The 144,179-nt window shown below is 42.2% G+C and overlaps 3 protein-coding genes across 4 annotated transcripts in view; 2 read left to right on the top strand and 1 right to left on the bottom strand.

The window, feature by feature from the left end:
• macf1b (microtubule actin crosslinking factor 1b) overlaps nt 1-1,322 on the top strand; it is a 9,697-nt gene extending 8,375 nt beyond the window's left edge. The window contains exons 22-24 of the mRNA XM_053433224.1: nt 142-259; nt 838-983; nt 1,284-1,322. Of these exons, the coding sequence (XP_053289199.1) occupies nt 142-259; nt 838-983; nt 1,284-1,322 (303 nt within the window). The remainder of the gene's footprint in view (nt 1-141; nt 260-837; nt 984-1,283) is intronic.
• A 5,383-nt stretch (nt 1,323-6,705) lies between these two features.
• LOC128449827 (riboflavin transporter 2) lies at nt 6,706-15,534 on the top strand. Of its 2 annotated transcripts, none has more exons than XM_053433146.1 (4): nt 6,706-6,866; nt 12,203-13,267; nt 13,414-13,537; nt 14,073-15,534. In XM_053433146.1, exons 2-4 carry the CDS (start codon nt 12,249-12,251, stop codon nt 14,283-14,285), a joined length of 1,356 nt encoding a protein of 451 aa, XP_053289121.1. In that variant the 5' UTR covers nt 6,706-6,866; nt 12,203-12,248; the 3' UTR covers nt 14,286-15,534. The 2 variants fall into 2 exon arrangements, with proteins under 2 accessions (XP_053289121.1, XP_053289120.1); XM_053433145.1 differs by lacking the exon at nt 6,706-6,866 and adding an exon at nt 9,117-9,324.
• A 64,355-nt stretch (nt 15,535-79,889) lies between these two features.
• Nucleotides 79,890-138,523, bottom strand: LOC128449474 (nuclear factor of activated T-cells, cytoplasmic 1). The gene is made up of 10 exons (XM_053432671.1): nt 138,041-138,523; nt 133,949-135,053; nt 132,027-132,186; nt 123,636-123,838; nt 119,904-120,076; nt 118,616-118,756; nt 109,737-109,792; nt 107,715-107,847; nt 99,839-100,504; nt 79,890-81,702 (listed from the first exon to the last, which is right to left on the bottom strand). The coding sequence occupies exons 1-10, from the start codon at nt 138,162-138,164 to the stop codon at nt 81,647-81,649; spliced, it is 2,817 nt and encodes a 938-aa protein (XP_053288646.1). The 5' UTR covers nt 138,165-138,523; the 3' UTR covers nt 79,890-81,646.
• Nucleotides 138,524-144,179: the final 5,656 nt, after the last annotated feature.

Below are 144,179 nucleotides of genomic sequence, written 5' to 3'. Positions count from 1 at the left end.
ATCATCACCCTGAAATTGCAGTTTGAAAATGCCACAGCAACTTTAAAAATATGGAAAAAAACGTTCCTCTATCTATTACTTAGGTACCTGTGACCCCAAAACAATAAACAACACAATACATGTTTTGTGTGTTTGCTGCAGTTTGGAGATTCCCAGCAGCTGCGGATGGTTCGAATCCTGCGCAGCACGTTGATGGTGAGAGTGGGAGGAGGCTGGACCGCTTTAGATGAGTTCCTGGTGAAGAACGACCCCTGCAGAGGTCAGTGCACTATTTCCAATTACTGCAAACTGTGTTTGAACATATTAACATAACAAGGCATACATGCCTGTCAAAGACAAACTACAGCTGTAATACCAGAGGCCGTCGAACATGACTCAAAGGCTTTACACATAATTTGTGTGCAAGTCAATTAGTACATCATGCAATTGAAACGATTGATTTAGGTAAAAAGTAGGACGTGGATCTTTTTCTGATGCCAGATAAACATCTATTTATACAGAATACATCCATCTTGTTGCAAAGCTGCAAACAGGCTATTATTTCAGCTCATGAAAAATGACACTGTGGAGATTGATAGTTTTCACAGGACAATATTCAAAGCTACATGAATATATAAATATAAATTATATAACACATATATATATATATATATATAAAGATATTGTGGTGAAGTTGTAACATTCTAAAAAAAATTCAGATCTGTATTTTCCAATTTCAAATACCAACAGTTTTTCTAAGCTTTAACACACACTTGCCTGCTAGTTGGTATTTCATGTGTGTCAATAACAAAATGTGTGACAGTGTCCAGTGAAACTCTGCTGCTCTGTCACCAACAGTGAAAGGTCGGACTAACATGAAGATCAAGGAGAAGTACTTGTCTCCTGCAGGAAGCAGAGCCAAGGGTTTGACTGTCAGCAGGTCCAACTCCAGCCTCAGCCTCTACAGCAGTGCCTCTGCCCCCACCAGCCCCATGACACGCAAGGCAAGACCTCCACTCTGTTTTATTAGAAATGGCTGCAGCAACATCTTGTTTTTTTTATCTTGGACATCAACTTATCCTTTATTTGATATTGAAATATCACCCCAAAGTGATAGAGGTCTGCATAACATGCATTGGCCTGGCTTTTAACTAGAACTAAGATATATGATTATACCACATCTGTTTATCAATAATACATTCGTTTCTTGATTGTTTTAGGATCTATTGGTTGTTACTTTTTAAGGCTCATCTTGACACCAGGCTATATCTTTAATCTTTTAATTCCCATTAACTTTTGTGCAGCTTGTAATCTTTGGGCAAGGGGCTACTGTTACTTTCTGAATCAAGTCTGGGACAGAGGGACTCTGGGACTTTATTAAATCATGCGGCCTTACAGTGTTACACATATATACCTTTTTTTCAATAAGTTCATTCAGTTCCACTCTTCTAAGTGCAAAGTTTGAACTTCACATTAATGTACCTTCCTGAATGGTATAGGAATATTGGATTATACAAGGACTGTCGGAAGGTCCTTTAAACTGAGTTTTCTTTCAATGTGATTTGAGAAACCATATGTTACTTATTGAACTTAGTCAAACTTTTCTTTCTTTAGGCATTACTCCGCAGGAGTTTCTCAGGTGACCGCTGCATCCGTCCCAGGAGCTCCATAGCTGCTTTGGGCTCTGATCTACAGTTTGTCTCAACAGGGGAGGACAACCCGTCCTCACCATCAGGTCAGCCAGTCACCTCAGTAGAAAAATACTTTTCAGAGGACACACACACACACACACACACACACACAAAATATTTAATGGCAAATTAATCACCTCCTGTGTGTTTACTCTGTTTTGTGCCCTCCAGAGGAAGCTGAGAGGTTACCCACATGATCACCCCTGAGCACCACGTGTATGCTGCAGCGCTGAAGCCAAACACAGCCTGAGGCAGAGGGTCAGATGTATCAGGTCACATCTGAGGAGCAGCCACTGACAGAACGGTTTAAAGGTCACCAGAGGTTATGCTGAAGCGTCTTTAGATGTGATGAGTCTCTTTGAAGATGATGTGCGGATGTTGCATTTCATACACCAGTCTCTGATTGCAAAGAGAGTAGAGATTAAGAAGCTCTGCATGGCTGCTTATTGCATGATGGCCAGAGCCTTGCTAAAGTTAGATTTTGTTTTTCTTTTCAGCTCGTTATTCTTTTGTGGTTGTAAAGTTAAAGTCAAACAGTACCAGAAGTTGAGGGTAATGCTCAGCAGAGGGCGTTAATTTGCTGTCACTGATTTGACAGTGACATACAGCGAGAACACTTTAATATGAGGTATGTGAGGGTGCTGTACTGTTTGACTGCCCGCATCCAAAAATCACAGATACCAAAACCATGAAAGGGCATAGTACGCTGTCCTTCCTTCCTTCATGTTATTTTTTTCATTTCGTGAAGATGGCATTGATTGCAGGGCCAAACTGTATCAGTTTTTTCAATTTTTTGACACCATATTTCAAATAATTATGTATTTTTTAATTGTTCTATATTGTAAGGATGTTAGAAACATTGGAGATTGTGTAATGAACAATGCAGTGAAGTGCATCAGGTCATCGTTGATTTGTAGAGATCATTTTCTCAGGATTGGTTTTACCTTTCGCTGTATGTATTTCCTCTGGAACGTTACTGTGAAAACTTAGACGTGTTGTTTTCTTTATGACACAAATTCCTAGGAAAGTTTTATTTTCAGCACATTATTTCCATTAAAATGCACTTTTCTGTGTCCGACTACTGATAAGGTTGTTTTGCTTAGTGAGAAATTTGGCAGTTGTCATGAGTAAGAGAATTAATATTGAAATACAAACTGCTATTTCACTTTGTGTTTCAAATAAATGTATGATTTTTACCAATGTGTGTGAGCAGAATGCACTGGAGGTGATGCTGTATGATTAAGCAGAGAATTTTTTTATGAAATCTGCCTTTAAGTTGAAATATCTTTCCTTTCAAACATCTTTTACCAAAAGCAGTATATATATCAACTATTTTTTTTTTTTTTTTGCCTTCTGTATTTTATTTTTCAGTTCTCCTGTCCAGTCAGAAATTCTGAATGTACAAAAATGTTTGGGACTTCTCATTTGTTTCCTCCAATGTTCACTCATGATCCTGAAGATACAAATATGCATTGTTTGAGCAAAAACTATTGAAACACAGTCGTCCTGCAAAGTCGTCCTGCTCCTGCTCTGTGTTGCACTGTGCCTGGAGCAGTACTTTACATATTTTATCTCCTGTGTAAAGCTGTTTTCTATGTAAGTGTCACTTTGTACTAGATCTTCTTAAGGCTGAAGACAGTAGCTTATATACATTTGGTCTATGCAGTTATGAAAAGGATTTTTTAAGGTCACATTTTTTTTTACATGATAACGTACTTTTTCCTCTTAGCCGCAGTGTTGATGTCTGGAGGAGGTCGATAGTTTACTGTACTGTAAAAACACAATAGCCAGATATCCCTTCTATTGCTATGCATCCTAATCTTTCTGTACTATAAATGTTTCTATACCCAGCACTCTTTCCAATGTCTAATTTAGGGAACCTGTAGAAGAATGTCACTGATAAACTGAAGTCCACTTGTAAAAAAAAAAATCTTTTTTGTAATAAAATTTAAAAAAAAAATTGCCATTTTCATATATATATTATACAGTTCTGCATTAATGTGATATTACCCCAGAAGTCAAACAAAGACACACATTAAAACCTTAACCTAATATGCTGGTTTAGCTAAACGTCTGTGTATTTTTTTCTGTTCTTTTTTCTATGTTTTATCATGGACTGCCCTTCCTTCCTTTGTGTGTGTTTGTTTATGAATGAATGACTAAATTAATGAATGAAGGAATGAACACTGATTACTTGCGTGTGTGAATGCGTGTGATTGGTTTCCTTGCACACTCGCAGTTGGATTCCACTAATCACCTGTTATAGAATAAGAGCCTTGGTCTACCGTCCACTCATAACCAGATTATATGGTTTGGTCTGAGCTGTAATAAGGTCTCAGTATTGGCTCTAGTTCAAGCTCGTTGTCTCAGTGGGACAGCGAGGTCCTGTCGGCTGACGCTCACTGTTTTCGCCTAGTCCACGGAAGTACCCACCTGCCAGCTCGTTGGCCTGCCTGCCCGACCGACCTGAATCCTGTCTGCCTGATCATCTTTTACCCTGCCGGTTTGTTCATTGGCGTATCTGCCCCGCCAGAAGACTCCCTTTACGTGCTCTGCCAATCACCTGCTGACAGCATGCCACCTCGCTCAGCGTTCTACGCCAACACTGCGACCACGCCAGAAACTTCCTGAATCAACACTATTCCCCGCAACCAAGTCTGAAAGCCTATCATTAAAGCTTTTAGTATGTCCTACTGGACTGTCATATTCTGTCATTCATTGTTTGTCTGAATCTTGCTATTAGGTCCAGTTCCTGCTTTGATCATTACAGGTTTTTGGCCACTTGCGTGTAGTGAAAAAATAACTAGATAACTACACAACTTGAGCCCTGATATCTAATTACTTATATTTTTTTCAGATAGACCACCTCATTACTGTCAAGAAGGACTGAATTTAGCTAATGATACCATAATGACAATAAAAAAATATATTGACTTAGTATAACATGAGATAAGTTGAAGCTTTTAGAATGGCTAAATGGGGCAAAAACCAAGCAATCTGTTTAAAGAAGCTATAAAATTATCTGTATTTGTTGCAGTTATTATAAATATATTGATCAAGCCACCTTGAACTGCTATGTAATGAAACAAAATATAATACTTTCAAATTCATACATTGCACTTTGCTCTACACAAGTGCACTACATTAGGTTTTGAAGAAACACTTGCTATTGCTAAACTACTGCTGTTTAATGCACAAACCTCTTTGTTGTAGTATAAATTTGAATCTAGGTTACACTTTGATCCAAATATAAAGGTACTTCACCACTCACCATAACCATAGAATGAGGTCAAATGTCATGTGCACATTGTCTTGGTGTCTCATTTAATGATGAATTCTCTAAAGAAGATATTTGATCTGCGACTCCCCGGCTCAGGCTGCCCTCCTGTTGACGTCTAACAAGTGAATCTTTCACACCCACCAGCACTGTACATGCATTACCAATAACACAGACATGTTTGTTTAAACACAGAGCCCCAGAAGTTTTGAGAAAGAAAGCAGAGTATTGTACTACAATAACAGCAATCAGGTCAAAGTAGTGCCCCATAAGGTTCTGATGTTTTTTCAAAACAACGTCCTGTGACTGGACCTCAGCGCGTGTTTCTCTCCAGTTTATCAGAGCAGTGAGGTCACACAGTCAGCAGATGTCATTAGAGGTGGACAGATTTGGATATGCTCACCCTGGAACATTTAGAATTTTGTCCTTGATTTTCTTACTAGAGTAATGCATCTCACAACCACACAAAACACACACACTGTCTACCAAATGTTAGGAACATGGGAGCATTGGCTTAACATATAAATACAAAATAAGCATTATTTCGAAAGAAATATACTGTAACAATAAAGAGCTTGTCTTTCACACAGCCTGGTAAACTGTCATTTCAGAGTTCTAATGTGGCTACACTATAAAGTCTGTTTGTACATGACAAAGCAGATTGTATTTCAAATTCATGTAGTAGAGGGTGAAACTGGTTCAGGAAACTGGTGCTTGATTTATTAGTCATACAGATTTCCGATGAAATTCTACTGAAGTGAGCAGGAGATTGAGCAACCATATGTCAGACAGAGGTGAATGTTGTTGTTTCTCCACTCATGCATTCAGGTTTTTCTTTTAGTTTGCCCATCGGTTTAATTTGATCAGATTGTATCATGGAACATACAATATCAAAGCCTGTCGACTGACAATGAATTGGCAAATGGAAAAACAAATACTTAAATAATAGGAACAACTATTATGTCAATGAATAAACACTCTGAACCTGCTATATAATGAATCTAAGGAGTTGTGTTACAAAATTGTGCCATATTATCCACTTAACAAAGAGTATGTTGCATTTCTCAAAAAATAAACCTGGTTGTGTGTATTGAGTGACTTTGCTAAACTTGATCCATCATGTCAAACGCCACAAACTCTAATTAACAACACAACAGAATGTTTCTGCGACAGGAAAAAGCAAAGATTTAATTAATATTTGGCAGAAGTAAAAATTCCCCTTAATCCCTTGTCCTGGAAGGAACAAATTAGAATTATTTACTGTATCAAGAGTAATTTGCTTCAACACATGCCTCAAAGGAACCTTGTTGTTATGTCTGAAGGAGGGAACAAGTAGTACCAGTCAGTGCAGAGGTGGGTACAAGGGCATTCAAATGAAATACCATCCAGTGCAGTTACTGCCCAACAGGGGTCATTCATTTGAGCTGGAATTCATGGTGAACAAAAGCCAGGCCGACCCCAACCAAACACCCACTCACAGAATCACAGACAGCTGTCCAGAGTCGTCTTCTGCTTGGATACTCTGGGGTGGGGTTGTGGGTACCAACATCATGTAATAGTCTTTTTCAGCTGAATCTTCATTTACCACTTCAGTTTTCTAAGCTCCCCTTCTTCCATCCGTCCCTCCTCTCTCCTCTCTTCCTTCCTTATGCCCTTGTTCCCTTCCTCCACCCACCCCCACTGCTGAGAACTTTGGCTCCTGCACTGGATCCCAGGCTCAGCCCTCAACAGTCACATGACAGAAATCCAGAGATGTGGACTGGTTAAGTACAAAGCATAGTATGCGTTTATACTTCACAGACAGGAACATCAGAAGGCCGCAGTGATTTTACACATCTGAAAGGAGAAACTTTTGACACTGGTTTCCAGTGCACTTGACCCATTGTTCACCAGAACTGACTCTGCACTCCCACAAGCAGGTAGGTGGAATCTTGTGTAAAATGGGATGATGAATAGTTGTAAAGATATCCCTCAATACAGTTTTTTCTGAATTAAGCTTGACTGCACCTAATGCAGCTTATGCAACTGTGCAAAAAACTTGTTTTTGTTGCTATTGTTCTTCAATCATATCTACTATATGATACATAGAAGTATAATTTGACATTTGTTTGCCGTTTTAAAACACAAATTTTACTACAATAATTGACTTAGATGTTTTAGATTTGTGTAACCGCAAAATGTTTTGAATTCACAAAAAACACAATTTGTCAACTGTGCACAGCAGATGAAAAGAATGATCTTTGAGTAATGCTCTAAATAATCATTTTTATTTGTGAAGCACTGTAGCAGTCTGGCATACAGCCAATGATCATATATGTTGCTGGCAGCCTAGAAAAAGTACTTCAAATTGTTTCAACCTACCTCTAGTGGGCGCTAGAGGAAAACTCAGGGGATAACCAAAGTCATGAGGGTTCATCTTCTGGGGACCATGGATGTTTGTTGTCAATCAATGTTTCAGAGATTTTCAGTCTCAAATGTTCAGACTATAGATCATCATCACCATCCCTTCAGCTGCACTGCTAAAACACACTTTATTATTTACACAAAAAAATCATTTTTTTTTAAACTTCACTCTGCATCAGAGTTTTTGCCCTAATATTTGTTATGTTCAGAATAGTTATAACAACAAAACAACTAAATGTTGTGACTGTGCAAATTAACTGATTTATATGTCATATCTGCACTGGTAAAGTCGACAAACTGGTCTTTACAGGTGAGGACATGATCATACCAGGTGATCATACCATAAGGGATAGGCATGAGAAAAGCTGACTCATGCTAAAGACCTGTTTTTACAGTTAAAATTCCATGAAAGACTTTTCCCGCCATGCAGAAGCAGAGAAAGAGTCAGTGTGATATTTCTAACTAGGGGTGCAACGATTAATCAACGTAGTCGCCAAAAATCGATGAAAAAAATTGTCGCCGACGAATTTACTCGGCGGTAATTCGTTGATTACGTCCTAGCGCCTGTTTTTCGTGCCGTGCAGCTGAACTTAACGTTGTTTTACCGGAGGTGCTGATGGAAGTAGCTGAGGAGTGAGCCATCTTGCTTCCTTCCTATCTCTGAAAGTCGCGCATATTCAAAAGCGACAAAACATGGACCGATGGCGAGGTCCGCTGCAACAGCATCGTGTACCAGGAAGTCAATAGTTCTGGAGAATTTCACCCTTAACATAGCCTGGAAAAAAAACTATGTGCAATATCTGTAGGGCGGACCTGCTCTCCATGGAAGCAGTACACGCGCATTTGAGGAGGAGGCACGTTTAACATCGTAACGTACGCGATGCGGATTCGCCTCGGTCAGATAGCCTGTTCGCTAACTTGCCCTTGTAAACGTATATACCTGTGCGCAGGATTCTATAATCCATTACAAAAATATCGTTTAAACTTTTTCTTAACGAGTATAAAAGCGTAAAGTTATCCTATTGCCTGACAAACATCTTTTTTAATTACCATTTTGCAGTCCGAAGAAGACTGTAGTTTCGTCTGTTGATGTTTTTATTGCTGAAACTTTCCCTGTCCTTTTTGTTAACAGGAAAAATGGATACTTGATTTTTAATTTTTTGTTAGTATCAGCACTTGGCCTGGTCTTGGTTCACAGCAAAAAGGGAAACTTGAATAAACATTTTTTTTTTTATTAGCACTTTGCCTGTCCTATGTTTTTAAAGGACAAAAAATTGATTTTTCTTTTCTTTTGCAAGTATCGAGTATCGATCTTTATTGTCTTTATTTTCAGTCATCACATGCCTCGAACAACCTCAAGCCAAATTTAAAAGCTGTTGGCTAAATAAGACCAATTGAGAATTTGTGTCATATATAATCCGATTAGTTGATTAATCGTTTCAATAATCGATGACTATCAGAATAGTCGTTAGTTGCAGCCCTATTTCTAACTATATATCACATATTATAACTCTCATGGTGAAGCTACTGTGGCTTTAAATGACGGCAGAACACAAGGTCGCATGCTGGTTGGGCGAGGGAAGAAAAGGAGGAGCTATTCTCACTGAGACCATCCTCTTAGTTCACTTCCCTCCTATTGGTGAGCCCTACGACACACACACACACACACACACCCACACAGACCATGTGGCTGGATACAGTTGGGTTTTGAAACCGCCCTCCAATTGTATCATGGAGGTTGAGGACATGTGCGCATGAGCAGTCCCTCCCACCCCTGTCAAGTGCAACAGAGACACGGAAGCAGAGTGTAAACCGGTCGCTCTCTGTGTGTGTGTGTAAAGAAAGGGGGGAGGTAAAGCACACACACTCCACACTTGCGGCTGATATAACAGAGAAAACTGTGACCACGATGCAGTGAGAGGCTTTTGAATGGAGAGAGGAGTCTAGTCACCTCCTGGCTGTGTACTGAACGAGGTAAGATGATACGGAACCTTGTGACAGCACCGAACTCATGCGTCAGGGGAGGTCAGGGTTATTGGACTGCTGGGTTATCCTTGAACCACAAGGCCTGTTTTTGTCTGTCTGCTCACATAGTGTGTAACAAGAAGTCATTGTAAAGTCTTACATTTGAGATTCAGAAGTTTCTTGTTTTGAATGTGACTGATATGTTCCATATAAAAATGTTCATACATATTGTATTTTTAATGATCTGGTTGCTGTACAAGTTCCTGCCCTCTCCCAAGAGGCAGTCCTTTAGATGTTGAAATAATATAAAAATCATAACAGTGGATATGTAGTTTTATGTGGCACCTTCACCGTCATTTCCCTTTAATGTATTTGTTTATGTCCTGACCACATGGTGCTGTATGTGAGCAGCACTGTGGCAGTGTGTTAAAGGTCAGGCAGCCTTCTCTAACCAGTGAGCACAAGAAAAAAGATTGGAATTAGAAGCAGAGAACAGGGCGAGACTGGGAAAGTCAATGTTTTATATTGAATATTAAATGATGTATGTTTATTTTTTACTTTACTGAAACTGTTTATGTTGATATGTAGTTACCAAACTTCAACATCTTGGTCTTTGTTAGAAGCTTATGGCTTAATGAGTGGCAATTACGCAATCTGAATTTAAATGCAGCCTCTGAAGGATGGGGTCCCTGAATTGAGACAGCTTTTGTGATAATGGCGAATTAGCAAATGTTACTATGCTAACATTTCATATTTTTTGAACATCATTCAGCATTGCTGATATTGGCTTTAAGCTAAAAGCATCACCGTTTTTTTTGCCAGAGCCCTTAAAACAAATTCCCTTTTCTTCAACGTGAGCTGTGAAATGATTAAAATTTTTAATCAAATTAATCACAGGTTTCTATGGATTAATCATGATTAATCACATTACCGATTTTCTCGGAATATTTTTGTGAAAACAAGATTTAAGACATTTAACTTTTCTTTTGTGCTGCAACTCAACAGTTCTTCAGCAGTTATCATTGCTTTTCCATATGGAACATTAATATAATTTTCATCCTAAACAATATTCGGGCTCCTTAGCCATTGTGTGGTTGAATAAAACTTTTTTTTTAAAAATCAAACAGAAATTATTTGAGCTTCTTAGCCATAGGATGGTTGACATTTTTTATATTTTTTGTCACACAACCATTAACCACACCATGATACAATCTAATGCCTCTAAAGGCCCTCTTAGCTACTCGGTCTTTAGCCAGTTGGTGAGGCAAACTAACTTGTTCAAATTCTCTGACAGTAAAGCTGACCGCTTCTTTTGCACAATGTGTCCGGCGGGGGTGAGTCTGGTTTGGCGCATTCCACTTGAACGCCCCTCGCCAACCAACACATGCTTCGCGTTGCGGTGGTTAGGCGGGTATTGCTACGTCGAAACGATAACTTCTCGCAGAGTGTGCATATCACCTTGGTTTTACTGAATGTTCGATCTTTGTTTTTTTGGAACACGATCTTCCCGTCCAGAAGGTCCTCAGGTTCATCAGAATTATCCATGTTGTTTGTTTGTTTGAATGGCAGCTGCCGTCTGACTGCATTACGCCGGGTTCACACCGGACGCGGAAGCGACGCCGAAGCGAGGCGTAAGCGCAGCGCCAATCCTCTGGCTCCCATCCACTCCCATGTTAAACCGCAGCGCTGAACACACCGGAGGCTGAAGCGTAGCGTTGTGCCGCGGCTGCCTAGCGCCGTGAAGCGATCGTTTCGGCGTCGAGTCTATTTTTTCCGCTTGACGCGAGCGTATCGCGACAGGAAACACACTGAAAAATGATTTTAAACGATATAGATGACATATTTTATATGATATAAATGATCAAATATGCATCCCATACTTTGTATTCACGTTCTGTTGTCTTGGAGTTTTAATTTTACCACTTTTACCAACCACATTATTTAATGTCCCCCTCTGCCCATCCACTACAGCCACACAAGCAGTCATAAAGATAAAAAGAGAGCACGTCAGAGAAGTATAAACCAAAAACGAGTCCGTCGATGCAGCTGCGTTGCCTTCCGCGGTTGCAGTCGCGGGACTATTCTGCCTTTACGCCTCGCTTCGGCGTCGCTTCCGCGTCCGGTGTGAACCCGGCGTTAGAGCGGCAACTAGTGCAGAGGTGGCGGAATTGGATGGTCCTTCTGCGCATGCGTTAAATGCGTTAAAAAAAACAAACGAATTAATCCTGTAATTTAATCATAACGCGTTAACGCGTTATTTTTCACAGCTCTAATCAAAAGTTATCACACTATTAGGGAACATTATTCAACCTTTTCTGGTTAAATAATAAATAGTTGAAAAAACTGTTCCATTTAAGGGATAGTTCAGAGAAAAAAAATGTATTCACTCATTATCTACTCACCAACATGCCAAAGGAGGGGTGGGTGAAGTGTTTGAGTCCACAAAACCCTTTAGGAGTCTCAGGGGTAAACAGCGTTGCAGCCAAATCCAATACAATAGAAGTAACTCGTGATTCATTTTCAAACGTCACACAACAGAAAAAAAACCCACACAATAAAAAAACACAACATAAACAACATCTCCATAGTGCTCCTGTGGTGTCATCCAAGTGTCTGGAAGGCCCGACATTCAAATTCCACTTGAAATTTACACCAAGTTCTGAGCCTAAATGTCCTCTGTGATCCGTCTCCGAGACACGTTCACACAAACACATAATGCACACAAGCCCTCAACCAAGTACAGGTGTGGGGTACACGTTAGAAATTAGAAAACTAACCCTAAACCAAACTGTGCTTAATAAAAAACAGTGATTTTTTCATATTGTAAGGATCCCTCAAGTTATACATTCTACTAATCAAACTGGCTCATATTATGTCTGTATTTCAGAGAGTGGACGTTGACTTTTCCTGATCTTCCTCAACCTGCCTCCATCATGTCACTGCTCACCCACGTGCTGGCATGTCTGTTTGGTATGGGCTCCTGGGTGGCCATCAATGGGATGTGGGTGGAGCTACCCCTCATCGTACCAGGGATCCCAGAGGGGTGGTACTTGCCATCGTACCTAACAGTCCTAATCCAGATGGCCAACATCGGTCCTCTCTTCATCACCCTGATGCACCGCTTCCGTCCAGGGGTTCTAGATGAGCGACCGGTCATCTATTGCATTGTGGGATTGGGGATCATTGCTACATTCCTGCTGGCTTTCTTTTGGAGGCACGCAGTGACAATAGGGGGCTCTCTGCACAGTGTTCCCCTGCTAGTGCTAAGCTTCCTGCTCTCTGTAGTTGACTGCACCTCCTCTGTTACTTTTCTGCCTTTTATGATGCGGCTGCATCCACAGTACCTCACCACTTACTTTGCAGGTGAAGGCCTCAGTGGTCTGGTGCCTGCACTGGTTGCTCTGATTCAAGGCGTGGGTGTGGTCCAATGTGAGAATGCCTCTTTGGCTGTTGGGGCCAACCAAACAGCTGATAATTCAGAGCTACAAGCCATTTACCTGCCGGCTAGGTTTTCTGCCCAAATATTTTTCATCTTCCTCAGTGTTATGATGGCCGTGTCCCTGGCAGCCTTCATCTTACTCAATCATCACCCAGCTGTGGCTCGGGAGAGAATGAATGACCTCTACTTCAGTGGGGATCTGGGTGTGGGGAAGAGAGAACAAGGCCTGTCTCTGCATGCTCAAACACCAGAGCAGAAGCCCATGATCAATCCCGTGGAGGCGGTCGGATGGGTACCCAGGAGCGCGTTTGGGAGGGGGACGTACAGCAACCTCGAGTTGGTGTTCATCTTTGTGGTGTTGGCCTGGGTCAATGCTCTAACCAATGCAGTGCTGCCCTCAGTGCAGTCCTACTCATGTCTGCCTTACGGGAACAAGGCCTATCACCTAGCTGCCACCATGGCAGCTGTAGCTAACCCAGTGGCCTGCTTCATTGCCATGTTTATGCCAATTAGGTAAGAATGATTAGTGCAACTACTTCTTTACACAAAGGCTCCTTTAATTGTTCAATCTCCTCAAAAAAACCTAATTTCAAAATTTATAAAAATAAGATGTAATTTCCAAGTAGTGCAGTGTAACATACAGTTTGAATTGCTTCCAGGTCTCTTATCTTCATGGGGTTCTTGACCATGTTTGGGACTGGATTTGGAGCCTACATCATGGCCATGGCTGCTCTTAGTCCCTGCCCCCTCCTGGTCCACAGTGCTTCTGGAACTTTCATCATAGTAAGAATTTTACTCTAATGAATTCAGGCTGTTCTTTCTTGTACATGAGATTGCTTTGGATTTGGGAGGTTTTCACGATCGGCAGGTCGAACGATTGATACTCTTCAACTAAAACCTGTCCGACTGTTACTTTTGGAATGATAATTTTATTGCAAAAAACATAGCAAGAAGGCAGGGTTGCAATTAGCATGTCTCAAACTCTGAAATATTCTTTATCTGCGAGGATGGAGAGTCCATTTCTCTTCAGTTAGGCTTCTGACCTAAGAAATCTGAATTAAAAAACATCTTTAAACTGAGTTACAATGTGCTTAAGAGTAATACAGAGTACACAGATATAAGTACTACCCAATGTTTAAAAACTGTTAAATCAAACAAGGTAGTAAACGCCTCCTGTTTATGATGCAAGGCACTGACAGTTTTTGAGCAAGCTAATATGTTGTCATCAATCCAGGACATGTTACAACCTTAATGCTGTCTCTGTAACAGGGACCGGACGTTGTTCAGATAACTGATATTCATCTTTTTTGTGCAACAGGTGCTGACATGGATCCTGTTCGTCCTGTCCTTGTCCTACGTGAAGGTCATCATTGGGGTGATTCTGCGGGATGAAGGCCACAGTGCCCTAGTGTGGTGTGGAGCAGTAGTGCAATTGGGCTCCATGGTTGGGGCAGTATCCATGTTCCCATTGGTCAGCATCTATGGACTTTTCAAGTCAGGTGATCCCTGCAACACCAAATGTCCACTATAGACTATAGATATGTTTATGAAAAACACTGCTGTACAAAACTTTAATCCAAAATGCACTCTGGTAGCGCTGAACTCATTGTAAGAGCTTAACATGTTCCCAACTTGTTTCATCAGAACTGTGGTGTTACAGGAAATTATCTGCATGTACAACTATGATGTGTTTTATCGCTCTTGTGATAAATTCATATTTTTATATATTATAGATGTCTGTATTTATTGACTGATGAACTGTACATATGGATGAAATGACATCTAGGAGCATTTTTACACCTGATAGTTCGGACCATGGTTAGAATAAAGCCTTAAAACGTTGTTACATTGTTTACATTTGATCCGCTTAGTTTTGATTTCACATTGAAATTTAGGAAGCAGACTAAATACTGTATGATAAACATTGTACTGTTGTCATTACCACTGTAGGCCGTGTCTATCCATACTTGACTTGGATCAATTTGTAGACGAGCATGTTTCTGATGTTGCTGTAATGTCCATTAGGCTAATTGTTTCTACTAACGTCTTTTTTAATTAAAATGTATAGAAAAAAGTAGCCTTTCCATTTGAATGGAGACAAATTTGTTTCAGTACATTAATCTGGTTGCCTCTGTAATATAATATGTGGTATTACTACTGGATAAATGTTGTAGTTGAAACGTTTTACATTGCCAGAGGCAAAGACTACAAGAAATCATGTAAGTCGCTTCTGCTTCTTATTCTCCTCCTATTCTTTATAGCTGTCTCAACTTCTTACAACAGGTCAAAAGTATGAACTATCCCAAATAATGTTTTTACACTGCAAACACTCTGAACCATGGCTCGTTTGATCTGGACTGAGACCACCTCTTTTAGTCCGACTCAATTTTGGTCTGTTGATTCGGACCGTGGTCTGAGTCATTTTTACCGTCTGCTATTATGGTCCAGACTAAACTGAAAACTCTAAAGGTCCAGACATAACGAGGTAGGTGTGAAGGTGCCCTGAATTGTCATTGTTTTGGACTACACAAGTATACACACTGAATATTATTGTGCTGTTGAGAATATAATTCCTTGTCAATTGAGAGGTCAAAGCCATCTACTTGATTTGTTTTGAAATGTGGAAGTATAAACGATTGATGTTGCTTTTTTAAGAACCTTACTCTTAAAAATGTGCCAACATTTGATACTGACAGATGTGAGTTTTTTTGTTTGTTTAACATTAGTACTTTAGTGTGGAGAAACTGTTCAACAATACCAAATAAAGCCTTTTATTTCGGCCTTAATAAGTTATTTATAGTGCAATCGATCTTAGGGGACATATTATGAAAATGCCACTTTTGTAGTGCTTCTACACGTTAATTTGGGTATCTGGCATGTCTACCGTCCAAAAACTCTGGCAAAAAACCACTCCCGCAATTTGTTGTGGTTCCTCTATGTCAGAAACGACAAGCTAGATTAAGATGCATTTATTTGTCCCAAACACATGCACAGGCACACTCATGCAGGTAAGGAAATTTAACCTCTGCTTTTAACCCATCTGGTGCAGGACACACAGAGCAGTGAGCGACCATGTACGGCGCCCGGGGAGCCGATGTTGGGGGAGTAAGGTGCCTTGCTCAGGGGCACTAGACAGGGTAGGGAGTATCCTCTTGGATTTTTGGACAGATCAATCTAGGTTCGTCTTTTTTTTGTTTCTCCTTGGAGTCGAACCAGAGACCTTTTCTGCCCATAGTCCAAGTTTCTGCCACTAGTCCACCGCCTCTCTCTAGCTGAGTCGAATGGGATTACGACCTAATAATACATCATAGTATCGCTACATGGCCTTGGACCACCCCCCACCATCATCTCACCGGCTCCGGGGAGAGACGACCCGGCTCCCCGGCTAGCGTTAGCTCGCGGTGGAGCCCGGGCTGACACTGCCGACAGCCCGACACTGTGCATTAGGGTGAAGCTCGGATCCTGCAGAAAGCGCTTAGTGTCCCGTGGGTCTCCGCCTTGACGATCGGCATGTTTATGCCACTTAGAAGTGTGACGGGTAGCAGCAGTGAGCTAACGCTAGCTTGCAGCAACGTAGATCGAAATGCCCTCGCGACTTCCCTGCGGTGTAGCCGGCTCAAGGTAAGCAGCGAGTTAACACGCAGCAAAAGCGACGGGGGGAGCGGTGGTGACACGGTGCGATCCGGGCTGTCTGAGGCGGCGACGTTAGCTGCTCCCAGCCGCTATGTCATTGCATCAGCAGATCCGCCGCTGCCTCGGACGTCCCTGCATCGCACCCTACACCGCAGGGAAGTCTCCAATGCTCCCAGTGAGCTGCCCTCGCGTAGATCTTGATCTAAGTTGCTGCAAGCTAGCGTTAGCTCACTGCTGCTACCCGTCACACTTCTAAGTGGCCGCATAAAAATGCCGATCGTCGAGGCGGAGACCCCGTGACACCTCTAAACGTTGACTCAACAGTGTTAGAGGATGCTTGCTGCTACGCCAGCTCCAGCTCCCACTGCTCCCACTGAGGGGCTGCGGCTGTTGCAGGCATGCTCTGGCCCACCTGACTCTGGTTCAAAACGATATGGTTGCAAGATTGTATCTTCGTCTCAAGTAGCCATATTTCTACAGAGGTAATGGATAGCTTAAAATCTGGGTGCTTGTATCTCGTGAAGGAGGGAGGAGGGGAGGGGGGGATGAGAGGGGGCGGGCACTCAAAACAGGTCATCTGAGGAGGGCTGTTTTAGACAGGGTAAAAAGGTACTGTTTTAAATGATCCTTGTGGTATTTTGACAAAATAATGTTACAGACATTTCATTAAGACCCCATGGAACCATATCAACTTGTCGTATGGGCATACGATGAGTCCTTTAAACCATAACCTTATATGACAGAGGAGAAAAAAGAGAAAGAGATTTGGAGAATAGAAACTTCTAATATAACAAAAATGAAATCTTGATGCTACCAGAAGTTATAATTTTAGGCTATGTTTAATTTATGAGGGGTAACATCAAAAGATCAGCCTGTCACCTCCATTGAAATGTGGAATAAAGAGCATATAGTTAAGTACATAAATATAGGTTTCACAAATAACAGATTATGATCTCATTCTCGGAATATACTTTTTTTTTCGTGATAGATTTTTTCCTCATAATGTTACCAGTTTATTTTCTACCTCTAAATATTATGACCTTACAAATCTCTGCATTTTTGCCTGTTCCCTTTTTTTCCCTATCCTTCTTCTCAGCTCAGCCTGTCACCTGCATTAAAATGAGAAATGTGGAGCATGTTACCTCTACCAAGGAGGATATGTTTTCACTGGCATTTGTTTGTTTATCAGCAGGATTACGCAAAAACTACCAGACTGATCAATGATATTTTGTAGAAGGATGCAGTATGTGCCAGGGAAGAGCCCATTGAATTTTAGTGCGGATCAAGATCAGGGGTAGATCCAACATTGTGTTTGATTTCTCAGATAATAATAAATTATATTTTTAAAAGGCATGTTAAAAGGAAATATAAAGGAGTGTGTGCATTTTGGTATAGTTCCAAATCAAAATCAGGATCTAGCAAATTAAAATGTTGATTTATAAGGGGACTGTTGGGTCTTTAGCAGAGGTATGGACACTGTAGTTAAGTTATAACTTACTATATGTTTTACAAATAATGGAATTTAAAAAAAAATCATCACCACATTATCCTAAGCATTTGGAATTGAAAAGATTGTGATAAAACTGTTTCTCTTCCGACTTAAAGGGGATTTGAGAACATATTTTTTTCTTTACACTCATAATATTACATATTTTTAACTCATTTTTATAACTATTAAGGCTCATATTATATATTTTTCTCCTGAAATCATTATGTTAATCATAATATGATCATGTTCTCGTATAATGATCACCTTATTCTGGAATTTTTTTTTATTTCTATTAGCTTTGACTCATTTTCTGCCACTTCCTGTTTTATTTTGTTACTTACTCCTTTTTCAGATGACGTTTTTCCTTTTACTTCCGGCTCTCTCGCTCCGCTGATAAAAGCCCTGCCCTTATTGGTTTCACCTGTCTGTTACTTTCTGTATTTAAACCATGTGTTTTCACCTCTTCAGTTTCCTTGCAGTGTCCTAGTTTGATCTCAGTGTGTCTATGATTGAGCTTTGTTTTTTGACCCTTGTCTAGTCTCTGATGCCTCCTGTGATGGAATGAATGACTTATTACTCAACTCAAAGACTTTTTATTTAACTTGTACGAGTTTTTGTCAAGTCTTGCTCTTTACAGCTCCACCTTCCCTCAGCTGGTTTCCAATGCAAAACAAGTATCCACTAGTGATGGCGAGATGAAGCTTCATGAAGCTTTGAAGCTTTACATCCAATTGGTTCGCTCATGGGCCGAGGCTTCATGGTGCTTCATTTGCTCTACTGCGCTATCAAGTGGACATTAAATGTAAACGTCTATGTAATTATAATGACACCATGGCTCTGGTGTCTGAAGCTTTGAATTGTATAAATGACTGAATGATGTTTGTGATGCCAAAAAATACATTATGAACTTATGAATATGATGTCTGTCTTTATGAAACAATGGCGGGGTCAAAAGGGAAATAGGAAAGAAATTGGTGAGAGGGTTGTGATGTGAATGTGCTTGTGTTACTTTTGTGTGTGGGGACAAAATGTAACACGTACAATAGGGATAACAGTTTATTCATTTTTGAATCTGGGGTACAAAGAAAAGAAACGGCTAGTTTGTACAAGTTAGGAAATACACATTTTTTTCTCCACTACTCTAGGGGATTCTCCATTCTTCCTATATTTGGTTAAGCCAGGTACTGCTGGATCGTGACATTTTGTGTCCTCGTCTGCAGGACTTTGGTGTCTAAACGCTGCCACAGTTTGCTACCTAAGACAGAGAAACCGGGTGTAAGTGACTAAATACAATAATACACTTAGAATGTATCCAGTATCCATTACCTTGAGTCACAGGCTGAGAAGCTTCTGATGTGTGCGGTTGTGATGAGGAGGAGGAGGAAGACGCGCTGTTTTCAATAACACCAACACATTCACTAGTGAGCCTTGTCACGGCATTTGCTGCTTTGTTAGGACTAAAGAAGCCAATCTTTTTAAATCTAGGATCGAGCAGGGTTGCCAGTGACATTATGCTCATTGATTGTAGAGTGTACAGCTTCTCCTTTAACTGTTTCCTCAGACTCTCAGCCATTTCTGTGCTCTCTGGAGTCTGGACAATTCCCATTTCCTCCTCGTCCAGTGAGTGGTGTAGCATGGATAAAAGTGGAATGACCTTTGATCCAGAAACTCTCTTCTCCTCTGACAGCTCAACTGTGGTAGCATGAAATGGGGCCAGCACTTTCAGACATGCTTCAATAATGGCATAGTGTTCTGATGACAGTGGGGCAACATCAGTGCGTAGGCCGGCCAAAGCTGCTCCTACAGTTTCCCTGAGGTCATAAACACGCTGGAGCATATGATATGTGCTGTTCCAGCGTGTATCCACATCTTGAATGAGCTTCAGTACCGGCCGGCCCATTTGTTCCTGCACCTGTGTCAGCTTCTCCTATAAAATTTGCCAACAAACAGTGAGTCATTCAAGTGTCACTGAAGCAGCAACTTACACAAAACAGTGTCATTAAGAAAATTGCAATTATATGAAGGAATTCAGCTTTGCTGTGGTGCTGCTCTTGAAATAGCCCACTATCCGTCTATAGTTGGCACGGATGTCAGACAACACAGTTTTGCTGAAGAGCCTTTTTAATTAGTAAATTTAATGTATGTACACAAATTGTGACGCAAATGAAGCTCTCTGGCGCAAGCACCCATATTTGCTGCGCCATCAGTCACAAGACAAGTCATTTTGTTTGTTAGACCCCACTGTGTTATCAGTGCTGATTTGACTGTGGCCAAATTTGCAGCAGTATGCGTCTCAGGGAAATGCAGCACCCCTTAAACAACACAATGCAATGAGGTGGTTTCATCTATGAAATGGCATGTCACAGCTAAGTAGGCATCTGTGTTGATTGAGGTCCACATGTCTGAAGTCAATGCAACTGCAGAAGCCTTCAACACAATGGCTTTGGCTTCCTCCATTGACTCCTTGTATCTCTCTTCAACCATGGCTTTCAAAGCCTAACAAAAAGAAGAGAAGACTGTAGGAATGGCAAATATGAGGAAAGGGTAGGGTTGAAAGCTTGAACAAGCTTTCTGAACCCTTTGTCCTCCACAATAGTGAAGGGCTGGGAATCCTCAATGACCATATTGACCAAGGCCTCATCCACATCATTCTTCAGACCTGGTGACAAAAAAAATGCTATATACATTTACTCATTCATTAATCACATGTCGAATATTTATTAATGTTGTGCAATACAAACGTACCATGCAATTTTATGTTTGAACGCTGTCTTATATCATTGAATCCTGAAATGGCTTACCTGAGCTTGTTCCACCTCGGTTGGTCTCCATGTGCTCATGCAGGGCACTATAATGCCTCGGCATAGATGAGGTGTTATTGTTGTATCCAAGTTCTTTTGAATGTATATAATATAAGTAACACTGTTCAAATCAATTCAAAGATTATATCCTTAGATTATTTGATCCTTTGAAACCGTCATGTCGCATAGATAATTGGATCCTTTGACTTAAATAAAAAGGAGCAACACGTCCCATGAGTCGTGTCTCTCCATTAGTAGACGTCTGCTGCACGAGAACCTTCTCTCTGACAACGTCCTTAAACCACGACAGACGACCGTTAGTATACCAGCGCTTCACAGCTAAACTACTTTACAAGTACTTTTCTTGCATTGGATCAACTGCGTTCATCAAACATGGAGACGATCAACTTCTCAGGAGACACAGTCAGTTTTGTTCTAAGCAGGAGAGACTTCAAAACACGACTGTCTTTTCTTACTTTACTGTAGTTTTACAGACTTTAAAAGCAGACGTGTGTAAATGACTAAAGTCCATTTAGCTCTGTCAGTTTGAATATATCTCAAGTTAGGATGGGACTGTGTATTTAGCTGTTATATGTATATTTGTGTCTTTCAGTCTCTTGGACAAATGCAGTCGGATGAAAAAGCTCAGGCCCTCCTGGCTGCTGAGAACGCTTCTCGCCCTTAACTGGTTTAAATCGTACTTTTCTGATCGCTCCCAATTCGTGCAAATTAATGATGAGTCATCTGTGCGCACCAATGTAAACCATGGTGTTCCCCAGGGCTCTGTGCTCGGCCCAATTTTATTCTCATTATATATGCTTCCACTAGGAAACATTATCAGGACACACTCTGTAAATTTCCACTGCTATGCGGATGACACCCAGTTATACTTATCAATAAAACCTGAACAAAGTAATCAATTAACTAAACTTTGAGCATGTCTCAAGGACATAAAAACCTGGATGACCCGCAATTTTCTCTTATTAAGCTCAGACAAAACAGAGGTTATAATACTTGGCCCCAAACACCTTAGAGATGCATTATCTAATGATATAGCGGCGCTAGACGACATTGCCCTTGCTTCCAATGAAACAGTCAGGAACTTGGGAGTGATCTTCGATCCTGATTTATTCTTTAATAGTCACTTAAATCAAATTTCTAGAACCGCCTTTTTCCACTTGCGTAATATCTCAAAAATCAGACATGTCCTTTCGCAAAAAGATGCAGAAAAACTAGTCCACGCCTTTGTTACATCGAGACTGGACTATTGTAATTCATTATTATCTGGCTCCAGCAGTAAGTCGTTAAAGACTCTACAGCTTGTCCAAAATGCCGCAGCACGTGTCCTGACGAGAACAAAGAAAAGAGAGCACATTTCTCCAATATTAGCATCGCTACACTGGCTTCCAGTTAAATCTAGAATATAATTTAAAATTCTCCTCCTCACCTTCAAGGCCCTTAATAATATAGCGCCTTTTTACCTTAAAGAGCTGTTAGTACCTTATAAACCCACTAAAGCACTCCGCTCCCAGAATTTAGGCCTACTTGTCGTCCCTAAAGTCTCTAAAAGTAGAGTAGGAGCCTGAGCTTTTAGCCATCAAGCCCCTCGGCTGTGGAATAAACTACCACTTTCAGTTCGGGAGGCAGACACCATCTGTTCGTTTAAGAGTAGGCTCAAAACCTTCCTTTTTGATAAAGCTTATAGTTAGAGCTAATTAGTGCGGCAGAACGTTACTTGTTCTATTTTATGACACATGTCACACGGAGCTTCTTTTTCCAGCTTCTCCTTCCTCTTCTCCATCCCTATCCCCCTTCCCCGGAATCCCTTTGCTCTATCACCCGCAGATCCAGGGCCTCTGTGGCCGCACCATGGATTGCGGTTTGTTGATCGCGCACCGAGGGTCGTGGTGGTGGACCCAGTGTGGTGGATTCCGAGTCGTGTGGGCTGATCGTGGTGGTGGTGGCGGACCCTGTGTCGTGTTGGCATCGGGTACGGGCATTGGATCAGGACCGCGGCGGCGGCTCGTGGTGGGTGGCGGTGGACGGTGACTGAGGACTGGAGTGGCGTTCTGGTCTGGATGGTGGATCGTGGTCCTGCTTGTTGCTGACCATGGACTGTGATTGCAGCGGAACTGCTTGGCATGTCATGTTGGGGTTGTCCTTCGGGATGTTTACCCTCATCAAATGCTGCTAGAGACTTTAATCTTTAATCTTGAAAACTTTAATCTTGATGTTTTCCTGCACGTGGCATCTATTGCACTTCTGTCCGTCCTGGGAGAAGGATCCCTCAGATGTGGCTCTCTCTGAGGTTTCTACGTATTTTTACCCTGTTAAAAGGGTTTTTAGTAGTTTTTCCTTACTCTTGCTGAGGGTTAAGGACAGAGGATGTCACACCCTGTTAAAGCCCTGTGAGACGAATTGTAATTTGTGAATATGGGCTATACAAATAAAATTTGTTTGATTGATTGATTGATTAAAGCAGCAGGTGGAAGAGCAGGCTGCAAGAAACGATGATTTAACGAGAATAAATAGTGACCAGAATAAGCAGGTGGATGCTTTGATTTAACATCTGGATGAAGAAAATGCTGCTCAGAAGGAGCTGAAGTACATCAAGGACTATATTGCCTCAATTCTGTATGAGTTCACAGACAACGGGGTCGACATGGAGACGTCTGTGGACACAGGAAGAGCCAATGAGGCAGAGATTGAGAAGGAGCGTGACGATCTGAGGACGAGAATGAAAGGCTGGAGGAAGAAAACTTCAGGCTGCGTTGATCTTCAATTGAAGCAAGTGGAGCAACAGAAATCGGGAAAAAAACCACTGGGAGTTGAAGTATCAAGCTCTGCTGGACATCGAGGAGAAGCTGAGGAGCAGAATCCTGGAGCAGGAGGCCAACTTCCAGCAGGTAGAGGATCAGCTAAACCAGATGACGGAGACGAAGGAGGAGATTTCTGCTGAGCTGGAGGCAATACAAGTATTTTAATGTTGTTTCATGTTCAGACTTTGAAGAAGAAAATGTGGATACTTATGTTGTGTCTCTGTCTTTTCAGGAACTCGCCTTGAAGACCAATGACTCCAAGGAGGTCAAAAAAGAGAGGAAGGAGAAGAAGAAGCTGGAAAGGAAAGAGCAACTGGAGAGAGAGAAGAAGGAGACAGTCCTGTCTCCACCACTGGTATATATATATATATATATATATATATATAATATAAGTAACACTGTTCAAATCAATTCAAAGATTATATCCTTAGATTATTTGATCCTTTGATACCGTCATGTCACATAGATAATTGGATCCTTTGACTTACATAAAAAGGAGCAACATGTCCCATGAGTCGTGTCTCACTTTTGGTAGACGTCTGCTGCACGAGAACCTTCTCTCTGACAACGTCCTTAAACCGCGACAGACGACCGTTAGTATACCAGCACTTCACAGCTAAACTACTTTACAAGTACTTTTCTTGCATTGGATCAACTGCGTTCATCAAACATGGAGACGATCAACTTCTCAGGAGACACAGTCAGTTTTGTTCTAAGCAGGAGAGACTTCAAAACACGACTGTCTTTGCTTATTTTACTGTAGTTTTACAGACTTTAAAAGCAGACGTGTGTAAATGACTAAAGTCCATTTAGCTCTGTCTGTTTGAATATATCTCAACTTAGGATGGGACTGTGTATTTAGCTATTATATGTATATTTGTGTCTTTCAGTCTCTTGGACAAATACAGTCGGATGAAAAAACTCAGGCCCTCCTGGCTGCTGAGAACGCTTCTCTAAAGCAGCAGGTGGAAGAGCAGTAGAAACGATGATTTAACGAGAATAAATAGTGACCAGAATAAGCAGGTGGATGCTTTGATTTAACATCTGGATGAAGAAAATGCTGCTCAGAAGGAGCTGAAGTACATCAAGGACTATATTGCCTCAATTCTGTATGAGTTCACAGACAACGGGGTCGACATGGAGAAATCTGTGGACACAGGAAGAGCCAATGAGGCAGAGATTGAGAAGGAGCGTGACGATCTGAGGTCAAGAATGAAATGATTGGAGGAAGAAAACTTCAGGCTGCGTTGATCTTCAATTGAAGCAAGTGGAGAAACAGAAATCGGAAAACCACTGGGAGGTGAAGTATCAAGCTCTGCTAGACATCGAGGAGAAGCTGAGGAGCAGAATCCTGGAGCAGGGGGTCAACTTCCAGCAGGTAGTGTATCAGCTAAACCAGATGACGGAGACGAAGGAGGAGATGTCTGCTGAGTTGGAGGCAATAAAAGTGTTTTAATGTTGTTTCATGTTCAGACTTTGAAGAAGAAAATGTGGATATTTATGTTGTGTCTCTGTCTTTTCAGGAACTCGCCTTGAAGACCAATGACTCCAAGGAGGTCAAAAGGAGGATGAGGAGAATAAAGCACTTAAGAAGAGAGAGAAGGAGGAGAATAAAGCACTGAAGAAGAGATAGGAGGGACACAGTGGAGGAAGATGATCCCCAGTTTTCTCTTTAAATGACAGAGCTCCTCCTAATCACCTCAGCAGCCTAAAGGTCACAGGTTTGCCTCGGGTTCATCAAAGATCGTTACGCATCACCCAAGTGTGTCATCTTACAAAGGGAAGTGACATGAATCCATCACCTCAACAAAACGTCTGGATTATAAAAAACACTGTATCCAAATAAAGCTGTGTGTGCCACAAGTTTTACTTTCACTAGTGTCCACTAGTGAGTTTTACTTTCACTAATGTCCACCACTGGTTTTTATTTTTAGTCCTGTCTTCACCACTGGTTTTACTTTCTGTCCTGTCTCCACCACTGGTTTTACTTTCATTATAAATTGTATTTGTGACTTTATTAGTTATTTTTATTTATAGTAATTCCTTTATTAACGTTTCCTGCGGATATGACCTTGCTGTGCATCACATATTGTCGTCCTCCATATTTCATACTTCCGGTCTACCCCTTCCCTCTCAGTGTTGCATATGGTTGAGTGCCATTTTGTTTAGTTGCGTCGCAGGGATTTCGGCAGCCCCTTTGAGATCAAATTATTTTATTTTGTATGTTTAAGAACGGAAGTGCAGCAAGAGGAGACATTAACCACAGCAATACAATGTATGTGTTTTTCCTTTTTGTAACTTAATTTTCGATGTAGCTGTTTAATAATCCAACCCAAGGCACATCTTTTATATCACCCAATATTGTGTCATAGTTGTTCTGCTGTATATAATTATTTTGTAGTTTTGAGGATATATGTTGTAATTTAGGATAAATGTTTTTGGACAATTGTAATTGCTCCATGTAAAAGTCTGTGTGGTAGACACTACTGTGTCTAATTCATACTGTGTTGAAAAGAAAAGTATGAAGCTGAGTGTTGCTTTGTATTGCTGAGGAATGGAGGTGCAGCAAGAAGAGAAATTAATAAAAGCAAAACAATGTGTATTGTTTTCTACAGGAGCAAATAAAAAGCTGGAAATCAACCCCCTGTCGCCGGGTTCACACCGGACGCTGAAGCGTCGCTGAGGGGCCGTGCCGTGGAAACCCCTAGCGCGCATGCGCTTGGCTGTTCACACCGGACGCTGAAGCGACCGACAGTGCTAATAATATCACATACTTTTGCTGTTATTAGCCTAAAGTAAAAACGGCATTTAATAATTTTTTCCAAGCATATCGTCCCAACATTTGTCTTTTTTGGTGTTGTCTCAGTACAACATGTGCTGAGGATCATACAACTCACTGCACTTCTCCACTTCAATTATTAATTTAATGTCATACATGTTGAAGAACTTCTTCGATGTTTGCTCCGTTAAATGTCGGTGTCGAGGGTAAATTACGTATTCTCCAGTTAAGCCTATGTGGAGAATACGTAGCCCCCCCCTCTTTTTATTTCTATATGACTGCTTGTGTGGCTGTAGTGGATGGGCAGAGGGGGACATATAATAATGCGATTGGTGAAATTAAAACTCCAGGACAACAGAAGGTTGTCCTGTACAAAGTATGGGATTCATATTTGATTGTTTATACCTAAACAGACTGTCTATGATGTATTATCAAGTAACACGAGTAAAGCCGTCTTGTCTGCTTTTCTTCTACAATATTCCACACTAACAACATTGCTAGCTTGTTAACGTAAGCGCCTAATAGCATTAGCTTAATGTAAAACAAAGGTTATGATCGCTTAAATCAGTGTCATACGTAGTGATATAGCCTCCAAATGTGTAGTTCAGGTTTAAGGGAAGCATTACCTTGAGAAATTTTGCTGGCATTAAACGGTTGAATTAGCTCAGGTACATTACCCACTGGCCTTAGTGGCCTAATGTTAATCCTGCTAGCTAACGTTAGCAAATTGTTGATGTCGCTAGCCTGCTTATTAACGAGTCTACTAATGTTAGCTTCCAAACTGAGACTGCGACTGATGGGCCATTGGAAACTGATAGCTTCTCCTCCGAGTAAAACAGAGTTGGCATCTGCACTCTCTCTCTCCTCCTGATTGTCTCGAATGCATATGCCATCGGGTTATATATCTCTTCCAAATCCCTTTCGGTCTCATCTCATGCCCTATTTTTTACTAGCCGTAACACGCTATTGTTTCTGTTGTTGCTGTGCTGCTGTTACCGGTGCTAGACCTAGGGGAAATCTGGGCCAGCAGCAAGGGTTACACAGGCTAAGGAGCGCTGCGTAACAGGTAGATAAACTGTACATACAGTATCTGTGAATTGAAGAAGGGAGGAGACCAAAGTCTAGCGTCTTGCTTAGGCTGAGCTCATTTTATTATATTGTACAAGTTATGGATCATCACACATCAGCCAACTCAATTCTCCATTAGTTCTCTCTCTCTTGTTGAAGTGTTTTCTTTTAAAATTATACCCCAAATAACACAAAAAATGAAATGACAAATACATAAATACTAATTAACAAGATCAGAGCACACATTCAGTTAACATAAATTATCTACACTAACTCATACACACACACTACTCTGATTACACACATAAACACACCGAATCTCTCACACTACCACAAGACATAAACCAATTCCCTTTTTTATCACTCTAATTGCAAATATGTATATATCACCATGTTACACTTGGGCGCATGAACAGTAATTCAACGAAATAGTGTGACTAGGCTTTGACCGGGAAAGTAACGCTAATTTGAATATAACGTCTCATGAACATACACAGAGAGCTGGCTAACTAATAGTTTTAAAAGCTTTAACATTACGTTGTACATTACCTGTGGATTGAAGAAGGGAGGAGACCAGAGTTTAGCGTCTTGCTCAGGCTGAGCTAATTTTAATATTGGCTGAGTTTGTGATTATGGTCTCCCTTGCGGATCCACAGCAGTACAATAGCACCATCTAATGTGGCGTATAATCCTCATGTCAAAACTGCTAAAATAGCCCAGTTATTTTTTTGAAATAGGTGTCTGTTAAAATGAAAACTAATTGCATAGCATTTCCAACCCATTGGACTGACTCTCCAACCAACCAACCGTATTACGTAGCCAGTGATGTAATATCAATATGGCGGCAGGCCATTAGCAAAAGAAAAAGTAGCAACAATAAATCTATTATAATTTAACGTGTAATCATTTTATGTCTTTACTTATTAAAAAAAACTAGATTGTTTTACGTCCACTTTTTACGTAGTTTTTTTTTTACGAAATATGACGTCTTCATTTTTATTCATACTTAATTTATTGGTGAAAATGTAATAGAATCATCTGTAATAGTTTACAGGTTATGAGATAATCCATCCATCTTTTTTTATTTTCATTGTTTTACAGGTGGGGGTCTGTGGCACATGCTGGTATTAATGGGAACTCAAGACAAATAACTTACATCACTTCAGCACAGATAACTGCTTTAACCAGCTTCGACAGTGTTAAGATCCCGGTGATTTAAGACATTTTCCCTTGTGCCTCCTGCTTGTGTTTTGTTATGCCATGTGTTTCCCCCTGTTTATTTATGTTGTCATGTGGTTGTTGTGTTTATGTTGTCAGGCCATGTGTGTTCTTTTATTTTCCGGAGACTCCCCCTTTGCTGCTTCCCACTGTTTTTCTCCCTCACCTGGTCCCTATCATCACCCTGATTGTTTGCCTGATTTTTTCACCTGTGTCTTGTCTTTGTTCCCCCTTCTATATAAGCCCAGTCTTTCTGTTGTCCCCTGTCGGATTGTATCGTTTTTGATCCTCTTTGTTTTTCCTTTTTTTGGAACTCTGTTTTGCCAATTATTGAATTGGATTTTCTGTTTTTTTTTTGCTATTTGTCATTTTTGCCTTTTGGATCCTTGGTTTTCCTATTTTTGAAATGTATAAGTATTTTTTGCATCTTGGACTGCGATTGGGTCCTCCTTACTCTGAGAAAGCTTAACATCCAGCCATCGCAGGGGAAGGGGAAAACACTCTGGTCACTCTTTTAATGAACCTACTGCAGGGACAAGGACATGCAAGGCACATTACATGCCGGTCTGTGCACAACCAACGTATTGACAACATTTTAAGACATGTTTTCCTGAAGGTTGTGCACTACTCCTTTATGCCTTTCTATTCGTTTGAAAATTAACAAATATTGAACCCTAAAGATAACATTGAAAATGGCATTAATAGAATAAGCCAGAAATTCCAAAACGACTAGATTTATTCAGACGTGCTTGGAACAAACATAGAATCAGATCGGCTAGGAACTATGGAAGGCCAAACGGTTGAAAAACACGTGAATTAGTCGCGTGCAAACTACATGTAGAGAACAAGTTAACAACGCGTTAACAACTGGTTGTCAGTTTGCTATGTCTGAACCAATGAAACATTGTTTTAGATATATTTTTTACCCCATGGTAATGTCTTCTGTGTGTTTGTTTATACTTGGAAAACACTGTAGTGCTGCCTGCAATGCAGTGGTTTTGAATCTCTTTAGCAGATACTTGTCCTTTAAATCTGTTGCTCCATCCATTGCATTCGGAAGATCCTGCTGTTATTCAGAGCTTTATTGAATGGTGGTAAAACAACAATAATCAATCTATACCTGATTATTTCTCACACACTGTAACTGTGTTATTACTCTCTTTCACCTGATGTTATCCAGAGGTCCTCCTCTTTCAGCTATAATGCCTGATTGTGACAGTTTTCTTTCAATAAACTGTTATTCACCTTAGAAGCAGAGATGAGCAGAAATACAATCAAAAATCTTGCTTGACATTGCAAATATTTGTACATCCAGTTTTTACAATAAAATATGTAATACTGGTATGACAAATGTATTCAATGTAAATACAAGTTGGTATTTTTAGTATGAAAAACATATATTCTATACAAAACTATATTACCACATTTTCGTAGACTAGTGGGTTTGTTGTGGGAAGTGAGTCTCCTGGTGTGTGAGAGAAGTACTTGCACCTTGCCAAAGTCAAGTTGCAGCACTACAGTCATTGAAAGGCTGTGTGTTGTATTCACTGCCACTGAAGGGACATATAAAATCCCTGTTCATGCTATGCTACTATGGTGTCTTCCTGCATACTTCATAGCAGGGTTGGTGTGGAAAAGCTAGTTAGTATAGATAATTCTGGACCCTGGGCACAAGCTATTTGCCCTGATGACTTTTAAAAATGACCACAATAAAACTCCTAACTGCAGCTATGCTCCAAATTACTTTTTGTTCTGACTTAACAATTATTCTATCCAATGAGGCTTCCTTTGATGACTAACCACAATATGCCACTGTTCCAGGCTGACTGAGCATGCCTCTGACTTTAGCTGGTATGCAAAAAAAATGTTTTTTTACCAGCTCTAGAGCAGGTTTGCTAATCTTGTATTTTAGATTCGATTACAGACTTTTTCATAGTGGAAAATCAAACCAAGGCAGTTTCTTACCTTAAGCTAGTGGTCAGAAGGAACACATGAACTGCCATTCACTTGTTCTGTTATTGTTGAGATATCTATGTTTCTCTGTATCTTGTGATTATATTTTACCTATATCCTGTGAACAAATATCCATATAATCATAATGCTACAACTGTTTCTTATATTTGGAATGATGTATATCTTTTTGACTCAGACGCAGGGTCAGGCCAGGAGCACGACCACAGAAAGAGCAGGTGTCAATCTGACCCAAAATACAATTCGGAGAAAAGTGTGTGATGGAAATTCATTGTATCAGCCAGAACTAATACAATGAGGTGCTTCATGAAACATGGTGAGAAAAAGATATGAAATCCTCCTGAAATGTTTAATCTGCTGGGTCTCTCCACTGTAGCAAGCTCACTGTTTGCCAAGGCCACAGTAGTGGGACACCTGGTCAGTTGAAAGTGATGTGCTTGCAAAAAACTGCACTTTGAGGAAACAGTGTACATCTGGCCAATGGCTGAATTCCCTCAGGGAAAAAGAACCGCCTCTGTGCCCACCCTGTGTCTGATTTATATAAACTGTGGACTTAGGATGAGTGTGCGTGTCTTCTCGACATGATCCAGTGAACCTGGTGACGTGTCCGACAGAACCCCAGAGACTCTCTGTAAGTATTTCATTGAATACAATAAATGTTCAATTTCCAGAACTTCATGTATAAGTGTCTAATTATTCCTTCTCAAATCCTGGATCAACAAACACGCTTGTCCAATCGCCAGGAGGCGAGGTCATGTTTAGTGCCTGGCGACGACAACCTCCCGCCATCTCGCGGGATGTTTTCACTTGCTTTTGTGACAGCTCACTAGCCTGGCAGATCTTGACTACTGCCTCCAGTGTCAAGTTTCCCGGAGTAGCCTTTCTCTGAATTTTTGTCTTCCACGCCAAAAACAATCTGGTCCCTGATCATGCAGTCTGTCAATGTTTTAAAGTTGCACGACTGCGTTTTTAGACGCAAGTCTGTGCAAAGCTAGGGTTCATCGTCATTCCTTCTCGTCCGCTTTTGAGAGCAGGGGGCGTCAAATTCACCAAGCACGTCATCCAACTTATCACAATCTTCTTGGCTGTCAAACAGGACCATGTTATAAACGTCTATGGCCTGTGGCCCTGCTATTGTTGGCAGCATTGCTACTTTCCTAGCATCCGGCGTAGTCTCCAGTCCCAAGACTGTGACGTACATGTGTAATTGCTGTTATGTTCCCCTGTCCCAGTGTAACTTTATTACACAATGCCTTTGACAACACACATGTGTATCCTAGTGTCTTCTTACTCTAATCTTTTGTGCTTCTTTAATTACCCCTATTTAACAACTGTTGCCACCTAGTGGATAAAACATGCAAAAGCATCTGATCACAACAATAACCTGATAAGAAATGGTCGCAGGACATCAATTGCTGCATCATCTGTGAGGAAATAAGATTCTAGCACTTTCAGTGTATGAGGCTTTACAATGTTCCAAAAAAGTAGCAGTTTTGACTTCAGTTTTGTATTGGCCAGCTCATTTCTCCTGAAGTGTTCCCCTAAGCTTCTTGCAGCACCAACAGCTCTGCTGATGCTGGACTCTTTGAGGGCACTATTAACTATGAGTTGAAGCGTGTGCCCAGTGCAGCGCACAGAGGCCCAACTGTGTTTCTCTTGTAGCATTCGCATTGCTGCTACCATAATGGACCCCTTGTCATGAACTACTGCTTTCATTTTGGGAGGCAAGGATCAAATTTTCCTATAACTTCCTCCATCCATGTCATGACGTTTGCAGCAGTATGCCTCTCCTCCAGAGGCATGGTGGCAAGGTTAAAAGTCTTAATTTGCCAATCTTCAGTGATGAAAGGCCGGAATCGTTGGCACAGCTGGTCCACACTTCAGCTGTCAGTGTGAGGGAGATGTTAACCTCTTTTATGCTCTCCTTTACCCATAAATATGTCAGGTGATTTGTGTTAACATTTTGAAATGCAAAGACCCACTCAGTGTATAGAGTAAACAAACAACATACCAGTTTTAGATTTAGATGTTTTTTTACATTATTGTGGCCATTTTAGGATTAGGTGCTTCCTCTTCAAATGTCCGTGCATAACGGACATGCTCTCATGGAAAACTAGCTCCGCCTTACAAATATCGCAGGTCTTTTTTTATACTGTCTATGTTAAGGGTGAAATTCTCCCACACTTTGGACTTTCGTAAGCGATGTTGTTGCAACAGACACCGCCATTATGCTATGTTTCGCTATGTCGTAACCAACGAATCCTCAAGGAGTCAATTTCATCTGCACAATTTGTCACCGCTCCTGACTGTAATCACATGACATTTAATAGCATAGTTAAAAAAAAAATGTTTAGTTCTCATCATTGAGGTTGATGTTTACTAACCAGTTTATGGAATAAAAGAGCAAACTGAGATTATTTTTTATTTTCCAAGAAATATATACATATATGAAACAGGTCTGGGGGGGTCAGGAAAAGGGGATTGTTGAGAGAAAGGGGGGGGAGGGTCAGGATGAAGGGAGGGTGGGGAGGATTCCAGTTGGTCTTCCATCTCCTTTTCCTCCTTTTTATCATTCTCCTTGTACGAACCGGTCTCCAAGGCAAGTTCCTGAAAAGACAGACAACTTAAGTGTCAGCATTTTTCTTCTTTTAAAGTCTAAATATGAAACAGACCTAAACTTGTCCACTGTGTCTACAATCTGGTTTATCACATTCTGTCACTGCTGGAAGACAGCCTCCTGTTCCAGGACGCTGCACCTGTGCTTCTTCTGTCTCTCCATGAGCTTCACATTTCACCTTCCAGTAGTTTTCGACTTTCTGGTTCTCCAGGTATTCGAGCTGAAGATCAGTGCTCAGGAAAAAGTTTTCTTCCTACTCCCCTTTAATTGTCGTCTTCAGATCTTCAAGAACCTTCTCAAACTCTTCCTCTCTGGTTCTTGCTTTCTCCAGAGACTTCTCCATGTTGACCAAGTTGAATGTGGTCGACTCTGGACGCGTGTCGGGCCCTTCTCGCCCCCTGGGGGAACCCTCTGTTAGCGTCAAAGTGAATAAATTCAATGAAGCGGGAGTAACTATTCACTCCAAAGAGGTCAATCTGAGGAGGGCTGTTTTAGACAGGGTAAAAAGGTGCTGTTTTAAATTAACCTTGTGGTATTTTGACCAATATATGTTAGACATTTCATTAAGGAACCATATCAACTTTAATGGAGTTAATTTTTAAGGAGCATGGGTGGACCCGACCCGCTGTGTACGGCGTGCGCCGCCTGACCAAATTATAATACACGAATGATCACTGGTTGGACTGATAACTCTGTCATCGGTCTCACCACACATGAAATAAATATATATATATACAAACAAAATACACAAACAGGTTGCGTACAATAATCTGTATTACATCAAACACCATCAACCCCACATATCATCTCGACTCGTCCTGCAAACAAAGGCGGACATGTGAACATAAACACTCTATTTGCACAAATTCCAAACATCAATATTTCCCCACCCCAGGTTCATAACATAATCCCCAAGCAACGTCCCAAACAAAAAGACTGCAGGTGTGGCGTGGAGAGTTGTCGCAAACAATCCAAACAAAGTCCACGCTGTCCTCACAACCTTCCAAGTGCACAGAAAATGTTCAGTACTTGCGGTAATCCATTAAAAGACTTCCAGGCAATAATCCCGTTTCAGCGAGAAAATCCCATGTAGGTCTTAAGTGATCTCCGTTCCCTTGAACCTCTAGTAGCACCGCCGGCCTGTACAACCAAAAAACAACCCGCAGCGGGACGCCACTTCCCCCATATTTATCATATTTGGCGTTAAAGAACACCATATATACATCATAACCCATATAATAAACAAATAGATATAAAGATCCCTTCCCTCATCCTTATCATTTTAAGGCGTCTGACAATGCACTTAGGTGACCTTTATAGATTTATCCAGAATCCCAAGAGATGATAAAACTAGTTCCTGTAAATCTAATCGACTGAAGGTGGCTTATAATTCTGTAAGGATTTTTGCCATTTTAACTGAGATTTCTAAACTAACCCTTTTAACAAGGGCTCCTCCAATTGCAGGTTGACATGGAGTTTGGAATCGACTGGACTGGACCATGTGGTCACCGTCAACCTGGTGTTGTGATCCCTGAAGATCAGCTGCAGCGCTCACTGACTGAGCAGGAAGCTGAAAGTCAACCAGACCCCAGTGGCCCTCTGTCTGATGTTTTTGATGTCTATGTCCAAATTGTGAGCTTATCAGAAATGCTCCAGTAAATTCCTCCCTCACAAGCTCCATGATGCAGAATGTGTGAGTTACATAAAGACACCGTGCTTTTGCTTTAGCGCAGTTCTAATTCCATTGCTGAATCGCAATGTTTTGATACATATTACATTTGTTTCATATGGATGAGGTAATTTGAACATAAGTAGAAATAAGGAGCGGTTAAATTTTTTTTCAGAATATATTAAATTGAACAACAGCAACAACTGGCTTTTAAACAGTTTCGCTTAGTGAACAGTGTGATTAACTGACTGAGGCATAATGAACTAAATCACATATGCTGTACTATATCACAAACATGCCGGCTTTATTGCACCAGTGTTATACAGTGGCGAAACTATACTGTCTCATTAGACCATTCCAAACCCAGTGTCAGTGCTACAAATAGCAACAAGAATGTCTCTTTCAAAGTTACCATACTCTTTGTAATGTCCTGGAATTTTAAGCAGGTGGAAGCAGGTGGAAGACTTAGGGAAGTTGCTCTCCACCACTTCAACATCCAAGTGTCTGGGAAGCACACTCCATCCAACCCAGAACTGCAGGAGTTTCCCAAGGAAGTTAGGAGATGATACCAAAAACCGAACATTTCATTAAGACTAAGGCTTTTGGACAGGTTTTGTTATACTTTCTACAGATAGTTACCTCATGCAGAACAGCACAAATGAGACAAATTTGAAACTCAATGATCATTGATCCAAAGTGTATTTAGCATTTGAACGTATTCCCAGTAACATCTTCAGAGTGCACTGTTGCTATCAGCAAATAATTTGACAAATTTTTTTTTTTTTTAAAGTAATGTAATTTACCGTTCTCAAGAAATGTGCGAAGAAATCCTGTGATCCTACAGGCCTCCTCCAAAGGGACATCACTGTCCTCATCCTCTGTTGGCCACTTTATGTTGTCCAAGACCGTCTGACGGATACAGTATTTTTCAATCAGTTAACATTTGTTTTTTCAAGAAGGCCAGAGTGTAGTCTTTTTGACAGAAAGACATTGTACGATTAGTAGCAGCCTGAGTTCACTTACCCGTGGTGTGTACTCTGAATCTGACGCTCTTGGAAAGAGAAGAGGAATTGTGTCTTTACTCTGTCAGTAAAGGCCACACCAGTGTCTCTTTTAAACCCTTTCCTAACTGTTTGACATGTTTCAAAGTTCTTCGTAGGACCTGCAAAACATTTGTATCACACCAGAAAAGTCATGAAGCCTCACTAATCTTCAACCGATTGCCATATAAGTTATCATTAATCTCTCATCAACAAACATCTGTAGTCACTCTCTAAAAGGATAAGGGAAGTGGAGTGTAGCAGATGATCATTTTCACCCTCAAAAAGCAGAGTTCCTCCTGGCACTTAAATTACAATAGAAAAGTCATCACAGATTTTCAACTGTCCAACAGCAATAGTAAAGGGATTGTCAATCAGCCACTGGATAACGTGGTTGTCTTTATCCTGCAGAAACTTACAGGTTAAAATAAGCTACATTCACATTCTTGCGGTGATCTGGTTTCAGCCTGGAACCAGTACAACCCAAACAGAACCTTACTGACATACACTCTAATGGTACCTTAACAAAGCAACAAAAGCAGAAGCTGCTGCTAACACATCTACAGTGGTCGAGTCTGGAGTGTCATAAAACACAAGTGAAATATATGAGATAGTGAAAATTATAATTTGTACTTACCGAAATGAATCTCAAAACCATGCTGAAGTTTATACATGATGGTTGCAAAGAAATGCCGAGTAACACCATCCCCAATTGCTGGATCTCCTTAAAAAGCAAAACACAGCACAGATTTCAGTTAACAGAAAATAGGATTTGGCCATTTGTTAGTAAGTTGTGTTTAGTGTAAAGTGTTTGACCAATACCCTTAAGGGTGCATGTCAAGGGGGAGGCCCACTCAACATTAGCAATCTTATAAAAAGAAAGGATTGCCCTTTCCCTGTCCTCTGCAATGTCTCCAAGATCCATAGTGAGACTCAGTGCTTTCCTGGTTGCATGCTGGCTCAAAATGTCTTCTTTAAATGTCCTTGCTGCCCCTTTGGAATTGGTGGCAATTTTCCAATCTAAAAATAGATTTACACCTTTTCTGATTAATATTGGATCAATTGATATGAGTGCAACTATTCATTTATGTAATGTAAAAAAAATATGTAACCAACAGGCAGGCACATCTCCCTGAGGTGGCATTTGAGGTTGGTTGCGCTGCTGGCCCTCGCCTGTCGTCTCAACGTGCGCACAAATACATCTTCACTTCGGGAGGAGCTGGCCCTTTCTGTGCCTACCTCAGTCTCTCCCTAACCACTGCTCTGTGGTGGTCTTGAGTAAAAATTGGTAATTTTTGCTTTTAGGGTTAGTATGTTTTATATTGTGTAACATGATTACAAAAACACTGCAAACTAGTGAAAAATATTAAAATCAAACTTTTCCTTATGATCAGTTTATACCACATTTGTCTTATTGAAGACAGTATACTATGGATAGACACAAACAGGATGGTTGGTATAGAAAGAGCTCCTCTATTGTGTTCTTATACATTTATAGCATAATTGTTTATCCTACATACACACACAACAGTCAGGATGCTTTACACTTGCTAGACGACTCAACAAGTGTCAAATATATAACTCCACATGCAATGTGCTTGACAAATGGTATGTTTTAGTTCTGTAGGGCAGTACCTCATGCATTCATCACTATGATCTTTGATTTGTGAAAAAGGAAACTCCTCTCCACAAGTGATGCATTTCTCAGGTGGTCCAACCATACCATTGCTGTATTCTGGTTGACATGCCTGTAAAAAACAGATAATTTTAAGACTCAATACAATAAATATTTTACAGTCTGCATTTTAGGGAAGAACAGCAGTATAAAAGGGAGGAACTTACAGGCTCGAGATCCATGTTCCTTTGGAGTGGTCAAATGAAAATAATAGCGTGACCAATCTGGTTTTGTGGATCTTTCAAATGTCTAACATGGTAGCCCACACCAAGGGTTCGCCGCCTTGTCGAGCTTCTCTCTCCATGTGTGTATGGAGCAAACAGTCTTGACACCTCGGCTAGGATCAAGAGAAGTGACAAGTCTAACGCCGGGTTCACACCGGACGCGGAAGCAACGCCGAAGCGTGGCGTAAGCGCTAATCCCTGGCGCGCCGGCGCTTGGCTGGTCACACCGGACGCGGTAGCGACGCCGAAGCGCCGCGCATTACTAATAATATCACATACTTCTGCTGTTATCAGCCTGCAGTAAAAACGGCATTTAATCATTTTTTTCAAGCATATACTTACTTGTTGCTCCAACATTAAGCAACAGCATCCCAACATGTGTCTTTATTGGTGTTGTCTTTATACAACATATGCTGAGAATCAACAACTCAAGTTACTTCTCCACTTCAATGATTAATTTAATGTCATCCATGTTGAAGAACTTCTCCGCTGTTAGCTCCGGTAAATGTCGGTGTCGAGGGTAAATTACGTATTCTCCACTCAAGCCTATGTGGAGAATACGTAGCCCCCCCCCCCCCCCCTCTCTCTTTATGACTGCTTGTGTGGCTGTAGTGGATGGGCAGAGGGGGACATTAAATAATGTGTTTGGTAAAAGTGGTAAAATTAAAACTCCAAGACAACAGAAGGTGAATACAAAGTATGGGATGCATATTTGATCATTTATATCATATAAAATATGTCATCTATATCGTTTAAAATAATTTTTCAGTGTGTTTCCTGTCGCGATACGCTTGACTCCGCTTGACGCGAGTCAAGCGGAAAAAATAGACTCGACGCCGAAACCATCGCTTCACGGCGCTAGGCAGCCGCGGCACAACGCTACGCTTCAGCCTCCGGTGTGTTCAGCGCTGCGGTTTAACATGGGAGTGGATGGGAGCCAGAGGATTGGCGCTGCGCTTACGCCTCGCTTCGGCGTCGCTTCCGTGTCCGGTGTGAACCCGGCGTTACAAATGAAAGCTAACTAACAGTGTGGGATGGATTTAGCTCACAGTGTGTTCACTCCAGAAATTTACCGTCCACTTGGTGTCTTGGTGTCACATTACGGGACGGCTTGGATGCATTTGGTACGCTACCGGTACCCGGCAATGCACAAAAAAATACCAAAGCCACGATCATCACATGGGTGGCTAATTCAGTGTCATACAATACATCGTTAGTTAAACTGTTTACAGAAATAAACAAAAATAACTCACAGTTCTCAAGCTGGTTAGCCACATCCCGCAGCAGGTCTGCCGGTGGTCTCTCGGTTGAAGTCCTTATATAAGGGGTAATAAACAAAAATTTAACGAGGTCCAGTTTGAGAAAATTTCTTGAAGCAATGGTCCGGAAAATCATAATTTCTAACCAGTTAGTGTGATATATATATATTTAAGTAGCCTAGCAGTTGTATCAGAAACTGCATGTACTCAATACCTGACTGTCAAATTAAAATGAATTCAGTACGATTCAAAAACTTTTGGACAATATTTATTGTCACATAACATATATGTATGATTGCAGACATGTATAATGTTCTCTCATTAACTAAATAAAAGTAGGACCGCATTTCAAAATAAGACAAAATAATATATATAATATGCATTCTTTGACAACCCCTCCATTAGTAAATGGCTTTTTGTGTCGACCCAAAATCCAAGCAACTCTCAGGGAACACTCATGAGCACATTGTTGGGCAGTGAATGAGTGGCTCAGGATCCTGGTGGACTGGTCATATTGGGCTCTAAGACCACTTATTTCCTGTGATCTCACTTCAGATTTAAGTGGGTATGTTTGTTCAAAACCTTTAGGCAAAGTAGCGTTTTACGGCCGACTATTTGTAAAATATTTTTTTTCAGCATAGATCATTTCTATGAGGTGTCCAGAAAAACATACTAAAAGTCCTAAGAAATCCTAGTTGAGGAAATATGTTTAATTCTCATCAATGTGTGCCAATAAGGCCAGGCAACAATACACCCCAACGGTTATATTTTTTCCTTTATCCCTATCAAAATTTACACAAAACGAACGAACACTTTTACATGAAAGTACCCATGAAAAGTAACATTTTGTTTTGTTACAAGTTTCTTCGAAAATAAAACATCATTCATATCTATGACAAACACATCATCCTACTGCCAATGGGTGATGGCAAAGCTGCTTTTAGACTGGCGTTAACCTGATAACCCCTGCCCGCCTATATAGTCTTCAGGGTCACAGAGGCAGTCTTTTAGGTCCATACATTCACTTCCCCCTATCCACTCCATATTTGGTAAAAGACCTGAAGACTATGGTGTTAGGGTTTAGTGGAGGAGATGGACCCAGGATGCAGAGGTTACAAACAAAAAGGTATTTAATATAATAAAAGGCTTTAAACAAGACAAAAACAGGTACGTACTGGCGACAAGGCGCACAGAGAACAAGGAAGCAGGAGAAGCTGGTCGAGGTAGCAGAGACAAACAAACCATTTCTATCACGTGTGGAGTACGAACCGACAGGGGACAAAGGGAAACAGAGGCTTAAATACAGAGGAAAGGAAGGGGCAATTACGCACAGGTGAAACACATGAGGACTGGGAAGACAATCACCGAAAGGAAGTGACACACCCTGGAAGCTGGAAACACACAAGGAAGAAGAGACTACAAAATAAAACAGGAAACAGAACACACAAGGAGAAACAGAGTGCACACATGAAAACAGAGATCTAACAGTTAACAGAAAACACTACATATGGAACTTTGCAGCTGTTGACGTTGGAGGGAGAGTTTGAGGTTCCACTGGAGATGAGTTCTGAGGTACTTTATCACAGAATCGCCTGTATCTCAGCATATCCAGTGATTCATATTTTCACCCCCATACAGTGATACTAGAGCTTTTTCACATGCTGCAATGATGATGCCTTTTCCCACATTTTCCTGTGACTAGCTGGACACCTTAGCTTGTTCGAGAAAGCTAGTGTCATTCTTTATTCTATCGTGGTGGGGAGGCTTGTGTGCCTCCGTGACCCTGAAGACTATACCGGATGTGACGGGGCAGGTCTTGTGGAAGAACCCCAGTGCAGAGGCAGAACAGAGAGCACAAATGGTGGTGCATTCAAGGGTGTTTATTAAGCATGAGACAAGGCAAAATGACGGTGTGCTGATTACTCCGGGAGGTCATCGGCAGGGGGGAAAGCAAGATGGCAGGGAGGATAAGCAGGAGGGTTCACCGAAGGAATACTGAAGAACAGAGGGAAAGAACACGGGGGTTACGGGACCAATAGTACAAGGGGGAACAGACAGAGGGGCTGAGAACGAGTAGCTACCACGGTAGTGACACGGACGAACTGGCGATGGCTCGACGCACAGCCAGGGTAGATGTTGCTGGTGGGTAATGAGCGATGGTGCGCTCCCGGGTGAGCCTCTGCCGAGTCATCTAGTGGAATGAACTGCACCTGTGGAGGAAGAGGAGAGGGGGAGGGGCACTGGAGGCACAGAGTAACTGTGACACCGGCGGGGGTTATACCCACCAAGCCAGGCAGTTTTCAGGTTCAAGGCCAGTCTAAAAGCAGCATTGGCATCACCCATTGGCAGTAGGATGATTGGATGAAGATTGGGCCGATGTATTTGTCATACATATGAATGGTGTTTCTGCCTATGCAAATTATGACATTCAATAAGTGTGGAGCTCATGCGCAATTCAGTCCTTCCCCCAAAGTATTCAGCGGCCCAGCTTAATGGCACTCACTCTCGAGCAGCCGTAAAGTGAAGGAGGGGAGTTGTGTGTATGGTGACCGGCGCTGAAAAAAACAGCGCGAGTAGAAAGCAGGGAGCCCCCTCCCCCTCTGAGTCTGATCGACAAAAAGGGTAAAGTTTGAGCAGCAGTGATTCACTTTATTGCGCAAGCTCCAGTCATTTAAAGAATAAAGCATAGACTTCAGAATAAGGGCACATATTAATAATCGTTTGAATAATTGTGATTTCGATATTATCCAAAATAATCGTGATTATGATTTGTCATTAATCGAGCAGCCCTACCTGAAATGTTCCAACAGATTTTTCATCTGCAGCTCATGTCTTTCCCTCTCAGGGCTCCAGTGATCTCTCTGGGTCTTCCGTGCGTGCTGGCGTTCCTGTACCTGGCTCAAAACCTGTTAACAAAACCCTTAAATGCGAATATCAAAAGGTATTTATCATCTAACCAAACTTATCTTTTGTTTTTTTTTCATATTCATAGAGAATGTAAGTGGATCATAATGTGTATTCTGTCTGCAGATGAAGGACATGGTGACAGTGCTGGGCCAGCCGCAGGACCACCTGCTCCGTGCTGGCAGGTACAGCGAGCAGTTCTTCATCGAAAAGGAGGTTTAGGACAGTCCATCATGGAGACTGATGGTAGAGTAAACATGTTCTATGTTTGAGAATTCTATTGGAGCATTTTTAAATCATACTGCCCTGTTCTCATCTGTAGTACTTTTTGTTCCTTCAGACTGCAGAAGAATTCACTGCTGTTAATAACGTGGAAACAGAGGAAGAGGAGAGTTTCATCGAGCAGCCGAACTCCCTCAACGGCCTGATTCATGTGAGTACTCTCTCATGTGTTGAACAAGTAAAGACTGGATTTGTACCAGTTAGTTATCTGTCAATCGGGAGCTGGATCATGTGACCTGAAACCTGTTTTTAAATCCAGATCCATCCAAAGTTGGGGGCGGCTGAGATGGAAGACCGCATGGCCTTTGTGTCTCTGTTGGAAGGGCTGCTGCATCTCTACGGGGATGAGAGGGTTCTCTCCTCGTCAAGCTCTGGAGCTGCCCTTCATCTCTATGAGCCACCCGAGGTAGGACGTCCAAAGCAAAGACTAGTAAGTATCCACATGTCCTTTCACACTGGAACTTAACACATCAGGTTGGATGGACCAATGGTTTTAATTAATTGACAGTGACTGATTTACTAATTGATTGTCTTCCCTCATCCAGACTGACCACCTCCGAAGAAGCAATGAGGTTCTGCCCCACTGAGGACAGCGTCCACTGTGGACGCTGTCCAGCGGCTCCTCTGGCTCCATGGACCAAGACTCCTCAGATTCTGTTGAGGCTCTAGACTCCACAAGTGCCACCAGTGAACTGTCCTGGTGGTCTGACGTGATAACACTGTCCAAAGACACCACCCACTCGCCAAATTTCAATGCCTCCAGTGAGGTGCTCTCCAAAGGGTCTGACCGAGTGTTTGTAATTAACACATTTCATAATTTGTTTTAGTACTGAACTGTTAACTTTTGTAGATTAAATTACTTAAATATCAATCATTCATTTTGTGTAATAGTCTTCCTCAGTCTGAGTCACTGGAGGTTATGTCACTAAGTAATGCAGATGGTTATGTTATTAGAATATTCTACGTATACAGTAAAAGATTTGTGGAGGGGAGATGCCACAATGTCCAAAAATGTATCCCCACCCTTTCCCTCTAATCCATCCCCACATCCCTTAGGTGAGATTGCTGTGTGTGCAGGTTAACATCTGCAAACTCAATCATAGGATCAAAGGTTTAATTTAAAACTTTTAAACCATATGGCTTCCAAAAGAGCAGGATAGCACCCTCTCTCACAAACACACTGACCATGAATTCATTAATTAATAAAATTAATTGGTTATTAGGGAATACGTTAATGAATTAGTTAAGTATGGGTCTTGTCATCTGATTCAATGTTGACCTGTGTTATGTCGCCTTCGCTGCGGAACCATTAAATTTGTCTCCTTTTTTTCAACTTTCAGTTAGATATTAATTCGAACCAATGAATAATATGTTGAAGTGAGAAAATGGTTGATAAGTATAATGTAAATAGTTATGGTACTAATGTGATTATTTGTCCATCTTTAGGGCCCGAGCACTGACAGTGGGAGGCCCTATTGAAATTGTAAGGATTATTATTATTATTCAGGCAAATGAATTGGCTTTTTGAGGGCTTTAACATGCTCAAATTCTTACCAAAATTTGCAGAAAGTTAGAAAGTGGTGAACATTTACGTATTCTGGAGGAATTTTCAATGGGCGTCACAAAATGGCTCAATGGTCCCCCGAGACCCCCAGTATGTGTTCACATTGACCGATCTTCGCAAAAATCGATACACAGGTGTATCATGACCAGACAAACAAAAAAGTCTAGGTGCAATTTAAAAAACGCAAAAGGAATCCTGCTATTTTGCATTTAGTGGCCATTTCCGATTAAAAACATTCCACATTTTTTACTTCAGTTTGTATTCTACTTGTCTTGTTGTTTTTGTTTTTTAACCAAAACTTCCTTATTTGATGTCTTTTGGTTTCTTTTGTTATTACAGCACATTTGTGCTCCTCATGAAGTTAGTGAGGAATTATTTTAATACAGAATCAGTGAGCATCAATTCATTTGGTGCATTTACCAGAGTTTAAATTTCAGGCTTTCAGTTAAAAAAACAAGTTTAGCACCTTTGCCAAGCATATGTTTGAATTGCATATTGTTCATCTAGACACCATTATTTTTCATAGAAGATTAAAAATTAAACCTTGTAGATGACATAACCCTCTAAATGAGATGTGCTGAAGAGCAGTAGTATTACAAATTGCTCTCATTACATAATCTCAGTATCCTTCATGCTTCTATGTGTGTAAAAATAGAAACTGCATCAGTTAATCGGAGTCAGTACCATTCACTGAAACTATGCAGCTGATTATTTGCTCATCAGGCCAAGTTACTCCAATGTCCACAGAGTTGGAGCGGCACATCCGAGATACTTCAGTCCAAGTTAAAATGCTTCCAGACCTGGTAAATTTTCATTTTCAGCAGGATGTTGAGGTTTCTCTGCTGTGTTACAACTGGAATTATAGACGAAAGGCTCCTTTAATGCAGCTAGGAACAAAAAAGGTTTTGTTTTGCGGCTGTTAGCAGTCTGAGGTGAACTCACTGAAAACATAAAACATGGTTTTCGTTGGCTGCTCCCCGTCTCATTTTTAAATGTTTCAGACAATGGGGCAGCGTCAGCACATCCTAAGCTTTGTAGTCCTCCTTCATTTAAAATAATAAAAACCTGAGGAGTGAATCTTACGCAGGGAATAACTCCATTGTCCAGGCTGCCGTCACGTTTTGTATGGTTTATTTTGACATTTTCCCAAACAAACGGAAAGCAATGGCGTCTGCGGTCTCTCTTGCCCTTGTAAAAAAACATGAACCCATGAATGTCAGAGGCCACCAGCCGATGTAAGGGACATAACCTCAGTTGTGTACTTAGCATCATAAGGTGCCAAAGTTGAGAGTACACTGAGGCTTAAAGTAAATCTGACTGGCTGCTGGCTTTAATGGTAGTACTATGGAAGCCATGTGGTCCACTCAGTAGTGGCGCTCAAGTAAAGGAAAAGGGGAAGGTAAAGGAACCCTATGATCTAAATCTTAACTATACCTTGCACCTTGCAGGAAAAGCTATATCAAACGTCTACAACAATCCACTCGCTCTTACAGACCCAGAGCATGTAAGAATAATATATTAATTTCTTTATCTTATATGTAGCCCATCCATAAATCCTGTTGATTACAGCCTAGTTTCCAAATATTACTTAAACACGAAAATAATAGACATAATAAATAGAAATGAAAATCAGTGACAATACTATAGTATTGCCTTTAATCACCGTACTGTCTATCCAGTACTGTCGTGCAATTAACTCTGATGGCCTAAATTGTGATTTTGTTAAAGGTTCAGTGTTTTATTAGGGCCGAGCACTGACAGTGGGAGGCTCTATTGATATTGTAATGATTATTATTATTATTATTATTCAGGCAAATGAATTGGCTTTTTGAGGGCTTTAACGTGCTCAAATTCTTACCAAAATTGGCAGAAAGTGGTGAAAATGTAAGTATTCTGGAGGAATTTTCAATGGGTGTCGCAAAATGGTGACCGGAACGTGTTCACATTGACCGATCTACACAAAAATCGATACACAGGTGTATCATGACTTGACAAACAAAGGCTTAACTGTGTACATTGATAGTGGTGTGTTTATGTGCAGACATGGAACATTAGCACATGCAATAAAAGTTGAATTCAAATATTAAAGCTCAGTCTTTTTTTTCTTGTCAGAACTTTTCTCCTCCTTGTGGAAAACTTTCCCATCAGCCTGTTCTTTCCACTTCAAGGTGACACCACTCAGTCCGTTCTCCTTCAATCTGTCCTGGAGCTGAAAAACAGAGATGGAGGCTATTTGAAATACTTTTAACAGACTCCTTTGCTCTCTAAGACAAAGAGTTATATGCTTTTAGTCAATACAATTATATTTATATTGCTTATATATCACAATACACATCAACGCAAGGAACTTTACATAGAAAGTCAAGACGTTAAAATGTACAGAGAAACCCAACAGTTCCCACATTGAGCAGCACTTTGGAGACTGTTGAGAGAAAAACTCCCACATTAACTGGAAGAAACCTCTAGAACCAGACTCAATGTGGGCAAGAAGGAGAGGGGGGTTTAAAAGAGGGAAGAGAAGAGAGAGAGAGATTGAAGGAGAGGGGGATCTTTCGGGGCAGGAGCTGTAACTCAGGGGTGTCCAAACTTTTTATCCCGAGGGCCATATATAGAAAAAAATACGAAGGTCTGGGCCACTCACGCCGCCATGCCCCCCTGCCCTGGAGCGGACTGTTGACAGTGGGGGGGGGGGCGTTCTGAGGGACAGCTGCAATACAGTGGGCCATAGTCCATCACATTACATTTCATTTAGCTGACGCTTTTATCCAATAAGTGCATTCAAGGGTTTTTTTTTTTTAGGCGGGCCAATTTAAAATTGATGGCGGGCCGCAGATGGCCCGCGGGCCGTAGTTTGGACACCCCGGCTGTAACTGCTCAGCTACCAAGATATTTGTCTGCTGGAATGTTTGTATTTTGTGATCGTCACATAGCATTCATGCCAATATCAGGATTTATGTTTCCTGGTCTCCAATAGAAAACTGCAGATCTACATTAAAAATACCTGGAAGAATAATCTGTCAGAAATAATCATAGGAGTCATTATATGATTATAACTCTTCTTTCCATTGCTGTGGCTGCTTTGCATTGTAGAACATCTGTGTCTGGAGCTTTTTTTTACATTCACTCGTCTCCTTCATGGTTATTTGATGATGTCAATCTCTGTAATACATCTGTCCAGGCTCCATGAATGAGTTAATGTTTCAGGGTGGATTTTGGTGACTTGCCTGTTTCAGGATCTGTTCTTTCACACCAGGGTCATTCAGGTCCAAAGAGGAGTCCTCTAGCTTGACACTCATCTTCACCAACGTCTTCACTGCTGCTTAGACAAACAAAGAGGAGAGAAACAAAACACATGCTTAATGTGGTTTATAGTTTGGTGAAACCTACAGTTATTCCTGTGGAGATAGAACTACTCAGATCTTTGATTTAAAACACAGAGTGAGGAAACTCTGGTCTCTGGGCTGCATGTTGCCCACAAGACAGTTTGATCAGGCCTGTCAGAAAACTCACAAATACAAAAAAGATTCTCACTTGGGACGCTATAGCAGACAAATGGTTTTCTTCCATCACAGGACAATAACCTCCAGTTTCCTCCCTTCTCCAAATCTGCAACACCACATACGACTTTCATCGAGCCAAGTGGGTTGTCACCCTGAAACCAGGAGCTGAATGAGTAGTTACTCCTGTCAGACCAGTAAATCTGAGGATCTCTGTACAAACCAATCGATGCCCATGGGATAGGTATTATCATGCTATGTATCTTGCTGAAGTCATCATGGTTCGTCACAGTGGCCAGATCTGTGAAGTGTTCTCTGCAGTGCCTCTGAGCCTCAGTCCAATTCTTTGCTGTATTCACCAGCACAAAGTCAGAATCCTCTAATGTTTCTGCAGTTAAGTTTGAGAATGAAAGAGGGATTGTTGATATCACACAAACGTTTTCAAAATCATATCTTGTATATTATGTTGTATCCTAAAGATTAAAATAAAGCACATCATTACCATTGTAGCAGACAAATGGACTCTTTTCATGGCATTCAATATCATACCATGTTGCATAACTTGTCTGGACCACACAGAGCTGATTGGCTTTATTATTGTTTGGATCACTCCAATGCCACTTCCTATATTCAGCTCCACTCTGGTTGAACCCATCTGACCACTTCCAATCAATATGACTGTACAGGCCAATCCAAACCTCAGAGCTGTTACCAGCGGCAGAAACTGTGTCTTTAAGCTTCTTCATTTCTTCAGTGTTTTCAATAGTGGCCAGGTCTGTGTACTTCTCTCTGCAGTAGCTCTGAGCTTCAGTCCAAGTCTTTGCATCAGACACAAAGTGGTACTGATGGAGGAGGCATGTGGAGAAGGTGAAGCACCCTGAGGATGAAACCAGTTATTTTTGTTATGTATGAGGACTCAAATTAATCAGATTTCATGTTAGACATCATACAAACAGTTGAATTCACTGACCTGAGAGACACAAGACAGAAATGAAGATCCCTTCCATCCTGATGCTGCTCTGTGGACTGTCTGTGCCAGTGTTCACCACTAACACCTAACTTAACCAGTTCTAATGCAGCTTTAGGGAAATGTAACAGCAGCTCCTCCTCTTCTACTGACAATGCTCAGTGTTCTGTTGAATTCTATATGCAAAAAGGAAAAGATGCAAACATCTAAATCCATCCAATATGTAGATCATATGAAAAGAGAACAATGAATGATGAGTATTAATAAAAAAAGTATTATTATTATTATTATTATACCGCTATTATCTATGAATCAGTTTCATTATAACAACCATTCTGACAATGTTACCCCACTGGATATTGAAGCCTGCCTTCAGGTATCCAGTGTTCATCTTTACAACATGGATGTGTTCATGGAGACACAATTTGCACCACATGTCTCAGATCCAGTCCTTCTAGGCCCGAGCACCAACTTATCCCAGCATGTTTTGTGTTTCCTTATCTCAACCAAAAACAGCAGCTCTACAGCAGCAATGCCCGGAAGAATTGTTAAAATAATTCAAAGGAGTCAACATCTTCTTTCCAGTGTTCTGGCTGCTTTGCATTGCAAATCCTCTCTGGCAGGAGTTCTTTGTATTCACTCATCTCCCTCAGGATTATTTGATGTCATCAAACTCTGTATTATATAACTCCTGGGTCTATGAATGTGTTTCAGGGTGGATTTTGGAAACTTGCTGATTTCAGAATGTCTGCTTTCACAGCAGGATCATTCAGGTTCAGAGGAGTCCTGCAGCTTCACTTCAAGAACGAGGAGAGAAAGAAAACACAAGTTTACAGTGGTACTAGCTTTGTGAAGAAGTACTTGGATCTTTTATTCACAACACAGAGAGGAACCTCGTGTCTCCAGGCTGCAAGTTACGTCCATGTTGTGCCATTTCCTTTTTAATGGTGACCTTCACTTCCTGTGCCCCCCATGTGTCATTGTTGGTCACTTCAATCTTGTGATTGTGTGCACCTGACCTCATGTGTTTCACCTGGGTTCATTTATTCTGTCTGTGTCAGGTCGTCTCTTCACTTTGGTAAGTCGCTTTGGATAAAAGCGTCAGCTAAATGAAATGTAATGTAATGTTCAGTCCAGCTCCCGTGTCTTTGTTTTGAGTTTCAGCTCCTGGATCACCTGAGATCTCTTACAAGCCTTCTGAGTGTAAGCAATTTAATTTGAAATGGATCTTTAAGCAGGAATTCAATATAAAATAACCTTTGTGATATTTTCACTATTTGATAATTATCTAAATTGTATTATTAATATAAAAAAATGTCCCCCTAGAATGGGCCCTTTAAATACTTTATATTTACATTTAGAGCGGGTCTTCTCTACGGAAGTCACCATGTTTTTTACAGCAGCCCAAACTGCACAATCTAAACAACTTTTTAGTTTTAATGACAACGGTAGGCTACCACGGCTTGTCTTTCATGTTTGGAGGGGCGGGTCAGAGGCCACCATCAAATGTTAGGGACATAAACTCAGTTGTGAGTCTTAGCATCATAGGTTTCCAAAGTTGAGAGTACACTGAGGCTTAAAGGAAATCTGAATGGCTGCTTGCTAGTATGGTACTACTATGAAAGCCATGTGGTCCACTCAGTAGTGGCTCTCAAGTAAAGGAAAAGGGGAAGGTAAAGGAACCCCTATGATCTAAATCTTAACTACACCTTGCACCTTTCCACTCCTATGAAGCAGAACAAGACTTGACTGAACAGGAGCTGCATTCACCTGACGTCAAGAGGCAATCTTGGCAGAACTTCTGCTGAACTTAATGACATCTGTTTCAAATGCCATTGTAAAGCGACGTCCCCATGCACCCGTGTCTGAGGATAAAGTTCTGTCCATTCTGGGCGACACTCTCAACAACAGTCTTTCACAAGGCAGCACAACAACGTCTGAGAGTATGGATAAGCTCACAGACTTGGTTGTAGAGGAGGTGACGGAGACTGTCAACTCCACCTTGTCTGCAAGCTCCATCTGTGTGAGCTCTGAGAAGCCTATACCAACCCGCCTCATTAACCCCACTAAAGTCCAGAAGATGATCTGTTATGCCTGCGAGTCGTTAAAGACATGCACGAATCAAACAATTGGTCAAGTTTAAATCGCACAAGCAAAGTCGGGCCATCTCCTCAGAGGAACAGGACCCTTCAGATGATCCCATTCTGTTGTGTAGGACTTCTTCAAGCTCCTATTTTCACGAGTAAGCTCCAAGTCAGGTAGATCCTCAGAGGGAGGTTCAACAGCAAGCAGTATGGACAGTGTGAAGAGGCTTGTCCAGGAAACAATCAACGATAGTTTGACTGACATCACAGACTTCTTTAATGATTTCAATGACATCCTCTCTCTCAATTCATCGTTTTCTCCAGAGATTGATATGGCTTTAGATGAAAAAATTGAGTCAATCAGTGAGGAAAGCACAAATGGAAAGGAATCTCCAGAGCCAAACTTCTCAAACGGTAAAGGAATGAGAAAGATCAATAGGCTTTTCATAAAGACTTTTGCCGCAGCAGGGACGCTCCAAATACTGTCACAGGTCGCGAAAAAATTCAATGAGAATCCCAAAGTCACTAGCAGGAAGGCGATACAGTCATTGATTGCTAGTATTGACGCTGTGCTTCTGGAGGAGAAGCCAGGAGGTGGAAATGAAAGTTCTGCATTCCAAACACTGGAAAAGCCTCCATCTGAAAAGGTTATTGTATTCACAAAACAGCTTTCAGATCTGATCTATTCGCACATCGCACCTTGCAAGAATTCAGACATGGGTTCGGGTCTAGTGAAAAAGGTTTGTGTTCCTACTTCACACAGGGGCATATATGCAGACATTCAGACCAGGGTGTTTTGTTTTCTGTTCTTGATAAGCTGGTGGCTGAACAACCAAGTTAACCGCCACACAGACAGAGTGTCAGTCGCTTTAATGACCATCGACTCATCGCAGTCATCATCATTAGAGGTCAACAGCCTTGAGGAGAAAAGATCAGAGCAGTCGTCACCATCATCAGAGTTCACCAGCAGTGGGACTGAAAGACTGAAGCAGTCAACACCAGCAGTGGTCAGCAGCCGTGTGAATAAAAGATCGAAGCAGTCTTCATCAACAGAAGTCAGCAGCGGAGGGAAGGAAAGACTGAAGCAGTCCACACCAGCAGTGGTCAGCAGCTGCGGGAATAAAAGATCTAAGCAGTCTTCATCATCAGAAGTCAGCAAAGAACGTGAGAATTCAGCATCATCAGACAGGAGTCTGATGTCAGAGTCAGATATAAAATGTATGTCAGTGTTCTCTCGGACAAGCTTGTCACACAAATCTATAGAAAGAAAAAAAGAAAAATCTGCGTAGATACTTAGCCTTCAAAATGGCACTCTCCAGGTATGCCAAAAGGTGGACATTGCTCCCATGATGTGGAAAAACCAAACAGAAGATTTCGTAGTGGGATTAGCATGGACATTAGCGATGGCAGTAGCAGCTCTTATAGGTGTACTAATAGCAGTACAAATTATAATCTGAATGCTGCCTAAGGTACTGAAGTGGGCATTTGCGGCCAGCAATAAGAAAAAGGCTATGAAAAATAAAACTTCTGAAAACAAAAAGTAAACTAACATCTAATACGCTTTTCGTATCTTACAAAACTTAGAGAACTCACAATCAGAACCTCACAACTGACTTAATTGTTTAACTACAATAAGGACTGAAGCGATATAACTAGATTTAAGAGTTTGTTAGCACAGGAAAATCTGTATAATAAATACAATCTTATCCTGCTATTACTACATCCAACTGTTCATCCTTCTCAAATTCGTAAAACTGTGTAAACCAACAATGTTTTATTCCCATACCTCACGGACACAGGACAAGTGGTCCTGAGGAGGGCTAAAAAACAAATAACCGCTCACTTCTCTTCCAGGAGGATACTGGGAATAAAAATCTGCCAAATTTTGAGTAAACGATACAGAGCCTTCAAAATGGCAATGTCCAGGTATGCCATGACCAGGGCCGGGTCTAGGCAGGGGCAAGAGGGGGCCTGGCCCCCTCAAATAAATGTTGTGCCCCCTCCAACTAAATCCCCCAAAATATATTAAATTTCATATATTTTTTATTATCTCATGCTTCTCTCCTCCGCTCCACTTCTTAATGTCTTAATGTCTTGCTTGCCCCCTCAAATATAAAATATATCAAGTTGTTTCTCATGTCATGTTTCTGTTGTGCAATAGTAGGGGGACTCGACGTTGGCTAATTATCAATAATCATGGAATATGATTATTGAAACAATAAAGATTATTTATTAAACTAAATAATTAGATTATTAATTGAAGATGATCAGTAATCAAATAACAATAAAACCATTAGTGAGTAAATAAGGAAGTTCAACAAGTAAGAATTATTAAATCACTATTTGAGAATGATAAAGTTTATTGATTAAGAATAATTAAATAATTAATGTAAACTTTAAGAATAATCAATCAATGAATAACAACTACTAATGACAAACAAGTAATTATCAATCTAGAAAGTACAAGCTATCAATTAATAATGATAAGGTTATCAACCAAGAATAATGAAATAATTAGTCACAACAATAAAATCGTCAATTTAAGAATGCTACTATCTATATTAATACTCGAAAAGGGGCACCACCCTGGTTACAGGGACCAACGAGTCAGTCTATAAGTATCAGTCTCATTTGATAAAGTTAAATTAATAATCTCAATAGTTAATATTAGGGATTATATAATAAACAATGAAGGGTTTGAGTTCAAGCACTGGCTATCGTTATCCAACTGTGTTCACATAAACATGTACCAATAATCACAAGATTCAAATACTTTAAGTATAAAAGGGGTTTATTAAAAAGATATAAAAGTCAAAGTTGTTCCAAATGATTCTTCATTTAACACAATCCGCTATATCCAATACAGTCGCAGCACATTTAGCACAATTGATCACACTGCAATCCTTCTGATAGGGCTGTGTGTGTGTTCGTGTGTGTGTGTGTGTGTGTGTGAGTGGGGGGAAAAGGGGGGTCGATGACTCACGAAGTTTAAGAGGGCCGGCTTAACCCTGGGGGTTTAACTACAAAATTGGTGATGTAATATACACCAGGACTACAACTCAAAATGGCGGAGTCGCCTAAGGAATTTAGAGTCCGAATGGAGGGTGGGCCTCGATGTGTATTGCAATCAATGGTCGAAGGACCACGTAACTTAGAGTCAAGATGGTCAAAGATGGCCGACTTAAACACACGTGGGACAAAGGTCGAGGGAGGACAAAGGGATTCTTTGTCTTAGCTTAGCTTAGCTTTAGCGCCGAATGGCGTCGAGGTGCGTTCAGGCCCTCCTTGATATCAGAATGACTATATGTAATGCGACTATGTGTGTGTGCGTGGGCGAGGATGTGTATGTCGGCGGATGTGAGAGAATACAATAGAGAGAAAGAGAGAAACATATAGTAACACAGATCGGAGATGATCTTAAAACGCCGTCAGAGGCGATCACACAGTGAGGCCGGCAATCCAGCTACGTAAGAGGTGTCTTTTAACAGAGGCACGTCTTCTGTGAGATCGGCCTGACGGAAACACGAATCAAACAGGAAGCGCCGGATCGTCACCGCGCGCTTTTCACAATAAGATCGACACGGCGGTCTTTCTATAAAAGTACAATCATATAAAAACACGCTAAGTATTAAACTAGACTCTGCCCAGACATATGTCTCTTACTTCGTGTTGCTTCGCGGAGTTTCGTGCATGACCGGAGTAGCGCGAATCCCGGAAGGAGGAAGTGGATGATGTCCTGGCCTCGGGCCGCTGATCGCGGAGCCGCTGGGGGTGACGGCGAGATTGCGCTGGGCCGAATCGGAGAGAATTCTTCTCGTTCTCCTTGGCAAGGTCTTTGCCCGTCTCGGAGAGAATGCTTCTCGTTCTCCTTGGCAAGGTCTTTGCCCGTCTCGGAGAGAATGCTTCTCGTTCTCCTTGGCAAGGTCTTTGCCCGTCTGCAGGAAGGAACAACCGTCGCCGGATTGTCCGTGGATGGCGGGGAAAGTGTCTCTGTTCTCGGCCAGCGAGTGAGGGGGAGCTTCTGCCGCGCGCTATTCAGATTAAAAGCTTTAAGTAAAAATAGGAAAGAATAAGCTTACGATGTACTAAAAAAGGATAAGTTAAGCTTAAACTGGATTAGAAAAAGTAGCTTTAAACTAAAAGTGAAACTACGAAAAGATAAGTTTAAAATAAACTTATGAAAAATCAAACAGCTGTTAAGTTTGTTTCCTTTGTGTCCTGTGGATCACTGAGAACTAAACTGGAGATGCTAGCTCTAATGTGAGTGGAACTGGAAAGAAATATTTTCGGTGTCTTTGCCCTTAAATAGCACCTTAGAGGTGACTCCCGCCTTCTAGCAGGACTAAGGGTCTTAGGCCAATAGGAAGGTCAGAGTTCAAAATCTGAGGCGCGGCTAGAGACACAGCAGGGGTCATTGACAGTTTCAACTGTAGCCTGCTCCCCCCCATACTTTAGGCTGGAGTGGAATATTCCACCAGTCCTCATTTTATGGTTCTCTGTGGCTGTAGGTCCCAACATTTCTCACCTCCGCTCCATCTCCCCTTTTCGCTCTGCTCAGTGTATCGGCCTGCTGCCGGTTCACTGTGAGGGATAGCTGTCTGCCCAACTTCCAATCACCCTTTAGTATGCAAATGAGCTAGTGTCAGGTTTCTAATAGCAGCTTGCAGCAGTAAACTGCGAAGCAAAGGAGCTCTGTTAAATTCGGTCATAGTGTTTTGTGTAGTGACATACTTAATTGCTAATAACATAATAAAAACAAGAGTTAATATTTTTCTTGAAAATCTTTATTTGCTCAGTCAACAACAACAACCAAAATCACATAAGCAAATTCTTGTAGTAGCTAAGCTGTAGCCTATTCTCCTAGATCAGGGTGTGTGGGCCCACAGTCCCTGTCATGTGTCACAGCACGGGGAGAGAGCACTGTCCGCTCCCTGCCACAGACTGAGCACAAATGATCTGTGCGTGCAGACCCCTAAAGAAAGCCCCGCCACCACCCAACTTCTGCAATCTGGCTGCTATTTTAAAATCCCATCTTCACTTTTCCACTCCTGTAAAACTTTCAGCAGACTTGTCCCAACCTTGTGTATCTCATTCTCCTCAGGGACTCAGCCTTGTAAACAAGTGACATACAACACCAGTGTAGAGATTGCTTGCATTCCATTCTGCTGATCATTCTGAGGTTACATATACAATGCATCAGTTTTTCAAAGCTTTTAAAAAACATACTCCTCCTGCCCCTACCAATGGAGATCATGGTGGCAATGCTCTAGCTAGCACCTCAGCAGCTACCCCTACCAGTGTTGTAGCTAGCAGCGCATCAGCTAACGTTAGTAGTGGTTCTGCTGCCTGCATCACTCCAGCAGTAGCTAGCATAACACCATTAAGCACTACTTCTACTCTACCTCCTCCTTTCCCAGCTGTTCTTACAGTTAACCCCAAACTTCCCATTTTACCCAGTGACTTAACCACCATTGCACCATCTCAGCTATTATTAAGTAGCTACCCAAAACGTGCATTTAGCAAAAAACTGAGGTCGTTCAATCCTGCGTGGTACCACACACGACCATGGCTTGAATACTCTGCTGAACGGGATGCATGTTTCTGCTTTCCCTGTCGCAAATACAGTACTGTGAATGAGAGGGATGTTGTGTTCACTCTGACTGGTTTCAACAACTGGAAAGTTGCACTGGAAAGTGACAAAGGGCTGCAGAGGCATGTGTCCTCCCACAACCATGTGCATGCTTCTACTCTCTGGGTTGAGCACCAGAAGAGAGAGTTGGCAAGACACAGGTAGAGAAAAACCGGTACTATGTTAAGAGTGTGGGCAACGCTGTGAAGTTCCTCTGTGTCAATGAGTTGAGTCTACGTGGAACAACGGAACACAGGCGTGATGCTGCTGGTCATGATGATGATGATATTGCTTCTGGGCTTTTTCTTAAGTTAATGGAATATACCCTTGAGAAAGATGAAAAACTAGCCAGCATCGCCAAGGGTATCCCAAGGAATGCATCATATACATCAAATCACATACAAAATGAAATTATTGACACACTGGCAAACATGGTGCTCGGAGAGATAAAAAAAAAAATGAAAATGCTGATGCTGTGGGTTTTTGCCTCAAGAGTGATGGGAGCAGGGACAGGTGTAATGTCGAAAACCTGTCAGTTATGATTAGGTTTGTCAGTGCTTCCCTACCCGAGGAGCATCTCATTGGGTTGCTTGACCTCGACCAACTAGATGCACAGTACATAACCTCTGAGATCCTGAAGTGCCTCTCTGATGCTGGTTACAGTGCTGACAACATTCTGAGCCAGTGTTATGATGGAGCTTCAGTGATGAGTGGGGTGAGAGGAGGTGTTCAAGCTCTGCTCCAACAGAAGCTGGGAAAGTATATACCCTACATTCACTGCTACAACCACCAACTGCACCTGGTAGTTGTGCATGCCATGCAGAGCGAACAATGTACTAAAAGATTTTTTGATCTGTCTTCTTCCTTGTACAACTTTTTTCAGCACCACTACATCACTAGAAAATATGATGCTCCTAATCTTAGGAGGCTAATTCAAATCCGATGGACTAGCCACTATGAGGTGACACGTTGCATTACTGAGAATGAAGATCAAATAATCACTGTTCTGTCTGAGGTGGCAACGGATGATGATGCTGCAGTGGATCTGTGCACTGAAGCATCAGGCCTGCTCTGCCAGATTAAGAGGCAGCACTTCTTTAAAATTGGCAAATTTCTGGTGCAAGTGCTTGGTCTACTGAAACCAGCAAATGCCATACTACAGTCTCAGTCTGTGGATATGTGCAGAGCCTCAAACGAGGTTGGTACAGCACTGGATTCTTTGAGGGCCATGAGGGATCACAGCGATGAGTGGGGAGAGGGAGATCACACAGCAGCTGGGGATGACATTCCAGCAAAGAGAAGGAGAACAATGAATAGGCACCTCAGTGACAGTGTTGTAATTACAACAGTGGGCCACACAGACACAGATGACAGTGTTCCCCCCCATAAGACACTTAAAAGACCTCTACTAAACATTCTGGACCGGGCAATTACCGAGTTGGAGACAAGATTCTGCCAGAAGAATTTGGAGCTGATGAAGGCCACGTCCAGCCTTGTGCCTACATCTGGCACATTCCTCCATGGAGCTCTGTTGCATCCTTTGGTTGAGCTGGCTGGCACTGATGCAGGATGTCTGAATAATGAAATCCTGGTGGCAAAGCCCATGTTGCTTAAGGAATGCCCCAATGAACCAGATCTGTCTACAGTGTGCAAAACCCTACAGCACTACAAGGCAGCATTTCCCTTGTTGTACAAGTTATACATTACAGCACTGGTCATTGGGGTTTCTTCAGCTGCATGTGAGAGCTCTTTCTCCACACTGTCCCGTGTCTTAACCCCCTTTCGCAGAACTATGCTGCATCACAGAAAGAGGAACCTGGTTATCTTGGCCCATGAAAAGTCAATTACATACAAGCTGGACATGGACGAATTTGTGAGGGAGTTTGCCAAGGGAAACAGGAGGCTGACGTTGACCTAGAGACCTAGGAGAACTTAACTAAAATTAGTGGCCAGCAAAAATGCTGTAGTTAGCCAACGTTGTTTGTTTTTTCTAGGCTAATAGCCTTTGTTTTATTTCTTTAATTTTTATTTAAAAAACTAAACAAAAACATCCTCCTAAGGGTGTTATAAAAATAAAAAAAATACAAAAACATCCTCCTGAGGGTATTATAAAAATAAAAAAATACAAAAAAATACAAAAAAAATACAAAAACATCCTCCTGAGGGATTGCCACCTTATCGTGGTCAGGAGGTTTGAGTGCCTCAGTGACCCTAAGAGCTATACCAACAGAAGCTAGTCTTCATAGGGACACCCAAGTTGGGCAGGTCTTAGGGTAGAGGCCTGACAAAGTGCAGTCAGTTTAGGTTGAGGGTAGGACATACAACTAACAACCCAAGTTCATATATGGTTAGTCTAACAACAATAACTACAATGAAATAAGTGTGCCAAGCATTTGAGACCACAGTACTTTACAAGGCACTTGTTCAGTGTACCCGCATCCTAGTGAGTGAATTTGTCAATTAGACATGGTAAAAGGTGCTGGAGCACAATGCCCCCTCAAGATTTGTGGCTGCCCCCTCATACATGCCTGTCTAGACCCGGCCCTGGCCATGACAGGGAAGTTGTCCCTACAATTTCCTAAACGTAATGTTCACCAGCTTACAGGGAAATAAACTCACAATAAACTGAAAGGAGGAACTGTTGCGGCCTCAGGAGAAGTATTAGTATATAAGGTAGGAATAAACTCTCAAGACAAGCTCCCTTACGAACTGTACAGTACTCCAAATAAAATAAAAGAATTGCAATATGGATAATATGAGACAGCAAGGTCCCATTACAACCCGGGCGATTGGTAGCATATGTACAACTATGCAGCGGATCTACAGAAACAAAGTAGACAGCTGAAGTATTTAAAGAATCAGTTTTAGTTGTTAGAAGGCTGTTTTGGAGAAACACTGGAAACGGTACAGGTTATCTTATACAAAATAAAGATGTATTTGGAAAGGTGGACATTGCTCCCATGATGTGGAAAAACCAAACAGAGGATTTCGTAGTGGGATTAGCATGGACATTAGCGATGGCAGTAGCAGCTCTTATAGGTGTACCAATAGCAGTGCAAATTATAATCTGGATGCTGCCTAAGGTACTGAAGTGGGCATTTATGGCCATCAAAAAGAAAAAGGCTATGAAAAATAAAACTTCTGAAAACAACAAGTAAACTAACATCTAATACGCTTTTCGTATTTTACGAAACTTAGAGAACTCACAATCAGAACTGACTTAATTTTTTTAATCCAATAAGGTCTGAAGCGATGGAACTTGAGTTTGTTAGCACAGGAAAATCTGTTTTATTGCTTTTCTAAATACATTTCCTGTTACCCATTGTGTAACAGTCACAAAACTGTACACTTCAGCTTTATTAGATCAAATAAGCATGAATTGTCATGTGCCTATATGGGAAACTGAATTTCCTGCCCTAGTTATGTATTTCTCTGCCTGGCAAATAGATTTAAGTATTCATAAGTGTAAACTTGAAAAGATTTTAGTAACATTCTTATATATGTTGACTCAAACATTTACTTCATCCCCCCCAACTACCTAGGTGGCAGCAAAAGAGGCACAAAAGTCAAGCAGCAGATCAATTTAATCACTATTCCATTTAGTATTTTCCAGATTTTCAGCAAATACCATATCAAGTAAAATTTAGAAATGACATTTGGACTTGTGGCTAAATACTTCACTTCATACACTTGGCAGTAGATCTGGAAAGTGTCATTATATTTCTAACGACTTCAAGGTTCCAAAAGAGTTTTGTCTCTTTTCTTAACTAAAATGATTTCAATTTTACGTGAGCAAGGTTGCCCTTTGCATTTTGACAATTGGGGGAAAAAACTAAAAGTTGTGGGTGCAAGACTGTGGACATAATGAAGTCATTAGTACAATAAGTACAATTTTAAAACAATTTAACAGTTACATATTTAATTTCCCTTTCTTATCTAAAGATTCTTTACTATTACTTCCTGCCCAAGTGCATCCACTGGCTTTGAGAAGATACAGTACAGCAATGTGTATATAATAGTGCTGTTAATCGATTAAAAAAATTAATCAAGTTAATCACGTCAATAGGCTGTGATTAATCATGATTAATCACACACTTAAATATTATTTAATACTATTTTCAAGTACGGTGTTTAAATAAAGAAATGCATAACAAACTGGTTAGGGCTTTTCTAAACTTTATTTTACATCTCAGGCAATTACAATATCTTTATTCACTGAGCAACAACCTATGAAATGCAAATTTATTAGGCAGACAACCACATCAAGTACAAGAATAACTGCTTACCTGTAAATAATTTGTAAAATGACATATTACCCTCATGACTTTAACATAGGCTTAACGTTTAAAAAGAAAATGAATGCCATGGTGTCTTTGAAGAGACAAAATAAACAGTCCCTTTTCAAACTCTACAATGAATAACATTATTTGATACTTGTGAACTTTATTAGATGAGCTGTTATGCCGAGGTAGTTATGGGTGCTTACTGATGTCCAGTGGTCTCCTGTCAGTGCAATAAATAAAGCTCGTGCCAGCTGCTCCACTTTCGTTTCCTTTTCAGTTCCATTGAGTTCATGGATTCTTGTGACAATAATTCCCCTCGAAGGCGTTTTGTAGGATGAGTCCCCTGAGGCGATCTGGATAATGTCTCGAAGCCCCTTGTCTTCAACGATGTTCATGGGTCTGCAGTCTATTGCGACCCATTTAGTGATAGCATTAGTTAGCTTATTTGTTATCGTCTTTTTGACAGAGCACCGGCTCTGCTGCACGCGGAGTAGTGTAGCTTGACGAGCACGGCTTGAACTCGTCTCGGTGTTAGCGTCTGTGTTAGCAAAGTTGTGCTTTGCACTACGACGTTACTTCAGACTCGTACTACGGTGGAAAGACAGTTCATCACTGCAGTATGTACACACAACTCTGGTTTTATCTAAACTCCCATTCAGAAGCTTTTTTAATCTAAATTTGTCGTTAAGCACACCGGGGTCCGTCTCCTCACTCATCACTTCGCTACTTCTTCACCCACAGGCAGGTAAACATCCGCGCTGGAGGACTACGGCAGGAAATTGTGGTCAAACTTGGTGATGTGATTAATTTGCGCTAAAAAATTTTTTACGCGTTAAGATTTCCGGATTAATCGCAAGCGTTAACGCGTTAACGTTGACAGCCTTAGTATATAACGATGCACACATACAGGATGGCAAGTACACATATTCATACTATGTAAATTATATCAAACAAACAAAGACCCATTCTACATTCATGTAAAACCATGCTGCGTTATGTTTTATATGTTATTGTTAATAATTATATTTCTTTGTATCTATGTTACTACTTTGTTTTTCTGTGTGACTATTAGAGATGAGCCGGATACTCGGCTGAAACGAGTATCCGGTACGGATAAAGCACTTTTGCCGAGCACGAGTATTACACGAGTAATACTAGTCAATATCTGTGCTCGGACTGAATGAAAATCCTCACAGAGCGTCACAGCGCTCCTCCCCTTCACACACCGCTCTGCTCACTCACTCACAGAACAGCTCTCTGTCTCTCAGTCACTCAGGTTCGCGGGTCTTTTCCGTTAACGTTTAGGGTTTCTTCAGCTTGAAGTTTGTTTTTATTTCAGTTTGTACTTACTTATTAACCAGTAGAGTTCTGTTAAACGTGGGTTCGTTCAGACGTGGTGCTGGTAGAAAGCGACTCGCGTTGCGTATATGCCTGTCGGAGTTTTTTTTTTTTTTTTTTTTGAACAGTTTTTTTTTTTAACTTCACGGATTGAGTGTCTGACTACTCTCTAGCGTCTGGCTACTCTCTCTCTCTCTCTCTCTCTCTCTCTCTCCCTCTCTCTGCCGGTCGTTGGAGTTTTTTTTTTTTTTTTAAACCGTCAGTTGGCTCTAACCAGTTTTATTTTACTTCACGCACTGAGTGTCTGACACTTTCTCGGTAGTAGTGGTATAAAAAATATTACAAATTAAGCTACACACACACATTATATATTATATATATTATATTATATTATATTACATTTCACTTCATAATTGCAACAGCATGTGTTGTATTCATTGTTGCAAAACTTTTTCTGTAAATAGTTTGTTTGCTATTGTGATCAAAATCATTGATCTGAAGCTCAATGCTGATGCTGTCCTGTAATAGTTTTCTAATCAGCAATAAATATAACAATTTCTGATCAACCCCTATCAATTGCATGCTTTCAAGACAACCCGGCCTACTTCCGGGTTAAATCACACCCACGTCCGGGTTAGGCCCCGCCCACTCCGAGTACGGATACGGATACAGATAATTCATATGGTTAACAGTAGAGATGAGCCGGATACTCGGCTGAAACGAGTATCCGGTACGGATAAAGCACTTTTGCCGAGCACGAGTATTATACGAGTAATACGAGTCAATATCTGTGCTCGGACTGAATGAAAATCCTCACACAGCGTCACAGCGCTCCTCCCCTTCACACACCGCTCTGCTCACTCACTCAAAGAACAGCTCTCTGTCTCTCAGTCACTCAGGTTCGCGGGTCTTTTCCGTTAACGTTTAGGGTTTCTTCAGCTTGAAGTTTGTTTTTTATTTCAGTTTGTACTTACTTATTAACCAGTAGAGTTCTGTTAAACGTGGGTTCGTTCAGACGTGGTGCTGGTAGAAAGCGACTCGCGTTGCGTCTCTGCCTGTCGGAGATTTTTTTTTTTTTTTTTACTTCACGCATTGAGTGTCGGACTACTCTCCAGCGTCTGGCTACTCTCTCTCCCTCTCTCTGCCGGTCGTTGGAGTTTTTTTTTTTTTTTTAAACCGTCAGTTGGCTCTAACCAGTTTTATTTTACTTCACGCACTGAGTGTCTGACACTTTCTAGGTAGTAGTGGTATAAAAAATATTACAAATTAAGCTACACACACACACACACACACACACACCTCGTGTGGAAATAAATGTAAATAAAATTAAAATAAAAAAATCATAAAAAAATTTCAAAGTTAAAAAATAAAGTTATGTTGAGTATGAAAACACTTGTTATTACATTTCACTTCATAATTGCAACAGCATGTGTTGTATTCATTGTTGCAAAACTTGTTCTGTAAATAGTTCGTTTGCTATTGTGATCAAAATCATTGATCTGAAGCTCAATGCTGATACTGTCCTGTAATAGTTTTCTAATCAGCAATAAATATAACAATTTCTGATCAACCCATATCAATTGCATGCTTAAAATAACATACTGGTTAAAGCCCCGCCCGTATCAAGACAACCCGGCCTACTTCCGGGTTAAATCCAGCCCACGTCCGGGTTAAATCACACCCACTTCCGGGTTAGGCCCCGCCCACTCCGAGTACGGATACGGATACAGATAATTCATATGGTTAACAGATACAGATACAGATACAGATAATGCTGTACTCGCTCATCCCTAGTTAACAGATACAGATACAGATACAGATAATGCTGTACTCGCTCATCCCTAGTGACTATAATAAATGTACTCTTTTTCAGACTGCGATTATCGCAACTCAATGGTAGGGTACCCATACTCTAAAATCAACTCTCAAATTATTTGAAATGTAGGTTGTTTTTGCGGCTGTTTATGTTAAGCACTGATTTAAAAAAACTTTTACGGTTACACTATTCTGTATATCTTACAATTAATGTGGGAAAACAGCAATTTTAGAATGGTGGCTCTTATTTTCTTCTGGTGATTTATTATATTTTTAAAGTGACCATTAAATGAGAACTGAATAGATGGTGTATTTAAAGTGTGCATTGGAATGAACAGGAAATTCAGCGATGCTTCTGCCTTCCAGCCTCAAGTCTTGACTGTGGGCTTATGAATAGCAGCGTTTCCATTGGAAGAAGTCAATGAATAGAGAGTATACAATAAAGGGCACAGTTGAGCTTTTTTGTAGTAATTCACCAAAACTCAAACTACTAAATAGAGCTGAACACTACGCACACTGCAGCATGTGCATGTCCCCAGTAGAAATTAGTGTTCATCTGTACTCGGACCAGGGCGACGTGTTGACATATGTTAAAGTGTGTTTTCTCTGTGGTCTCAGTAATTTACTGAATCAGTGAATTTTTCACCCAGTTCATTCTAAGAAATACGTTTTCGAAACGTCTCGTTTCGTACTTCCTCCCCCGTATGAGTCATACAGGATCGCACTCAAATCCTACTGAGGGTGCTCAGGCAGTGGAAGTAGGCGTTGATTCGAGCTTGCGTTTTCTCTTTCTCCCTCTGTATGAGTTTGTCCTTCTGTTGGACCTCATCTTCAGACTTGGCTTTTCACTGGTCAGCCCGTTCCACATCTCCTTCAAGACAGCATTTCCCTCCTGAAGAATCTCCACCTTCTTTTTGCAGATATTCATCTCCTTCTTCGTCTCTGTAAGGGCCCTCAGGCAGTCGAGGTAGGCGTTGGTTCGAGCTTGGCTTTTCTCTCTCCCTTTGTATGAGCCATTCCTTTTTCCTGAGCTCTTCTATAAGAGTCTTGATCTCTTCTTCAGCGCTCAGGAGTTCGTTCTTGAGGCTTTTGACAATATCCTTGTTCTTCATTTCCGTTTTATGGAAGTTGTCGTTGCGTTGAAATTGTTTCTCAGATTGTCATCAGATAATAAATAGAGATTGATGATCCTGTAAGCAACTGAAGAATCTCCTGCAGATTGTTACAATTAACTAGAACAAAGGTAGCCTGGATGCCAGACGAACTTAGCCCCGCCCACAACATTTGAGGTCAGGAAGTTCGGTCTGGCATTGCTCCGTTTGGGAGAAACTAAGCCCGAACAGAAGTTTTAAGATCTGATATATTAAATTCTGTTTCCAACCGATCTCGGGTCTCTAGCACCTCATTGTCTGAGACATCAGGTTTAAGGTCCCATGATTTAGAGTCATCATCCCACGATTCAGTGCTCTCTGGTCCTTTATCTCATGATTTGAGACTTTTGGCTTATGGTCCGAGAATTTGAATTCATGGTCTTTGTCCTGCAATATCTTCTGTGACATGTTTTCATTGAATGGATTGACTTCCTTTAATCCTATTAGCTTCCAGTTCTTAACTCTGCAAGTAGAGATTAGAAATAGAGTTCTGGTGCTCCATCTCCATGACTTCATCCACAGAAGCTGCAGACTTCTAGCCTGACGTTGTCAGACTCACAATTCTAGTCAGAATGTGAGTCTGAGACTCCATTGGGCTGTGATTATGGGGCGTGTTTCAACTGACCAGGAAGTAAAATTCTTCTTCGCTCAATTGGATAGACCTACAACCAATCAGAGCAACGTAGTATGTGACGTATGCTAAGCAACGCATTGTGAGTTATTTATTAACGCCGGGTTCACACCGGACGCTTCAGCGCAGCACCAAGCCTTAAATAACAGCTGGCTCCCATCCACTCCCATGTTAAAACTTTGTGCCGGTCGCACCGGAGGCTGAAGCACCGCGAGGCAGCCTTGGAGCAGCGCGGTGCTTCAGCCTCCGGTGTGACTGGCACAAAGCCGTGCAGCGATCTACTGGATCAACGGATGATATTATTAGCGCTGCCCGGCGGTTCAGCGTCGCTTCAGTGTCCGTTGTGAACAGCCAAGCGCCGGGGCGATAGGGATTAGCGCGGTGCTTTGGCGTCGCCTCCACGTTCTGTGTTCCTCTTTCAAAATGAATGCACTGTCGGGCCATAATTTTTCCTCAACGGAGCGACTCCAGACCAAACTGCCCGACCTAAAATGTTGTGGGCGGGGCTAAATTCGTCTGGCATCCAGGCTAGCAGACTTCCTCAGTTCCATTTGAAGCTGCTCTTTTTCTACTTCATTTTGAGCAGGTTTGACTTCTGTAATGTCGAACGTGAGGTCGACCCGGAACTGTCAGAAATTATCTTCAGCTGATTCGGAGCTCTGCAGCCCGAGTGTTACCAGAACTAGGGAAAGAGTTCACACCAGCCCTGAACTCTGCAGTGTCTCTGCACTGGTCCCTGCTGGTTATAAGTTTCTTTTAATTGTTTTTAAAGCTCTTCATGGACCAATCAGACATGTTTCATATGCTCACAGAACCAATACGGCTCCTCTGGTACTGGTCAGTAAACTGTTCCAAAACACAAAAACGTTTGTTTCGATGAGGCAGCTTTTGACACTGATCCACTGGAACACTCTGTCTGAGGACCTGAGAGCTGCTGGAGGTGTGGAAATCATACATATGACTTTGAGACACATCTCTTTAACCTGGCTTTTGATAATAGACATTATTTTATTGCATCCAAGTTGTAAATTTGACTCAACGTAGCCCTAGTTTATCATATATCTGCAGAATTGAAACCTCTTCCAACTTTTAAGGTTAGGACATGTTGGAAACAAAGACAAATATACACTACCGTTCAAAAAAATATATTAATTTTGTCCTTCAAACTTTGCTTTTGTCAAAGAATGCTCCATTTGCAGCAATTACAGCATTGCAGACTTTTGGCATTCTAGCTGTTAATTAGTTGAGGTAATCTGTAAAAAAGTTCACCCCACGCTTCCTGAAGCACCTCCCACAAGTTGGATTGGCTTGATGGGCACTTCTTGCGTACCATACGGTCAAGCTCCTCCCACAACAGATCAATGGGGTTGAGATCTGGTGATTGCGCTGGCCACTTCATTACAGACAGCATACCAGCTGCCTGCTTCTTCCCTAAATAGTTCTTGCATAATTTGGAGGTGTGCTTTGGGTCATTGTCCTGTTGTAGGAGGAAATTGGCTCCAATCAAGCGCTGTCCACAGGGTATGGCATTGCTTTGAAAAATGGAGTTATAATCTTCCTTATTTAAAATCCCTTTTACCTTGTACAAATCTCCCACTTTACACAACATCATATCCTTTGGCGAAGAATGAACCCTTGCCGTACCTTAATGTATACACGGTTTGAGGAAATGTTTAATTCTGAGAGAGAGAGAGCCGAAACTGTTACGATACGAGACGGGTGAACCCCAGAGCGGAGGCAAAACACAGAGCACGGAGGTGGTGCGTTCAAGAACGTTTATTTAACGTGGGACAAGGTAGATAGACGGGGTGCTGATGGCTCCGGGAGTTCTTCAGCGCAGAGTAGAAGCAGGTGAGCAGGATGACGGGTAGCTGATGGCTCCGGGAGTTCTTCAGCGGGAAGGAGAAGCAGGTGAGCAGGATGACGGGGTTGCTGGAGGACAGGAGAACAGACACGAGGATTAGCGGAGAGTAGGGCTGAACGATTAATTGCATTTGCGATAAAATCGCGATATGATAAAACGCGATTTTCTAATCGCAACGTGCGCGATTAAAACGTGCGAAAGAGAGTAGGGCTCTGGGATGCTCTCCTCACCCGCAGCAAGAATGCCGCGGGACCACAACACTCCTCCGATCCAGAAGATAGCGAAGCAAGCCTGCATCACCTACAGGGTCCCAAAGTCTTCGGCCGACGTGTCGGACACACAGAGTGAGCTCATCTCGCCAGTGACCACGGTACGGGCAGCGGACCTGAAAATCGCTCCCCGGAAAAGCAAGCCGAGCTCCGGGGCGGCGCGGCTCCTGAGCCCCCCGGTCACCTACATGTACATCTGCGAGACGGAGGTGTTCAGCATGGGGGTGTTCCTGCTGAGGCCCGGCGCCTCTATACTGCTGCACGACCACCCGGACATGAACGGGAATCTACGGAGCTACTGATCCGTAAGCTGCCCTTCCAGCGCATCCAGCTGGCCCGCCGCATCCGCGGACACAGAGCTTAAACTGCTGCTGCTCCACTTACTATAACAACGCCGCATTCCTACACTTATAAAATGCAATTCAATGTGGAAGTAATCCAAGAAATCAGAATACGTTACTCAGATTAGTTAATGTAACATAATACGTTACAGATTACATTTTAGGCATGTATTCTATATTCTGTAACGGAATACGTTTTGAAAGTATCCTTCCCAACACTGGCAATGTTTTATCGACTTGGGAGCAGTTACACACCTATAATTAAAAAAAAAAAAATCTCAAGATGGTAAATTTTGCACACATTGGAGGAACAGAGAACTGTGACAGAAACCTTTGCAAGACATAAAGATTCCTCTGATCTTTGACCATTGACACTGCAAGAGTGGAGTTGTTTGTTTACGGCTCAGCATCAAAGTTTTCATGGTCCATGTATGTCCGCGATACAGAACATCGTGTTTTAATGGCGTGTAATCAAACTTTAAAGCCACGCCACGGTCACACCGTGTGACGAAAAATTGATATTTTAAGAAGTCTACTACAAAGATCGAACACTCTGGCTCGGAGACTTCAGGACATTAAAACCTGTACAGTCTTTCAGATTGTTACGTCCCTAAGACGTCTAGGGCATGAGGGACGAACAATTACAAATTTTACCGGACCAAAACAGGAAAACCAGTAGGATGCGTTCAAATAAAACCAGTATTTTATTTAATAACTTTAGGGAAAATCCCCTTCCCAAATGGAAACCACACACAACGAAATACCAACTACTGATGTCGCCATACAGGGTTGCACACATCCCCACCACTGTCCTGCAACAGCATTGCACCAACTCCCTAGGTGCTGGCATCCACCTCAAGCTGGAAATGTCAACAAAAGTCAGGCGCCGCTAGCAGAGGATCACTACAGAGTAGAGACTTGGCCGCCTTAACAGCATGTTCACACTCTTCATTCCACACAAATGGAGGATTACACAATCTGGTAAGGGGAGAATCTGGCACGCATTGTGAGAGGTTGGGCCCCTGAAGCGCGTCTGGGGCTGGGCGGATGATACAATTTCGAGATGGCCCTGTTTATTCAACCATACACCAGCAGCAACTTGTGAGTGACAGCATCCAGCATCACGCCGCCCCGAATGCCGATCATCCACAGCGCCATCAATGGCCCAATGGCGTTACTGACATCGTTGGCTCCGTGGGCAAGGACCCGGAGCAGGCGGTGAGGATCTGCAGGAACTAGAAAAGATGGAACACATCAGGTTTGTCCCTTTCATCATGATCCAAGACATAAGCCGGGGAGATAAACCATGAAGACACGATGCAAAAGAACTGTATTCACTGTAGGCCCTTGTTGCCGATGGTGTCGCCAACAATGGAGTGACCCCCCAGAGATGGGCAATTCGCTCAGAACTGCTGACCCGACCATGGCGTTGACCCATCCTGCCATGAGCACCGTGTCATACATGCTGACACCTTTGATGTCATTCCGAATCGTCTCGCCCACCTTGGCTCCCAGTAGTATCGCGCCCAGTGTCTCAAAGATAGACGCCAGGATGCAGGCTTGATCAAGCGTGACCAATTGGGACCCCACCACCGTGCCAAACGAATTGCCTACATCAGTGGCGCCCACCGAAAAGGCTAGGACGAAGACAATGATGACGCCGAGGAACACCATACACAAGGGAAATACCACTATGTTTCCTAAGACTGCTTAAACACTGCCTGTAAGCCTCAGGGACTAACTCATACGCCCACAAAATAGCCCTTTTGACTTTATCATAATTCAATCGGTCCTCCACAGACAGAAGAGTAAGTTTCCTGAGCTTTACCAGCTAACTTACATTATAATAAAATAGCCCACACATCCTCAGGCCAGTGCAAAGCTGCGGCAATCCGTTCAAATGCACTGAAGTATGCCTCAATCACAGACTCACGGAAAAAAATGTTTTTGCTCACAGCAAATTCCAGAGTAGAATACGAAAACTCCATGCCAACAGTGGTAACATAACGGGCCACTCCTGCATGCATTTCTAACTGGCGCATCTTTAACGCATTCTCTGCCTCAATTTTCTTTAATTCCAACTCCCTGCTCCGCAGGTGAAACTGACGTTCTTGCCCCTCCTTCTGAAGGCGAGCTAAAAGTATTTTCAATCGGACATCTAACATAGACCCAGGAGTCTTCACCCACTCTGAAGACGACGGGTGATAGTGTGGCAATGTGAAGGGCTGGAGAACAGGAGTTTCACTAACGGGCTGCCCCGTCCCCTCACTTACCTCTAGATTGGAGGATGCTGATAAACTGAAAATCCCCTTACTATGGTGCCTGGACTTCTGTCTCTGTGGTTTGCACACAATGGTATTTTTATTTTCCATTTATAAAATGATCTGTTGTTACAAACATGATCAAGCAGAAAAGCACACTTTAAGTTATATGGTTTTGAAATGTCTTTCTCAAGGAATCCTGTTGAATGCACTTTTGTTGCTTTGAGCTCTGTTTTTTTAAGGGTCTTTAAGCACTAGGCCAGAGTAGGAAGGCCTACCATGAAATTATGTATTTCGTTTTATTAAAAGCTTATGAGTGCACCTGTCTGGTTAAAAATAAACAGTTTGCTAAATGTAAGTTATTTGTGATTTCCCCCTTTTTACATCGAGTAACAAAAAATATAAGGTCTACTTGAATCATCCTACTGGTGAAATGTATAAATCTAAGGGTTGAATTTAACATTTCAAAATATTGAGATATATATCGTGTATAGGATTAGCTTAAAAATATCGCAATATCAGTTTTAGGCCATATCGCCTGACCCTTGAGGAGAGATTACTTCTTTCACATGCTTCCCCTTTCTGTGATTTGCAATTAAGGTCAACTTTAAGAACAAGTTATGTCCTATAGCCCTAAGAGCCCTCTCGTTCCACCTCCACCTCATAAAGCATTGTGCACCATTAGAGGCACACATGGCTTGATCTCCAAACTTTAGTTGTTGGTTGTAGTAGGGCTGGGCAATTAACGATTATTAATAAAAGTAATCAACATAAAATAATTATTATCCTTTGTTTCATTTTGTAATTATGTTGTTGTTTTGTCTAGCCTTATGACAGAAGGCTGTGCGGCCTGCTCACAAAGACATTGCAGTTATGCTTTAAAAAAAACAGAGGAAACACTGTACATTTTGAAGCTGTACATGTTCAGGTCCTGCAATAACAATCAAAACCAGCTTGTAACAACAAATTAATTGATTAACTCAACAGAAACGCTGCATTCCTTTCACGTTAAAAACTGGTACAGGCAGTTTGTGACATGATGTTCAGATAAACATTGAAACAGTGGTGAAAGATAATTTCATGAAAATAGGAGAGACTGCCTAAACTACACTGCTCACTCAGGAAGTGTAGAAATTATTTATTTTTCTTTAAAGTACAAGAAGGACCAAAATAATCGTGATCATGAATTTTGCAATGATCGAGCAGCCCCAGGGTTGTTGTCACAACATCCTCGCATCAGATGTTCTGTAGAGGACAGATGAACCCAGATCAGTGCTCAGAGTTTGATTGGCTAAAGTGTGTCCAGAAACCCAGATCAGTGACAACCAGCAAATTCAGTACAGTTTTAGTGCGTACATCTAATGCCAGCGAGTCTTTGCTCAATAAAAATGATTGCTGATCCTACATGTACTCTTCTCCCCTTTAAAACCAATCATAGTTATTTTCTGGGAGTGTGCCCCACTGCATCCTGGTGGACGGTCACCTCTAACCTCTACATGGTGTTTGAAATCAGCTGCCTTGCTCAACTGTTGCACTGATTCCGAATGACTTGACATATTTGAGCCTATGAGCTGGGCTTTAGGCAATGAAAAGGTGGTTGACACACTCTCTGCTCTGATGTTTCTGAACATTGTATAGAGATGGGTGTGTCTGTGTTTTTCTTGCTTTCCATTTTTTAACTATTTGTTTGTGCAATATGTGAAAAGGTAATGTATTTTACACTTTGCCATTGGAAGAAAATATTTCTAATATAAAACTATTTTTCATAAAATACTGGTGTTAGTGCACTGGTTTACTTTATGATTAGTTCAAATCTATCTAGCAGTCTTTTTACAGAAAAATTATTCATTAGTATTTGATTCTTGCACTTCTATAAAACTAACACTAGATGTCACTGTATGACTGGTAGATCTGCTCGAGGTGTCTCACAGCTGCAGTTGAATTTAAAGATTAAAATAATATGGTGCATTGTTTTGATCTGTAGGACTAAATTACTCAGATTGAAATCTCATCAGGTAAATGACACGTTAAAACAAATATTAGTTTTTTGCATACCCTTTATAATTCTGTCTCTATACTGCTTTTTGTCATTCCAAAAATACCCTAATATTGTTGAACCATACTGAAGGTGAGGAGTGATGCATCTCTCTGGGGTGTTTGCCCGAGTCCCCATAGTCACGTATGCATCATATCCTCCACACACTAAATCAGAAAGAGAGTTTGTCTTATCCGTGTGTGTGTGTGTTTGTGTGCGTGTGTGCGCGTCTTTATCCTTCCTCCGGTCCACAGGGACATGAAGGAATGAGGAACTCATGGCCAGTCAGACTCTGATTCAGATCCCAGTGGTTCCTCAGAAAACATCTGGGGTCATCGGCGTTGATTCTTATATTTCACCTCTTCTGCTTATCTCTTCCTGTAGTTTCTGTGACTTATGGAGTGCTGAGTTCATTCGCTGCAGACCTGCTTGCAGCCACAGCTTTGACACAAGGGAAACATTCAAGATTAGGTGGAATTTAGTTTTGTGTGTCTCTCTGAAAATGTCTAATAAAAAGATGAAGACTTCCCTTCGAGTGTTATGCAATCAAAATCAGAATGAAATGACATTCAGATATAAAGTGGACAGTCTGCCAGTATGAATGAGGGCGGCAGAATGACGCAAGTAATATAAATAAGAGAAAGAGAGCGAAGAGTGCAAGTCCTTATCACTCTGCCTGGCCGTCTCCTCCCCTTCTTCACTCCAGCCATTTTTTGATATCTCCTTTATAACCGCGGTCCTCGTCTTCCTCAGATTCATGCACATGGCAGACTCTGTGACTGTAATTTCAATTTAAAACACATGAGGGGAAATCCTAGCTCGTGCTGTTCTTTAATGGGCCGTCATGGGATTGGAGTATGCAGAGAATGATTGAATTTTGCGAGAGGGCCAGGAACGATCAAGTCTCGCCTGCCGTTATGCAATCGACCATTCCCCTCTCACAACGCGATGTCTGGTAAAACCTAGAGGAGGAGGGGGGCAGAGGAGGGTGGGGTGCTGGGGGCTGGAAACCTCTGTCTAGACCAAAAGAGAAAAATATTTTTTCATATAAATGACTCAAGATTTTATGAAAGACAAACTCGGCTATCATATAAAAAAAGAACCAAATGAGATGTGATCGACCACATCAAACGCAGATTTGTCCTTTTACACCGTGATGCATGACATCCTATATTTCCTCGCAGACAGAAACATATGGATCCCATACAATCTCTGCCGTATCGTTTTATGTACTTGATTGTGTCACGCTTGTTTTCTCCCTTGGCTCTCTCCACCTGCTTGGCCCATTTTGTCAACGTCGAGATAAAAACTCTGTTTTATCCCAAGACATCGAAATGACCACCTGGTCCAAACTTTTTCACACCCACTGAGGTGGATTACACCGCCATGCTTCCTCCTCTCAATGAAGCAACAGAGACTACCTTTCCCGTTAAGTCCATTATATTCGAATGGTCCGGGCCCTTTTCCTTTTTTCTCCCTCACAACAAGACATAAAGTAATCAAAAGTTAAAAGCAAACACTCAAGGAGGCACTTAGCAAAAAAGAAAAGCTTTTATGATAAAACATTCATATACAGTGCAGGAGACAGGTAATCTTTGAGGATGATAGGGTTGTCTTGTGGTCAGTTTCAGTATAGTATGGCTTGGGGAGCCTTGTAGATGAATGCTCCTAATAACATCCCCGCCCACCCATCATCCAGCAGACCATCCAGGCAGAACAACTAATACCTGAGTGTATTTCTTCAGTGGTGTGAAGTATGCCTTAAAGAGCTGTTGGAGGCTGCAGTAAAGTAGGGTTCATTACCTTGATAGACTGATGACAGCTAAGATGGGTTAAGATGCACAAGCAGGTACAGACACACATGCACACACAAACACTAAAGTAAAGGCTAAATCATCTGCAGTTAGACGTTGTTGTGCTATGCACACACAGAAGGATTTTATATAAATTAGAATGCTTGTACACACTCAAATTGTTCTGGAGTTCTAAAATGTAGTATCAATTTCTTGCAAGTCCTTCTAAGGTTATTTGCTAAAGACAACATCAGTATGTAATAAAAAATGCAGTGGGTGCAGATAAAATATCTGGATTTGAAGCTGGACTTTTAGGGAGATGCACTTATTCAAACTTTGCAAAGAGTTGGATGAGGATTATTGCCTTGCCTATACAGTAAATATTTACTGTAGCTGGATCCAGCGGCCTGTTAGCTTAGCTTAGCATAAAGACTGGAAACATAGGGAAACTACTAGCCTGGGTCTGTTGAAAGGTTAAACAACATTCTAGCTGATGATGAATACAAAGTACAATAAAAAGGATTCATGGTTAAACAGGTGTTAGACAGATGATGTTTTGGTTGGGCACAGTGTTTTTAATATAAGAAATAGTATGATTAAAGCTGGTGCAACTACCGACCTGCAAGACAGCTTCCAAAAGTAAAGACTGGTAGTTCTGGTCACACGGATGTATGTTCACAGGTACATTTTTTCCTGTAATTTTGATTTGAATCAGTTCTTGCTATATAAACAGAAACATAAAATGGCATGATTAACAGCTGAGACTGACTCACAAGGGTAACTAATATTTTTCCGTAAAATAATATAGGATATAAGGATACATTAAAGTTAAATTTAGTCTAACCATGTAACATATTCTTCTCATAATACAATGGTTGGATCCACTCTTTGCGATCGCAACCTGTCCAGGGTCTATCCCGCATTTGGCTCAATATCTTTCTTTCTAAATCTTGTAAGGACATAAAACTAGTTTTATGAAGTTTTTTAATTCTTATACTGAATTTTGGAGGTGCTGAGAGGTAGTTTTCATAACCTGTGGACAGAGTCAGACCAGCTGGCTGTAGCTTAATATTTGAAACACAGACATGAATTGATTTTCTCTTCTAACTCAAGCAATACAGAATTATCCAGATCCCCAAATCCCCAACTCTTGCCCCATTAATGAGTTTAAACTTACACCCAAAATTCAGCTGCAGTAACATTAGGCCATTTAGGCTGTATTTAAATCAGTATTAAAACCACATGGAATTTGTGGTTTGACACTCATAACGACAATTTCTTCTATTCTACATCATAACCACCTCAGTTAAACAAGACCGATTTAACAAAAGCAGCAAACTCTTACTCCATCATGTCGGGAAGTCAGTTTGCATGGGTTGCATATGGGGTCATCCTAAGGTCAGACTGGGCATCCATTAGTGGCCTTATTTAGAGTCTTATTCCTTTAAGAGGAGTGATTGGCCAGCAAAGATAAAGAGTCATTACCTTTGCCCGCCCCCACCCTGCCAGCAGTCAATAATGAGGGATCATTAAAATGAATAGATGGACATTCCCCTTTTCTCCGGATCCTTATTGCAAAATCAGTGTCAGGGGAAATGAAGATTGAGCTTTGAGAAGGCGTCTAAAAGCCTCACAGTGATTGTCGTGAACTCATCTCCAGTGCCAGGCTCCTTTATCTACTGTAAGAGTCTGCACCTGCCTGAACTCTTGACTAGCAAGGGCTTTTACTGTAGCCCATTAAGAGCATCCCTAATGTGCGCTACAGTGTACTCCAACGTAAACATTCTGCATATGTACCGAATCATTTACAGCAAACAATGGAAGAATGATTGGTGGAGATGTCTTGAGGGGGGGTTTTTTCCTTGAAGAAATGGAGCTCTTAGGGTGAACTAGATGGGGCTATTGGATCCACTGTCTTTGATGTAGAGAAAGAGAACTCACGTGTTGTGATCGTATAAACACGCACTTAAAGATAATTCTCACTTTTCACATTTCTTTAGCTCGAACATCTGTCGGACCGCTAAAATTTTATAAATCCTTGCACAACATTTCACGCGTCACAAAAGAGAGAGTGAATCAAGCTGAATGATTGCAGATGGAGAATAAAAGACGGCACAAGATTTTCCAGGCCCCATCTGGTTGTCTTTTCTCGGCGTCTCTTAAAGTGTCTTTTAAAAAGGTGATTTGTCTGTGCGGCAGCGACGATGTCACCCTGTCAGCCTGTCGGTGGATCATCTCCGGTGCTGGTGCTGTCACATGTGAGAAGTCCCATGAAAGGGTCTCTGTACACCTGTGGAGCCAGAGAGCCACACCCTAAACAGATCGAAAGCACACATGTAAACACACACACACACACACACACACACACACACACACACACACACATATGGTCCTCATCTTCTTCCTTTATCATACTAAACGTAATTGATAAGACGGTCTGTTTATAGCCTTCTGACATATGTTTCTGAAGAATAAAAAGAAATCTCAAAATCTTTCTCAAGGGACCTTAGAAGATCAAGTGTAGAACTGGCTTATGGGACACAACTATCAAAGGTGCCTCAGTATGGTCGAGCAATTATCTCTTAAAGCATCTCTTAAAGCCACCCCCGTGGTTCTCTCAACATGCCCCTCATAAGAGAGGTATATTGAGGATTTACTGCCTGCAGATGGCCGATGAGAGACAAGAGCAGGAGCTGTAGCGCTGCGCCCATGCACTCACTTTATAAAAGGCCAAATCAAGGGCTCTGTGGGAATTCAATCGAGGAGGAAGTGAGGCCATAAAGCTGCTATAAATCCGCACAATGAAACTTCTAAGTTGTGCCCTCTGCCAGGTGCTGTGTGCATGTGGACCTCGGGGAGAAAATGGCACGCGCTGCACTCGCGGTGATTGCATGGACAGACCATTTGCTCGTCTGCACTGTTGTCTCTGCTTTGGCCATCAAGTGGCAGAGTTGCTGTCTGTCTGTTACTCAGCCCAGCAGTCGTTCAGTGAGATCATCGGATCAGCCGTCTCCAGCATTTTGTCAGATAATCAGTGGAAACGTATCTGACGTCGTAATATTTGACATTTTACACGAATATATTTTAGTGACTTCTATTTAAAAAAAAAAAAAATCTCTTAATTTCGAAAATCTTTCCTTTGTAAAATCAGTGAACTCATGGAAAAAGTTAGTTCTACATAAGCACATCCAATTCCAGCAGGAGAAAGATCAGTTGGCTTGAAGTTAGGAGAAGAAAAAAAAACTTGTAGATAGCAAATAAATCATTTTCATGCATTATCAGTAGCTAAAGCCAAGTCGACAACCTACCAACACTTTTCTGACGCCAAACAAGAAAAGCCAGCATGACTCTTATTCCTGAATCGCTTGTCAGTATCAAATAGGATGTGCAATAAAACACCTTTAAAAAAAATGCTGCTGCAGAGCTATACAGTGACCATCAGTCTTAAAATGAAAACAGAATACACATGCCTATGTGAGCCATTTATTTTTCCTACAAATTGTGTAAGCCACACAGACACATCATGGGAACATATTCTAGGAAACAGTCTGATCCCGCCAGTGTTTGATTCCTGCTTTAAACTGTAGAGCAATCATTCAGTACACTTATTTTCGTTCTTGTTTACACATAGGAAAAATCAATACCACTCTCAATGTTGCTCCATTTAAACTTTGGGTTTAAGAGACTTAGCTTAGTGTAGTTTAGCATAAAGCCTGACTACAGGGATAAAAAGAGCTAGCCCAGTTCTGTCAAATATAAAACATAGCAATCCATTAACAAATCAAGGTAGATATTGTCTGATTATGACTTAATTTAGCTGCTTTGAGACATGTACTGAACAGCGGATAATCTCCTGAAATTATCCACAGGAGCTGTATGTGAGATTACAAAAGTCTGAGTCCTGCCAGCCCCCTAGTAAAAACTCTGGATAATGTCCGAATTAGCCCAAGTTAAAAAAAACAGCACGAGATAATCCGTAGGTATTACTACGAGTGGACATATTGATGAGATAACAAACAGCTGATGCAAAAGGTAATAAAATTAAAATTAAACAAAGAAGTGCCAGTAGAAGACACTGACGAAGATGTCAACTTGGAAAAAATAGATTGAAGATTTTTTCGTGATACGGGCCGATGCCACTGTTGATGTCTTGTGTATAAAAACACATGATCTCAGCAGGGGAATTAATGTGACTGCCTCCTGCATGATGCCTTGTCTAAACGCTCCAGAAAAGTTTCTGTTTTGAATGCTTTTGACCGGAGAATCTCCTGCTGCTTTGTTCATATGTGGAAATGTGAAGATCATGTCTAAAAATGACTATAATCACTGGCTAGATTAGTTCAGAGGCCCGTTGTCTGAATTTTGAACAGTATCAACAATGTCAATTAATCTCAGATCATCACTATCTGCTCAGTTTAATAATTTAAATAAATACATCATATGCAGGAATTGATATGAATTGTCGAATCAATCTGCGGCGGCATTTGTGTTCATATCTTGTATATTTCATTACTTTAGGTAGTGACCTGATACTCAACTTCTGCTTGGGCAATGGAAACCATGGCCCGGCGTCATCACTCCACTGTGTCAAAGGCGACAAAGCTGTCAGAGGAAGACTAAGGTGAGGAGAACTGGGTGCCAGGAAAAAGGGGCGTGACTGCATCTGTAAATAGCACTTCTATTTTGGGCTTACCACGGCCGTACAGGGGAGCACCGCCTAGGCCTGCCTTCTGTCACTATGGGGATGGGCGCTTCATAACTTCGCTTGATGGAAAAAGTCTGCAGGACTGGCAGGTGGTACACAGGAGCGTGGCACAGCTCCCATGGCGGAGAGCTGTTTCACTCATAACTACCCACCACTGACAATACTCAACGGAGAACACAGGCCTCTGCTTGCACTTGGCACATCAGCAGCTTGTTGCCTTCTCTCTCGCTAAACTTCGCTGTAGGTTTGTTTGCATTTCAGTTTGAAACATGTGTGGAAGTCGAGACCAAATCCCACCTGTTGTGATTTACTTAAGCTCCCACTGTGCTGCCAATGGCAAAGGGAAATTTAGCAACATATAAATCTGTCAGTTTATTACCTCCAAACACTATTTTGTAGAAATGACAGTAAAAATGTTATTAAGGTAAAACAATACAGGCTTTAAAATTACAAGTGCTAGCAGGCACTATTTTGTTGTGCACTTTTTCCCTTGTCAATGTCCAACTGTCCCATTTCAGGTTTTATTGGGGATATAGGTACAGGTTGGAAACAGTATGAGAGTTTATTAAGGTCAAGCTGTATAACACAAGAAATCACACGGCTGGCTTCGTGAAAAAGCCTTAAAACTAAAGCACAGCCATATGGCCCATCCATGATATAGTAAAAACATATATTTTAGGTTGAACTGAGAGGGGAGGAAGATAAAACGAGAGAGTACATAATTTTTAAATAATCCCCCCAAAATAAAAACTTTTTTTTTTAAAGTCCATAAAATATTTAAGCTTGACTTTGAACAGGGATCATGAAAAGCCACAGTACAGCAGGGATGTACTCACTCACAATCATTTGGAATAAAGGAAGTGATATTCACCGTTCACCTTTCCAGTAGAGGAAATATTGTTTTGTTTTGTTTGATGTAAACACAATAACACATATCACATAAATAGCTGCCATAAAAACAAAATGACAAAGAGGATACTTATCCCCCCCAAAAAATATATACAGTGTGTATATATAAAATAAACTAATAATAAGTATCAAGAAGTCAAGAAGGGACATTTACTTTGCTACTGTGCTGAAGTACATTTTTCATCGATCTGTACTTTACTTAAATAGATTCATTTTCTAATCACTTTTACCCCAATACACTGATCAGCAAATATCTTTACTTTCTTCTCCTCTACAGTTGTACAATGTATTGTCTTACACGTTCACTTTGGCTTCTATATTTTTAAAAGTAATAAATTACAAGAGGTGAATTGGTTCAGCAATTATAGCGAGCATGACCCTGCATCCAGCAGAGACAAATTGATTCAGTAGAGGTCACTGCTGGGACTCACTGTGTAATTTTACTTTTAATACTTCAGTCAAGTACTTACTACTTGTCTATATATTTGTTCATTAACTTGATTCAATGTAAATATAACACCAAAATAACAGGACTTTGTTCATATGGTCACCATTATGCCATTTATTAATGAATTGTTGAGAACACATTAAATGCAATTAAAACACATTTCATTTTTCATAAATATCTCATATTAAAGAGAAACATGTTCCACCTTGTGCCTACACAGAAAAGCATTACAGAGTTGCAACGATCTTGTAGCCAAGAAAAAGAGAGTAAGGCACAAAATAAGAAACCTTATTTATACAATTGTATCATGCTATTATACTATATGTCCAAAAATGTATTAAGAAGCTATATGGGAAGCTACTGACAGCTAAAAGATCCCCGACAATAGTATGTGTGCATGCTCCAAAAATCAGAAGACATGGAAAGACTGCAGCTGTGGGAAAGAAGAGTCCATGTAGGTGCACTTATGACATGACAGTGGAAATCAATCTACAATATTTGGTCTGGAGGCAGGAAAACCTGCTCGGCTCCTACGGTAAAGTGCATAATGTTCCTTTTTTTAGTATGGGGAACCATTCTACACTAAAGTCTCTGCCAGGAAAAGGAAACTCTGACAATAATTTCACCAAAGTTAAAATCCTTTGGTTTGATCAGATCAATTATTGCCAACATCTAAGAACCTGCCAACTCCTCAGTGAAATCACCCAGATGATGATTTAAAACTGAGCCGGTGGCATAACTTCCATTACCCCTGTGCCTATTTACATGAAAACCTGCAGCGCAAGAAGTAACAGACAAATATATATATTGTCCTAGAGTATTCTTGTTTAAATTCAGCAGGTAAGCATACCATTGTTCTACTATCTTATAGCTGGAGGGAGGTGGAGCGGTGACTCCCTGCAGCCAGGAACTGTTGTCGTAGGATATGTGTTATATATTTCTCTGATTGTCTGTGCATCATCATGTCATGATCTGGGCGGCGGGCTGGAAGACCGGGACAGGATGATTAAAAATAGGCACTAAGGTGAAAAGCAAAATGCAGGAGAGTAGAAATGGTACAAATCATACAAGGGGGAAGACAAATGGGAGAAAAAAGGAAACGCTAACATAGCAAACAGCACGACAAAAGCATAAGGCATACATATTTTCAAATACATGTTTATACAAAAGAATATCATACAATAACATTCAGTATAAATGAACAATGGGATAATAAGGAAGCGAGAAAAACAAATACAATTCACATACTCCATACTCCCTATATATTTTCTAGCCTTTTGAATCAGTTTCCCTGTAAACAAATAATTTGAAATGATACAAAAGTGTCGTATAAAAACTTCCACTTTGGGCTACCGACCATTTGCATGTGTGTGACTGCTGCTGTTGTCTGCTGTCAATTTCACTTGTAAGGCACCGATTAAGTTGTCGCGGACTGACTGTACAAACAAATGAACCAAAGTGATGAAGCACGACTCGTGTTCTCCTGTTAGTTTGTCCATGCAATAACATACAGATCACGCTCGAAATGAAGATTGTCATTTTTCAACGATAGTAGAGTAATTCAGTCTCGTTGTTGGTCCACTAAAGAATGTCTGCTGTGAATTATTAAGGCAAGTGTACTCGTATACTTTGCCCCTGATATCACTTCCCTTTTCTGTAAATATAACGTTCATCTATTTATTCACATAGAGTTTGCCAGTGATTGTCTATGTGAATAGGCAGCAAGTGTTTCAGAGAGAAGGATGGCAACGGTGGTCCAGTGGGAGATCCTGGTCCAAAACGCTTTTCTTCATCATCTTTGTTGTTGTTGTTGTTGCTGCTGCTGCTGCAGTTTGAGTGCGTGTCTGGACTCCGTGGTGTCTATGCATGGGTATGCACGGAGATGCTGGAGAGGTCGTTCCTGATGATCTCGTTGACTGTGGAAACAAAAGACAAATTCGTCAGTTAATTTATGGCAAAGCAAGGTGGCCTAGAAGTTACAGATGTAAGGCACGTGATAGGAAGGTTCAAGAAGTCAATTTCCCATACATTTTTCTCCATTGACTATCTACCAGAATATCTGAATAAAATGACGCTGACCAGCTATGCAAACCATTTAGACCCATAAAACATTTGATTCAGAGCAAAAAACAAAAGGGACAAGACTAGAAAAGGAAAAGGGAAAAGACTGTGTTCATATTATTTTATTTATTTTAAGAGTGAAGGAACTACACATCTTATAAACCATTGTGAGTGATCCATTTCCAACGACTTCCAGCGCACCTGCATGTAACCTAACATAATTTCGGACTCTTATTCTAAAAATCACAGCAAGTTAGAGAAGGAAATCGTTCTTTGGCAAACATAATATGACCCTGAAGCATCCAATTGTTGTTGACATGACGGTTGTGGTAAACATTTACATGGTAACAGTGATCAGAGATGTTGCTTTTACACATGAGAATTATGGGTAGTGTAGTAGTACTTCTTAAGGCAAATAAAGCATGTTTTTCTTAAAACGTTTTTACTGACTTTTGACTGGTACAGGAACCTATGAGGAGCTTGTGATAACTTTTCTTTGTATGGTTACAGTATTATGGCTGATATTCAAAATCTCTATTCAGAAAATTAATGAGATTTTTACTCTCGTCTCTTTGGGGTCGTACAACAAATTTTTGCCCCGGGCCAAGCAGCTGGCATGCCGAAAATGTGGCATTTATCTTTATTTATAAAGATAAATGCCCTTAAAATTTTAACTGGAAATGATGCAACTCCTCAGTACTTCCAGGCTGCAATAAATAATGTCACATTTGGCCGTACACCACTGAATGCTTGGCATAGATATGATCCAGTTGAAAAATACTGGGTATCAGTAGTCACAATCCAAACATATCAATGTCATTACCAGCCTTTAAAACTCATATCGGCCCTGTACACCCATCTTTGTTTTTCAGTCATCGTCTTTCCTGCACCAGTTCCTGTGCCCTCGCCTTTCCCACACTCAGGCAGACACAGATCAGTCTCCTGCCTTTATCTGCTATGTGTTCTTTGGCAAAACAGAGGGAAGTGACTGTGAAGACGGCGAGGACCCCGAGCTCTGTGGCCTAACGCAAACAAGAAGCTCCTCAGCCGCTGAGCTCGCCCCGATAACGCGACCTGATGTAGACATAGAGAGGGAAAGAGTCTGGCGAGACCACCGTCCGCAGTGAGGAGCTGAGACAGGAAGTCCACCCACTCCGAGGTTCAAAGTGGGCAAGCAGTTTGTTATCGCTAGATACTGCTTCGTCAATGTAGAAGCATCTGCGCTAATCACCACGAAAACACCAGTAAAAGAAAACAAGATGGAGCCTTTTCTATACCCAACTATTTTCATGCTGTTAATGGTGATCAATACAATGACTTATGGAATGACTATAGTGTGTTGCTGATAAAATGCTGACCTGATCTATGGGAAGTGAACACAACACAAATATGTACACTTCTTGCAGAGGAGGAGGAAAACAATAAACTGTTGCACTTTTTAAAGAAGAAGGCCACACACCTATAATAGCATATCCTGCTTTCTGTATGTTGTCAAATACCCACCCACGAGTGCACAAACACACACGCACACACATACACACACACACACACACACACACACACACACACACACACACACAACACTACTCACAGGTTGGTTAGGATTCACCTCCCTAAACAGGAGGAGCTCCCTTTGGAAAAATCCGGCATGTGCCAACACTGCTGGCTGTTTTCACCTCTATTCTGCTGCGGGCTAAACAGGCATTTACACGCTGCACTTATTTTTAGTTCTGCCATCACAGGACATAAAGGAAGTGCAAGCGCATGTAACAATTAAATGATCAAAACATTAAAATGTCGTTGCTCATTACTGTTAGCTGAGGAGGGAAAACAGCTCCAGGAGGGGAAGGGAAAACCCAACAAATGTACTTTTTTTAATCTTTCTCAGAGGGAAAGCTGTGACCTCCTTTCTTCCTTTCAGTCACGCTTGAAAAACCCAACAAGTGACGTCTCCTCCGCCCACATTTTACCGCAGTTGCTTTATCAACTAATATTTTCCATTAGCATGTTCAATGATTTTCCATTCTTATGAAACAAGTGATAAAGAAGAGAGGGTAAAACACTGGCCCCTGTGTTTTTGTCTCTGGCAATGTGAGAATCTCAGAAACAGGATGTGGCCGACTGTTACACCACAACACTATACCAAGCTGCTATTTATAGGTGTTTAATGAGGTAGCTTGTGTCTCTATTTTATCAAAACAACTTCTGAGAAATGAAGACATTTTACCGAAAAGGTAATGAAACCTACACACACAGGTATTGACTGTGAATGTATTTGTGACAAAACTCTATAAAACACTTCTTCAAATCTTTTTCAATTTTTTCGAATTAAGTGATTTCTACCTTTCCTCTTCCACATAGCACAGCGTTTCTTTTCCGACTTTGTTCTACCTTCCATGAAGTGACTAGATAACCACAAATATGCAGCACAAGGGAAGGCAGTCACACATGCTTGGGAACATTTTGTTCGGAGTGGAATTTGGCTCTAAAAAATCTATTCCCTCGCATATTGTGGATGGGCAGGGGTATAGGTTCACAATTCCCTTTGCAAACTGGGCCTTGTTAAGCTCATTTTAGTGTTCTAAAAAGCCTGCTAGCCAGCTGACTTTCACGTTGAATGATTTGTACATGTTATTTTAAAAGAACCCCTATGTTATGCCACACAATAATGATGCAACTGTCATTAACTGTCACATATGTACATGAATGAACTCTGAGTGTCCTGGCATCCATCTCACTAGTATTGGAAACTTCTTTTTTCAGTTTCCCAGGTTAATAATGGAAAGCTGTTACTGGGAGGGTACCCTCTCATGAATAAACAAAAACAGCGGAAAACTGAGCTCCGAATATTCCCCTGGTGAAAAAAAAAGGCCTCGCTAGTCTGAGTTACCCAGAGTGACATCCTTCATTAGCCGTAGTGCCAGAGTAATCAGTAAACCACAGTGTGGACCTGTCAGGACTTATACTTTGGGCTGGGCGGCTGGGAGATCTATTTCAGGCAGGTGTGAGAGTGACACAAAAATATAAGTGTGCTTAACTGTGATGTCAGCCATGTTGAACAAGTTTAGTGCACAATTCAGCTCCTTTGTGTGGGCCTACCAGTGTTTTTGACAGTGGCTTATAACTAAACCCCGTCTCTATTGGGCGTAACTGTTGGTTGAATGAATGTTGACCTCACTAAAATAATCTGTGCTGGAAAATGATATGTCTCTGCCTGCTATAGGCAAGTGGAGTGCTTGCAGAGCACATGCTGCCATTGTAGTGCACACATGAAACAACAAGATGTAGCACCCAAAGGGGGACAACTGACTCATTGTGAGCCGGGTTGTCCAAGATCAAACATATTAGAAGCTTCTGACAAAGTGGAGATTCAAACCAAAGATACTTATTAAACCTAAAACAACTGCTGCTGCTTTGCTCCAATGGGTACCAGCGACAGGCAGCCCATACAGTTGTTTAGGTTGGAGGACTTGTTGGATTGAAGGCTTGTCAGACACCAGACACGACACGACGGTTTACAACGTGATGAGCCAAGATTTTACACAACTGTGGAAAGTTGCTACAGCAACAGTATTGATGATTGTAAACTAAAGCCAGTTGAGCCGGTATCCTATACATTTTTTTGGTGCAAATGTTCAGAGCAATTTGACTTTACAGGAAAATGAATGATGAGGCTTTCATTCCGAATGCCTTTTTGGTAACTTGACAGTGAATCAGGTTTGGACATTGTCTGAAGTTGCCTTTTCATGCAGGCAGCACAGGTTATCTGTTTCAGTTGTGTTCACACACCTACTGGAAATATAATGTCATTAACATGCCTGCATGCTCGCCGTGAATTATCCATAGAATGACCTGCTTGATCCCGACATCTGCACAATCCTAAATTCTACTGACTTTGTACTCTGGAGATGCCAGGGTAAAGACAATCTAATGTCTGGTTCAACTGATTGTGATGTTTCCATTCACACATACATATTTAGCCACTTGTAGCTTTTGTTTTTGTCTCCACCACCCGCTGAAAGGAAAACCTGGCTCTTGAGCTCCTTAATACTCTGCTATGTTCAGCATGAGACTTTCTAACTCTGTCTGAAAAAGACAGAAGTTAACAAATTAAAGGAAAGACACACGTCCATATTCATAGTGAGTGACATGTGATACATGACAGGCTGATTATCAGACTCATTAGATGTTTTGTTTTTAGTTCATAATTCATGTTCATTTTCTGCTTTTGGGAAAAAAAAATTATTTGCCCAGAAATTAACCAGTAATTTCACAAAATCTGTCCAATTGATGTTTTGTTTTTTCATCTACACAGAAGCAATGGTTGCGATATCTAGGATCTGCTAAGTCAAGTTTGTCATGCTTATCAACAAGCATGTTGATTAAATATTTTGTTTTTCATTTTTGGTTATTTCGATTTGGCACTAGATGTGATGACAAAACACTTTTCCAGCAGACGACTAAATCACCAGCTGCTTGAATGGCTTCAAGAAAAGAACGAGAAAAAAGAGCAGTGAATCTGGAACTGAGTTAAAGTCAATTGACAATAAGTGATTTACAAAGTAAGACAAACGTTATGGTGCTGCCATTCTGTTTGTGTTTTATTCTGCAACCCAAGCGGTGAGTTCTGACTTCATTTGGCCACTCTGAGAGTTCAGCATGAACCTGACCTACACTGGGGGATTCAGTTAGTATTGTTAGAGGAGAACGCTGTGCATTGGTGTTCGATAACAGCCGGGCTTCCACAGAGAACAGAGGATGCCCTGTGGTCTGGTGAGACGCCGTCCGTTCAGGCCTGAGAGCTTCTGGGAGGTTCCTGCTGTCGTAACATGATCCCCCCCCCCCCCCCCCACCCATGCCAAATCTGGACTTACTGGCAATGACCTGGCAGAGAGTGACTTCACCTTTCCCCAGCTGGCTATCCAAAACACGACCTCTGAACTTCAGGTTGTAACGGAGGCTTCCTGCCAGGGGCTTCTGATCTCACATGAAGTCTCTTGATACCGGAGGAACAGAGAGTACCTTCCTGAACTTCTCTCACTTTCACTACATGGATTAACTGCAGCTGTGTTAGGGTCAGGGACCTTCACACGGGAGCGAGGGGAGTGTTTCCTCTGCTTACTTGTACCTCCTGTAGTAGCACAATCAGGTTTGTGAGAAAGAGGAGGTAGCTTCCTCCAATTGTGGCACTGAGACTCTCAGCAGCATGTGAGGAAGTGGGTCTGAGTCATAGAAGCGCTTTGATATGAACACAGATAAACACTGGCATCAAATCAGTGCGGGAGCTCATAGAGGGTAAAAGGCTGCAAGACGGACTCAAGAAAATAAACCTCATTTGAACTTGCGCTTTCATGGGAAATTGATTTGGTGGCGAGGCCAAACTAAAGCTCAAACTTGCCGGAGAGAGACAATTGAATTTCCTGTTACATATTACTTTTGTTTCCCCGCTATATCAAATCTTCTCTCGGCCTCAGCAGAAACACTTAATGGACAATTTGCTGCCTCCCACACACGGCTCAAACGGCTGGACGGAGAGGCTCGGACAACGTCACTTATCATGTGCTAGTAACCAGCAGCATCAAAGGGTCAAAGGTCAGAACACACACAAATGACACCAAGACAGAGCGAGTGAAAAGAGCAGGAGAGTACTGGAGGGAGACACAATCATTATTCCCACAGATAAACACGAACGGAAAGAGACAAAGCGTTCCACTAATGCTTCATCATGATAAAGTGCTTCATAAATTCATCTGAGCCTTGCAGGTAGACGGCTTCCAATCCATCTCAGGGATCCCTTTGGGCCTAATGATGTGATGATATGTACAGACAGCATATTTCATCCCCGCAGCTCGGCTGATGTGTGAAGCCCTGCGCTTTCCCATGTGGAAGCACTCAGTCTGCACAACCTGACAGAGGGGATGGAGGAGCAGAGATAGAGCGGCAGACGGAGAGTTTGCTTTAAAAGAAAGCTGCGTTTACACTGAGAGGTACTGCGGAGACACCGCTGTGCCATGGGCCACAGCCAACATCCTCCTCACGCTGCTAAGGTGAACAGCGATGACATGGAATGTACCATTTAGATGTAGACTCCAGTGGAAAGAGAAATAGTTGACGAGCAAGGGCATATTTTCAGCTGGGAACATGTCTCCCTCAAAATCCTATTTTTGTCCCATTTCACTTTTCAGTTTGATTTACTTTCTCGAAGCAGAATCATTGTCATGCCCAGATGCAAAAGTCCAGAGGGGAGAAAAAGGAGCTAATAAAAATGTTAATATGGTCATGTAAATCTCCTTTTTTGCGACGTTTTCACAATTCGTAAGTAAACTTACAAGCAGCAGTAAGTTATTTGTGGACTTTCTTTGCCCTGTCTTTCAGCTCTCAGGCTACACGCACACACATACACACACACACACAAACACACACATTCTCTCTATCATCTGCTAACCTGGTTAATACCTGACATAAAGACCTGCAGGACTCATTCAGTAGTGGAGGATTCGATCATTCAGTATCAGGTCTCTAATCCAAAAATATACTTACTTTTCATACATTACATTTACATTTGTCTTTTTATTAACTTAGTTAATTAAAATGTTTAAGTACTTCCTCCACCACTGCCTCCACCCTTGTTCAGTGATGGGCAAAATGTCAAAAAGCAAAGCTGCGGGGGCACAGAGCGCCAATGAGACTGATTAGAGAAGAAAACAGGAAGTGGTGTGTGTCATGTCGTGTTTGGAAACCAGCAGCAGAATTGTGAAGTTGATGCAACAGCTCAGACGGAGCCGGACAAGTATGCCAAGAGAGGAGTGATATGACCCGTCTTTCGAAGAGACGGAGAGAAAAGAAGAACTAAAGTTTGGAGTGTAAACACTAAGTGCTCTGGTGTCACTAAAGAGATTTGCGATCAATATGGCTGCTGCTGTTTTTAGACAAAGGCTCCTGGCTCGGTTGGAGAGCAGAGATGAAGCATCCTTGAGAGAAAATGCGCTGACATGCTCTCTGAGCCTCATGTGGAGCGGGGAGTCGGGCTCTAACCTCCACCAGTGAGTCTCTGAAGCGCCTAACTTTCCAGAAGACGTGCTTTATGGCTCTCTGTAGTCAGGTGAATCCGACTTGTTACCAAACCAAAGAGAGTTCAGCTGCCTGCCTGGTCCAGATTAACATTGAGTAGAAAGGCTGTTTGAGGCTTGGGAACATTAAAACGGCCCAATTTAGAAATCTAAAGACAACAGCTTTTACGAAGAGCCCCACCACTGATGTGCTTATTTTGGCGGTGGTGGCTGTAACCTTTGTGTTTGATCTTGCGCGGTGTGCTGTGCCCTCTCTCTATCTCACCTCGCTCGGCCTGTCTCTGTGTGAGCCTGCCACTTCCCTCTCCTCCTCCTCCTCCTCTCATTTCCTCCCAGGCCCAGGAGGCCACGGGCGTGCTTGCTCGAGGCCGGTCCCAGGGGAGGATGAGGGGGAGGTGTTTACATGGTTGGAGCTGCTCTCCGGTGTACTCATCACTGACTTCTCTGAAATCATTGCAGAGTTTGTCAGGACTGCGTCGATAATGATAACAAAGTCAAAAAATATACCAAAACATCAGTGATTTGACAGCGTACAGTAAGCTCTGTATGAATAATTATACTTAGCATTTGTGTGCATTATTGTCCCACAATGCGATGTATAAGGGAAGTAAAAGCACCAGTAAAAATTGTGATTGGTGCTAGTAAAATTTATTGAGAAATTGCTTCTAAATTATAAAACAAATGTCATGAGAATTAGGTGAAATCAAAAACAAATAAATACGTATTTAATCCTAAAATCTGAAAAGTGACTGCAAAGGCAGACATCATTATTTATGTCTCTATCAATTATATTTAATTATACAGATAATTATTTCTTCCTATAACATTTGTAAGTTATGGCTTTTAGTGATATTAGTTTTCTTTTATTATTTTCTTTTCTTTTTTGGCCCTAATATTTATATATTGACCCTTTGGGGCCGTTGACCTTTAGATTATGTGCACATTTATCTTTCAACCAGAAGAGTGAAAAGGTTATAGGCCATATTTTGACAAATGACAATAAAAGTGCAGATGTTGAAGGTTTGGTACCGTTACAGAGCTTTCACTTTCTTGACTGTGTAGAGTATTTGCTGGGCTACAGTGGAAAAATACCACAACAGAACAGAACTTAGAAATCAAAGTGTTCATCAAAAGCAAACACAAAGAGCTTCTGACATAACGTGTGTAAAGACGAAGGACTGTGAGAAATCAAAAACCCAGTCTCAAATAACTACTGATGCATAGCTGCGTAGGGAAACACCCGAGACGGAAAATACACTAAAGAGAGGGAAACACACACATCTCAGTGATTGAGATATGAAAGGAGACAGATTAAAACTTTTTGCATGGCTCATTACCAACGGTTTTATGGTAAAATAACGCAGCCATCTGATAAACTCGCTGTGATTGATTCAGAATTAGAAACGTATGGTGCTGCCGAGGCTGCCGCTCCGGACTTTGCTGGTTTTTCAAAATGGCACACAGTGAAAAAAATCGGAGCATATTGAAACAATCATACGGCATTGGGTTGCAGCCGTCTGAGGGAGAATTTGGCCGTGCACCTGTGTATAACACGATTTATAACTGCATTTGTAGTGAGCTTCTTAAATCACCTGTTGACTGTCAGTCGTAATGTGGGATTTCAGAATTGTTTTCTTTTATTTATATACGGAGAAACTATGTTCCCTGTGTCCAAAAAGTCTTAGATCAGTGCAAGCTTTACTGTTCACTATCCATCACAGCTAGATGGCTCAGAGAGACTCCTTCCTGTTTTTAAGTGTGCCTGTCTGTGTGTGTGTTTGTGTGTGTGTTGCCATCCATGAAAAAAACACTGGCTTGCTCTCTATGTCCAGAAAGAGGTTTCCACTGCAGAGATTGGTTCAGCTTGGTGTAAGAATCAAACAGACCTGTAGGCATAGTTCTTCAACCCCTTTTGTCCTCTTTTACGTTTTAAGGCTACATCCATCTTACCACATTTTAGTTGCAAAAACACCTCACCTCTGCTAGGGATACACCTGATGTCCACACTACTGCAGTATTTTAAAACCCTTAAAAGTATCAGAACTAGGTAATAGTACCACAAACCTATTCTGCTATCGAAATAATTCTGTGATGAAAGCAAGATTTGCATTGATCCATCTCAGAAAGCATGACAGAGGGATTGCAGAGAGACACTGAATAAGGCACTAAAGGTAACTAAATCTTACAAAACTCCTGCTATGCACAAGAACATGGCCTCTCCCTTTTCAAACATCCCTGCTGAGCTCTCGTGATCTGACTAGAGCTCAGTGTGCTCAGATCATCACTTTGTCTGCTGATCCCAGAGCCGCCCTAATACTTTAAATCCACATCGCCTGCAGGGATTCAAAGACACAGAGGAAGAAGAAGTCGCCACAGGCCACCTCGTGGTCCAGCCTGCAGGCAGGAGAGAGACCATCTCGGCAAAGTTCCATTTATCTCCTTTCTCAACAGCCTCAATTTGATTTTCAAAGATGGACAATCTTCCATATGTGAGATTATATAGATGTCAAGAAACCCTGGTTGTGTGTGCAGAGTTACTTACATAGAGACATTTTCAGTCACCTGTATATCATCAAACCACATTTCAACCTGCTTCTGTTTATTTCATTTCATTTAATCGTTGTTGGGGCTCGGGGAGTTAAACCTATATGCCTGAGCAGAAACTGGAGCCTGGTATTGTAGTCAGACATGCAGTAAATCTAACTGATTTCATTAAAATGTACGTGACATTTCCATCCAGGCAGAGTGTAGGAGCCAAGCTTTCCAACTCGAACTCTGTGCAGATCTGACATTGCTGATTTACAACATAAGCATAAAGAATTGTCTTGTCTCCTGCTTATGCTTGTTCTCTGCCCCGATAGATTTAGGGTGTGTAAAAAAAAGCGTGAGGGTTCAGTTTCAGAGCAGTAAACCAAAGGTACCACCTTCTAAGATCAACTCTTTGTAATTATGATGGCTAAATCCTTTTATGCCTTAAAATGTAATAACTGAGTCAAAATGTTTAAATGTGTTAATCATTTTCATACTGTGAATATCTATCATCTAAATTCAGAGTTTTGTTGCAATTAATACAATAAATAACAACAGTGATTCTAAACAAGTTTTTACGTGTTAATAAATTGTTTGAAATCGCTATTAAGGGAGGTGGACGTGGGTTTGAGGGGTTTCATTTAAATAAAGTCATGGATCATTTGAAAAGCTAATAATATATCAATATTTGGAGGCTGAGGTTTCTCATTACTAAACACAAACAGTTTAAAGCACCGTGGCCTTTCTTGGCTGTGAAAGAATTTTTTCCTTTTGTTGTTAGCGCGTTGTTTTGAGAGGAATTAGGCTCAGCTGAGTGCGATCGAGAGAGTCGGGGGAGCCGTTGAGGTTTATAACTGCGTTGGGTCATATGTCAACAGTAGGACACTTACAGTTCAGTGGTTATGATCATTCCCTCCCCTGAAGGAAACCTATTCACCCACTGCGTGGTAAGTCTCTACAGCCGCTGGTGGGAGAGGAAGAAAATGTGATCTTTAACTTCGGCCGTGTTTATCTTCCTTTGACTTTTAGTGTTTTGCTTTTAACAGCCATAGCTATGAAAGGAGCATGTAGCATGTGTGTGTGTGTACGTGTGTGTGCGTGTAAGGAACAGGGACAATTGTAAAAGCTGCCAGGGAAAATCACCAAGAGTGCATGCCTCTTTCTTCCACCTCACATTTTCCCATCTTTCTCTTCGTCTGTCTGTTTTTCTTTGTCTCTGTCTCCTTTATTTCTATGGCTGACCTGCTTCTTCTCATGCTCGCTGAATATTCCTGGATGTGAGGACATGGTGAGAATCTCTAAAGTACATCTTGTGACTTTTGTCCCTTCAGTTTAGCTCCATGCGATAACAGATAACGTGCTGAAAAGCAAATGTGGTGAGAAAGCAATGGATTGTGAGATTATAATCATTTTTGACGGATGGATTATTTTGACAGCTTCAATTTATGTTAAAATGTCTGTTGTTAAACTGATTTGTCAATGGACTGTGACACTTCAACAGGGAACACGTGGGTTTGGTTATAAGACTTTTGCAGAGAATCTCAGTACCTCAATGTTTATATCTGCATCTTTACTTCACTCGCTCTTTTACTTTCCGTCTTCATGCCACCTCCTCCTCTCCATTTCTCTTAGAGATTATCTCTTTCCCCCTCGTCTTCCTGAGGTATCTGCACATGGAGCAGAAAGAGGCAAAGTCTGCCAAGAGTTGCAAAACCCAACGGCTTTCCCCATCCCTCCCGGCTGGAGCAGACCTCTCTGTTGACATCCGTCGCTACAGGATACTATTTCACTGAGCTAACAAATTTCAGATGGGGAGCTGTTATTAAGTGGTCTGGGACCGAGGCCGACTCCTGTTTACCGATGCCGCAGGTATTTACATCCCCTAAATACCAACCAAAAAACACAGCCTCTGCTACGGGCATCTCAGTGTGGTTATTTAAAATAACCTCAAATGGAGAATCCCATCTTTGAACCACGCTTCAGCTGTCTGTGGAAGTGTCCTTGAGCACTGCGTGATGATCTTCAGGGGTTCTATCCTGAAGCTGATCCAGACCTCGGACGTCCCTGTTGAGAAATCAGTTGTTCTTGTTTGGTGTTTAATGCCTGTGTGGACTCTATGAGTTTTCCATGTGCTCACATTTTCAATGCCAGCAGGAAATATCCAAGATTCAAAGTAAATTTATGCTTTCTGTAACTGTGCAACATTTCTGGGTTATCTCCACAGAGGAGTCGTATTTTATGGTTAATACAGTGGTGGTGTAATGTTTGTGGAAATTGTCGGCTGTTTTTTAAATCACAAACTAACCGACCAGCATCCAATCCTGACCTCTGACATTAATGAAGAGGCTTGCCGCAGATATATTTAGCATTATGCACACTGGATGCTGACGAATGACCATTGAAAATTCATCAGAAAAATTGATTATCCTGTAATCACAGTTTAAACTGAGGCACCGATAACGGCCTCGCAGCCTCGTGGGGGAAGGAGACTCCCTCACCGATCATCCTGTCACCGAAGCCTGTCCCACTGACATTTGTCATATTATGATTCAGTAATGAGGGAGCCTGGCGGGAGTCTAGCATGAGGTGGTAACTCGGCGATCAAAGATATACACAGGAAGATCCCAGCCAAGCCACAGGCTGTCTGAGTCCTGACCCGCTATGATCTGTGTGGCTCAGTGGCTTTTCAACGCGTGTTTCCTAAACCTCAGAATGTGAGCCACATAAACCGAGCCTCTAAACGGCTGTGTCAGGAGAATCTATAAGAAACACATGACGTATGCTGAACTGAAGGAATATCGCTTTAATAAATGCGTCTGGAGAGGGAAGTGTGTGTTTCGACATTTATTGGTTTTACTCTGCTATATTCTATTGTGTACTTTGTTGAAATCTGTTTTGATGTTCGTCCACTTTTCACCCAGCTTGGACCAATGAATGAAACAAAGACACACACTTTTACAGTAGGAAATCTGCAATAGTGAAAAATATAGTTCAAATGCAGAATCTAGATCTCCTATCTTAATGTAATGTGTGTGTGGATCAGGTCCCAGACACAAAGGAACCCAATTTGTTCAGATAATTTAGCTGCAAGTTTTCAGCAGACACATTCTTTGTCAGTGACGTTGATTTCATGACGGAGGGACTGAAACCAGACCAGATCCTCTGGCTCAGATGCCGGGGATCAGGGTGCACTCAGACAGACACACACACACACACACACACACGCACGCACGCACGCACGCACGCACGCACGCACGCACACACACACACACACCCAGCACATTGTGGTTATGAATGGATCGAATTCTTACACTCATCTTGCTGCACCCTTCAACAATCCGATTGGTTTTAGAAAGAGCTTTAAATCAAAGCACTGATACAATGACCCTATTATCACTGTCATATGTAACCACTTGGATCCAATTATTTCCTGAACCGCAAGCAATCTTGGACAACGGTGTCTGTAATTGAGTGGGTTTCATAATAAGTGATACCAAGAAAAATCTGATCACAACCAGGCATCTAAAGGCTCTTATGTTCAGCCAATGGGACGGACATAAAAGCGATGTAAGAGGAAACACAGGGCGCTAAGGTAATCCAGAGAACTTCCACTCAACTGCAAAGGTAATCCTCCGCAATGACGAATACGCTGCAGACAGTGTCCGTGTTCAATTACTGTACTTCCATTGTAACTTCCAAACTTTATATTACAAGTAATGTATTTAAGCACACTGTTCTCTGTGACTTCAACTTTCCAACATGTGCGCTGCTACAGGGTGTAAAAATGTTTTTCATCACCAGATTTGGATAGGCTCTTCTTTTCCGACGTTATATAACTACAACTACTAGTTTGCAAGATCAGGCGATTAGTTTACAGTACGTCTGATATAAATGTCTTAAGTTTTATAAGCCACACGTTCGATTAAACATAACCTCTCCCACAACCAGATCTTCTTATTTACAGCACAGCAAATTCCTTCAGCTCCTTCAGTAAGGTCGGTAATATCTGGTAATGGGTAATAAGAGCCGTGGTTGTTCAGTTTGCACATTAAACATAATGGTTTGTGATCCTAATGAGAAGAAATTGAATCAAATGTATTGCTGATCCCAAAAGTGCAGTTGTTGATCCATAGCTAAGGCGGTCTTAGGCCAAACCAAGACAGCAGCCACCTATTAATTTTTTCCTGAGACCATAAAACTTCTCCAGCAAGACCAAACTTTTACTTATACCTCCCCGTGTCAAGGGCTGCCAGGAAACAGCCTTCTTAATGTGAGAAGGCAGCATGAACAACAATAGTAAAAAATCCACATCCTCTTTGTAGTCATAAATAATAAAAAAGCCATCACCCTTCTTCTAGTACCTGTCAATATCTCTATACGTCTAGAAGGAGACTGTGTTCTTGGCATTGCACTTAACCACAAGACAGCCTTTCTTTCTGGACCCTATTAGCTGGGGCTTGACCTGCTCCCAACAGGCCAGAGGGTCAGAGGTGGAGCATTGTGAAAGCACAGGCTGTCACTGGCCCTGCCAGCTAGAAAAAGAAAAACACATATACACTGTCTAAACATACAGGAGCAGCTATAGTTTAGTGAGTCCCATTAGACATTTCAACCTCCACTTTAATGATCAACCCCCCTACCCAAATCCTCTCTCTGTTATGCACCCCCACCCTCCCCCCAATCTCAAAGCCAACCTTGCGGCACACTCCAATGTTAGCGACTCAGCATGTTTTCAGCACAGTGCGGGCGCGCTCTCAATCATCATTAGGGGTTTTGCGGAGACCTAGGGTCTGGGCAACTCGCCAGGATGTGCAAAAGTTTCCATGAGGAAAGCCTGGAGATGCCTTCAGAAGCATCGGATGGTGGACGAAGATCCTCAGGAAGACTAAAATGTCCTTTTTGTTGCTGGAGGGAGAGAAGGAGGAACGGAGGGCCGACAACAATCCTGTTTCCAGTTTGGGGAAAACAAGCCGGGTTGAGTCTCAAATGCACAAACCTTGAACTGAAGAGGAAACAATCACAACGATGCAATCAGAGCACATATGTCAAACGTCAGAAATCGGCGGAGGCTGTTTTGCGCCCTATGTTTTTCTTATTTTGGGGGAATAAGGGCCCTCTGTTTCCCAGGGAGGCAGCTGGTAGAAATCTGGCCCTCTGATTAGCACCAGTTCCTTTGCCGTGTGCTGCATTCAGGTGTGTTTCATGATATCACCCATCACAGCACCATCTAATGAGACAGGACACACAGCAGCAGCCTTGTGGAGTGTCTGTGTAACGTCTAACATCAGAAGTGTATACACATTTGTGTGTGTTTGTAGATGGACATATTGTTTGAGATGAGTGGGTGTGATGTCATCAGAATTGCTCCTTCAGACATGTGACAAAGCATGACATCATGTGGTTGTGTCTTTTTTGGGAGTTTAATTAGTAACTAACGAGGCAAACGTAAACGCTGCAGACCGTGTTCTTCATAAATTCTATTGTTAGATGCACAGATGTCATCTGACTGGTGTTTTGCTCACAGCCAGCGCCTTGTAAAGTACAGATATTGGGCTGTGAGTAAGCAAGAAATGTCTGAAAACGTTGGTTTTATGTGGGTCCACCCATGCGTTGTTTATGACAGTGAGTCAACAAGCAGTGTTGGGTATTTCTGTTCTTGTGTTGAAGCGCATGTTACTTGTTGCTTCACTTACAGGAGTGAGAAGAGAGACTTGAATCAGGTGAGAGCCAACATGGTTTGGTAAATGGTTTTGTGTTTATATAGCGCTGTTTCTAGTTTCTAGTCTGTTTCTAAAACTGTACTGCTTTACAGTACAGTTTTAAACCCACCCATTCACACACACATTCATACAGTGCATCTATTTGCAGCACTTTGATATTCTATGGGGGGCCATTCAGGGTTCAGCATCTTGCCCAAGGACACTTCGGCATGCAGATGGGTCAGACTGGGGATCGAACCGCCGCCCTTCAGGTTGAAGGACAACCACTCTACCCGTCAGCCACAGTCGCAACATGCCACTGAGAGAAAAATGGCTCCCCCAACGTCAACGGAATTTTTGCCATAACACCTCATTGCACACACCAGCATCATCAACACAATCTCGCACTGTACTTTGTAAGCTTCTACCAGAGTAGAGGGAAGAGTTTAGCACATTAAAGTGGAGAGTGTGTATGACACTCAGGGGGGTTTACATCTCGGACTCCTTGCATACTAACCAAGCTCCTTGCGGTACAGTAGCTCACCGTTGATAAGTTGAGTGATTTCTCAGGGGCTGCGTAAAACCTGGGCCTGGCCAGAGAGACACATTTCCTCTGGCCTGATGAGAGCCGGAGGCCTCAGCGCTCGAGCGTGGGAGGCACTCCGCTCTTGGGGAAGATCAAGTGTGCTCCCGCAGACTCCAAATCACCGGCCCCCAATTGCTGGGGAGGAACGTTACTCTACATGGCTGGCGTTAAATCACTGCTGCTGTGGTGAGGTCATCCGCTTGTCTTTCCTCTCTAATGGAGCGCTCAGCTCGCTAACATATGGCGGTAATGCATGTGGACGGGGAGCCGGACTGCCTGTGAGCTGCTTTCCAATCTTATTTACTTTAGCTTAGGGCTCATTTGATGGGGCTTGAGATAGGGCCGGGCCCAGGAGCAGCAGATGCCTTTGGAGTATGCTGTTACCACCGCACACTTACCAGGAGTCCAGGAGCTCACCACAGCAGCTTGTGCAGACGTTAGGTGATGCAAAGCGGCAGCACGCTGAGGTTTTTCATTGGGCTGCCTCACTGTCCTCGGCCAATCAATACACATTCCTGTACGTCCCTAATGCAACTGTAATCACTGACCCAATACACTTGGCCACCGCGCTGGAGGAAGAGCGAGCCTGCTAAAGTGACAATGGATGGACGAGTGGGGAAGAGAAACAAGGTTACATGATTTCACCTGAGTACTGCTATGGTCATTTGCTGTATCTTCATACTGTTGGTGTAAAAGGACCTCTTACCAACCTTATTGCAAAACGTAAAATGAGGCTACAGTTTCACTTTATTCAATTGATAGTGAAAGTTAAAGCATCTGCCGGCCAAAATCCATTAAAAGCGGAGAACAGAATGTCTATTGAGTAGTGCTGGTTGAAATCTGATTTCCAGAGCATCCGGCGTCACTGGGAACTCAAGAGTAGAAGTATAGAGATACAGATAAGAAAAGGAAGAGAATTGAAAAAGCTCAAGATTTTAGGTAAAAGTTTTTAGAGCTGACAACAGACAGACACCCTCCCTGCGTTTTGTATTGTGTTTATGAGGGGAGGACTAATGGGACTCATCAGTGCTGACAGATATGCTGACAACTGCATTTCAACTCAATTACAGTTCCACGGCAGAACTCCCCTGGTCCCCTCATGCCTATCACCCACCCCCCCCTTACTCCCAGAGCTGTTGAGTGAAGCGTGCACGCACTCATACGTGATCAGACACACACAGGCACACACTGAACAAAAGGCGCACAGGAAGGCTGATGTTCCTGAGCTCAATGTGGAGTTGTCTACCTCCCCACCTCCACTGGGATGCAGCGGATTTGAACTCTTAAAGCTGGCATAATGCCACCGCTGCGTTCCATGTATATTTATCATAACAACGCGCAGAGACTCTGCTCACACAGATAACAGGTTGGTGACCTGAGAGACATAACGTGAGATGGACACAGTCTGCAATAAACTTGACCATATGGGCACTTGGGTGTGACTGGTTTCATTGCCAGAGGGAGATGAGTGACCCCACGGACTCCCTTGATGACGACAGCCGCATGGTGCCGACTCCGTGGGGAAAACACGGGAAAACAAAGCCTCTGCCTCCTGACTCCCAGCATCCCTCCCAGAAATATGTGGAGGGGGAATCGCTTGGTTCAGGAAACCCCTATCCATTGTTTTGCTTCCTTCATTAGTCGTTGTGTCAACAGTTTGGTTCGCTACGCGTGTGCCACTGTTTTTGTTCTGCTGCACCCCGGCTGACCTCAGTGCTCTGATGTTTTGACAGATTGTTTCAAAACCCCATCAAGGCAATTTACTGCTTTGCAGAAAAGCAGCCATTTGGACAACATGAGCTGGGCCGCGCGATACACCAAAAGCAAATAAATTGCCCGGGTCTAAATTTAAACAAATCTGACGTACATCCGCTGCCACAGTTTCATCAGGAAATAGTGAGAGGTGCAGCAGGGTGCGGTTGTGCGTGAGGGCTCACAGATAAGCAAAAGGTGTTAGTGTAGTGTAATATATAACAGCCATATTGGAATGGACGGTAAGCTAAAGATAAGAGGTGATCTAGAAAAACAAAATGCTTTTCTTTATTCTAATAATTATCAAAGGGATACTTCCAAATACTGTCTGTGCAACTTGTTTCCGGTAACTTACCATCATCTAAGTACATCTGGTCCAGTTCTTGTGGCTCCCGTTTGACTGTGACGGCCATCGAAGGGGGGCTGGCATCCTCGGGTACCAGGCTGGGTGGGCTCCCTCCAGCCTGGGCTGAGCCAGCTGCTGCCTGAGCCTGACTGGGGCTGTAGGTCTGAGCGAACGGGCTCTCTTCAGTCCCACCGGGAGTGGAAGGCTGGGACACCGGGGAGGACGAGGGGCTGCTGTTGGCATAGATATGGTGGTAACCATGGGGTCCTGGGCTGTTGAGGTGGCTGGGGCTGCCCTGGGAGTGGAGCATCCCTAGGCATATGTTGTGGTCTGGTGAGGCTGGGTGGGTAAGTTTAGGGTGGACAGGGGTATCCAGGGTGGGAGACACCAAAGGACCTGGTGGTGTTGCATGAGTGGGGCTGCTGGGGAGGCACTTGCTGTATGCCGCAGGGGATAGGTCATGCAGGGTGGGGCTGGAGCTGGGAGACGACGATGGAATGGTAGAATGGCGAGGAGGGCAAGGAGGGAAGGCACCAACCAGGCAGGCATCAGGTTCTGCTACGGGCATGATGGGAGCGAGCCTGGGCTGGCTGTAGTAGTGCTTTGAATGCATGGGCCGCCCTGCAGTCCCCAGAGAATCATATTCATCAGTGGGTTCTGTCTTTATTATCGGCACTGGGGGGGAAAAAAGTAGAAAGAAAGGTGGAGATATTAAAGAATGTGCTGGGGATCCACGTGGCACAATGAGTGCACGAGCACGGCTGAGTCAATCAGTGAGCGGGCACAGTTGTGGCCACTGTACCCTCCATAATCCAAACAAACAACCACCAGTGGATATGGGCTCAGAGTCAACTTGGCTGAGTACTCTAACAGAGAAACCCTCATGTCTTCCACCCGCCACCCCTCTTTTACCACACCATGAAAAAAAGCAAAAGAATAGGGGGAAAGAAAAATGGATGAGTCATCAGTGTGGAAAGCCACAGCTGGCTCTAATAATGAATAAGGCCTATTTTCTTTGGACTGTTCTCCAGCTCTGATATCCAATAAAAGAGTACTTTAAAGCACTGCTCTACTGCCGCTCCTGCTGCTCCTGCTGCTGCTGCTGCTGCTGCTGCTGCTGCTGCTGCTTGTGAAGCCAGGGATCCCTAGGTTCGCCTTGCTCTCTAGAAGTAATTGTTTCTCCCAGGACCACAAGATAAAGGGAGAGGGTGAAAAATAGGAGATGATTTGATTTTGATTGGGCGGCCTCAGCTCCTTAAGAGGCCGTAGAGCTGTGCCTGTGGTTACCGGAGCTTTAGGCCTCGGATAATGCAGGAGATGACCCCACTTGATCGTCCTGCCTCCTCTTTCGGATTTCTAGTCCAGCACAGTTTCCTGATTAGTTCTGACTGACAGGTATCATGCACTCCATTTTCACAGTCCAGAGTAGTTACTGAAAATATGAGATACTATTAATGAAAAATATTTGTCTTGAAACTGAGTGTGTATTTTTCGTCCGAAGTTATTGCCCAATTAAAAAAACTACAACCTCTAGTTGAGACATCAACTCAGAAGGTTTCCACCTTCATGCAGGTTTTCAGACCAGTTTGCATCTGTCAGAGGCGTTCCAGATAGCAGGGGAAAAAACAAGCATATCTGGGATTTGATTTAAGATATTTCACTGAGATTTTTTTGTTTGTGGTTTGTGCCCTGTGAGTGGCTGATAACATATGGACCTAGTATGTGTGCGTGCATCTTTGTGTGTGTCTTTATTTTATACTGCCAGCTGCTGTTTGGGATCAATTGGATCATGGAATCTTCTTTTGAATATGTGGTCCCAGTGACTAGCAGCGTATCGAACTGGACCTCTGACAAACTAAAATAGACTTGGAAGCAATGTGGATAATTTGCAGCTCCTTGATCAGAGGATGAAATTCTCCTTGTTCCTGACGGCTTCTCAGTTTTTAATAAAATGCATCAGACGCAGTGTGAAATGTTTCTGTGTGATTTTTTTATTATATAAAAAAAAAAAGAATTGCAAAGACTTTCAGTTTGAAACATTCACCAACTGTAATGTGTGGAGGGGAGGGAAATTACATTAACAAGCTGGCTGTTGTTAATATATAAGTACAAATACACTGACTGTGCCAGCACAAAGCTAATAGGGTCGTGTTAAGACACCCAGATGTATAGCAAAAGCTTCTGAGTCATAATGGACTCACTGTTTCTATTTCCACACATTGTTAAAATGTGTTAATGGGTGTGGTGTGCGTTTGATGCCAACCGTTGAGAGACTTTGGCTAAACTAGCTCCAAGTGACATTCATACAAGGGAAAACAGATGCCAATATGAATAGGATGTCTGTTTAAGCTGTGTGTTTGCATATGTACACAGCAGAAGCTGAGTGATGGTAAAAGCGAGGGGGAAGACCAATTGATGAAGCGCTAGTGTGTCGTATGAAAAACAGCCTGTTGTGTTATTATTTTTGTGGGAGCTGGCTTTGAAAAGACGTTAATCGCGCCTGTAGCCTCGGGGGTGCTGAGCCGCCGTGCAGTGACAATGCAGCAGGGAGCACATTTACGTCAGCCCTGTCTGCCCTCAGAGCCCAGAGACCAGGTCTGGTGCCTGGGGTTCATCGTAAGGCAAGTCCCATGATGCACGGGCCTCCTCGTTTAAGGCCTAGGGAATAACAAGTGAGTCACATGGTGCCTGCTACATCCACAGTTGCTTCCCTCAGCGAATCTCTGTCTCTTCCTTGTCTTCTCTTGTGTGAAACGATGGCACTGTGCCAACACTGGGATGTCAGAGTTGTCATGTGGAAATGTCCTAACCAAGTTTGATTATTTTTTCGTGATTTAGCTTCAGTTCAGGAACAGATTTGTTATCTAAGTTATAGAAAATTTAAAATCAGATTAAGATCATTTAAATTTTTAGAATCCTGAAAACGTATCTACTGTTACAAGGTATTTTTTGCAGCCACTATGCAAGGGCGGGCTTCAGTAAAAGTCATATAAACATCCAAATATTTATTAATATCTAAAGATATCAAAGCCTTGATGTTGAGAAGCTAAGCTTGATCCTAAAAGCAAGTTTGTCTGGTCAGTTATGATTTGTATCAAAGAAATCATCAAAATGTCTGATCTGGGAGATTTAGCTTCCTCTGGGTGCCCTTAAAATTTAATTTGGGGGAACAAGGTGAAACAGCAGAATCACAGAAGGGTTGGGATGCTCTTGCCATTTGCAGTTCCTCTTTGTAAAGCAGTCAGAGAAGAAAGGTATATTTTTAATGTAGTAAAAAAAAGTATCTCTTTACATTGAAGTAACTGGAAAACACAATTCTCCTCTGTGCCTCCTGACTGTGCATAGGACAGGCAATGATGGAAATTAAAATCATATCACTTCGGACTTATAGCCTTCAAACTTTCAAAATGTTCTCTCCGAGATCCACCCATGTCCTCTGCAGATTCAAACACAGGTCTCCCTCCAGCTCCATCCATCTGTGCCTCTTCACTTGACTTTGTATGTGAGCTGAGAAAACAGATTCACCAGGCCAGTCTCAACTTCAGCTGGCTTCTATTTCCTCCCAACCTGTGGGTTATGGCCCACAGACAATGGATGCTCTGCACATGGTTTTCCCTCCAGCTCTGGCAGAGACCTCTCTGTCTGCTCGTATTAAACTGATCAAGCCTGATCTGTGTCTTTTATGAGCACTTGTTTCCTCCGAAGGGAAAGACATAAGCTGTCATTGACACACAGTAGATGTGTGTCTGGGCCTGTATCAGTGTATTTGATTAGGAGCGGAAAGCAAACAGGGCTTATATAGATTTGTAAATTATCTTCAGAAGGAAACCCTATCCAGCTGTACCCTTTGGGCAAGTGGGTTTCCAGGGACACAACATATCGTGACACTCATTTCTGATGCTCGTTGGCTGGGATATGACACTGCGGTAAAACCAGGACTCATCCTTTTGCAGAAATGCTGAACTCATCCTGTTCTGACTGCATGAATCTGCACCGACATTTAATATGGAGCAGGTGGTAGTTCATTAACTCAAGGGTACCTGGTGCTCCAGGTCCCACTGTGTATGCAATCTGGTCACCCAGCATACTGTGGGCCTTAGTGTAGCATAGGTGATTCTGACAGAGCCTGAAGCTGCAGGCATGAAAGTCTCTTTGTCCATTTTTTGGGGGGGAAATATGACTGTGCAAATATATAAAAATGTGTGGTTCATTAACTTTTCCTGTATGTGTCACACAGAATGGATTTCTCACTCCCCCCTTCCCAAGCTCAAACCTCAAACCAGTGCAACAGGGGGAGACAGCACCCGTTTGCGTTAAGAATAGAACTTGATATCACGGAGGAATCTCCGAACGGCCTATAAAAATAAAAGGGGTTCCGAGAAGTTCTTCGCCCGAGCCTTCGGCCACTGCCAGCACTTTTTTAGCGTTTTGTTGTTTAATGTGGTTGGTGAGAAACAGTTTTTTATTTGAAGAGCAACACATCACTTCTCTTCTCACGCAAGAATGATTGGAAGAGGGCTTGGAAAAGCTCATTCCGGGAGCCAGACGAGGACACTTGTGTTGTATGTTCATCACGTACAGTCACAGCAAAGCACTTAGGCCTGGACCACAACTGCTTCTGATGTTTCTCAACAATAAATTGGCTGGAGACAACTTTGGCTCACATTCAATCAATCTTGAGACACAGAAAATTGGCTGGAAAACTATTCTGATCTGTTGTGTATTCACCTTTATTCAATAATATCAAATCCTTTAAGTTCTTTTGTTCACTATCGCTCCACTGAAGAATTGATCTGTTCATAAAGAAACGTGACCTATGCACTTACTGACATACTGCACTGCAGAGTGCTCGCTCACATTTCTGAATCCCGTTTTAACTTCACAATGCATTATTATGGCAACGTTTCAACAGGTCTGCAGGGCCCCTCCACTCATATCACTGCAGCTTATCTTTGTCTGTCAGCTAGTACGAGAGAGAGCAGCTATGTTTCCATTACAGCCTGCATCTGATAATAATATGTTATAATTCTGGAGGCAAGGCTGGGAGAAGATAAAGATCTCCTTACTTGTCTGAAACAATACATTCCCTATTGAAATAACATGTATCATTTAAACTGAAGGGAACATGCAGCACACTGAAACTTCTATGCTAAGCAACAGTGGGGTCAACTGCATTTGCATTATTGTCAAAGAACAACAAGGTGGTCACGTGACCTGAATGGAAAAATAAAGGTGGTTTTCACCAGCATCTGTGTCCAACAGACTGTTTGCTTCATCCTTCCGCTGTTTCAAACAAGTCGGGCTATTTTAAGGGTTGGGTTTTCCTTTTTTATAGACGAGCAGACACCAGAGTGTGAAAGAAATGTTCTCTCTAAACAGCGTCAGAGACCACAACTGTGCTTGAAGTGGGACAACGGGCCGGAAGAGTCTTTTCATACGAGTGAGCGAAAAAGTGATGACAGCAGAGTGTGTGTGCGTGTGTTTGTGTGAAAGTGTGTGTGGTTGTCCTCCTCCCCCTGCACCCTCGAGTACCTGTTGTTGGGTTGTTTCTTTGAGTGTTGAGACACACACACACACACACACACACACAAACACACACACTCACTCAAACTGAAACCCTCACAAGCAAACAGCTTTACTATAATTTCCTGATTCTTTGTTGCCGTATTGGAGCCATGAAAGTATTACAGTCATCTGCAGCACAGAGTGGGTTTACACTGATCATAACCTTTGTACAATAAGCTCTGTACATGCTTTTCATTATGTTGCATCAAGACAAGGAAACACTATTAATATTCATACTTCTATCTTGATTTATAATTACAAGCTGTAATAATACATTAGACAATGATAAATGCTAGACAGAGAGGAGCAGCTCTGCTTGGTGTCACCTCAGTGAGATTCTGCACACAGAGCCGATCTGCCTCAGCTCTTATCCACATGAGGTAACACTACACTGTCTGGTTTAAAAACTTCTTTTTTTTAAATGCTCAGTTGTATATTTTAATGTGAATCTTCAAAAGCATGGTGGATCTCAAAATAGAACTCTGCGTCCTGTGATTCATGATCTCTTTGGCTCTAAGACTTGTGAGTTAATTATGCTCCTTTGAGAAGACACTGGCCCTGCTTGTGTGGTCCACACTGTACTTGTGGTTTACTTGGCAGCAAAAGAGAGAACACAACAAGTCATCTTTTAATTAGAGCTATGTTTATGCTCAGGGAAATGACTTAAGAGAGACTGATAAGCCTCCACATCTCTTTCTCTGTGGCAGTATAGTATATGAAATTGATATGCTATATATGGCCACAGTTTGTCTTCCCCCCACCGGTCCAGTTACCCACAATGCACCCGTTCATCATATAATCAGGCATCTCCTAATAGGGCCTAGCTCCACTTTCTGTCAGAGCTTCATCCAGAATCCCAATCACTTATCTCCTGTTGCCATGAATACATCTGCTGATAATCTAAATGTCACATCATATTAACAGCTGTGGAGTTAAAACACAATGCATGCTATCCCAGCAGCATTAGACCCATCAGAGACTGATCAATGAAAAAAAGAAACCTTTGTTTTGATCGAATGGATTTCACTGGTTATCACGAAGGGGAGGCGGGTAAATGGAATGTTCTAGTTGGGATCCATAAACCAGCTGGAACAATGTGCAGAGATAGATGGAGACATCTTTGAGTTGTTTAGAGCCTGAAGAAAGAAATAAAGTGATAATAGCTAGAGGTGGGGAGTAACCGAGTATAAGTACTTTGTTCATTTAATTAAGTAGAGTTAAGTATCTGAACCTAAGTTTTTCCCTAACTAATTTCAACAAAAATATCTTATTTCTACTCCTTACATGCACAAAATAGGCTAGTTACTTTTGCTTTAATGCGTCTGAGTGGAACCATCCGTTTTTGTTTGTTTTACAATTTAAAATATATTTGTTTTATTTTTTTAAGCTAGAGTGGTTTAAGTTAAATGATATTTTTACTTGTATTCTTTAGGTACATTTCTGAGCCTGTACTGTTAAACTTTTACTTGCGTAAACAGGTTAAATGAATACTTTTAACACAAGTATCTTTACTTCTGCTAAAGTATAGAATGTGTGTACTTTTGCCAGTCTCTGTCACATTAGCCAACAGCAGAGATCTGTGGCTTCACATGAAAATGGGAACTATTGTTTGCTTAGTCAACCTCCTTTTGCATGCAAAAATAAAATAAAAGTATTCAAGTGGGATGTTTGAAACTCATATCACCTGATATTTCACCTGTAGCCACTGTGAAAAGTCAGTTTTGAAGTTGAACTCTTCTCTAAACCCTCAACGATACATTCTTCAAATTCCAATGTGAAAGCCATCTATAAACACTGAGGCCAGGGACACATGATAAACATGCGCTGAGGTATTCCAAGGTTTTCAGGTTGCTACATGAACGACAGGGCAAAGCACTGCTCGTAGCTGTGTGTGTGTGTTCATAAGGTGTGTGTTTGTGGACCAGGGGGGCCTTGTGAGCAAGGGGATGTGAAAGTCAGGTCGCCAGGGGATTGACTCCTCTACATTAACAGAGCTCGGAGGCTCTGTCACTCAGCAGGTACACCTCATCACTGGGGAACGCTGGTCTCACTACAGAGTAAACACTCCTCACATCTTCTGTTCTCATTCACAGGCCAAAGCCAAGTGGTGCCTGGCATAACGTTAATAACACAGACGGAAAACCTGGCCACAAATTTCACGTGGCATGTTGACGGCTGCCGTAAACTTATAGCGAATGGATGCCAAGTCTTGGAGAAATACTCGACATAATGAATGCAGAGTGGCAGCTTCTGAAAAAGCATACATGTCCTTTAATGTCACCGCTTATAAAAATGGTGGGGAAATATTTATGATGATTACCATTAGGAGGCAGGTAGGTGAAGCGCTGGCACTGGCTCCTCTTCCTCTTGCCGTTGCAGACGTAGAAGTTGACATGCACAGGGCTGGATATTCTCTGGTTTCTGTATGGTGGGATCTCCACAACAATAGAACTCTGAAATAATAAGAAACGATAAAGACATTTCACTTTGATGGGATTCGATAATTCTACTCACTCATCTGATTTCATGACACTCCCCAAATGTCAATTAGTTGTATATTAATCAAATGACATGTTCTTATTTTGCTGCTGGCCTGCATTGAGGATACTGTTTCCAAGAGGCAGGTCTGGCGTCGGGTCTAAATGAGCTTGTCTGAATGATACGGAAGCAGCAGTAGCATGAGATTGGTCCCGTGCCCATGTTTGTCTCTGAGGAGAACCATACAGAACGAGAGGAGAGAGGTTGTCCTGTCTCCCTGTGGAGAGGCTCCCCTGTCCCCCTTCCTCCCCAAGGCCAGACTTTGGCAAGTCTGGACGGATGTGAACTTTTGACTACGTTTTTTCAGACAAGGCAGCGCAAAGAGATGTTGTCTGAACGTTCGTGTATAATTCCTGGAATGGATGTCACTCATGTGGGGGTCCAAACAGGCCAGAAGGGGGCACTGGGTCAGGAAGCAGGTTTTTGTCGGTCATCACTGTTCATGGAAGCAGTGTGGGGAGGTTGAGTGTAGGGTGGGGCTGGAGGGGTTGGAGGGGTCTGCATTCTCAGCCCTGGTCTGCCCTCCAGATGACGAAAAAGATAACACGCAGGTGGCTGATTGAGTGTTTGTTAAACGTGTACGTGCACATGGTTTTCCCTCTCCATCCTAACCAATGAAAGTTAGCAAGCTCTGGACAGCCATAAAACCGCAGCCAGGAAGGCAGTCTGGACGACTTTCAAGCAGTTTGGTGGCATAAGAGGAATGCCAGTGCTCCCTTTGCTGTCCCTCCTCATTTGTTTGTTATATCTCCAAATAAACACACTGTAGTATTTGTCTTTCATCGACCTTGCCTCCCCTTACTGCCGCCCCCGGCTGAGCCTTGCACGCCTGCTAATTTTCCAGCATCTGGGACACCAGCCATAGCACATCAGCCAGCCCTACAGGCCAATTAGACATCAGAGTCCATATTTACCCTCCTGATGCAACCAAGTCATTCACCTGAGTGAAATAACAGCAACAACAAGGAGGAAAAACAGCCTCAAGTAGCAGCATTTAGACGCAAACGGTTTATTTTAGAACCTGTGTATGTGCAAATTGCCTCAGTTAGCTTACACAATAAAGGGGGAGTTGTGGGGTGGATGACAAGCCACTGATGAAAAAGGCATCAGCATTTCAAAACAGAGTGTCATCACACACAAGCAAATAGGAGATTTCAGATCCTATCCTTGACTCTGCACAGTGAAAGCAGATTTAACGAACCTTAGTGAAATCCTAATTAACTCCACAGCACGGGCAGGCAGCTTTCTGGGACACGTAGAACAACATATGTTTCATTCTCTCCCCTGACGTTTCCCTTTCACTACGCTTTATATGAACACAATTGGAATGTGTGACTGCACAGTGCAGTGAGTGAGCTGGTCTATTTCCTCTCATGAAAACCAGCAGGTAAGAAGTAAGGGCGTAATCCACTCTTGGCTGCATGATCCGAGAACAGATGCAGTGTTTAGGTCCAATTCACCACAACACCTTGCTGTGAACTAAACGTCTGGCTATGCCGGGAGCCCGTGTAGCACGAGTGTATCGGTTTATCTGTGTGTGTGTACGCTTCCTGCTTGTAATCCCTGCATGTGTGTTTTTGTATTGAATGCATAGACAATATCCAGAGCTTGTGTTTACATCTGAGGGTTTTTGTGAAAATTCCATTCAGGATTGCATGGGCTGATCGTCACTATCTGTGTTGCAACTTGTAATGCCTTAGTAAAGGTTACATCAGTGCAGGGGACAGATGAGGAGGAGGCAGTTAAAATGTCAAGGGAGGATGGGTTCAAGACGGCAGGAGTTACGCCGGGGAAGTGAACTTACAGATTTGGTGGAGTCCTTGTCAACCTTGGCTTCTGTCTCCCACAGATGATGCCCGTCTATTGACAAAAGGATAAAATACAAGATTAAGTACGGCTCATTATGAAGTGCATCATTAAGATGGACTTTAAATGGATGGCGGCTGTAGACTTGACTCATTGCGGTAAACAAAAGGAGATGTGTGCCTTGGGGGTGGGCTAGGACATTACTGTTTTTTTAGCTTTTAAATAAGTGCAATGCTAAAAGATTTTTATGATTAGTCAATCAGTTGACAACAGATTTGTAGTATTTGTTGGAATTAACCTTGAATGTGTGACGTTATGCTGCTTTTCTCAGTATTTTCAAAGGGTAAAAACTTTAATTAAGTACATTATCACTCATTTTACTACAATTTGTCTCTATAACCCGAGCTTGAACTAGGACAGGATCTTCATTAAGTTTTCAGGCTACTTTGTGACACTTTTCTCTGCTCTCTTTACTTACTGTTATTCTTAACTCTGCTCTGTGAAATTACAAAAAAAGCAGCGGCTTTTGTTTGTTCTCTCCCTCCTCTCATCTCCATCTTGTTGTGGTGAGGAGTTTTCACTGGCTGCCGTGCAATAAAAGGCCTATGAGCTACTGCAGCTGCTGGGAGCCTGCAGAAGCTCAGCTCACATTCTTTGGGTTTTTCTCTGTGATTTCATGCCACACCTACAGCGAACAGACGCTCTGGGCTCTGCTAGGGCAATCAGCACCGACCAAAGTGCCATTTCCCCCCCTTTTTTTCAGAACCGATGACTCATTAGTGCTGTCAGAAATAGACGTGACACAGTACAGCCTTTGTGTCAGTGCTAGACCATGTGAGGCTACAGCATGGGCACTGTAGCACTGACACTTTACTCTAGTGGGGCAAGAAGCAGCTGTGCCTTTATTGATACAGCAATACGTTCGCTGCTGAAATGCTGCACTTTGCTTCAGGGACAGGAAGCCATCAGATAAGATAATCAGAGTCAGTTTCCAAATAGTCCAGCAGCTCTGGAAGATGTAAAACCCTTTTTTTTTTTCTCCAAAGCATTATGTTTTTCACATCATGCAGCGAGCTAAAGAATAAAGGATCCCAGTCACTGTGAACGGTGCTTGTGGGGGCGGGTGGTCAGCTTTATTATTCAGAGAGTGATCATCAGTAGATATCTCTTTCCAAAAAGGGCATATTAAAACTCATGGAAAGAGAAAAACAGACGGTGAACGGATCAGATAAGGGTTTTCTATTTGAACTGGGGGAAATAAGAGTTGCATATGGAGAAATGTGCCTCTCTGTGATAGAGATGATGTGGATGACTGAGGAAGAGAGGCAGGGTTATGTGCCTATAGAGCTGCCATGGGGTGCAGAAATGATACTGCATATGTGGCAGATGATCGAGAGGCACGTAATGCTGTTAGAGGCTGCAAGAGTATGGAGGGACAATTAGAGAGAGCACAGACAGGGAGAAGGTCAGAGAGAGGGAGAAAGACAAAGTCAAAGATGAGTGTTCCTCATGTTACGTCTCGGGGATCCACGAGGGAATCTCACCCGCCTCGGCTCTGGGAGACTCTCCAAGAGGGAAACCTTAGCCTACGACGTCAACCCCAACCTCTGCTAGTAAACATGTTTTTCAAACTTCACTTCCTCTTATTTTCTGCCTTTCTTTTGATATTTCCTCTCAACCTTTATACCCCTAAATCCCTTTGTTCCAGCAAACGTTTCCAATGATTGTTCAGTCAGACTTTGCAAAAATCTAAAATTGAGACTGAGTTGGGCTAGAGCCACATGTGGCATACCTCTGCGAGTCAGAAAGAGCGGTGCGACTGATAACCACAGAACTTTCCATTCACTCCTTCTTCCCTGCAACATCTGCAAAATGCTTCTGTTCTAGACACCACCTCCTCCTCCACACAGCCTCCACCCACACATGCACACACACACACACACACAGATGCAGACACATGCACACACGCAACCACAGTATCCCCTACCTTTGTTCCGGCCATCAACTTGAATGATAAGGCATGGAAGCACCAAATAATAGGAGGTGTATGGGAGCTGCATCTGGAAAAGTCTTGGTATAATCCAGCCATGATTAAACATAGAATGCAAGCTCATAGACAAATACTGTAGAGACACACACTTACTCTGAGGCTTTGTGCTCAAAGATACAACCCAACAATCTGTCTACTGCACCAAATGACTCACTTGTGCAAATTGGATCCACAAAGATTAACACAAATTCAGACGACCAGGCCAACACACTCATTCATTAGACAATAACACTTCATATATAGGGAGAGGCCTCTTGGAGTCATCTTCTTTTCTGTTCTTGACAACACATAATGTTGTGTACATGGTAGCAACACAGCAACAAGTACAAATGGAGTTTGGGATAATATGGTGATGCTTCAAATCTACTTAAACCCTGATTAGACCGATCACTCTCTTCTACAGAGCAACAGACATCTGAGCAGTGACATCTTTGTCCTCAAACTGACCTTACAGGCTTTGGCTTTTTTCCTCTTTTCACACTGACAGCCAGAGGTGAGTTTTCCTTCTGAAAAGTGTTGTTCTGGCCACATCAACTTCCACTTCCCAAAATATTCCACTGATATATTTCTGAGAAAGGAAAACATGATTCACATGCTTTAATTATGGAGGTGGAACAACCCAAATGTATTTTTGCAGCTATGTTTCTTTCCAGAGATTATTTCCAGGAGTATTTCTCTCTCATTCCTGTTTACACATGTCAAGTTTATTTTCCGTTTTACCGCTCTGCTGCCGCTGCTACCTGAACTGAGAAATGCAATAATTTCACTCTTATTTTTATGGTAATTACTCTGTTGTCTATTGAGGAGTAAAGCCAAGAAGGCCAAAGGGGTTCCCCCGTGACTGATCCCAGAGGTATGGCTGCTTCCCCCTCTGAAGCACCTGGTCTCTGCCAATCTGAGGACAGTTGAAATCTGAGTAATGAGGGTCTGCGTTGGATCGAGACGCTTCTGTATAAATTATGGCCTGGCAGTAGATTTGTGATGGATTTATAGTCGGGAAGTGAGTTATTATTGGTGTATAACAGAGGAAGCTTGAGCTGACTTGACCTTTGAGTGTCAAATGAGCAGGACGACAGCCAGTAGAGTCAGATTTCATCCTTTTATCAAGGCTCCGGCTGTGTGGCATTGGAGGACCCTCCAGACTCTTAAATTCATTATTATTAAATATATTATTTGTGCAGTGAATAGAGTTCACAAGGAAGATATCAAGGTTGGCTTGTCTCCATGGTCTTTAGGACTGTGAGTCACACCATAGCAAGAGTATGTTGTCCTAGTTTTTGTGCAGGGAATTGTACATGTCAAGAGTCCCTGTCCCATGCATTAAGCAGCACTTCCCTAAGATATATCACTATTCTTATAATGCAGTTGGGACATTCCTCAGAAATGTTCAAACATGTCAGAAGAAAAGGTCGAGGCCACAAGACAACCTAGACATCTCTTTGTTATGACACGGTCATGATCCAACAGATTCCTTTAATATGCTGAAAACCCTCAATCCACAAAGGTGCACTGGTCCATGCTGATAAATCATAAGTGATTAGAAATAAACGAGTCTGAGGGTGAGAGGGACACTTTTAGTTCTAATTCAAACAGACTACGCTCTATAACGGGACCATGTAGGTTTAACTATATGCACCCCCATGGACACTGAAAATGGATATAATACAGCTATAGCTAAATTAAATGTTATCAAGGGGGGGGGGGGGGGACAACATATCCCCCTCAAATACTGTGTGTTATGGTTTTTCTTTTCTTGGGTATTGACACATCCATTTCCCACAGGCAAGTCCTTAGGTTTGCAGTATATTCATTTTAAGGGAGATGTGAGGATAAGCACCTACAGTCATTATGTATTATGATTGATCGTGGCTCAATATGCCATCCAAATTATATAGGAAAGTGTAACTTCTCTACTCTGTAGCCTGAAGCATGGGTGGAGGCTGACTTTATATTGCTATAATGCCAAAACTATGAGCCAAGCTTATACAGGTTATTCTAGCCTGAGGCCAAACGCCAGTCTAGACATACCGCCAGAAGTACAATACATCGACCAGGTTGTCTGGTGTTTAGACTTGCCCAAGGTAGAAGCATTCAACTAGGTATAAACAGTCTTTGAATGGACTATAACAGCACAGATGAAAGTCTGTCAGACTCCGATTTTGAAGGAATGACAATCCAAATATTCACGCCTGTTGCTGAGGAGCATTCACATGAAGAGAGTAACAGCCTGGAGTTATTATTGGGGACCGTACTGTCTTAATGTTACAGATTATACTGTAACTCAGGATTCTCTTAGTCTTGGCTGTAAACTGGACCAGCCTGAAGCAGAGGTGGATAAGACCAGACTTTTCCCTGCTGCAGCCCAGGCACTGTGGTGCTGCCGAGCTCCAGGCAACGCTCCAATCCGACCAGATGTAAAAACTATCCAGCTCACCAGGGAATTCCCTCACCTCCCCTCTGAGTCAGAGTGTAGGCTTTCCCCAGCTCTCTCTGTCTCTCTCTCTCTCTCTCTGTTTGTCCGTCTGTCTGTCTCTCTTTTTATTTTCCCTGCCTCTAGCGCTCATTCCATCCATGGAAAGCGGGACAAGCCAGAACACACACTGCAATAGGTGCGCCAGGTATGTCTTCGCTCGTGCGCCAAAAGAGTGGTTTGGGAGAACCAAAACACTGACACAACCTCAACACATAGGCATTATAGAAATAACAGAAATCTTGAACCATGCACAACAATTCAAAAGAAGATGGAAAGTTTCTTAAATGCCCATGTTTTGCCTTTCTGAGAGGTACAACTCTCCGTTGCAGTGAATACAAATTGATATGACACACATCAACAATAATAACTGCTGAAAATAACGTTTATGTTGCAGTAAAAACAAAAAAGAAGACTTGAGGTTCTTGAGTATATCATTATCGAGCAGTACTCTGATTAACTTGATTAGCCACGGGTGGATTGAATTAGGTTTATCTGTCAAAAGTCCACATCAGGTAAGGGTTGTTTTTATGCTCTGACATCTCAGTGCACTTAGGCACAGGAAGGATTTCTAAGGAAGCTCTGTCCTCTTTTGCCTCTCCTCTTCCTCTCCTCTTCTCTGAATATAACCTCTGAGGGTCTCGTCTTTTCCGTTTCTCGCCTCTACAGGGAATCCCTTGTGGATGACTCAACGAAAACACTTCCTTCTGCACAAGGCAAACAGGCCCGGAGGCTTCCAGCAATAGTGGGCCCACACACACACACACACATACACACACACACACAGCAACAAACATACACATGCAGTTTGCATCAGTTATCCTGTGGGTGATGAAGTAGAACAGTGGGGATGGATGTGGCTTTTGAAAAGTAGAGGTCATTATTTTTCGAGGTGCAATACGCTGTTCCATAGTGGCAACAGCTATGAGCTCTACTCATTTGCTACTACCACATGTGATACATCTCAGAGGGAGATGACACAGTCAAAACAACACAGAGAGGGAGGAAAATTAAAGTGGCAGCAAAGGAGCAGCAGAGGGGAGCTACAACTTAACATGGCAAATAGTTTTTAAACACAACACGAAAACCAAATGTCTACACCCTCCATAGATCATTTGCATTGGTGAAAGATGTAACAAAGTCTTCTGTATGTTCATTGAAGTTGTTTATATCAATATAAACAATATAAATGCAGATATCCCACTGCCCAGTTCAAAACAATGTGGATATTTTGTAAAGAAAACTTTCACCTCTGCATTCACACCTCTCGACATAACAGCTTTTTAAGACACTAAAAAAAAATATTTTGTATATGCTGTCCATAATGTAGATTTACAAAAACTCTGTGTCTGTGTATCAGTGTGAATGTATAAAATGGAGTGTTTATAAAAAAAAATCACATGCTCACTGCTGCTTTTTTGTAATGAAAATGAACTGGAACAACAACAAAAATGGCAGCTGTTTCTTTATGTTCGGTTAGCGCTGCTACCTCTTATTAGGAGTATTTGATGGATCACTGAAGTTGACCTTATCATCACCTACTGGCTCAGCAATCCTTCGATGCATATACTAAGTGCCTTTTTTCAAAACAAAAAACTCACTCTTAGATATAATTTAGCTAATTTACCTTGTATCTCATTATGAATGCAGCTGTGCTCATTGCATTTCTTAACATTTGGTAATATGGAATCACCGGTTAAAAGAATGAATGTATTTTTGATAAATCTCATTGGTGCAAATCAGCGTTTATGCTGTGTGTAATCTCCCTCCGTCTCAACTTGGATAAATTCAACTGTTTATTATTATTTACACGAATTGGATTGGGACACTCAATAACGTCTGTTGCTCCTTAGGACTGTGGAATTTTCTGGAAGCTGTTCATTGGAGTCACTTTTAGAAAGTGAGCCGCCATTGAGACCTTTGATGGCAGAAACAGTAATGGCTGTCACCACTGTGGCAAAAGCAATGATTGGTGTTGTGCTGTACAAAGAGCTCGGCTGCACGTGCGCAAGTGTGTTTCCCACTGTGTGTGCGAGCAGATGTCTGTGAGTTGTATTATTGCAGTGCGATGCTCTGTATTTCAAGGGTGTATTTAGTCGTGGACTTTTCCAGAGGAAAATAAAACCAGAGTTATAGAATAAATCTGTAATATAATTATAATTTTATTGGTTTCTTTTTTCCCCTCATCCCCATTTGGTCCTTTTAAATCAACAATCAGAGAAATTATCGGAGAACCTTCATGAAACAGCAGGGATCTCAGTTTAAAATGCCAAAATATATCGGAGACATAAATATTTTCCCACACTCATACGTGCTCATAGATAGTTGCCATTAGTGAATGATGTATGTGTTCCTGTGCATGCATGAGTGTGTAGGTGTATCTGTAATGGGCTTTTTGACTTAGGAGACCCTGGAAGTGGTGGGTCATTAAAGTTTACATAAAAGCAGGCTAAGTAGTAGATGTACAACCTCTCTTTTCAAGCTCTCTCTCTTTTCTCCTTCTTGCCACCACAGAGACGGAAAACAAACCACTGAAATGTCGATGGCAGGCACGAGTGCAGGGATCCCGCTAGCGCCGAGCTCCACACTGCCTAATGTCTTTAACGGGTATTGAAGATAGAGGTAAGAAGAACGAAGGATGAGGGAGTGAAAGGAGAGAGAGAGAGGAAACAAGGTATCAAAGTAGACAAGAGAGGAAGAGAGGAGGTGAAAGACTGGAAACACAACATAGAAGGGGTCATGAGTCTCAAATAACAGGGGTGGAGAGGCAGAAGGTGTTGTGTATGAATGGGCTTTCCTCTCCAGGGCATCCCCTCCATGACTAAGGAAAGCCAGGAGAGGGGAGACCCCAGTTTCCCAAGTTCACCCACCCCCCTCCTCACCCAACCTCCATCTCTCCCTTAACCCTGAAGATGTGTTAACCTTTATAACAGGCTTTAGCGAGGGAGAAACATAAGAAATTATTTTCTTTTTTTTAGCTGGTCTTCTTATTCATTTCATTCATTTTAAGAGAATCACTGATGAAGGGTTCAAACATTTCCTTTAATTGAGACAATAACTATTAGAAGGTGTCTAACCTCCGAACTAGGAGGAGGGTCACCTGAAACCACAGGGGATTGCCGGTGCAATAAACTAGAGTTCACAAGAAAATGTGATCACCGTGTGATTTGGGAGAAGAAGAAAGTGAGTTACTTTGTACTATAAAAATATGGTGATTTAACATTCCTATAAAAATGGTTTTGACACAAACTTGAAATACGAGTGTCTACAATCCTGGAAAAGAAGACAAGTTGGACTATTAAATCAGTATTTACAATATATAGTCATTATTTTGTAAGTTATAAATTATTTTTGTTGTGGAATATAGAGATCTAGTTTTTTTCTGTTGTATGAACATGCATATTATCATATTTGTGTGTTGCATGAGAGAGATGGATATAACTGTTTGCATGGTGCAATAATAAAAACATCCATTCATTTATTGACAGATTTAAAGACGGGTACCTTCTGTTGTCAGGGTTATTTTTGCCGGTTTATTATTTCATGACCCTGATGAAACCTCTTAGTAACGTTTCAAATGGTTAAACAGTGCAGTTAACGTGAAGTATTTTTGTGGTTAACATGGGTTTGTGACACAAACACCAAGCAATATAACATCTTTGATAAATCTATTATTATTAGTTATTAGGAGAGATAAGAAACATCCTCCTTCAATCCTTCTTCCCTTGTTGCTCATTATCGTCATGGCAGCAGCACTGTGTTTCAACAGACATCAGAGGTTTCACCTTGCCTGACCTTTGTATTGATTTACTGGGTTCAATCAAGGAAATGATCATTGTTATGATCATGATCTTACCACTGTTCCCTCCCACACAGGGAGGAAATGTGTGGCAGAGAAAAAGATGGGTTAAGAAAAGAATGGCCTCTTAACAATGAATCAGTGAATGACAACAAGGATGAGGCTCCAGCAGAATGGGTGGAAGAGAAATCTAACGAGCGTAAGGGTTCAGAGGGTTAAATATGAAAAGCAAAAGTGAGTCTGGTGGGGAGAGACAGCAAGGGAGAGGGAGAAAGTGGGAGAGACGTTGCACATGCCCTGTTTGTGATTCATCCCTTAACTTGTGGCGAGCACCAGTGAACAGGCAATGGAAACTTTAGCAAATGTAAATACGCTCTGGTTAAAAATATAGTGGCTTAATGCACACCACATGTGGCTCTCTGGCATGGCCTGCTGTATTTTGACGGGAGAGAAGACTGAGAAAACGGGACAGAGTAAGAGAGGCAGAGAGACGTTTGAAAGAAATATTAAGAGGGGAAATTAAGAGGCAGTAAACATGTTCTGTTGACTGCTGCTTACCCTGGGCCTTCTCCACAAACACCACCTTCGAGTCGGGGAGGAAGTTAAGACCACTCAGGAGCATCATTTTGCCTCCCGTGGCAGGGTAACTTTCCACACTCTGCTTCTCCACCAAGGGAAGCTCCTGTGCGGAGCGCTGGGCTATTGAAAAGAAACACACACACAAACATATTTCAATATAGTATGTGAGCCCCCATAAACTCTGTGGTGATTTCTATCCACCCCAAGAAGCACAGGTCCAGCTCACAGCCATTAAAACAGCAGTACTTTCTTAGCTAAACAGCCTTATCAACTTTTTATATGGTGATATCATGACCCCTCGCTAAGAAATTTTCAGCCAACAGGATCAAAACAAGTAGAAACTGGTCAAAACAATATTTTCATGGTGAGGTCCTTAATAATCCTTTCATATTAAGATGTCTACAGCCAACCACCTGTCTTGGCTTATCAATGTGGTTAGGTAGTCACTTTTGACCTCTGGCTGGGACCTCAAGGGGTAGAATGGGTCGTTCTCTAACCAGATGGTCGACGGTTCGATTCCGGTCTTCCCCATTACATTTGCAGAAGTGACCTTGGGCAAGATACTTAACCAAACAAATTGCCCCTTAAGGCTGTGTCGTTCTGATAGAAAAAAAGTGCTGCCCATAGATACACTGTATGAATGTGTGCGGGTGAATGTAACTGTGCTGTAAAGCGCCTTGAATGGTCATTAAGATGAGAAAACTCAATATAAATGCAAACAATTTACCATTTAATCTGTTATCCCATTGCATAATCATAGATTAGAAGCTCATTAAAATATTGAACAAAATAAAATCTAATGATAAACCCAGTTCAATTAATATCCACTTTAGACCATAAGCTATAATGCCAGCTGTGTAACTTTAACTGGCTTTTTGGGTACAAATAACATCATTCCTTCACACAAATGAATGGCAAAGAAACAGAGGTTTCTTTCAATGGACCCAGTTAACTGTGCCAAAACTAAGGCTGGCAAATGACCTCTGTGGAACCTGTTCTAATATAGTTCTACCATAGTCACTTGTGCACTTAGTCATAAAATGTGAATTGAAATAGATAACACGTGTGTCTGACATCATGTACAATGCACACATTGCTTTGGCAGATTGCTTTGATCATATAAATCTTACTGAGTGCTTTGTATTACTTACTGCAGCATTGAATTTGCTCCAGCAAGCGAAGAAAAAAAGAACACCCTTTGCTCTGGTGGGACGCCAAGAGAAAAGGCGTTCAATGAGTTTATTTAGTGTTAGTGTGCAAAACTTACAGCATTCAATGGGGTTGGAGGAAGCCTGTAGGGACAACGTCCTGCCATTGGGCTGGTTGATGTGCACTCGGAACACCAGCCTCACGCGTGTGTTTTTACGTCCGATGTCTGTTTCGCCTTTGCGTAGCTCAATGTCCGAATTACGCAACTTCAGGATCCCTGCACAATCGATTCTGGGAGAGAGGTAGGGAAGGGCAAAAATATAACAACACATTTAAAAGATTAGGAAACCATCTTAGACTATTTTCAAGAGAAAGATATATACAGTGGCCGAAACAGGCAGATTTGATTATTTGACTGTTAAACTGAGAAATTGAGCAGAGTTGCTGTGCATTAGGATCAGCCGTGACTGCTGGTGTTACAGATCATGCACCAGAGGTTTACTGGAGCATGACCATGTCATTATTAATCCAGCATGTCATCAAAGATAGAGTCGGACGAAATGACTTCATATCACTGTTTTAAAGGGTCAGAGTGGTCCGCGAATTAGCAATTCTCTGGAGGAATCCTAAAGAATGAACACACTGTGACTGAACACGACCACACAAGGTCCCACCAGCAGTCAGCATATACAAACTCATATACTACATATATTTAGGGTTTTAACCTCTGTTAATTATCACCACATGTAGCAGTAGACATTTTTTCTAAGCTGTCTCTATTTATTTCATTTCACAATTTGGATAAAAGGGCGAGTTTTCTTTCCCCTCTCCTAGTGGAAAAAGGCCTTCGTTTTCAGACCTGCCCTTTCATGAATTTAAATAAAACTACAGAGGCTGGTAAAAAAAAGTGAGGGAATATGAATAGGATATGGTTTGGCATTTCAGTTATTTTACATGGTGGCTATTTGGGCACTATTCGTGGAACATGGTTAATGTCAGGTTTTATACCAATCAAATTTTCCCCTCGCTTTGGTTTTTGAGAATTTGAGTAAATGTAAATAAGAAAAAATAACATGTTAAGCTGGCTAGCTACTTCTTATCAGCCGTGCATGATGTGTTGATGACACATTCTGTCATGCATAGGTTTTAACTCAGACCCAAGATGCTGGATGTCACGGATTAGTTTTAAGTCCATTTTCATGACCTGTGCAATCCAAAATGCCAAGAGCCGGTACATTTTGATAATGTTTAGATAAAATGAAAGAAATAGTCTTCTCTGCCAGCATTGTAAAACGGCAACTTCAATATATCAGCTAAAACCCATTCTTTTTTTCTATTTGTTTTTTATTAAATGACCAAACAGTATGTTGTACTTACTATATTTTGCAGAAGGCAATAAACTACTAGAAATAAGCTACATTGTATGATTATGAACTTTGCTAGAGGAGAAAAGTAAGACAGATTGAATCTGTCTGAAAGTTTGACTGCAGTTCTCGACTGTCTGCATCCCACACACTGAGCGAATGATTGCTGGCATGAGAGCAGCGAGATGGATGCTGTGTTATCAAGATGACTGTTTAACAGCTCAGTGGAAAGAGACAGTTAAAGGCTTCGCTTCATCTTTGACCTTTCAGATAGTTGGGGAAGAAATATAGAACTCTCATTCCTCTTCCTTTAGCATGCACACTGAGGACAAAAGGGGAAATGAAACTTCCTCTCGAATACTGTTTACAATATCATATTCATCCTAAGGGACACATTAAGTTAAATGGGTGAGGGACGTCCCTAAACATGATACAATATAAGGAATATTTTTGTATTGGTGAAAATGATATAGTAAGGCAGCGTGAATCATCCACTGTCAACCAAAGAATACCAAGTCCAACCAAGAACTGTATACATAAATGTAGGTAAATGGCCTCACGTAACCTATGTTCATATACAGTGGTTTTATGCATTACGCAGAGTTCTGGGAGTCGGTCCAATAAATTCACTGCTCCCTAATCTGAAAAGAGCCCCAGGAAAGGAGCCACTGCTTGGACTCAGTTTTGAGCACAGCCTCTTGGTTTACTGCAAGTACGGAGGAACGCCAAGCCGGATTTACCTCAGCCTGGCAAACTTGCTCTTAAAGGTATACCGAGGTTTTATTTAGTTGCGTACTTCATCACACTTTTACACAAGGTAAAATGTGCTTGTTTCTGTTGAGCTCACCAGAACTGAGAGGGCAGCTACCTTTATTAGCTTGTCAGCTAGCTCATCTTTGGGGCAAACACCATTGGTTGCTAACACTTGTGTTATAAGTCCAACATCAAGGTGCTTCAGAGTTGGTGAACAATGCTGCTGTTTGTTAGCTTAAGTGCTAATTCCTTTAGGAAAGCTGATGTGTCACAACAACCTAATTTTGATGTTCATTCATACTTGCTCTCATAGTTTTATCGTAGTAGGTTCCTTATGGTTATGGTGCTGTCTGTTGCCTAGCAGCTGTTAGGTTAGTAATAGGCCTTTTTTTTACCAAGACACTGACATATCACTTACATATTTCAGGACCCTGGTCCTGTGCTCCCTGTGTCACTGTCCCTCTGCCATGGCTCACACTGAAACCCTCAAATAGGACTGAGCCGTTGTTGATGTTAATATTAACACCTGGGCTTCCTCTACTGTGAAAATGTTCACCACCAAAATGTCTGCTATGAAAAACTCTATTGTTTTATTGAGCATTAAAGTGCAAAACTGTTCTACTTATACCTTTATACACTTTTCTCTGTACCAGTGTGTATACCATCAGTTCGGCACAAATGTTGTCATTGCACATTGGCTAGAGGGACCAAGGAACCCCCATGAGTAAAAGTGCTCGTCATTTTATTCTTTAAGGTATTAGTTGAACTTTATGAAGGAGTCATATGGAAACATACAAGTGTCTGGGGGGACAAAGTCATGTTATCACCAGAATTTGTTTTATTTATTTAATGGAATAAAGTCATAATGATTTAGGAATTAAGTTTTAATATTATGAGAATACAGTCTTAATGTTAAAAGACTAAGGCAATCATTTTTAAGCTTTGTGTCATTTTAGAAGGGGGATATGAGCCGTCTAGCCTGTCACCTGCATTAAGAGGGGATTTGGAGCATCTTCTTTAGTAATAATATAGTGTAAGTTTCACAAATGAAATACTTAATCTGTAGGGCTCATCAGCACCACATTATCGTGAGTATCAGAACTTAGATTGTGCAAGAAACTGTGTCTAATCCGAAGAAAGAACACAAGAATGTTTCCTCTTTTGTGGAGGAGGAAATGTTATTGGTCGACTGTGAGTTTACATGTGTTACTATTCAATTGGGCTCATAGTTTCTAATTAAGTTGTTTTAAGATTTTGGATCCAGAGGAAGTCTGGTCAGCAAGAGTTCCTCTGGCTGGTTATTTTATAAAGATTTTTTTTCTTACTTTATTCCCGTACTATTACGACTTTCTTCTCAATTACAACTTTAGTCTTGTAATATTGTCAAATTATTCCCAAAGTTTCCGTTGAAGTACAAGCCTCTTGCCTGTAGAGCCCCTGAAAACATTGGTCAGAATCAAGTCACCCATGTCAGTTTGTCGACACTGTGCACTTATTTCACCTCCTTAGAAACTCATTCATCTCTTGGGGTGAGAGCACGGAGTTTTAAAGCCCTATTTAGAAGTGTGTGCTGTACAGTGCCTATCATCAGGTATTCTGTTTGTAGACTCAAAGACTAAAGTGCTGTGAGAGAGAATGGAGTGTGTGGTCATATTTCAAATCACGGGTTACCAGAGCAAAATGTGGAAAGAATAAGATGGATAGGTGATTTGTGGAGGTCTAAGAGCACTCACATGGCTCTCATGTTGTTTTCAGGCAGCAGAGGGATCTCCAAAACTTTGGTGTTGGATTGCATGACTTCATGGCTAGCGGTGGAGACGGTTTTGCCGGTGATGCGGTGGACCTGGTAGAAGGCATGTGGTCGCAGGAGGCGGTCGTCTGCGGTCCCGATGAACAGCTGCAGGGTGAGCGGCTCGCTTTCCATGTAGCCATAAAGCTGTCGGGAGAACAAAGGTAGCCAGGTGAGACGCAACATTGTGTTCTAAGACTCCCAAAGTCATCCCCTTATTTGGAAAATAGAGACTGAAGGCATATCGGCTAGCGATAGTTAGAGTTCTTTTTTTACCGCTAGTTCTACATTCTTTATGGGGAAGGTGAAGAAAACGTTTTTTGATGTCTCTGAGTCTGCCTAGAGTAGTGATCTCCTGGGTACAGAGATGTGGAGGCTGATGGAGAGGCTGTCTTCCCATCACTTCACTGTTCATTAAAATCTCACTGCTCCTATTAAAAAAAGTGCCCACAGAGAGGCAACCAGTAGACTGTGACTCTGCAGAAAGTGACCCCTTAAAAGACAAAAAAGAACCCAGGACAATCATCTCAGGTATGCCTCAAGCTGTGATGCTCACAGTCGTTAAAGTTTATGAAACTGATGATTGGGCTAATAACAACATTCTTATACAAATAAATTGCATATACAGAAAACACAGACCTTAGCATACATTCAAATCTTTCGTGTCAATAAAAGCAATAATGGCGTGCACATAACCTATGAGTGAACACAATGTTACTGTGATGAACATAAATCAAAATGAATTTAGAGGTAAATAACTGTGTCAGTGTAGGTAGAGTTGAGCTAAATTTACACCTGAATGTGAAGCAAAACACAAAAAAACTTAATGGAGTTTTTGGCATGCAGATGGAATGCAGCCCCTGTGCCTTTGGGCAGTTATGAACATACATTATGATTTCCATTAAAGCTCAGAGACTGTGTCCCACTGTGATGAAAGAGACTCCTGTATCAGAACCACCACTTCAAACAACTACCACTTCCTCTTGTGGGGCTCCATTAGCTGCTACTGCTCAACTAATAAAAGATCAAATCTAAAAAAAAAATAGAGAAGAAAAGCTCAATGGCCATGCAAAGTATGAAATGAAGTGTTGTGTTTGGGGTCAACAGCACTTTAAATATAACCTGCCAACAAAATGCCTGGCTCATATTTGCCCAATGTCTAAAGCAACTTCATTTGATGATTTAACCAAGTGTATAATGGCTCAAAGTTAAAGGCGGGTTTGAAAGTGTGGTGAAGGACAACTGATACTTTGTGAGTGTTGTCTGACCAGAATAATTTGCCAACCAAATGTGGATTTTTGGTGGAACCAGGTCTTACACTGCAGACCTCCCAGGATACACTTTCTCTTCTTCGCAGTGCGAAGTGGTCTTATGGTCATATGTGTGGATGTTGGCCTGGACTTAGTAATCACCCCAAACCTAAAAGATGAAAACTAAGAGGAGTAACTTATCAACATGTGGACCTCCGTGGATCCACCCAGGTGGCTCCTTGACCTCACTTTGACATTTAGTGTGACAGAGCACTTATTCAAGACCACGGCTAACCATTCCATGGCTGCCACAAGACTCTCACAAATTGTTCAGTTACACCAGCGCATCGCTTCAGACCAATTTTCTCTGAGCTGCGATCAAGTGAAAACAGTGGTACTGTTGAATGGAATAAAAGACCCCTGTTGTTTATCTAACAGACTGAGTCATATAAATTCAGAGCACATGTAACCTATGACATAATCGGATTAATGGGTTTATAATTACCTTTGTGAGGGTGGTCAGGGGTGTGTGATGAAGAGGAAGGCTGGTGGAGGACTGGGGAGCTATTTCATGAAAGGTCCATGGAAATTAGTGCTTCAGTGTCTTTGGTTTGAGAACAAATTTGACTGTATAAGTCGTCTGGCCTGATAATTAACATCAAGACTGACTGCCTGTGGGGTTATGTTTCCCCCCCCCCAGTTACACGATTTTCAGCATTAATTATGTTTAATAAAATTAAGTTATGACTAGTCACTGGAGAAGAGCATATCCATATGTCTCAATAATTTGAGCGCCAGTGGCTGCCCTTTGCATTTGATTCAGATATCAAGGGAGTGGTAAAGCTAAGACGTCATTCATTTCCAATTCCAACCGTCTATTTTTCTCCTCACCTCCTCATAGTGTCTCTAGCAGCTGTCTTGACCTGTGAGCTAGTCACACATGCAAGTCATCAGTGAGTTAGGCCAAGGTCAGGAGCTTCTTGAAGTCTTGGCATCCCAAGGGACCACTTCATCTATGAAGTGATCTCACCGGCAGACCTCGCTCTGCTTGTTATATTTTACTTATGGTGTCACCAGGGGTAATTATCCATAGCCACACATGCTACCAGTTACTTGTGTATTGACTGTTGAGAGGGCTATGTTGGAGCATGAGGTACAAATCTGAAACACCGTAGCGTTAAATTGCCTGAGGTTTCCTCATGATTTAATAAAAAACAGGCCTCCACGCTACAAAGGAGTGTCGTCTGTCACTTTTGCCTTAGCAGACTTCTTGGGATTTCTCAATGATCTCCAACCATTACTTCAGCTGCCACGTGGCGGTAAGGGGGCCTGTATAAGAGACGGGAAGAGGGGGTGTCTTTATCCCTTTCACTCGCCTTGCGGTAGCGCATGATGACGCTGGTGTCCTCACTCAAAGCCATAGTGACCTCATGGAGGAGAGGAAGTGATTAATGAGGTCAGATAGTCCTCCTGGTGACGCTGGTCTTCCCAGCAGCAAAGGAAGGCAGTCTAGTCCCCCCCGGGCGACCCCCCTCGATTCCTTTACCATATGTGCTCCCCTGACCCTCTCCTAAAGGCCCCCACTTCGCTCCTGCTAAGCTCCTGTGACGCTCACACAAATGCACACCACAAGCAAAACGCAAAACGTACTTCTTTATTTCATTCTCAAAGGAGAAATAAATGGCGGGGGAAAAAAGCAAAGATAGTGTCGTAAACTTTAAATGTGGGCCGACGACAGAGGCTTCACACACACCTGTGACCTCGGCTTTGTATTTGTCTGTAATGCTGCCTTCGAGGTTGGACCAGTGAGCCACTAATTTTGACCAGATGAGCTTCTCTTGCTGTAACTGCAGCCTATCTGGCACACGCACCGTATATTTATTTTGAGATAATCGAAACCGAGTCATGGCTTGATTTGCAGCTGTTTCAAGGTGCCAACTTCTGCCACTGTGTCAGCTAGATCCATTTACACCTCCTACCACAAGCCACTGTTGCACGAGCCATTTTTGATAGCTGAGGCTCAAGCAAAACACTGTGGATATGGCGGCTGATGCATTATTGTGTAATTGTATGCAGCTGTATTGTCTGGATCAGTTGTGATGATGTGCGGGGGTCGAGCTGAAAAGGGAGAGGGGGGTACATCCCAACCACTTTCCCCCATTCCTCTCCCTGTCGCCTTTGGACCATTGCAGATCCATCATCAGCATAGACAATTTCAGTTTTAGGGATATAGCCCCATTTTTTCCCCTCATTTGCTTCAATGAGTGAAAATCTGTTGTGATGAAGTAATGACGTGGGGTTTTTTGTTTTTCAACTCCATGTGCTGCCTGTACCTTGCCTCAATAGTTCAAAGAAAGGTTTTGATCATGTAATGTTTAATAATGACTTGCTGGTAAATTTGATGTGTCTGGTCTGGCCAGAAATTGAGTGTGAATATACTCCACAGGCCTGCAGTGGGCTGCCTTCTATCCCTCTGCAGTAATTTCATTTCATCACCGCCTGGAGAAATGTCATGACTCGTAGAAGTCCACGTGGCGCAGAGAATTGGGGAGAGGAGAAGGAAAAGGGGACTGGAAGCAATAGAGGACTGGGCAAACTGAAGAAGGGGAGGTGGAGAACTACAACAGCAGATTTTAGGCTTTTTCCAATTCTCATTCTCCCCTCTCTCCAGCCTTTGCTATACTCAATTAAATGTACACTCATCCAAGTTGTCTCTCCTTCCAGACTTTACTCTATCACCCTTCTTTCCTGCTCATTTCTCCAGTGCCTCATCCTGAATGCATAAGGACGCACGCGATCCTTTAATGTGCAGCATTTCCACGTCTTCAAATGCTGCTGCTTTTATAAGCAACCACAAGATATATATCCCTCAAATTTTATGATGAACTGAGTACTTTAGTGTTATGTCATAAAGGGCATAGTTTCAAGCACTACCCCATGTCTAGACCAGTGAGGGTCCAAATTCCATACCAAAAAAATTGATTTGTTACCAGCAACGCCTAACATAAGAAATATCATCCAAACCTACAGAGAATTTGAGTAAGATGATGCACGGACAATTGCTGTGTCCCCTAAAAGCAAAACAACCACCCGTGTCTTACCTCATAAATCTGTGGGACGTTTGGTTATCACCTCAAACCAGTGAAAACGAAGCACATTTTGCTCATTTTTATCCACTTGTTATTAACTGGTAATTAGTGGTAACCAAATACCAGTGTAAGGGAAGCCCACGCAAATGGAGAACCACAGTTTAAGAGTGGCATAAATACCCCCTTGGGTAATGAATAATAGCCCTGAGTAAGCTGTAGCAGCACTACAGGGTACACAGAGCATTTTGAATATCAAACAAGAGGCAGCAGTAGATTTAATGAGCAATTAGTAGCTACAGTAAAGGGCGCTTTAGATCTTGGGTTTTCTTTGGGACATTACGCAGCCAGCAAGCACCGGATCCCGAGGTGAAACTGCACATGCAAAGAACTGAGCACATGTTTACCAAGGTCTTTCATGTCCTCGCGGCAGAAACATGCTGCAAACTTGATGTGCATCACATGCAGTCGCGGCGGAACAGAGATGTGTATTAAGTCACGCACACGTTCATAGGGATGATGGCCACATCCTGCTGAAATTACACCGTGTCTGTTGCTGCTTTAGACTTAATGAGAGAGTGGGTGAGAGAGTTTGTGAATGTGTGAGGAGGGAAGCCCTATAGGCCAGTCATTATCCTATATGAACTTGCCCTATGCAAGACAGTGCTGTGTGCTCTGCGATTGAGTTTAATACTCCACAGGTGTTGTTGTCTGCTGTTACCCAGGGCCTGCCGGATGTCTGTGTTTTCTGAGTTTGCAACATCTTCAACTCATCCCACATTTCGATCCGAGCCAGGTCACATCCCCGGTCACTATATTTTCAATTCAAATAATTTGGCATATAATCCCCCCCCCCCCCATTGTTCTCCTCTGGAAAAACCCATCAATCAATGTCACTGCAGCATTCTGAGTGAAGTTAGACCAGGTTGTTGGGTTTCCTGAACATTGCTACGAAAATCAGCCACGTAAACGTCTCGGCATAGCTGTGGTGAGAGAGGGGAGCGTCTGGAACTGTGCGTTGGGAGCCGATGGGAGTACCCGAGATCCCCTTAATGGCGCTGTGGTCGGCTGCAGTAAATAAAGTGGAAAAGCAGCCACGGGGGTCACAAAGTGGACCAATCATGGGAGGGGAAGTTAAAAGGCTGCCGATGCAGAGGAAGGGACGGAGGGATGGAGTGCGGGTCCAGAATAAATGAAAGATTTGAAACAGTGCAGAGAGCCGGTGCAAACAGCAGAGGGGTAATGAGAAGAGGTAACCCATAATCTAGAGGTTTTCACTGGTGTGCGGCTGCAGTTTTGACACTTTCTCCCAATGCAGCCATCCCACAAGCTCTCCATCCGACATTGAATGTGTTGTGGTTGATACTGCAGCTTGGGATGATGTCAGACCTTAGCGATGCCAAACTTTCCTCTGTGTATATCAGGAAAACACCACCGCTTGTTACGGAGTTGTAAAACAACATCGGCAAATGAGCAGTTGAGTGTTTTGTTTTAACTATCTGTCAGTTGCTGTCTCTCTGGGGGACGAAGCTAGAGAAACAGTGTATCCCTTCATGTTTTTCATCTTCATCCAGAGCTGCTTTCCAACACACATGTCACCATCACTCATTGAGCGTGAGTCTGATCATCCATGATCTTAAAAAACAATAGAGAGTTGGATGGTGGATGACTGGGCTTTAACCGAGGGATGCCTGCTGCTGTGGGTTGGGGAGCTGGTTGAAGGATGGATTGTTCACAGGGTGCGACATCATTGGACCCCCCAGGGGGGGAGGGAGGCACCGGTGTGTGGAAACGGGAGGTGGCGTCCGATGGGCGCTGGGATTCTAAGTCCTATCAACCCACCACCCACCCCCACCAAAACAGCCCCAGCACAGCCATGCTCAGTCAACCTAAGGGCCACACAGCCCTAATCAGCAGGATACAGAGCATCTCCAGGGGCAGCTGAGCTGAGCCCCAGCTGCCTGCTGACTCCCTCTACCCCTTCTCTCTCTCTCTCTCTCTCTTTCTCTCTTTCTCCCTCCTCGATCTAGTCAAGCACAAACACACTCTCACACAAACACACACGTAGAGAGACACTTCCATGGCTGATTCCTACACCCATGCCCTCATGTCATTATTGACTCATTCTCCTCGACTGCATCCACCCATCCAGTGCCTGCCACTCATTACCACAGGGCACTGGGGACTACAGCGTGCCCTACTCTCTAAGATTACAACAACACAATTTCACACAACACTTCAGCAAAGACTAAGACAGTGATAAAGAGTACACTCAGATAAATGAGAAATCTTGCACTCGGACTGTGCCATATCCCTTTGAAGGTACAGTACATTCTCTTCTCGTATATTTTAGCCTCTGGCATGTACAAATAACAGCCTAATCCGTAAGATTTATCATTCTGTCAACTGCTTTGCTTCCCTCCAGATATCCCAATTGACTGCACAGAGCATAAATCTCTCAGCACCAAAAAGTAAGGGCAAAATGTAAGCAATGCCAGTAGGGGGAGGTGTGATGGTAAAGCAGCTGTCATCATATTTTATCCATGACTACTAATCACTAACAATTGCTTGACATACACAGCAAGACTTGAAAAACCTCCTTGCAAAGCAATAAACTTGGGCCAATACAATACGAAATAAACAACCCATCAAGTCATCAATCTAAATCTGGACAACACTGCGGGTTGCTGACTCGTGACTTTTCACTCTCACTCCCAGAGTGAGTCAGGAAGTGACATTAACTAAATCAAAACAAGCCTCACCTGCCGCATGCAGCTGTGCATGGCGAGTTGAGTCTGGTAGGGCTCACGTGGAAGCGCGGGGGTAAAATGTTGATTCACCAGCATGTTGATATACAAAGGTTTGTAATGAAGGGGAATAATGACCTGTATTTACAGAGAAAACCTGAGAGTTGACAGGCCTGTTTATAACACCCCCCTCGCCAACAGCTGTCAAGTGCATTTGACGTTGGGCAGGCGAGGATGTGCTGACAACATCTATTTACAACTGTGGCACTAACAACATCTTTCGCTAACTGTAAAACAAAGACAGAACACCAACCTGAATATTTACTGGTCCAAAACTAAAAATGTCTCTGGCTGCAATTCTGGATGATAAATGGAATTTTAGAATGAAAAAAAAGAAAAGCCCCACAGACGAATGCCCTGACCTTATTCATATTTATACAGTTTTAATTTGTATACAAGGCAAATTTACCCACAACCTTAAGAACACACACGTCACTAAATCCCCACCTTTAGTAAACTAAGATGTCAGTGTAGTGTGATGACAGTGAAGCAGAGAAAGGAGCTCTGTTCTGTGCTGCTGGCGAGACTGACGTTTGCTCTTTAAGTGTTCGCCAAGTACAATAGTGAGAGGCGATGGTCCTGCTCTATACTAATTGAGTCAGCCTGCACTGCTGCTGGTCAGAGCACCAGTAGATTGATTCTGCGAACATTAATAACACAGTATACAAGCATATACACTGGCACGGACTGGGGTCTGAATATACTGCACTCAAGGGCTTTTATTATTTAGACAACTGGCTCTAAAAGTTTGCAACAACATTGGATATCATACTTTACATACGGTTTCTAGAGTAAAGCAATGGTTTTCTGACGCAAACTCTAATAAATGAAAAACAGGGAGATATTTTGAAAGTCAATCACATTTCATTTTAAGATTCATCGACTGTGACAAATCAAAACATTTAAAAAAGAACAGGAGATGATAATGAAGATTTCATGGCTGTGCTGACTTTGCTCTGTGAAAACATTCTGCCATAAAATCAGCATCTGCCAAACATCCACTTTGCTTGTTGTCAGGAGGAAAAGGGAGCTGTTAATCAACATGCACTTGTTTGCTTGTTAGCACTTGTTCTGTAATGACATCAAATTATCACACAGCTTAAAGGCACAAAGCTGACTTTGTGTCGGGTGAACCTCAATTTCTGCAGGAACTCATACCAATCAATTCAGTAAACAATTGCTGGTGACGTACCTGCACTACAGGGTGTCCTCCGGAGAGCGCCTTCACCGCCCCGCGGCTGCCTTCAGTTTCATAGTGGGCCCTGTGGTGGGACTTTGGCTGCACCTCGATCTGCAGGTTGTACGGGCCGGAGCATGATTGAAGCTGCCAGTCAAGAGCTGGTAGAGATGGGCTGTATTAAGATGACAGATTGTTTGTTAATAGGTCCATGGAATAATCTATAAATACAAAAGTACAATTTATTTTTTTACTGAAGAAGGAATGGGTATAATATAATTTTTTTTCATTATAATTAATTAAGTTATATTCTTAAAACCAAATCAGATTAGATTTGCCCAAGTAGGACCTGTGAGGATGGAGTTTTTCCATGGTTCAGTAATTACCAAGAAAGTCTAAATGAAAAAGCTCTAAACTTGCTTTAAATTATATTCAAATTAGGACACTTAAGTGTAACCCAACTGGCCTGATCCTTCCCCATTTCATCATGGTCCTTAATCTAATCAATTAAACTCACTCGCTGACGTATGTAATTCCTGGGGCCTGGGTAATAATTAGTGCTCCTTCTTTATGAAAAATAAAGGGGAGACGAATGTTCCCTTGTTAGAGCGGTGTGTTTTTTATTATGGTGTGACAGGTAGAAACAGACGCAGGGAGTTAAGAAAGTGACGGGAGGAGAGACATTTCTAGGGCAGAAAAACAAATCTCGTACCAGCTGGCGACCAGCCTGTCCTTTGATACAATTATTATCCTTTCCAAATCGATAACTGTGAAATTATAAAACACAGCCACACTGGAATTGCAGTCAACAGAGTTCTACAGTTGAATAAGGTCAGCGGCACACTCTGCCTTGGAGCATGATATCGTTCCCAGAGCTACAGCTGGCATCATTGTTCTGGAGACGGGGAGTCGGAGCTTCCCATGTGAACACCGTGGTGATATCTAAACCAAAACAAACATGTGCCAGACAATATTTCTCTGCGCCGGATGCCTGGTAAACGCAAACCCCTGACCTGAAGGGTGGCTCAACTGAAACCAATCTCTGACATCTTTGTGGAACTTGCGGGCTGTTTGTTGACCCAAAACGAACTGATTTCCCCCCGCAGGGCTTTATCTGCCCAGTCGGTGCATGACATCACGTTAGCTCCGCAGAAAGAGATGGGCTGATGGCGCAGCAGGCCAGAGCAGTGAGCCGCCTGATTAACCCGCAGACTGCTTCCCCTTCAGCCAGGCCTGTCACCATCACTTCCTGTTGCTCACTATCTTAATCAAACACTTGATTTCCGACAGGAAACAGTGTTATTGGCTCGGGAAAAAAAATGTCATGTGGGACACAATTGAAATTGAAAAAGCTTACCTTGCTCAAAAGTGAAAAATCAATGACATAGCTGAGCGCATGCACAATGTGTGTGTGTGTCTGTTATATCGCTATAGCAACAATGGCCCACAAACACACACACACACACACAAACACACACAGGGCAACTCCTCTCTGTGAAATATGATTTATGAAATAGTTTTGATCTTCAAAGAGAACTCTTTTGAAAGTGAAGAGCATGCAACTTTTGGATTTCTGCCTTTTGATATGGCCTTTGAAGTTTAAAAACTAAAACAATTGTGTCCTTGCAATAAATAAATAACACTAACTCTGTAAATATAAAGACAACTGCGCAAAGAAGTGGAACAGCTGGATGAATTGTTTTTCTCTTGGACTGTCTGCAAATACGTTGTTTCCTAACGCACAATGCTATAAACCACGAATCTGTCTAAATAAGTAGACTTGCTTAATTGTCTTCTCACAGAAAACAACTGCTGGGTCAGTTTCACACTGAGTGGTTTAGTCATAAACGTTTCATTTGTGGATTCACATGATTAGCTTTCCTAAAAGGGCCACAGAAGTTATTGACAGACAGCTACGTCAGAGCAGCTCCACCTACCTGAGGTAAGGTTTGGGCTTCGACCAGGAGTACGGATGCTGGGGCACATCCAGGAACCCTCCACAGTAGTTCTCCTTCTTGAGGGGCATTCGGGAGGGGTAGTCCTCATGGCAGAGCTCCCCGTCAAGACCCAGGTCCTCCCCACCAGGCTCCAGTTTCAGGCTCATGGAGGACGAGTGGTCAAGCATGGTCTTCCGTGTCTTGATTGGGATTCCCTCCCCCATGTCTATCACTCCATCTGTGGTTAGAGCGTTGATGGCAGCCACAATGGCAGAGTTGGTGTACTGGTTGGTGTTGGCAAGCCAGTTCTCATCTGTGATGCTCACCCTGGGGGAGATATGTGGAGACGGGATGGGGGACTGGTTGGGTGTGCAGGATGTCTGACGGTAGGGGGCACCGTTGAGGCTGTACTTTCTCTTCCCAATTCCGCCTCCTCCACCGATTCCTCCAACACCTCCACTGTAGGAAGGCGAGTTAGGCCTGGACCCGCGAGGTTGAGCCGGCCATCCATCCTCAGCCACAGCTCCTATCTGAGGGGAGTTGGAGGGCGAATTGTGTGGGGAGCATGCAGCGCCGCTGGCATGTGGGCAGGACAGGAGCATGGATGAGCCTTTGGGAGAAACACAGGGAGACTGCCAGGGCGAATTCTGTGGGGAGTTGTCATAGTTGTAGAAGCCAGACTCATAGGAGGACGCCTCCGAGTTACAGCTGCGTGAGGAGATGCTACTTGCAGGGCTGAGGCAGCTGGGATCGCGGTAGCCATCAGCATTGGGCAGTGTCAGTGTGACGATGGAGTTGACGCCTCGTTTGATCATGTGATCCTCACTGCTGCTCTCTTCTACATCATCCTCAGGGTACTGGCTGTAGGCAGTGATCTCAATACGGGGGCTCTCCAGGGCTGGAGCCCCATTGGGTCTGAGGCCGTGGGGCAGGTAATAGCCTGATGCTGCATGGATATCATTCTGGAGGCTGTAGCCTGTCTGGTGGCAAGAGGAGACTGAGATGATTGGGCTGGACTGTAAGGTGTGGTATTGGGTGGCCAGACAGGGGTTTCCCATGCCCAGTGGAAGGGACAGGCTGACATTTGGTGTGTAGCTGTATGCATCTGCAAAAAAAAAAGATTTAGATGTTTTTACGTTTACTATTATGGTAATTTACGTTTTTGAACAATACCCCGACACAACTCCCACCAATATGTCTTGCATAAACTTCCTCACAACATCTGGAGAAGCTTAGCAATCATCTCAAAGCAGTTCCTGTATGTGGCGGCTGTGTATAGTCGCAAAGTTGCACATCCACTCTATTTGTTTGATCAGTTCATCTGGGGCTCTATTTGGCACACCCTGCTGTCATATGTACTCTACAGGAATTCCTCCAGCAGCGCTGATGGATGCTTTGTTTGATTGATTGCATCACTCACTGAGTGAATTAGGCCCTCCCCTGTGGAAAACTGACAGCACTCTCACATCGCTCTGAGCTCCTGATTAAGACGGAGAGAGTTTGCTGCAGCGTTACACACAGATGCGCCCGTGGCAAACAGAAAACAATGGGCGCCCGCAAGTGAGCACACAAAGAAATTGCAGGCGGACAAGTGCAGTCACATAAAAGCTCAGTCAGTGGAGGCACGTATATCCTGGCAGGTAGCCACTTCAGGTAGCCTTGTAGCAGCTGGCTGCCGCGTCAACAGCTGTAAAACTCTTGTCTGCTTTTTATTGATAATGTCAGTGAGGGTAACAGAAAGAAAAGGATTCAGTCTGAAACCCAGTGAAGGGCATTCCCCTTGTTGCAGCGTGCTATATTTGTTAACCACAATGCTGCGCATCACATGAAATGATGAATCTGTCTCACACCACATAATGTGGGTAGGCGGTCTAAAATTAGTTTATGAGAATCTATTTTCAGAGGTGATTATGCGATGTGCATCAGACAAGTTCAATGCACTAAGTTCAATGAGGCTAAATCTTTTCATAGACGAACAGCAGAGACATGCATTTTATAGAAAAACCCATCTGAGATGTTTGCTTCCTTTTAAAAATTGGATCACAAAAAGGGTCTTAAAAATTTCTTTTTGGCCTAGCAGATCCATGTAGCCACCTTTCTCAGGCTTAGTCTTGGCACCAAGGCTGAACTCGTATCCCTCATTCACATATCTGATATATAACGCTTGTTGTACATGCTGTTAACTCATCTCTGTCCCACTGAGTATAAACTTTAACTATAATCATAACTAAAAACTTAACTACAAAGACTGGTAGCTCTGTCTCCTCGATGCTTTCCTCTGGTTTTCTAGTGCTGAACAGATGATAATCTCCGGCCCACTCCACCCATCGTGACACACCTCCTCACTTCAGGCCTGACGGACTTTGCTTACAGTCTCAGCTGTTTTTTAAATTTTTTATCTGGAACATGTGTGAAAAATAGCACTTCTCCTAATACCCACCCAAACACATTGAGGCTGTGTCTGTCCTGTGTGCTGCACAGTTTTGAAACTCTTAGGTCACATGTGTGCTGAGCAAACTATTATACCAGATCATCATTTGTGGACTGAATCAAATTAAAGAAAAAGATAAACTGATCTTGGACTCAAGGCAATGCGTCTGCAATTGTTTGCTGTGTGCTCAAAATGCTGCGTAAGCAGGGTTCATTTGAAAACACTGGCGATCACACAGATTATAGCATGCTCTCTCAGTCTTCAACCATTTTTGTCAATTATGCTATCGCGATCAAAACTCTCTCTCTCCCCACAGCCAAACCAGCGTGACTAAAGAATAGATGGGTTTATCCACAGGGATTGTGGTCTAGGCTGGGCTCAGACTGACGGGACCTCAGGGAGAGATAGGGGGTCGCCCACAGAAGTCATCCGCAGCCTGTGGAACTAAGAACCCTGGGGCCACTTAATGCACATGGCTGACTATGGGCTAAGGCAAAACACCAGCGGAGTGCGTCTGTGTGTGCTGGTGTGCTTGTGTGTCTGCACGTCTGAGTTTATGTGTGATAATAAAGCAGCCCTCGGCATATTGCTGAAGCTGTGTGTGGTTCAGCATGTCTCCATGTCGAGCATGCTACCCAGCTTCCCTGAACATCTCTCTCTCTCTCTCTCTCTCTCTCTCTCTCTCTCTCTCTCTCTCTCTCTCTCACACACACTTTCTTGTGCTTATATCTTAGTGATACCCTTACCCTAAAATTAGCCATCCAAACAAAATGCCTAAGCCTAACCCTAACCAAATTCTAACCCTAACCCTAAAACCAAGTCCTAACCTTCAAACAGCCCTCTGAAGTGAGGACCGGCCAAAATGTCCTCACTCTGTAAGGTCTCTGCCTAAAATTGTCGTCACAAATACACACACACACACACACGTATGTTACCAATTATAAGGCTTAGGACTGAGGGACAGAAATGAATAATAACACAGCTCGATCTTCTGAAACCTCAGAGACTAAATAAAATTCTATAAATCCACAAAAAAGTACATTCTGGTTGGAAGACTTGAGACTAGACCGACTCTCAGCGGCTTCTGATGGACCGAATCAAATTCTCATTCCATGACTGCTCAATCAAAGAACTGAAAAAAAATTAAGCTTCATTTTAACGGCTGAATCATCATCTATGCTTGAGTAACTCATATGAGCAAAGCAAAGAAATCTCAGGAACTTCTGGGGTCTGCTCTACAACTGACCCCTGACCTCTCAGTGCACTGGGAGATTGGACATCTTCAATACTAGAAAAATATATTATATTATCTAACCATAAGGAGAGCATTGGACAGCAACACTTTCACTCCATTTACATACATTGTGCATGGTGAGAAACACCTGCAGGCACAGCTGCAGACCCCTAATGGTGTGAATGCCACTCAATATAAAAGAGTGACTGTGTGTGCAGAAAAAAAGTTCAGTGAGAAGTGTTCAAAATAAACTTGGTGTTATCCAAATAATATACAACATTAAAGCTGCTTGTAGAAGTTTCCTTAATAAATATTATTTTATTGGTGTCAATGTACTTGTGACCGAATAATATATTGTCACCTCCTCAGCTGTGATTCAAGTTTGCAATGGCTATAGCGGATTCACACCGGAGCTGAAATGACTTACCTTCCTCTGCAGACTTCATGTTTACGGGGACAGAGGTGAGACACTGGAGTCCTCGCTCCTGGCCGGCTGCTGCTCCAAACCTCAACTTGGAATCGACGCTCAGGCAGAAGACGGTATCCTGCATTCAACAAGCGATGCGCAACTTTCTCCGCTTGTGAGGCAGTTAACAGACGAACTCCTTCACCGATGGTAGTGCTGCGAGACCGGGTGCACTTCACACACCATTCAGCAAAAGCATAGTTTGCAAAGAAAAGCGAGAGTTCAAGTTTGTACGCGTAACGCGGCGCAGGACTGTGCGCTCCAGACGAGCGGGGACGCACAACTGCTGGATGTGGAGACCCGGCACAGGTCAGGAGCCTCGGAGGGGAGCGGGGGTGAGGTGAGTGAGTCGGGCTCTCTTCAGACCCAGTCAAGGGTTTCAAGAGTCTCCCCAGGTCGATGACGCAGCGTGGTTTGTCAGAGGGGCCGGCTCCGGTGCTTTTAAAGCTGGAAAACACCCTCCGTCCTCCCGTCAGCGCGCCGCCCATCAAGGGATGACGCGGACAGCTGGACCGCCTGGTGATGTCCTCCAACCTGGGATACCGTCCGTGGGGCTGCTGGGAGGTGTGCGAGACACACGCAGGCACACGCAAGCGTGCGTGTGTGTGCGCGCGCTGATAGAGACAGAGACACAGAGAGAGAGAGAGAGAAAGAGACAGATACAAGGAAAGAGAGAAAGAGAGAGAGCGAGCGATAGAGAGACCTAACCCCAGAGTTAGGTATATTTGAACGGTTCCACTTTTTAATTCTTACCGTTGCTTCTATTATTACAAATTCTAAAACTGTCCATAATAACTTATTCAAATGTTTAACTTGTAGAATTCATAGTTGGATGGATACAATAGCAGCAAGTTATTTGTGAAGCATTTTTTTTTGTTCTTTTACATTTTTTTATACTAATACAAGGCAATTTAACTATGTTGACTTTTCTGAATAATCCAGGTGCTTTACCTCTGTGGCCTAAAATCTACAATGCATCATACTAGTTTATATGTATCTATGTATGGATTACAGGGATGCAGTGAATATAATTCTCCCCATGTCTTTGTGTAGCTGACCCTGACGTTTGACTTCCCTGCATGAGGAAGGGGAGGAGGAGGGCTGCCTCCGACACAAATAACAAAGTTTGGTAATTCAGCACATCCACTGATATAACTATAATGGCCTCCCTCGTTAACATTGCCTATTGTGTTATTATCTGATCATTAAGATTATTCTAACATTCAACCTATTCCCTCATGGTTCAAATCAGAACTCGTATGCTATAACATTTCATTTGCAAATGTGTTTTCCTCATGTTTGAGGGAAATATGGTTTCACAGCTTCACCCAAAATAACCATCCTGAACCACTGACGGCGCAAACACACGTGGACCTCATCTCCGCTTTCCTCTACTCTCTATCAAGTCAATCCCCTGTGAATCTGCGGACACAAGCTCTAGTGCTTTGCCTTTGCTAAAGGAAAATACTGAGGTTCCCTTTACAGCTTATTTCCTTAATTGCACTCCTATTACCATTAATCAAACGTAATAGTTCCCATTGTATGATTCGGATGTTATATTATGGCATCACAAACTGCAGAAAGGTGACACATATGAAGATGTTGTTATCTGACAAGATATGGTCAGATACTGTATTTTATAGATTCATGGCAAAACATGTCTGTACTTTATAAACATTGAAATGTCCTGTACATTGCTGAGCATTGAAATACCACGTATTCTTGGTTGCCAGCTGCAGAGATTACCTAATGGGAACACTTAAGCAGTTGGCAGAATAATGGTCGCTGTATATTTACACCGATAAATGAAGTCTCACTTTGCAATGATATGTCCCATTATGATTCCTGTTGATGCTTTAAAATTAACAGCCTAATGTGCGGCAGAGTTTACCCACTGAATGCACATCTTTCAGCATTTACAAAGCCCTGACAGTCTTCATGTGGATTCCAAATAATATGGAAATTATAAAGAAGAGTAAAAAAAAAAAACTCAGCAGGAATATGACTGAGTGCTGGTAGCTGCCATGAGCGCAATTAACGATGGCTTAGACAAGCTACAATGTAATTCCTTTTGAATGAGGGCCAGATTTCAAGAAAAAACAAAAAAGACTCCCGTGAGTCTGAAATGTAGCTGGCAAGCTCGGGGATGATCACACATAATCAGAAGCAGACAGCCTATCGGGGGCAGGCGGGCTGTGGGGCAGGCGTGAGCAGACTGCATGGGGGGAAAGTAATAGTACGCTGTGTTTTCTTTGCCTACAGTAGCTCTCCGGCGTCAGCTGCGGCTTGGCCACCGAGCGCGTGTGAGGTCAAAGATGAAAAAGCAGCATCACATACTTTGGGAGATGAATTACGATGCAAAGAGGCGGTAGGAAAAAAGTAGCTGCATGACTGATTGGCACTTTCAGGGGGATGGTGCTGCGCTGGTGGCTGAACAGCTTTCAAACTCTGTGGTGGAGCATGGCTCAGTGGCAGTCTGAAGGCTTATCTTGATGGATTCTGTGCTACGGAGTAAAGAACCATTAGCTTTGTCTGTCAACAAAAGTCAGGGCACCTCAGACCATCTCAGTGGTGACAAACATTATAGCCACAATGTCATTAAGCACTCAATACTTCATTAAGAATGGGCCTATGATGTAAAAACCTGATGCTTCTCATAAAGTAGATATATGTAGTAGAACTTTACCTCTACTTCAGGATCAGATCATAAGTCTGGCAGCGTCTTTCTCAGCTGTGTGAATCAGGCTCTGGTTCAAATACCCTCTAAGGTTTAACTGTACGAGGTAAGGATTTTATGTAAAAGAACATCCATACTGATACTGTGGTGAGTTGCCAAGATAAGCCCTATCGTGGTGGACACATCCACATTTGAGAAAAAACAGCCAAATCATAACTTAACGGAGGTTCAAATCCAAGTTGTGTCAGCAAGTGCTGACTGAGAAAAAACCCGGACTGACTTCTTACAAAGTCACCACAGATGGGCTGTAACCTTAACGCTCAATATGCATTTTGAGCTTCTTTACATATGGTGTACCAAAGGAAACTGATTGTCTTGAAAAGGTGAGCAAATCTAACCCTTAAGCTGCTTTCAGACATGAAATGAACACAAACGGACCAGACATTGTCCGAAGTTTCTCTTGCACTTATGACATTTCTGTGTTTTGATCGTGAATCTCTTCTCCCTGCTGCGTTATTTATGTGTAAAAGGCAAACTCTGGAGAGTTTCCAAGTTTTTTAAGCTTAAAAATGGCAAGTTAAATTCATTTATCTCTTTGAATTCAAGTAAAACAAATTAGTCGGATTTAACTGTTGTGTTTACTCAGTTTATAATATCTAGATTGGTTCTGAATAGACAAATAGCTAGAGGAGCTTGGCTTTAATCATTATCCATGATGACAATACTTTCCAGTATGATGCAAGAACTCCATTCTTTAGAAAATTGCTCAGTTTTGTTTGCCTATTCAAAGAACCTTATGTCTCCAACATTGTCTATCCACCCAAAACTTACTAAAATACAAGGCTAGTTCCTATACTGCTTTATTGCACATGTGCACAGCGGAGCTCTCACATTCACTCCAGGAACACATGTCCAATTTACCTCTACCAGTGCTAACCAAACTTTGAGAAACCAGTGTATAGCTGCCATTGGTGTTGTTTCCGGTGGATGCTTATTATACTAGCAGGGAGCATGCAAGAAGAAAGCTGTGTTGTGACAATTTTGAAATCTGCACTTTGTGGAAAAGGTTTGTTTTGTAAAATATCAACATAAGTGTTGACAGGGCATTAGTATTATATTTGTTATATTTCCTGTATTAGGCAAGTCTGTTAGTAACTTTGCATGAGTTGAATCATCTGGATTGTGAGAACTACTAACAAACAATAACATAGCATGATAAAGCATGGGTACTCGGTTCTGTTCTGTAACGGCCTTCAAAACATTTATCCTCTAAACAGGTTGTATGGTCGTGTCGAGAAGTTGGCTTCAGGTTAAATCTCCTCTGGAAATGTTAGATTATGATTTATAGCTCTACTACATCTGGCGCGGTGGCAGTGCACATACTGAGCAGCCACAACATGTCTGTGGAGAGCATTAGAGGCACACTACGTATTGCACTCAGATTTATGGCCAGCCCGCTCCTTGCTCGTGTGTTTCACAGAAAATCATCACAGCTCGCGTTTTGTAAACAGACACATGCTGCTTTCATTTACACAGATTGAGATGTTGCTGTTGTCTTTCTTTCTTTCTTTTATTTTCTTTTTGCTCTTTTTCTCACTCAGGCTGTTTGTGATACAAACACATCTTTCTGTACCAAGAACAAGCTCAGCAGTGTCCAATGTTTCCCTTGCTTTTTGCTCTTGTTAAATTGCTTGTCTTATTGTGCATCACTGTCAAAGGAGTGGAAATCTTTCCCTCTGAAGCAAACAGAGCTGATGATATGATAAATGACAGGGGTGGGTTTTTCGGTGTGAGTGCTGTTATTATTGCCAGTTTACTACCAGTGGTTTTGCTCGGGAGTCAGGCAACATGTTGGCATGGTTAGACCCATTTCTTAAAACTCTCCATAAAAGATTTACACATAAAAACACTGAGCAAAACTTGACAGGTATAAATAATTACATTTAAAGCTTCCAAGTTGTGGGTTTAGTCCTGTCATATGTGTTTGTCTAGACAGCAGGAATGGTACCAGTTGGAAAGAAAGCTGCTTGAGGCAGATATTAATGTGGATACGGACACTAACAAGACATGTAGATGCAGAGAAGTGCAGGAAAGTGTGGGTGAATCCCTCAGATACGTTCAAATTCAAGGCTGCAAACCCTAGTTCTCCCCTCAAAGCTGCAGTTAATCCTCTCTTTTTACAACATATAATTCATGTTTGACATATCCGGGGAAATAAGTACACTGGCATCTTGGGTTCCCTACACTGTTATTATCTATTATTTAAGTTTTTCTCTGTGCTGTAACTTGAATCAGACAGCGTTTAATATCTGTAAACACTCATTTGTGTGCACTCTGTTGATACAAGTTTACTACTCAGCCACGTTTATCCCTGCAGCGTCGTGGAAGGAGCGACCCTAGCCCCAGACGTGGTTACTAGTCATCTCATTTGATGGTCGTCGATGGTGTTAAATGAAGAAGTTTGCGGTCAATGAATGCAATTTGTGAATGGCCGTGGTCACTTCCATGCTTCCGTTGGTTGTGAGTGTAGCACACATAGACAAGTTGTACGCACTTCCCCACTTCTCCTTTTTTCTCTGTCAGTGTGTAGGAGCTTGGAGGCTCATACTTCAACACTCACAATGGAGAACTGCTCGGAGCTATCTTAGGCATGTCTGGACACTGCTGTATGTTTAGCTACTGGCTTTTTTCAGAGATTCCTCTTATGAACAGGAAGTAATGTACATGTCTGGCTTGTCAACCGAAGGAGCAGTAGCCGTCATTGTCACAAGGACATTGACTAAGGTTTGAGTGCTGCTTGAAAATGGGGAAGGATAAGTGTGAGGCTGATAGTTTGTCACAGTTGTTTACATGATGTACTGAACATTGATCTTTTCATTCACATGTGTCATTTGCTGGGGTAGAGTCCAGCTGAATAAACCACTTACACCTATTGCCACCATTGACTTTATATAAAGATGGACAGCTCGTCTCCACTTCCTCCGACTATCCAGAAAATTATGCCAAAATATCCCTGATACAAAAGTTGGAACCAGAGTCTTTGCAGTACTGTTCATGTGATGGCGCCACTGTGGTGAGGTCCCGTCGAAACACCTCCACCAATCACAAGTCAGTCCCAGCTGTCAATCATGACATGTCACTCTATTTTCATAGAACCAGACCTACCTAAAACTACTACTACCTAAAATGACAGATCCCACTGTTGAGAAAAAAATGTATTCGACAATTAATTTGACTTTTTAGTTTGGTCCCTGTCCCATTCACAAAAGCTGCCCACAAATGACAGTGAAACCACTCTGTGCTGCCATTTTTTAAAATTTTGCCGCTAAACCAGGTAGGAGCATTACCCCTGGCATGGCTGACCACCTGAAATTGCCATGTAGCATTGCACTCAACTATTCAATTTACTTGAACTTTGACCCA

The sequence above is a fragment of the Pleuronectes platessa genome, chromosome 10 (genome assembly GCF_947347685.1).
Source record: "Pleuronectes platessa chromosome 10, fPlePla1.1, whole genome shotgun sequence".
Taxonomy (NCBI): Eukaryota; Metazoa; Chordata; class Actinopteri; order Pleuronectiformes; family Pleuronectidae; genus Pleuronectes; species Pleuronectes platessa.
This window is presented reverse-complemented; position numbering and strand designations above follow the sequence as displayed.

Bases quoted from the DNA above. Each gene is read 5' to 3' on its own strand.
- LOC128449827 (XM_053433146.1), top strand. From the start codon at position 12,249: ATGTCACTGCTCACCCACGTGCTGGCATGTCTGTTTGGTATGGGCTCC. The intron at 13,268-13,413 runs GTAAGAATGATT...AATTGCTTCCAG, and splicing joins GCCATGTTTATGCCAATTAG to GTCTCTTATCTTCATGGGGT. The intron at 13,538-14,072 runs GTAAGAATTTTA...TTTGTGCAACAG, and splicing joins CTTCTGGAACTTTCATCATA to GTGCTGACATGGATCCTGTT.
- LOC128449474 (XM_053432671.1), bottom strand. From the start codon at position 138,164: ATGCAGGATACCGTCTTCTGCCTGAGCGTCGATTCCAAGTTGAGGTTT. The intron at 120,077-123,635 runs GTGAGTGCTCTT...CCTCTCTCCCAG, and splicing joins GAAAACAACATGAGAGCCAT to AATCGATTGTGCAGGGATCC. The intron at 109,793-118,615 runs GTAAGCAGCAGT...TTTTGTCAATAG, and splicing joins GTTTGTGGAGAAGGCCCAGG to ACGGGCATCATCTGTGGGAG.